Genomic DNA, 139,048 nt, shown 5'->3' with positions numbered 1-139,048 from the left:
TCAGCATGTGTGCTTCTGATTGGACAGGGCGTCAGTCAGTCTCTGCTCCCCGCCCCCCAACCCAAGCACAGGGTGCCTTCTTATTGAGTGACAGTGGGGTGATATATGCTCCAGGCAAGAAGGAGGCCAGAAGGACAGGGTTGGATACAGCTTTTTTTTTTCTTTTTTCTTTTCCTTTTGAGGTCTGGGCATTGGGTTAGGGTCAGGGTGACCAGAATTCTAAGTTCTGTTGGGTTTTGATGTTAGGAAATTGAAGTCATTTCTTGAAAGTTTCACCACCTGGGCCTCCTCCTATAATAAGACCACCCAGAGCGTCCTAGGGAGCCTGACTTGTCCTCTGTTTATCTGTGCAAAATTCTACAAGCAGAAGTCCCCTTTCACCCCTTGGGAACTGCCCAGTGAGTCATGGCTTGCGCTGGTGGAGGCTCATGAGGGGCCTGGAAGGCTCCTTGGAGGAGGCTCCCACCCGCTTGGCAGCATGAGAGCTGATTTTCCTGCACTTGAGCTGGAGGCAGAGTAATGAGATCAGCACAGAAGAGACCCGGAGAGCACAGACCTTAGTAAACCCCAGCTGCACCCGGGCTCCCTCACTCTCTGGCCACTGGGGGTTGAATTCAGAGGACTTGACCTCTGAACCCCTTCTCCAGCCCTAGCTTGAAGTTTAGAGACAGGGTCTCACTGAGTTGCTTAGTACCTTGCTTTTGCTGAGGCTGGCTTTGAATTCCCCATCCTCCTGCCTCAGCCTCCCCAGCCACTGCAATGACAGGCGTATGCCACTTTTTTTTTCTTTCTTTTTGAGAGAAATACCTGTGGTGGCCACAGGATAACATCCTTGCAGAGATCAAGGCCACCCTGGGTGCTCTTCCTGGTTCCCACCAGTTCCCTGGATCCCAGGCAATGGGATCCTGCCTCCTCAAAAAACCAGAGGCCCCCTGCACAGGTGTGCATCCTTAGAATCAGCTGCATGCTCTGCACTTGACAATAAAAAAGAAACAAACAAAAAATGACAGACGCTACCAGCTTATCTTGATGCAAACAAAGCCAAAGTGTTTCAAAAGAGAGCTCAAATTCTTGCCCCCCCCAATTCAGTGGTGCAAAAAGTCACATAATACAAAGAAGACTTCTTGTTAACAGGGACTCGAGGGTCTCTCTCTTTAAGAAAAAACAATTTGGGTTTGATTGGGAGTCCAAGAAAGCCAATTCCAGGTTTTCCTAATTTGGTAAATGACTCCATAGACTTGAATGCACCCTGCTCCTCTCTGCCTTACTTAACCGTGGATGCCTGGAGATTACCTGCCCCCTGGTACCTCTGCACCTGCAGATGAATGGGGAGGGGACTTCTTATCCAAACATAAAATATACCTTATTCTCCTTAGGACCCCATTCTTGTGAGTGGGTATGATGGGTAGATTCACTTAGGTATTTTCATACAATTAAATAGAAACATTATGGTCACTTCATGCTACTGTCTTTTCTGTTCTTATCTCCCCTCCCTTCCTGTTGCTCCCCTTTGTCTCATCTACAGAACTTCTCTTCTTGCCCTCCACCTTCCTTGTGATATAGATAATGCATGTCATGGAAAACATGTGACCTTTGGTTTTGGGGGATTACCTTATTTTACTTTGGCATGATAATCTCCAGATCCATTCATTTACTGACCAATGTTATGAAGTCATTAAAGCTGAGTAAATTCCACCATGTATACACACCAAAAATTCTTTATCTATTTATCCGTTGATGAGCATTTAGGCTGGCCCCAAAGCTTAGCTAGTGTGAGTTGTTCTGTCATAAACATTGATGTGGCTGTGTCCCTGTAGTATGCTGATTTTATCCTCTGGATTTATGCTGAGGAGTGGGATAACTGAGTCAGAGGGTGGTTCCAGTCTTAATTTCTTGTGGAATCTGCATCCTGCTTTCCAGAGGGGTTGCACCAGTGTGGAGTTTCTCCAACAAGGTGTGAGCATTCCCTGTACCCCACATCCTCACCAATTTATTGTTACTATATTCTTGATAATTGCCATTCTGACTGGAATGAAAGAGATTCTCAGTGCATTTTTAATTTGCATTTCCCTAATTGCTAGATACATTGTCTTTTTAGTATTTAGTTTTTAAAATATTTTTTCTAGTTGGAGTTGGACCAAATACCTTTATTCTATCCATTTATTTTTCTGTGGTGCTGAAGATGGAACCCAGGGCCTCGCACGTGCAAGGTGAGAGCTCTACAGCTGAGCCCCAGTCCCCATCTTCAGTATTTTTTTTTTCTTTTGCTTCTCAGTAACAGCAATCCAGGTATTTGGGGGATCAGTTTTCCTGCATTTGTGAAATGGCAACATTTCTCTTGAAGGAAGACTTAGAAGGTCAAGGCACAGGCCCAGGTTTCCAGGGATGAGCAGTATATGGTTGTCTTGCCCATGATGAGAACATTATGTGGATGAGAAGAAGGAAAAAGCCGGGGACACCTTGGGGCCAGTACCCCTCTGTCCCCCATGAGGGAAATTATTCTTGCTATTAGTTTTCTTAAAGAAAATTAGAAATTTTCATAAGCCATTAGATATAGGTCCCTGGATGGAGCTCAGATTTGTCTTGAGAGGCAAGGAAAAGTAAAAACCAAACCAATGGTTTTAGTCTTGTTGTGACAAAAAGACAAAACCAACAAGCTAGACCTTGGGCTACTTGGGGATAAAACACTGAGTTTTACCCAATAATTAACAATCCAACAGCACCTGACACCCAATTAAAGGGGGATGGAGTATTGGATGGGTGGGTATAGGGGTCTGTGGGTGGCCAGCTGCAGGAGATTGCCTCTGAGGAGCATTCCTTGCATTTGAGAGGTTTTTCAACACCAATGAGATAAACAATGAGGCAAGAAAACTGGCAAAACCCTCTGCAATATTCTAGCCAGGAAAATTCACAAGCAGTTTAAAAGCATCTAAATGTTTACACTCGGTCAAATGTGCCTCAATCAGAATGCAACCATTTGAAAAGAGCTGTCAACATGAAAAGGTTCTGAAATCTGCCGGTTTGTGGACCACATTTGTGGAAGACTGCAAAAACCATATGAGTCCATGGCTAAATACATAAGTAAAAATAGAAATCTAATACGGAGCATTCTCTTAAGACTTCCATCCTGAAAACACTGCCCTATTTGCTTTGATAACTAAATGATCATTTAATCATTCCTCTAGCAACACTTGAGGTCCATAAAGAACTGTGGAACATGTCTGGTTGGGGCAGAAATGTTGAGATACCAAGAAGACAGTTTAACTGAACCTCAAAGGAGAAGGTTCATAAATCACCAGATTGCAGGAATGCGCACAAAAACTTAAAATTAAAAACAAGGGACTGGGGTTGTGGCTCAGTGACAGAGCACCTGCCTAGCACCTGTGAGGCACTGGGTTCTATCCACAGCACCACATAAAAAAGAAATATATAAAATAGAGGTATCATAACCAACTAAAATCTATTTTTAAAAATGAAGATCAGATTTAAAATAAAAAAGCAATTCCCTGCAATGCAGCATTATTCCTAGACCAGCTTCCTGGATCCCCAAATACTAGCATGATATGAGCAAGCTTAGAAAATGGGTGAGAAATTACAGAAGTCTGTTCTGGCCCCATCTCTAGTCCAGCCCCACTTAAATGTCCCTCTCCAAATAGCAACACCTCAGACCACGTATTTGCTGTCTCTCCCTTTAGAGCTATCTCACATTTTTTCTTTCTTTTTGTTGAACCTATGAACTTTTGCATGCAGGGCAAGCACACTACCAACCTCACTGAATCCCCGGTCCCTCACGTTCTTTCCTGAATGTGCATCTGTTTTCTAAATAGATCTGTTCACGTGCCTGACAATGATGTAGATCTTTTCTGCCTTGAAAACCAAGGAACCTACATTTTCTGAGCTGATTTCCCTCTCTCTCCCTGAAATCCCTTCCCATTACACAACCTCACACAGCCAGAGTCAGACTTAATTGTGTAGGTTTTATATTGTTTGGGGTGTGATATCACATACATCACTGGAGGGACGTAACTAGCAGCCATGCACTGTTTTTTTAATAAGCAAAGGACAAGGTTTGGTAGCACATTTCATTGAGGCCAGGGATTTGGAAGGCTGCTTCAAGAGGATCTCAAGTCTGAGGCCACAGTTGGCCTCATAGAAAGACCCTGCCTCAAAATAAAATATTCAAAGTTCTGACACTGGGTGAATCTTCATGAACAATGAAGGGTCAGAGTTCCTGTTTCAACAGTCTCCCCTTAGGATGCTGTGTGTAGGTATGTGACTGTTACCTTCCAATAGGACCTAGAGCGGTTGCTGGTGTCTACCTGTATTAATAAATAGATCAAATGAAATGAGTAAATAAGTAAAAGCAATAAAAGATCTGACATTGTTGCTGGTTGTGATCCCAGGGTTATGGAGGTTAGGTTGTGTTTCTTGGCTCTTGTGTTCTTGCAAGAGAGGATTTTTAGATAATACATAAAATGTAATCAAAGTAGACCAAAGTTTATTGGCCCAGAAATCACTATCAAGAAAGTGGGAGGAAAACAGTGAGGCTCCTCTGACATCTCTAGGACACATACCCCTTTTATTCTCAAGTTTATGGGAGGTTCTGTGAGTGATACCAGAGGCCTGAACATGGACCAATTCCTAGTTTTTAACTGGCAGTAGGATGACATCACATTTGTAGGTTCCTACTCCACATGGTCTTGACCAGAGTCATCAAAGCAAAACCTGAGTGTGTGTGTGAGTCTCTGTGTGTGTGTGTGTTTGTGTGTGTGTGAATTTTACTATAATAAAACATTATTATGGAGCTACTATGAAGACAAAAAACGATAAGTGTTGGTGAGGATGTGAGGAAAAAGCACACTCATACACTGCTTGTGGGACTGAAAATTGCTGCAGCCAATATGGAAAGCAGTATGGAGATTCCTTGGAAATCTGGGAATGGAACTACCATTTGACCAAGCTATCCCTCTCCTCGGTCTAAACCCAAAGGACTTAAAAAACAGCATACTACAGGGACACAGCCACATCAATGTTTATAGCAGCACAATTCACTATAGCTAAACTGTGGAGCCAACCTAGATTGCCTTGAGTGAATGCAAGGATGAAAAAATATGCATTATATATACATAATGGAATTTTAATCAGCAACAAAAGAGAATAAAATCATGGCATTTGCAGGTAAATGGATGGTGTTGGAGAAGATAATGTTAAGGGAGGTTAGCCAATCCCCCCAAAACAAATGCTGAATGTTTTCTCTGATATAAGGGGTGTGACTCATAGTGGGGTAGGCAGGGGGAACATGGGAGGATTAGATGAATTCTACATAGGGAAAAGGGGTGGGTGGGAAAGGGAGGAGGCAGGAGATTAGTAAGGATGGTGGAATGTGATAAATATCATCTTCCAAAATACATGTATGAAGACTTGAATTGGGTGTCAGTATATGCTATATACAGAAATATGAAAAATTGTGCTTTATATGTATAATAAGAATTGCAATGCATTCTGCTGTCATTTAGGTTTTTTTTAAAAAAAACCTTTTAATGAAAAGTTTAACATGATATTCTAAATATATAAATGCAACTCTTAATTCACTTTGGTCTGCACTGATGGGTTCTAATTGGAACTTTTCTGGGACCAGTAGGAAATAGGGACACAACATACTATCAGAGAGGACACTCCCTCTTGAGAGTGTCCCTCTTTACCTTCCTTATGTCTTTAAATAAACTAATACCTGATAGAAATAGTAGTTAGCAGCTGCACACTAGTGACAGGAATGGGAAGCTCACATGCCAAAGATCCAGGACAACTCTAAGTCGCTTTGGCCCATGCTGGTCTGGAACGGTTCTTACATATTTGATGGTTAGGTGAAATCATCCTATCTCCTTGATTTCTGGAATCCATTCTGTGAAAGTGTCCCAGAACTTGTCCCCTCCAGGTTAACTTGTGTTCTCACTGGCAGAGAAGACCCATATTGCTCAAAGAAATCACAGGTTGTTGGCTGAGGGATGGAATTTAGCACATTGACTTGGCCCAGGCAGGGCTCTAGGTAAATGACTTTTCTAAGAAAACACATGTGGAGGTATCTGCACAGTGGGCCAGGTTCATAGAATGACTCCCTGACCTGCATGATCCCATCAATCACATCTGCATGCTACCCATCAAATCAATATATAGCTGAGTGGTAGATCCACCAAAAGCACTGAAAATAAATATATAGGTAGGTAGGTAGGTAGATAGATAGATAGATAGATAGATAGATAGATAGATAGATAGATCAAGGCAGGGATGAGCTGCATCTTGGAGAACCAATTATGTATCACCCCATAGAGTTCCCTAATAATTTTGCATTTTAAAAATACAATCATTGGCTTCTAAAATTTACTATCCACTGATAGGCCAGGTGTTAGATATTCATCAAAAATGGAAAAAAGTAGAGACCATTTTCTTGGCCCAGGAAGGGCTCTAGGTAAATTACTTTTCTAAGAAAACACATGTGGAGGCCTCTGCACAGTGGGCCAGGTTCATAGAATGACTCTCTGACCTGCATGATCCCATCAATCATGTCTGCATGCTACTTATTACTATCAATATATAGGTGAGTGATAGATCCACCATGAGTACTGAAAATAAATAAATAAATAGATAGACAGATAGATAGATAGATACATAGATAGATAGGTAGACATACAGATCAAGGCAGGGATGAGCTGCATCTTTGAGAACCAATTATGTATCACCCCATAGAGTTCCCTAATAATTTTTAAAAACCAATCACTGGCTTATAAAATTTAGTATCCACTGGTAGGCCAGGTGTTAGATATTCATTGAAAATGGAAAAAAAGTAGAGACCAATACTGTGTGACCATAAACTCGAGAAAACCTTATTCAAGGGCCATAAATCATCTTTCAAAACCAGTGAACACTTTTACCAGTTTTCTAAAACAAACACAAAAACAAAAAACACCCCCTGTGCATTCTGCTCAGAAAGGGAAATACAATCTTCTGGAATGGAGGAGGAGTTTGAAGGTCAAGACTTCCTTAACTTCTAAATCTATTCTGGCCCCATTTTTTTTTATTTTATTAATGGTGACATCTTTTTTCTCCATCTGCTTCCCCAAGCATTCAGTGTTTCCCTGTTTCAACATCTGCCCACACCCCTGTGTCCCCAGAGGTTCTGCCTGTCCTCTTTGCCATCCCACCACTCACGGCTCTGCCTGTCAACCCCTGCTTTCCCAGGTGTCATCTCTGACCCTCTACTTGCCTCTCTCTCTGGTAAAGATGTTATTGGAATTCCTACAACATATTTCAAAGCCTTTTCCAGACAAACTGCCCTGGGTGTTCTCCAGGGATTGGAAATACCTCTGGCCATAGGCATGGATTCTGAACCCAAGGTTTCAAACCCTGCTTGATGGGAAGGATTGGAAAATGATTTGCACATGTACGAAGTAAATGTACAGACTTTCTCCAAATTAATGACAATGGTATAATGGCTATTTACATAGCAGTTACTTTTTATCAGTTTTTTAAAGAAATACTTTCAGTTGAAGATGGACACAACACCTTTTTTCTTTTTATTTTCATGTGTTGCTGAGGATCAAACTCAGTCCCTCAGAAGTGCTAGGCAAGCACTCTTTCCACTTAGCCTGAGCCCCAGCCCTGTAGCAAATTGTACTCATAATCCAGAGATTATTTAAAGTATCAGAGGAGGTGAGCAGGCTGTCTGCAAACTGTATACACAAATTGATGCACTTTTCAATCCTTTGGAGATTGCTGGCCTGGATCAAGTCACCCACCTATGCTGAATGAAAACTGCAAGACATCTGTACTTCTGGACTCAGTCTTCATTTTTCTCCTCCCACAAACATGTTTTTTACCTAGGTTCTCACACTTCTTCACCAAGGACTTTGAAGTGGCCTTTTACTCCTTCTCCTTGGCCAACTATCCATTCTATTACTTGCAATCAACTCCACATGGAAGTGTTTCTGTAACTCTCTTCTCATTCAGCACTGGTACAGATGCTTACTGGCTCTTGCTTAAACTGGTGGGGGGCAAAACAAAAGAAAATCAACTTCTCTCTGACTTCTTGACTTCAACCCTTATTATCAAAAGCAATAATTATTTTCATCAATGAGAAAAATTTACTGAGCCAGGCAGAGTGTTGCATGCCCATGATCCCAGCAACTTGGGAGGCTGAGGTAGGAGGGTCATGAGTTCAAAGTCAGCCTCAGAAACTTAGTAAGGACTAAGCAACCAAGTGGAACCACCATTTGACCCAGCTATCCCACTCCTCAGTCTATACCCAAAGGGCTTAAAAACAGCATACTACAGGGACACAGCCACATCAATGTTTATAGCAGCACAATTCACAATAGCTAAACTGTGGAGCCAACCTAGATGCCCTTCAGTGGATGAATGGATAAAGAATATATGGTATATATACACAATGGAATATTACTCAGCACTAAAAAAAGAATAAAAATATTGCATTTGACAGTAAAGGAATGGAGTTGGAGAATATTATGTTCATATGATTCTTATGTTTAAATCTACTGATGCGATGAAATACATTTATTGATTTCTATATGTTTAACCAAACTTGCATCCCTGCGGTGAATTCCACTTGATCATGATGCACGATCTTTTTGATATGTTTTTGTATTTTATTTGCCTGAATTTCATTGAGAATTTTTGCATCTGTTTTTTAGAGAGGTTGGTCTGAAGTTTTCTTTCTTGATGTGTCTTTGATTTTAGAATAAAGGTGATATTGGCCTCTTAGAGTGAGTTTGGATGTGTTCCCTCTTTTTCAATTACATGGAATAAATTGGGGATTGTTGGTGTTAGTTTTTCTTTGAAGGTCTTGTATCCATTAAGTCCTGGGCTTTTTTCTTTTTTTTTTTTTTTTGGTTTGTAGGCTTTTGAAGGTGTCTTCTAATTCACTGCTTGAAAATGATATGTTTAACTTGTATATATCATCCTCACTCAGTTTGGATAAACTATATGATTCTAGACATTTGTTGATGTCTTCAGTATTTTCTCTTTTATTAGAGTACAAATTTTCAAAATAATTTCAAATTATGTTTATTTCTCTAGAGTTCATGTTGATATTCCTTTTTTGTCATGGATTTTAGTAATTGGAGTTTTTCTCTCTTTCTCTACATTAGCATGGATAAGGGTTTATCAAATGTATTTATTTTTTTCAAAGGGCCAAGTTTTCATTTTGAAAATTAAAAAAAAATAATTAATTTAAAAAATTTTGGCAGCAGAATGTATTACAATTCTTACTAGACATGTACAGCACAAATTTTCATCTCTGTATATAAAGTATGTTGACACCAATTCATTTATTCATACATGTACTTTGGATAATATTGTCCATCACATTCCACCATCCTTGCTAATCCCCTGGCCCCTCCCTTCCCACCCCTCTGCCCTAAATAGAATTCATCTATTCCTCCCATGGTCCCCCTCCCTACCTCACTATGGTCAGGCCTCTTATATCAGAGAAAACATAAAGCATTTGGTTTTTGGGATTCGCTAACTTCACTTAGCATTATCTTCTCCATTGCCATCCATTTACCTGCAAATGCCATGATTTTATTCTCTTTTACTCCTTAGTAATATTTCATTGTGTACAAATGCCACATTTTCTTTATCCATTCATCTATTGAAGGGCATCTAGGTTGGCTCCACAGTTTGGCTATTGTGAATTGTTCTGCTAAAATCATTGTGGTCCCAGTAGTATGGTGTTTTTAAGTCCTTTGGGTATAGACTGGGGAGTTGGATACTTCGGTCAAATGGTGGTACTATTCCCAGTCATTTTGTCAATATTTAATTGCTTCTTTGGTTTCAATTTCATTGATTTCAGCTCTGATTTTAATTATTTTCAATCCTTTACTGCTTTTGGTATTGATTCATTTTTTTCTCTAGGGCTTTGAGATGCAATTTTAGGTCATTTACTTGACTTTTTCCTTTTTTAAGGAATGAACTCCATGCAATGAACTTTCCTCTTAGTAATGTCATCATAGTGTCCCAGAGACTTTGATACATTGTATCTGTGATCTCATTCACCTCTAAGAATTTTTAAATCTCCACTTTGATGTTTTCTGCGACCCATTTTTCATTCACTAGCATATAATTTAGTCTCCAGGTGTTGGAGAATCTTCTATTTTTATCATTGATTTGTAATTTCAATCCATTATGATCTTATAGAATGCAGGGTAGTATCCTTACTTTTTCTGTATTTGCTTAGAGTTACTTTGTGGCATAATATATGGTCTATTTTAGAGAAATATCCATTTGCTGCTGAGAAGAAAGTGTCTTCGCCTGTTGAAAGATGAAATGGTCTATGTATGTCAGTTAGATCTAAGTTATTGATTGTATTATTGAGTTCTATAGTTTCTGTTTGGCTTTTGTTTGGAAGATCTATCCAGTGGTAAAAGAGGTGTGTTAAAGTCACCCAGAATTATTGTCTTGTAGTCTACTTGGACCTTGAACTTGAGAGGATTCTGTTTGAACATAGATGCTCCATTGTTTGGGGCATAAATATTTATAATTGTTCTGTCTTGTTGGTGTATGGTTCCCTTAAGCAGTATGAAAGGTCCTCCTTTATCCCTTCTGATTAACTTTCACTTGAAGTCCAAATTATTTGATATAAGGATGGAAATCCCTGCTTGCTTTCACAGTCCATGTGAGTGGTATGTTTTTTAATATTTATTTTTTATAGATGGACACAATATCTTTATTTTATCTATTTATTTTTATGTGGCGCTGAGGATAGAACCCAGGGCCTCAAACATGCTAGGTAAACACTCTACCGCTGAGCCCCAGGCCCAGCCCATATTTTCCAACCTGTCACTTTCACTCTGTGGGTGTCTTCCTATGAGATGAGTCTCTTGGAGGCAGCATATTATTGGGTCTTCTTTTTAAATCCAATCTGCCAGTCTTTTGATTACTGAGTTTTAGAAATTAACATTCAGGGTTATTATTGAGACATGATTTGTATTCCCAGTTATTTTTTTTATTTTTTATTTTTGGTATTTAACTTGCTCTTTGATAGGTTTTTCATTTAGAGGGATACTTCCGTTTTCTAATTTTCATTGTTTTTCATTTCCTCCTCATGGAATGTTTTGCAAAGGATGTGCTGTAGTGCAGGCCTTCTAGTTGTAAATTCTTTCAACTCTTGTCTATCATGGAAGGTTTTTATTTTGTCAGAAAAATAACATCTATATCAAAATTCAATTGCTAATCAAAATTTAATTTTGCTGCGTATGATTCTTGGTTGGCATCCGTTTCTTTCAGAGCTTGGTATATGTTGTTGCAGGATCTTGTAGCTTTCAGGGTCTTGGTTGAGAAATCAGAGATTCCAATTTGTTTCTCCCATATATAGTCTGATTCCTTTTTCTTATGGCTTTTAAAATACTGTGCTTCTCATGCATGCTAGGTGGTTTCATTATGATGTGCGTTGGTTTTATCTGTTATGATTTTGTTCATTTGGTGTCCTGTATGCTGCTTGTATTTGATTTTCCAATTCACTCTACATGTTTGGAAATGTTTCTGATATTATTTCATTGAATAGATTGTCCATTTTTGCAGTTTAGATGTCTATGCCTTCCTATTTCCCAATAGTTGTTAAATTTGGTCTTTTCATGTTATCTCATTATTCTTGAATCTTCTGCTCCTGGTTTCTTACCATCTTCATTGGGGTCAACTTCATTTTCTCAAGATTGTATATTTTGCCTTCAATGTCAGAGGTTCTGTCTTCCAAGTGATCTATTCTGTTGGAGATGCTGCCTATTGAGTTCTTAATTTGATTTACTGTTTCTTTCATTTCAAGGATATCTGTTTGTTTTTTCAGAATTTCTATCTCCTTATTGAAGGAATCTTTTGCTTTCTGTATTTGCTTATGTAGCTCATTATCAAAATGATCCTCTGCTGCCTGTATTGGCTCTTACATCATCCTTCAATTCACAGAAAATTATGTACTTCCTCCACTCCTTCTCTCTTTTCTCTCCTGATGTTTTGACCATGGATTCTAATAATGTAGCATCTTTGTTTGGGGGCACATTCTTCTTGGTTTTTCATGTTGTTCATGCATCTTCTCTTCCATCTCTGTGTTTTTAAGGTTTTACAATCTTTACCTTGTAGGCTTATAGTGTCCCCAACGGGTTCCAATAACTTTCTTTTTTAAAAAAATATTTATTTTTTAAATATATGACAACAGTGGTATACATTACAATCCGTATTGCACACAGAGCACAATTTTTCATATCTCTGTATAAAAAAGTATTTTCATGCTAATTCATGCCATTATACATGTACTTATTTCTTTCTCCATTACAACTCTTATATAACACAATTTTCATATCTGTTTTTATATAAGGTACGTTGGCATCAAATTCAAATTTTCATACATGTGTTTTTGAATAATGATGTTGATAATATTCCACCATCCTTGCTAATCCCCTTCCCCATCCATTTTCCTTTCACCGTCTTCCCTATCTAGAATTAATCTAATCCTCTCATATTCTCTCTCCTTACCCCACTGTGAATAATCCCATATATATCAGAGAAAATACTTAGCATTTGTTTTTTGGGATTGGCTAACTTCACTTAACATAATATTCTCCAACTCCATTCCTTTACTGTCAAATGCAATGTTTTTATTCTTTTTTTAGTGCTGAGTAATATTCCATCGTGTATATATACCATATATTCTTTATCCATTCATCCACTGAAGGGCATCTAGGTTGGCTCCACAGTTTAGCTATTGTGAATTGTGCTGCTATAAACATTGATGTGGCCGTGTCCCTGTAGTATGCTGTTTTTAAGCCCTTTGGGTATAGACTGAGGAGTGGGATAGCTGGGTCAAATGGTGGTTCCATTCCCAGCTTTCCAAGGACTCTCCATACTGCTTTCCATATTGCCTGCACCAATTTGCATCCCCACCAGCAATGTATCAATGCGCCTTTTCCCCCAAATTTTTGCCAACACTTATTGTTTATATGCATAAAGGCTGCAATTCTGGCTGGATGAGATGAAACCTTAGCTTTGATTTGCATTTCTCTAATTGCTGTGTTGAACTTTTCATATATATATTTGTTGCTCATTTGTATATCATATTCTGAGAAATGCTTGTTGAGTTCCTTGGTCCATTTATCCATTGGATTATATGTGTGTGTGTGTGTGTTTGTGTGTGTGTGTGTGTGTGTGTGTGTGTGTGTGTGTGTGTGTTGTTGTTGTTGTTGTTTGGTGTCAAGATTGAGATCTTCATATACCCTAGAGATGAGGGCTGTATCTGACATGTGAGTGGTAAGAATTTGCTCACAGGATGTAGTATGTCTCTTCACCTCATTGCTTGTTTCTTTTGCTGAAAAGCTGTTTAGTTTTGATCTGTCACCTTATTGATTCCTGGTTTTAATTTTTATGCTATAATAGTCTTATTATGGACTTCGGGGCCTAATCCAACATGATGAAGATTTGGACCTATATTTTCTTCTCTTAGGTGTAGGGTCTCTGGTTTAATTCCTACGTCTTTGATCCACTTTGATTTGAGCTTTGTGCATGATAAAAGAGAGGGTCTTAAATTCATTTTGCTACATATGGATTTGCACTTTCCCTAGTACCATTTGTTGAAAAGGCTATTTTTCCTCTAATATGTTTTGGGTACCTTGTCTAGTATGATATGTCTGTATTTATGTGGGTTATTCTCTGTGTTCTCCATTCTATACCATTTGTTTACTTGTCTATTTTGGTGCCAGTACCACACTGTTTTGTTACTATTCCTCTGAAGTATAGTTTAAGGTGTGGTATAGTGATGCCACCTGCCTTCCTCTTCTAAGGATTGCTTTGCCTCTTCTGGGTCTCTTTGTTTTTCCAGGATTAATTTTTATTTATTTTTCTATTTCCATGAGGAATGTCTTGGGATTTTGATTTGAATTGCATTAAATCTGTACAGTGCTTTTGGTAGCATGGTCATTTTGACAATATTACTTCTACCTATTTAAGAACAAGGTAGAACTTTCTATCTTCTAGGTATTCTTTAATTCTTTTTCTTTAGCATGTTGTACTTTTCATTGTACAAGGCTTTCACCTCTTTTGTTAAATTAATTTAATCCCTTTCAATTCTCATTATCTTATTTTTCCCTTCATTATTTGCCCCCAATATTCTCCTTCATCTATTTATTAATCTATTTATTCATTTATGGTTGATGCTTTCTACATATACAGGAATGTGGAATTCACAGTGGTATGTGTGTATTACATTTGATATTCTTCTTTTCTGTCACTCCCACCCAATCTCCTGATACTCCACTAATCTTTCCTATATATTTATGATATCCAACTCTCCTTTCCCTTTGTTTTGCTGTAGCTGCTGCATGTGAAATAAAACATTTGACCCTTGATCAGTCTGATTTATTTCACATAGCATGATATTGTTAATTTCTGTCCATTTAAATTGTGACATTTGTCAATAATATTATTTATAGCTGACTAAAATCTCCATTGTGTGTATCACACTTTATTACTCAATTCATCTATTGGGAACTGCGTCCATAATGGGAAGTGCTTCCATAATCTGGCTATGGTGAATTGAGATGCAGGGAAAAAATATGGCTCTATCTAAATAAACTATTAATTAAAATGCAGATAGCCAATATTCATGGCTACTCAGACATGCTTTTCTAATACAAATATGTCAGGCATAAGAAAACAATCCACTGTTGATCATTATATATAGACAGTAGCATATTCAAATAAATGTTTCTCATTATGGAAATATTGTTATTTATTGGGCAAATATCACTTGCATTTTTGTTTGCCTTTTGAAATCTTTTATTATTTTATAATTATTATTTTTGCTATGGTTTTGACATTTTTCTTGTTCCTCTTACAAAAACTTTTTTTTTTCTTCTGCAAAATATAATTAAAATCTAATTTACAATTTTTAAGGTTACAATCCCATAGCTTATACAGTAGTCACAATGTTGTAAAACAATCACCAATGTTTAGTTTCTGATATTTTTATACATAAAAAAATCAGTTTCTTCTAACACCTATTTACATTCTCCCAAGGAATTATTTTTAATTTTTGCATCCCTTGTCATTTATAAATTTATTTTCTTACATTTTTAGATTTGTGTAAATTTTAATACTGGTTTGTTCACTAGACAACAACCTTTAGAAAGATAAAAGGCATAACAATTTGTTCCTTATGGCTTTGACTTTTAAGAATGTACTGATACATGGGCTCATCCAGGGCAGGGCTATCAGTCTAGATTCCCTCAGGGGGCAGTTTGTACATTTCAGCTGCAGTTCTTGGAACCATGGTGCTTGAACAGAGGAATAATTTGGGGACTTTATGAATTCCAAAGTAAAAAAGGCTGGGCACTAAGTAGAAACAAAGTAAAGTAAAAAATGAAAGTTTAAATAAAAATTATGCTTTAGGTACATGAGGATCATGATTGATTGTTTTAACATAATGGCATTAGAATTAATGGGGATTGGTAAAAATATTTCAAGTAGAAGTTTTCTGACATTGAAGTTTCTACTACATATAGGAGACACAGAAACCCACTAAATTCTGTGGTTTTCCAAGTAAGTGACTGAAATATCTGTCAAATGTCACTATGTTATCATGGACTTAGTGGAAACTATTGCATTTGTTTTTGTGCTGCTGTAATCAAACCCAAGGTCTTGCACAAGCTGTATAAATTCTGCACCACTTAACTACAACCATAATTCCATAAAATATTATTGTGTAAATATCTCTAAGTAAAAACCTTACATGTTATTCTGTATTTATGCATAAATTATATACAATGAGTCATTAATGAATGAATTATAATAAAGGTCTTTTAAGATACATGCTTAAACTATGTATTTATGTATTTTATATATCAATAATTTTAAATCTAAGTATGTACATATACAGAAGTCTATAGAAAAACAGATGTAGATAGATACACAAATCTCATCTCCATGGATCTGTATATATTATAGTTCCTAATTATATTGTTCTTACTATTGCTCCTTATGAGTTTCTAATATCATTATATGTGATAGTGCCATTTTGAAACTCATTGTTTTCTTCCTCAGTGTTTTTTAAAAATATTATTTAGTTATCAATGGACCTTTATTTGTTATTAGTTTATATGTGCTGCTGAAGATCAAACCCAGTGATATATATATATATATATATATATTTGGCAAATACTTCTTCTAGTTTCTTCTCATTCAGTTTATAGCATACTTCAAAATACAGATAGTTTTCAACCGAATAAAAATTCATTAAGTTTCTCATTTATACATGCTGCTTCTGGCTTTGAATGTTCACGTCATGGACAAGGCCATATAGAATTTCTGCTATGTTGTCTGACACAAGCTACAAATTTAACATTTTCTTTCAGATGAATGATTTCATTTTTTAAAAGTTGTAAGTTCTGTGTCAAATTCATTTCTTTGCATACAGCTGCCAAGTTATTCATAATTAATTAAAAATATTATATCATCTCCAGTGAAGTCCTTCCATTTCTTGTATTTTTTTGAGTTTCTTTCTAGGCTTTGTTCTATTCCAATAATCTGTTTGTATACTCCTTGCCACATAGCTCACCTTTTGGATTACTTTAGGTTCATAGTACATCTCAGCATCCAATATTTCAGTCCTGTAAACTTTTTTTTTTTTCAGTGCTCAAATAATATCTTTTTTTTTTTTTATTGGTCGTTGATAACATTACATAGTTCTTAATACATCATATTACATGGTTTGATTCAAGTGGATTATGAACTCCCGCTTTTACCCCGTATACAAATTGCTGTATCACATCAGTTACCCTTCCATTGATTGACATATTGCCTTTCTAGTGTCTGATGTATTCTGCTGTCCGTCCTATTGTCTACTATCCCCCCTCCCCTCCCCTCCCCTCCCCTCCCCTTTTCTCTCTCTACCCCTTCTACTGTAAATCATGTCTTCCATTTGTATTCTCTTGACTTACCCCTCCTTACCTCTTATATGACATTTTGTATAACCCTGAGGATCGCCTTCCATTTCCATGCAATTTCCCTTCTCACTCCCTTTCCCTCCCACCTCTCATCCCTGTTTACTGTAAATATTCTTCTCAAGCTCTTCGTCCCTACCCTGTCCTTGTTTACACCCCTTATATCAAAGGTGTCATTTGGTATTTGTTTTTTAAAGATTGACTAGCTTCACTTAGCATAATCTGCTCTAATGCCATCCATTTCCCTCCAAATTCTATAATTTTGTCATTTTTTAATGCAGAGTAATACTCCATAGTGTATAAATGCCACATTTTTTTTATCCATTCATCTATTGAAGGGCATCTAGGCTGGTTCCACAGTCTTGCTATCGTGAATTGAGCTGCTATGAACATCGATGTAGCAGTGTCCCTGTAGCATGCTCTTGTTAGGGCTTTAGGGAATAGACCGAGAAGGGGAATAGCTGGGTCAAATGGTGGTTCCATTCCCAGCTTTCCGAGAAATCTCCATACTGCTTTCCAAATTGGCTGCACCAATTTGCAGTCCCACCAGCAATGAACAAGAGTGCCCTTTTCCCCGCATCCTCTCCAGCACTTATTGTTGTTTGACTTCCTAATGGCTGCCAGTCTTACTGGAGTGAGATGGTATCTTAGGGTAGTTTTGATTTGCATTTCTCTGACTGCTAGCGATGGTGAGCATTTTTTCATGTACTTGTTGATTGATTGTATGTCCTCCTCTGAGAAGTGTCTGTTCAGGTCCTTGGCCCATTTATTGATTGGGTTATTTGTTATCTTATTGTCTAATTTTTTGAGTTCTTTGTATATTCTGGTTATTAGGGCTCTATCTGAAGTGTGTGGAGTAAAGATTTGTTCCCAGGATGTAGGCTCCCTATTTATCTCTCTTATTGTTTCTTTTGCTGAGAAAAAACTTTTTAGTTTGAGTAAGTCCCATTTGTTGATTCTATTTGTTAACTCTAGCGCTATGGGTGTCCTATTGAGGAATTTGGAGCCTGATCCCACAGCGTGTAGATCATAACCAACTTTTTCTTCTATCAGATGCCGTGTCTCTGATTTAATATCAAGCTCCTTGATCCATTTTGAGTTAACTTTTGTGCACGGCGAGAGAAAGGGATTCAGATTCATTTTGGTGCAAATGGATTTCCAGTTTTCCCAGCACCATTTGTTGAAGATGCTATCCTTCCTCCATTGCATGCTTTTAGCCCCTTTATCAAAAATAAGATAGTTGTAGTTTTGTGGATTGGTTACTGTGTCCTCTATTCTGTACCATTGGTCCACCCGCCTGTTTTGGTACCAGTACCATGCTGTTTTTGTTACTATTGCTCTGTAGTATAGTTTGAAGTCTGGTATCGCTATACCGCCTGATTCACACTTCCTGCTTAGTATTGTTTTTGCTATTCTGGGTCTTTTATTATTCCATATGAATTTCATGATTCTTTTATCTATTTCTACAAGATATGCTGTTGGGATTTTGATTGGCATTGCATTGAACTTATAGAGAACTTTTGGTAATATCGCCATTTTGATGATGTTAGTTCTGCCTATCCATGAGCAGGGTATGTTTTTCCATCTTCTAAGGTCTTCTTCTATGTCTTTCTTTAGGGTTCTGTAATTTTCATTGTATAAATCTTTCACCTCTTTTGTTAGGTTGATTCCCAAGTATTTTATTTTTTGGGGGGATATTGTGAATGGAGTAGTTGTCCTCATTTCCGTTTCAGAGGATTTGTCGCTGATATACAGGAATGCCTTTGATTTATGCGTGTTGATCTTATATCCTGCCACTTTGCTGAATTCATTTATTAGCTCTAATAGCTTCTTTGTAGACCCTTTTGGGTCTGCTAGGTATAGAATCATATCATCTGCAAATAGTGATAATTTAAGTTCTTCTTTTCCTATTTTTATGCCTTTAATTTCTTTTGACTGTCTAATTGCTCTGGCCAGTGTTTCGAGGACTATGTTGAACAGAGGTGGTGAGAGAGGGCATCTCTGTCTTGTACCAGATCTTAGAGGGAATGCCTTCAATTTTTCTCCATTCAGAATGATGCTGGCCTGTGGCTTATCATAGATTGCATTTACAATGTTGAGGTATGATCCTGTTATCCCTAATTTTTCTAGCGTTTTGAACATAAAGGGATGCTGTACTTTGTCGAATGCTTTTTCTGCATCTATTGAGATGATCATATGGTTCTTATTTTTAAGTCTATTGATGTGGTGAATAACGTTTATTGATTTCCGTATATTAAACCAGCCTTGCATCCCAGGAATGAATCCTACTTGATCATGATGTATAATTTTTTTGATATGTATTTGAATCCGATTCGCCAGAATTTTATTGAGGATTTTTGCGTCAAGGTTCATTAGAGATATTGGTCTGTAGTTTTCCTTCTTTGATGTGTCTTTGTCTGGTTTCGGAATCAGGGTGATGTTGGCCTCGTAGAATGAATTTGGAAGTTCTCCCTCTTTTTCTATTTCCTGAAATAGCTTGAAAAGTATTGGTGTTAGTTCCTCTTTAAAGGTTTTGTAAAACTCTGCTGTATACCCATCCGGTCCTGGGCTTTTCTTAGTTGGTAGTCTTTTGATGGTTTCTTCTATTTCCTCTATTGTTATTGATCTGTTTAGGTTGTCTATATCCTCCTGGCTCAATCTGGGCAGATCATAGGACTCAAGGAATTTATCAATGCCTTCACTATCTTCTATTTTATTGGAGTATAAGGATTCAAAGTAATTTCTGATTATCTTCTGTATTTCTGAAGTGTCTGTTGTGATATTGCCTTTTTCATCCCGTATGCTAGTAATTTGGGTTCTCTCTATTCTTCTCTTCGTTAGCATGGCTAAGGGTCTGTCAATTTTATTTATTTTTTCAAAGAACCAGCTTTTAGTTTTGTCAATTTTTTCAATTGTTTCTTTTGTTTCAATTTCATTAATTTCAGCTCTGATTTTAATTATTTCTTGCCTTCTACTTCTTTTGCTGTTGTTTTGCTCTTCTTTTTCTAGGATTTTGAGATGAAGTATGAGATCATTTATTTGTTGTTTTTTTCTTTTTTTGAGGAATGAACTCCAAGCAATGAATTTTCCTCTTAGAACTGCTTTCAATGTGTCCCATAGATTCCGATATGTTGTGTCTGTGTTTTCATTTAACTCTAGGAATTTTTTAATTTCCTCCTTGATGTCTTCTAAAACCCATTGATCACTCAGCAACCTATTGTTCATTCTCCAGGTGATGCTTGCTTTTTCCTTTCTTCTTTTATCATTGATTTTCAGTTTCATTCCATTATGATCAGATAAGATGCATGGTATTATCTCTACCCCTTTGTATTGTCTAAGAGTTGCCCTGTGACATAGTATATGGTCTATTTTTGAGAAGGTTCCATGTGCTGCTGAGAAAAAAGTGTAGCTACTTGATGTTGGGTGGTATAGTCTATATATGTCAATTAAGTCTAGGTTGTTAATTGTGTTATTGAGTTCTATAGTTTCCTTATTTAACTTTTGTTTGGAAGATCTGTCCAGTGGTGAGAGAGGTGTGTTGAAGTCTCCCATGATTATTGTATGTTGGTCTATTAGACTCTTGAACTTGAGAAGAGTTTGCTTGATGAATACAGCTGCACCATTATTTGGGGCATATATATTTATGATTGTTATGTCTTGTTGGTGTATGGTTCCCTTGAGCAGTATGAAGTGTCCTTCTATATCCCTTTTGATTAGCTTTGGCTTGAAATCTATTTTATTAGATATGAGTATGGACACTCCTGCTTGTTTCCGTGGTCCATATGAGTGATATGATTTTTCCCAACCTTTCACCTTCAGTCTATGTATATCTTTTCCTATCAAATGCGTCTCCTGTAGACAGCATATTGTTGGGTCTTGTTTTTTGATCCATTCTACTAGCCTGTGTCTCTTGATTGGTGAGTTTAAGCCATTAACATTTAGGGTTATTATTGAGATATGGTTTGTTCTTCTATCCATATTTGTTTATTGATGTTACTAAACCTGATTTGTTATCCTCTTTGACTACTTTCCCCCCTTTACTGTCCTACCTCCCATTGTTGGTTTTCAATGTTGTTTTCCATTTCCTCTTCCTGTAATGTTTTGCCAAGGATTTTTTGAAGAGATGGTTTTCTAGCTGCGAATTCTTTTAACTTTTGTTTATTGTGGAAGGTTTTAATTTCATCTTCTAACCTGAAGCTTAATTTCGCCGGATACACGATTCTTGGTTGGAGCCCATTGTCTTTCAATGTTTGAAATATGTTATTCCAGGATCTTCTAGCTTTCAGAGTCTGTGTTAAGAGATCAGCTGTTATCCTGATTGGTTTACCCCTAAATGTAATCTGCTTTCTTTCTCTTGCAGCTTTTAAAATTCTCTCCTTATTCTGTATGTTGGACATCTTCATTATAATGTGTCTAGGTGTGGATCTCTTATGATTTTGCACATTCGGCGTCCTGTAGGCTTCTAGGATTTGGGATTCTGTCTCAATCTTCAATTCTGGGAAGTTTTCTCGTATTATTTCACTGAATAGACTGTTTATTCCTTTGGAATGGAGCTCTGTGCCTTCCTGTATCCCAATGACTCTTAAATTTGGTCTTTTGATATTGTCCCATAATTCTTGGATGTTCTGCTCATGGTTTCTTAGCAGACTTGCTGAGCTGTCTATGTTCTTTTCCAGTTGAAATACTTTGTCTTCATTGTCTGATGTTCTCTCTTCTAAGTGATCTACTCTGCTGGTAGTATTCTCAATTGAGTTTTTAAGTTGGTTTATTGTTTCCTGCATTTCTAGAATTTCAATTTGTTTGTTTTTTATTACCTCTATCTCCCTGTGAAATTGATCTTTTACTTCCTGGATTTGTTTGTCAATGTGATCTTTCATTGTCTGATTTTGCTGTCTCATGTCTTCCTTGAGACTCCAGATCATCTGAAGCATATATATCCTGAATTCTTTATCTGATATTCCATCTGTTGCAGCTATTACCTCTTCTAAAGTTGAGTTGACCTGCATTGCTTGTGGTCCTTTCTTTCCTTGTCTTTTCATACTGCTCGCGTTTCTTTCTACTTGGTGCAACTGTTGTGTTTTGAAATTTACCCCCTATTTATTTATGTTGCTCTTGTATACTTGAAAAGTCTCCCTTGCAGGTGCGGGCGGCGGCTGTGCCCCTACTCCAATTGGGGTGACGTGTCTACCACGCTGGCGGCTCTCTGGGCCTGTTCCGGGACTGGAAGGCGGCTCTGCTCTGTCCCTATTCCAATTGGGGTGTCGTGACTACAATGCTGGCAGGTCGCTGGGCCTGTTCCGGGCGTGGGCGGTGGGCTTGGCTGGCGGGATTCCACCTAATGGCAGTCCCTAACCTCCCTGCTTGCTAATTAATGGCTTCTCTGAGGCGCCACGCCTTCTGTAGCTGCGGGGCAGGCCGCGCGAATCAGTTGGCCTGGATCTCCGGGGTCCTGCTGCTGGCTGTTTTGATGTTGCAAGCTGTTGGAGAGTGGTGGTGTATTCTTCAGCTTTCCCGGATGGTGGCCGCTGACTGCCTGGATGGAGTGTCCGCTGTTTTGATGTTGCACTCTGAAGGAGAGTGGCAGTGTATCCTTCAGCTTTCCCGGATGGTGGCCGCTGACTGCCTCGGCGGAGTGTCCGCTGTGGGGGATGGGACTGTACCGCTTCCTTCCCCTTCTGAGAACCCGTGCTCGACCCAAGGGTCCGTGTGGGCTTGGCTGGTGGGATTCCACCTAATGGCCTTCCCTAACCTCCCTGCTTGCCAATTAATGGCTTCACTGAGGCGCCACGCCTTCTGTAGCCGCAGGGCAGGCCACGCGAATCAGTTGGCCTGGATCTCCGGGGCCCTGCTGCAGGCTGCTGGGATCCCTGGCACTCTATCACTTTGATTTTTTCTGCTTGTCCCTCCCCCAGCGCTGGCTAGCCAGGTTTCCTTTTGGCTGCTACTGGGAGGAGGGGTTGGAGGTCAGGTGTCTCTGGTTTCCCCCTAGTCTGTATGGAGGCTCAGCTTGATACTCCCTCTCCCGGCAAGCCTAGGAGAGATTTTATGCGAATTCCCGCTGTCTGGGGGGTGAGCTGAATGACACCGACCTGTTTTGATGTCGCACTCTGAAGGAGAGTGGCGGTGTATCCTTCAGCTTTCCCGGATGGTGGCCGCTGACTGCCTCGGCAGAGTGTCCGCTGTGAGGGATGGGACTGTACCGCTTCCTTCCCCTTCTGAGAACCCGTGCTCGGCCCAAGGGTCCGTGTGGGCTTGGCTGGTGGGATTCCACCTAATGGCCTTCCCTAACCTCCCTGCTTGCCAATTAATGGCTTCACTGAGGCGCCACGCCTTCTGTAGCCGCAGGGCAGGCCACGCGAATCAGTTGGCCTGGATCTCCGGGGCCCTGCTGCAGGCTGCTGGGATCCCTGGCACTCTATCCCTGTAAACTTATTCTACAGAATTGTTGACCACTCTATATGCCTGCCTTCTCCATATAGCATATAGAAGCCAATTATTCAATATTTATGCAAAAACTTGTTAGGATTTTGTCATGGTTGTGTTTAATCATTTATTAGAGTTGTAGATAACTAACATTTAATATTGAATGCTCCTTTCTATGTTTGGTAGTTGTAGGGTCCACCAACTTACAGGAAGTTGATCAGCAGTGTAGATGACATTCTGGGACTTATAAGTGACATCAGACTTATAAGTGACTTATAACTGACTGCAGCTATGTGTCTGTTAACTGGTGAGAATTGTGACTCTGGAAGACTAAGCATTTCCTTTCTTTGCCAAAGGTATCTGAGGTGTGTGGACTTTATTTTCTTAGCTGTCCAGAATTACCTCACTCACTTCTTAGGAATGAGGCACAGAAGGCTACAGTGTTACAGTGAGGGTGCTCCACAGTTTGGAAAATATATTTATTCTAACATGTCAGGATTTTTATTTTTTGTGTTTTGTGAACAGTGACTCTAATCATCTACTAACCTGATTTGTCTTCTTGTTGTTGTTCTTTCATAAAATCTTGATATCTTACAATTCCAATTTGCTCAGTTATTTAAACATTTTGCTATTGAAGATTTTTGATTAGTTATTTGTGTAGATTGTGTGATTATGCTCTGGTGTCAAAGTAATTGTTCCAAAAAGTAGCTATGTTTAAGTAATTGGGATCCATCCACATGCAGAAAACCCATGTGGACACTTCTGGTGTGTCTTACTGATCTCATCTTCCTTTTGCACACACAGATGTTGACAGTCCTGTGCCTCTTATGACTAATAATTTTATTATGTATTTCTCAAAACCATCGTTTTCCTTGGTTATATTTACTTGGTTATATGAGTCTTAAGTAACTTATTGTTACAATTATTTTTCCATTACAATTATATCAAAAGGTATTTTTTCTTTTATTAACCATTTCTTTGCCTCAGTCTTTTGAACACATATGTGCTATTGTCTGGACCTCTATTGTTCCAATCTTATTCACTCGTTGAACTGCTTATAGAACTTGAAATATTTCAAGTTTGTCTTTTCACGAGGTGGAAGTGTCACTTTACATGTCTCCAAACGTTAATATTATATGAATATTTTACACATTGGGAATGTGTCATGGATGATACTTGAGACTAATTATTTTGGGAGCTCAATCTGTCTCATGGATATAAAGCAGAGAGAATAGGAACCAGACTGTTTTCAAAAGCTTTTTTACCACTCTTTTTGTCTTCCTTGGGCACAATTTCCTTATGAAAATATCTTTGACGAGTCTGATTTGCATCTGTAATGTCCACCAAATTTCACATTCACTGATAGCAGAAAAGTTAGGAGTTGGGCTTTTATTCATTGCTTGGATTATGGTATATATCCTTCACTTCACTCTGAGATGGAATACACACACACACAAACACACACACACACACACACACACACACACTGTTTTGGACTTATATATTTTCCTCTGAATTAGATAATGGAACGATAATGGAAAGTATATTTTTACATAATTAAAGTCACTCTCCTACATGACAGTCAGTTGTACTAACTCTCAATTCGAACTAAAAACTAAATAATGGTTTGGTCCATGTGCTGTTGATCTACCAATTTTTATTTCAGGAGCCATTGACATTCGGGGATGTGGCCATTAATTTCTCTGAGGAGGAATGGGAATGCCTGGATCCTGCTCAGCAGAATTTATATAGAGAAGTGATGTTGGAGACCTACAGCAACCTGCTCTTTGTGGGTGAGCATAACTTTCCTTCAAAATTCCTAATTATCATTATTTAGTTTTCTTCCCTTGAAGTATATAGTTTGGGAACTTCTCCACAAGAATGAGTTTCACATTTATGCTATCAATAAAGAAGATAGGGTAGTTCTTGGTGCTGACAAAAAAATGTTAATGATGTTTCTTTTCATACTTAATGCTTTCCTTTGTTGGCATGATATATATCCTTCACTTGACATATGGTTTCCTTAGAGGAATGCAGTGATGTCAAATCCTGTGGCCCACATATAGAAGAGGACATAGTTTAGGTAGAAGAGGAAGCCTAAATTGAAAAAGGTTGATTGAGAAGTTACCCAACAGAAAAGACTTTTGAGAAGCCTTGATTTCTTTCTCTTGTTATCATAGAAAAACTTGTCCTGTGTCTTGTGCTTTAAAATTACCTAGCCTCCTGCTTTTCCTCCAGTAATGCATCGGAACATTCAAATTAACAACAAAACACTCCCCTTGCCTTGTGAGTGTCAATATTATCTGACAGCACTTCCATAACTTTAAAAATATTTTTAGTTGTTAATGAATTTCCCATTTATTCATATATGGTGCTGAGGATCAAACCCAGGGCTTCATACATGCTAGCCAAGCACTCTATCACTAGTCTACAACTCCAACCCTTCTTGCATTATTTGCAGGAAATTTTTGCACATTTCTCAAGACCTCTAGGTCAACCCATTGTAATACATTACTACCATAAGTCAGTTTCTCTAATCTTATTTGTACATTATTTTCACTAAAATTTCCTTATCAGAGTTCTTTCTGAATACGTGTAATGGATTTTCTGTGAAATTATCTGCCATAGAATGAATGTCAAGATGGACAAAGATTACTCTTCTGAGAGATGGTGTAAGTTGTAGTTGAATAGAGGATTCGTAAAATAATACATCTGTGGATATTTACAATTTGGTTGGTTAATTTTTTCAATAAGTTTTTAATTGTGTACAGAGGGTTCCATGTTATAGACGGGGTTTCCTCATTTCAGTTAATTGCTTTACAAATTAAGATATGCATGACTCTGGTTTGTATTGCCAATCATATTATATATGCTTTTGCTTGTATAAATATTAAGCCTCTTTTTTCTATGACTTTTGTATTTTATCTTGATTGGCTTTTCATTCTGCCCATGTACTTAGAAATTGAAGTTTTCTATATGTAAATGTAATGGGATTGATGGCAGTGATACTCGAATGGTGAACTACACCCCAAGCTTCTTTTCATTCATATTTGGAGAGAGGTTCTTACTAAGTTATTGAGGATGTCTTGAATTTGTGATTCTTCTGCCTCGGACTTCCTAGTAGCTGAGATAACATGCATGGTCATCATTTGTATATTGATTAGTTTGTTCTTTTTTTATAGGATAAAGACCTTAATAAATAATAAAGACATTATTTTAAATGTAGCTTTTGAGAAATATTGCAATTCTCTTTTATGAAATTTTGTAATTTTTATTATAATCAAAACTACAAAACTACTGCCTCTAAAATTTTAAATATATAGTTCAGTAATATTAATTCAAATTTTTATGCAATATATCTCTAAAAAGTTCGCATCTCAAAAAAAAAAAAAACAATGCTTAGGAAGCAAGGGCTGATTTCTGTCTCCCCATCACAAAACCATTCTCTTTTGTTCAGAAAGCTGCTTCTTTAGTTTAGAGATGTCATGTTCTAGAATTCTGCAGTATTCTTTCTGTGACATTTCAGTTAACCTAGTATACATATATTTTGTAAAATATACAATTAGAATAAATTCCTTGACTTCAAAGTTTTATTGTTTCTATATTTCAAATTGGTTCATCCATTCTTTTCAAGGGATATTTGGTTTGCAAACCCCATGATGGCTCTGTTGAATAACATTGTAACAATACTGATGTGTAATGTTTTTAATTTGCTATTGATGTGAGGGCTTATTGCCACACTCACTTAGAACCCCGTTTACCTAACTCCATGTCTTCATTTACAATTGAATGCTGTAACTTTTAGTATATTTTTTTTTTAGCAGGGAAAAGTCTTCTTATTTGTATTTTGGGGGATATTCATATAATTTAACAGATTTATCTGCAAAAAAACCCAAAACCTTTTTAACAATGCAAGTTTAATGAATGTTACCTGGAGCCTCTAGTTAACTTTAAGTAGTATAAACATCTTTTAATTTTTATCTTTCAATTCTTGAACAACAGCATGCCCAAGAGTGTTCAAAAAACTTACACATATTGAGTGATTTTTGAAAATCCCTACCACTTTTGACTTCAAGTATTTATTCCATGTTGGTTAAAAAATGACTATCACTTAAATATTTATTAACCTTTTTTAATACATAAAATTGGTCTATCCAGCATAATATCCCATTTGTGATTAAGAACAGGGATTCGATAAGTCTACAATAGTTTTAAAATATTTTCAAAGTCTTATGCTTTGCAATTACCGTTTTGCTTCACTGTATTTCCCTTTTCAGTAAGTAGGGATTGATGTCTTTTAGTATGACAGTGATTCTTGGTTTTCATTCAACTCTCTCAATGTTTTATTTGTGTGTTTGGAAAGTAGGATGTTTGTTGTGAATGTATTTACTCTTAATTCAGAACCTAGGGAAAGGTTCCTTTTCTCTATTTTGCCTCTTTTCAAAGGTTATTTTTAAACTTAAAACGACTTCTATGTCCAATTACTGTCTTAAACTATGTTTTGTGTACTATAATTTAGACAGCCCAGATTGTGTTCGGTCACCTTTGTATGTGTCCTTCTTATATCCTCTTGCTTTCCGTGTATGTGTGTATCCTTAGACTTAGAGTATCCTGCGGACTACCAACAGTTGTAATTTTTAGAGTTAATTCAGATAGCGAAGGATTGTTTTGATCAGAATATTGTAATCTTGCATTTGTCAACAAAAAATTTAAGAACTGAATTATCTCCTTCATATACTTTGTATGAGTTTCAACTTGACTTCACTTTATTAAAAAATTGAATATATTTATATGTCCTTTCAAAATTATATTATTGTTACAGATATATATGCCTATTTACAGTTTTGTTTTTATGCTTTTGTCTTTCAAATTCTATTGCAAAATTACATATTTTGCGACTCATCATTACAATACAATAGAAATGTTGGTGTCAAGACATGTTTAAAATTTCATAACAATTTTGTTACTGTGCACACTTACATTTTAGTATGAAGAATTACATGTAGTACTTTGTGGAAAACAGCTAGTGTTGATGAGGAGTGTGTGCATTTTTATATCTTTAAAGTCATCATTTTCCTTCTCTTTTGAAATATAGTAGCTGTGAATATAATTTCTTGGTTGATAATTTTATTCTTTCATTTTTTTGAAAATAGCCCTGAATTCCTTTCTGTGTTGTGAAGTTTCAACTAAGGATTTCGCAATTATATAATTACACATTTCTAGGTGACCCATATTTTTCTCTTGGATGCTCTTATTATTCTGAGTTTAAAAACTTAATTTAATACCTGCTTTGAGTCTTTACAACTTGGTGATAATTGAGTTGCTTGGATGTTTTATTTTTCCTATTTTCTGAGATGTGTTTATTAGTTCTAGAGAGAGAACTTAAGGATTATTTGCCACTGTTTATTTTATTTTTTTCATTTTACTTTGGCTGGCCTTGAAATTTTGATCCTTCTGGCTCAACCTCCTATGTTGCTGTGTACAACCACCCTTAACACTTTCAGACATTTTCTAAAGAAATTCTTTCAACACACATTTACTGCTTATTACTATTAACAATTCTTGACTAATTTTTATTCTGTTTTTGTGTGTTGGTTTAGTTCAGTAAACTTCTTTTAAATGATAATTTACTATTCCCTCAGATTAATTCATAACTTTTCTTACAGTTGACTTAGCTGTGTTTTTTTTTTTTTTGGTGGTAAGAAGGAACCCCTTTTTGAACAGTCCCCAAATATTTGCATGTTTCATATTCTTTATAATGAAGCAGAAAAAAGTTGGTAAATTTTTAAAATATATTGTGAAGGAGGAAAGGCTTTGTGTAACACAATGTATTTTCCTCTACTGTATTACTCTTCACAGTAATGTACTCATCTTGGATACTGTGAACAGTAAGATGATTTGAAAATTTCTTAAAGTATTTTTCTGTGTAGATTTTTCTTTGATTCATATATATTTCTGCTGTAACAATGGACTTGGATTTAATAATCCACTCCCCTGCTGATGTTCCTTAATTGCTGTAGTTTCCTATGTTCGCAAAATATACTCAGCCCAGTACAGTAAGTAAACATGATTGTTTTTTATTTATTTTTTTTATTTATGTCAGCCATGACTTCTTATCATCCTGGAGATATTTTACCAGAGCAGGGAATAAAAGATTGAGAGAGAAGGTATGGAAAGTGTGACCTTGACTATTTACAACTAAGTAAACAATGGGAAAATATAGGTGAGAGTAAAGTTCAAAAATTGTATTATAATGGACAAAACCAATTAGTATTTTGTGTTTGTGATAAAAATGTTATGGCCAAAATACACCTAAACAATTACTATCTGAAAAATTATTTAATCTATTCCAATTAGTATTAAGGAGCTGTATATATGTGTTTAAGAATATATCCACAGCCATTTTTGATGACTGTATTTCCTCTGAAAGGAAATGTGGAAAATTTGAAAAGACATCTGGTCCATGCATAAGTTTTTAACTTAGCCAATTATAAATGTAACAGTGAGCTAAATTTCCCATCAAACATTTGCACAGGGACAATATTTAAGACAAATTTCTAAAAGTGATTCTTTTGAGAGTTTTTTTTTTTTTTTACAAAATGTCCATTTTTTTTTCTGCAACAAAACAAATGGACAATATTAAGAATTGTAGAAAGGTTTCTACTTTCCCACTATTGCTCAATGACAATGCTGATACAGATTTCTGGAAAGTGCACTACATAGATAATGCTATAAGAACACCATTAGCCATGTATCTGCCCTGAGTAATTACCAGTATATTTACATTGGTGATAAAAATTATGAATATAGAGAAACTTTTAGTAATTTTCTAAAAATATTTACCAAGATGATAAATATGGGACAGTCTTGCTTCAGTGCTCAAAAACCATTACTCATCCAAATATTCATAGTCAAGACAAAACTTGCAAGTTTAAGGTATGTGAAAGGGCTCTTAATCACAGTGCAGAGCTTGCTCAATATAGGAGAATTTATAGAGAATGAGAGCCCTATGTTTTCAAAGAAAATATCAAAGCATTGGCTTGCTCAACATCTTCTAAACACAGTAGATACTATGACAGTAATAAACCCTATAAATTTAAAGAATGCGGAAAAACTTTTAGTGAAACATTACAACTTGTTAAGCATCAGAGGATTTATACTGAATAAAAGATCTGTAAATGTAAAAAGTGCGGCAAAACTTTAAAAAATTATCAACTCTTACTCAACACCAAAAATTTATTCTGCAGGGAAGACCTACAAATGTGAAGAATGCAATACACTCAAAAACTTTACTCAACATCACAGTGTTCATACAGGAGATATGCCATGCAAATGCAAAGAATGTGACAATACTTCTAATAGAAGCTCCAATCTTATTTGTCACCAGTGGACACACACTGAAGAGATGCCCCACATATGTAAACAACTTTGTGAAACTTTTAGTCAAACAACAACCCTTAAAAATCAACAGAGAATTCGTACTGGAGAGAAGCCCTACAAATGTAATGTGTGTGGCAAAACGTTTAAAACAAACTCACAGGTTGATTGCCACAACAGGATTCATACAGGAGAGAAGCCCTACAAATGTAAAGTGTGTGACAAAAGTTTTAATACAAACTCGCGTCTTGATCGCCACAACAGGATTCATACTGGAGAGAAGCCCAACAAATGTAACGTGTGTGGCAAGAGTTTCAGTCAAAACTCATCACTTACTCAGCACCAGCGAATCCACACTGGAGAGAAGCCCTTCAAGTGTAAAGAGTGTGGCAAAGCTTTTACTTGCACCTCACAGCTTAAATGTCACAAAAGCATTCATACTGGAGAGAAGCCCTACAAATGTAAAGTGTGTGGCAAGAGTTTTAATACAACCTCACATCTCTATTGCCACAACAGGATTCATACTGGAGAGAAGCCCTACAAATGTGAAGAATGTGGCAAAAGTTTTAATAAAAAAATAATACTTACTAAGCACCTGAGAATCCACACTGGAGAGAAGCCCTACAAATGTAGAGAATGTGGCAAAGATTTTAATCAACAATTATCATTTACTCAACACCAGAGAACCCATACTAGAGAGGAGTCCTATAAATGTGAAGAATGGCAAAGCTTTTAATATTGAAGATCACAACTTACTAAACATAGATTTTATACTTGAGAGAAGTGTTACAATGATAACATTGCATCAGTGTCTTTAAGGATGAATCAACCCTTATTTCACAGTAGTTCAACACTATTTCACACCAGAGATATGATAGCACAGAATTTATAAATGTAAAATGGGTGACAGAGTCTCCAATAGTAGTTGACACCCTACTCAGCACCTCAGAATTCATACGAGTGAGAGGATGTACGGAAAAATTTTTGCAAAGCTTTTGGCCATTGATCAAACATTTTTCAAACACTGGAGGATTTATAGCATATAGAAACTCAAAGAATGTGTCCAAGACTGTATTCAAATTTCCGACATATTTAAATTTCTGACCTCATATCTATAGCAAGTGTGGAATAGCATTTGTCCAAAGTGTGTACCTTAGATAACAGCAAAATATTTACAAAAACATCGTGACAAATATAAAAATTGTAGTAATTTTTCATGTATAACCCATCCCTTGAAGTATTTAGGACCTAGGAGGGACAAAAATCATTTAAATGTAGAAAATGGGTAATTGCTTTTGACATTTGCTGAAAATTATCTTAACACCTTTAGCTGATATTGTAGAAATAAGGAAATACAAGTATAGAATTGTGCATCCCTAAAAGGATATAATTTTAGTATAAATCAACAATTACTAAAGAGTCTCATTTTTCACAACTGGAGAAATAACAATTCCCAGAGTTGATTATTTCAGAAGTCTCTTAAAATTTATATGAAATTTAAAATTTAAATTTTTAAGAGCCTCTTAAACTTAGGGACAGTTAATCAATAAATCACATCCTTAGATTTTTGTTTTCTTTTTTATTTAGAGATAGGTGTTGCTAAGTCGTATAGGGCCTCACTAAGTTATGGAGCCTGACTTTGAACTTGCAAAGCTTCTCACATCCCTAGGGTCACGGCATGGTCCACCATGCCCGTTTTACAGAGCATTTTTACTTATATTTTATTACAGATGCAATTTGTTACTAAAAAAAATGTGAATTTCTTAATGTAAACCTTGTCATGCATTTAATGATGTTATTAGGTCACACATCTCCCACTTTTCTAATGGATCAATGCAATATTAAAACATTTTATTGGGTATATCATGTTATAACGTCTCCATTAATTATTTCATGTTTAATCAAGTATTATTTGGATAATATTATTTATGTAAATTATATACTCTCTTGTTTGTAATTATGGGAAAATTAAGACAATTATAGGAAGGACCTAGGGATATTAAAATAATGCCCAGATATTTCTAGTTTGAATTATGAGTGTAACATTTCACCTTATAGAGAAGCAGTACACCCTAAGGAATCTACAACTCTGGACAGTTATACATGCTCCCAATCAGGGAGAGGAGAAAGACCCAAGAGACTAGGAGCCAAAGTGCATATTCAGGCAATAAAGGATGGTTGCTGATGGGGGAAATAGTCTTAATGTTTCTTTGGGAATCTACTTGGTCCATAGGCCCATCCTAACTCTTGGACTGAAGAAACCATGCAGTTCCTCATGAAATCTGTCTGAGGTGATTATACTCGCCTCTAGTATAGGAAAAACATCACAATTTGGGACCACATCTTTAGTTTTGGATACCCAGTAAAAAAGTGTAACTGAAAACATGTAAAATTATGACTGTAAAGAGAAAAAGACATACTGTAGGAGCATTTGTGCCCCCACATTTTTATTTGATTATATATTTTCATTTTGTAGACCCTTTGGTTCTACTTAATAATTTACAATATAATGTTTGTTATACTTATTGGATTATACGATAGATAGCATGTGTCATGGTCTCCCAGAACCCTCTGCAACCCAGTAATTGTAAGATACTATAAACTAATCCTGTCCCTCCTCAGATCTTATAGCTCCAAGAGCCCATGACACCACAGAGAGAGAAACACAATTTTGATTCCAATAAACCTCTAGACCCTCATCTAAAAGTCCTGTTCAAAAAGTGAAAACACAATATTCTCTTCATATGTGAGCCTTTTGGGTAAAAAAATCATTTCATTTAACTTTATTTGGGAAAATAAATATTGAAATATAATGATAAGTTCTAGGAGAGTAATATTCACACCATTCTTTATTCCAAAGGGTAAATCTCTAGGTTTCATGCTTATCTCCACATTATTTTATGCTGAAAACTGGCTTCATTTTACATATGAGAGTTTAAACTGTTTACATGGCCAGGAGGGAAGATTCAGTCCAAGAGGTCTAAGGAAAATACTAAAGATCTTCCCTTTTCTTGATTGAATGATGTCTGCAATCCTTTATGAAACAGATAAAGAATGCTGATTTCTCAATGCATCTGGCTGGGTGGCTCCCTCATTGGAATCCCAATTTATTTAGTCATCTCAAGGCTATCACTCCCTCCTGTAGGGTCTGACCTGTTCTTGGGAGGATCTAGTGTTCTTCAGGGGATCACCAGGTCATGCAAGATGTTAGAATGAAGTTTTCTTTGTTCTAACTTGTATTTATTCGGCCTCACTTTCAATACAAGTTAGAACAAGACTTCAGACTCTCACCTGTGGAGAGGATGCTCTGCCCAGCACTTCCCAGTCAGGACCCTGAAAAGCTCTTTGTACTCCCCAGTACATAGGTTCAGTGGTTGGTTTTTTTTAGTCTGGCAATACAGTTGCCTGTGTCTTTCACTTTTGCTTTCTCTCCTGCTTTCATAGTATTACTCAAGGAAACACTGTCTTATGTGAAGAGAGTGTCTTCCTTATCTATTGGATCTGACCTGCGAAGTTGAGCAGCTGCACACATACTGAATATCACAAACACATGTATGTGTTATCTAATCAGTAAGTAGTGTATCTTTCAACTGCATGATTTTTTATTGCATGGGGGAGGAAATTGAGAATGCTTTCTTTGAGTGCCCACAGCACTCTTCATAGTATTCATAACACTGCTGTGTAATGTTTCCTCTCTGCTCAACTTGTAAGTATTGTTCTTGTGCTGCTTTGTAAAACAAATAGAAAAGAGTTGATAACCAAAAATTTTGTGATTATAGCTAGTTGCGCAGACTGACTTGGGCAACTCTATTTACCATTTTGTTTTGTATGGGTTCAAGGTACTCTTTTATACTTTTATTTATCCTTAATGACATTACCATTCATTGAAGAGTTTTTAACTCACAAACCTTCTTGGTATACAAATTTTTCCTTGTCATTTTTAAAATTTCTTACTGTTTTTAGGTATACATGATAGTAGAGCAAATTTTGACATATTATACATGGAGTAAAACTCATTTTAGTGAGCATTCATTCCTGAGGTGTACATGGTGTGGACCTTCCCTGGTGGTGTATTTATATATAAACATTGAAAAGTTGTGTCTGATTCATTCTATTGTCATTTGTATTCCTATTTCCCTTTTCTTCCCTTCAATCCAACTTTGTCTAATCCACTGAATTTCTATTCTCTGCCCCACCCTTGTTGAGTGCTTTAGCATTTATATATTTTGTATTATATGTAATGTCTGTTTCATTCTACTATTATTCCTATCCCCATATTCCCTACCCTCCCTGCACTCCTCTCTACTGAATCTAAATAAATATTCTTCTTCACCCCCATTGTGAATTAGCATACACTTTTCAGAGAGAACATTTGGTCTTTGTGGTGTGTGTGTGTGTGTGTGTTGTGAGTGAGTGTGTGTGGGGGGGCTTATTTCACTTAGCATAGTGTTCTTCAACTCTATCCTTTTACCACCAAATGGCATAGTTTCATTCATCTTTAAAGCTAAGTAATATTCCATTGGTGGGGGAAATTATATATATATATATATATATATATATATATATATATATATATATATATATGTATATATATATATATCACATTTTATTTATCCATTCATCTGTTGAAGGAAACATAGGTTGGTTCTATGGTTTATCTATTGTGAATTGTGCTCCTGTAAACATTGGTGCAGCTGTTTCCCTGTAGTATGCTGTTTTTAATTCCTTTAGGTATAGTCTGAAGAGAGGGGATAGCTGGATCAAATGATGTATCCATTCTGGTTTTTCAAGGCGTCTCCATACTGCTTTCCATGGTGGTTGCACCAATTTGGCGTCAATCTCATGAGCAATGTGTGAGTGTTCCTTTTTCCCCATAATCTCACCAACATTTATTGTTACTTGTATTATTAATGATTGCCATTCTGACTGAAGTAAGATGAAATCTTAAAGTAATTTTGATTTACATTTTCCTAATTGCTAGATAGGTGGAAGGTTTTTTTCATATATTTATTAATGGATTATATTTCTTCTGAGAACTGTCTGTTCAGTTACAGAGTCCATTTGTTTATTGGCTTTTGTTATTGTTCTTTGTGTTAATTTTGAGTTCTTTATATACCCTAGCCATTAGTGCTTTTTTCTGAATTATGTGTGCTAAAGATATGTATAAAATCTGTAGGTTCTTTCTTCACATTATTGTTTCTTTTGCTGAGAAGCAGCTTTTTAGTTTGAATATATCCCCTTGATTTATTCTATTTTTATATTTTGTGCCATAGGGGTCTTGTTATGAAAGTCAGATTGTGGACCAACATTCACCTCAGATATTTAAATGGCATCCCAAGTTCATGAATGTTTCAGTTTTATTGTTTCTCTTACTATCTTGCCTTATAGATATACATGTTCTAAAGAGTCATGAAATGGTCTAGCTTCAAATACATGATTTTCTGATGACTGTTTTTTTTTCAATATGTAGCTGCAGATTATTTAAAATATAAATCTATTTGAGACTTTAAATAAAGCACATACATGACTTGTGTAAGAAATATTCCATCAATAGATCAACCTCAAATATATAATATATAATATATAATATATAATATATAATATATAATATATAATATATAATATATAATATATAATATATAATATATAATATATAATATATAATATATAATATATAATATATAATATATAATATATATATAACCCTGGATTCAAATGCATGCACATCCAACCCAGAGCTTGGCCCATAACACTTATTCTATACTAGTTCTACACTTTAGAACCTCCATGAAAGCTGTTAAAAATCCAAAGCCTGAGACTCACTCCCCAGACATTTTTCTTTTTTGGGGGGGGGGTATGATGACGAAGATTGAACTCAGGGGCACTCAACCCCTGAACCACATCTTTTGACTCCAAATAACAGGGATCCTTTTTAATATAGTGCTTTAATGCTTTTATGTATATTTATATACAGTACCCAGGAGACTGAGCCTGCTTTTTACAAGGTTTTCTCTCAGAGTAGGTGGAGTTGATCATGTAGTTTTTTTAGAGCGGACTCCAGCTCGAACTCTGCCTCAGCTCTTACTAGCTTCCATCTGCCTGTGATTTCTACAACATGTGACCTATAGCTCTTCCTCTTCTTTTCTTAATTTTAATATTTCACTTAGAGCTTGAGCCACAGAACTGTCACTTTGGAAAGGGTGAGATACCAAACCATCACTACCCCCAAGAAGGTGTGCTCCATGTGCAAACTAGGAAAGAGGGGCCCATTACACACTTCAGGGCTTCAGGGAAATAATGAGGGTGCCAGGAGTCCCTCACATCAATGTAGAGGCATTATACCTTGTGGGACAGGTTTGGACTAATTTGATTTTAGGACCAGAATTAGAGGAATTTAAGTTTCCTTATCAACATGAGAAAATGACCTCAATCAAGATCCTTTTCCAGATGTGTCCAGGAAACTTTAAGGGTTTAAAGCCCAGATCTCTTGGATTGCTGTTATCCATCAGAGAAGACAATAAAATTGAGAGAGATGACATGTCCCACTGGGACAGCCACAGTTCTGTGTTCTCCAGTGGGTACTTCTTGCCTTTCTATAGACATTAAATTTACAAATCTGCAGAGACAGGACTGAAACACATCCTTTCCATAAAAATTACAAGTGTCTGTGCTCTGCTCAGCTTATTCAGGTGACAAAGTACTTCTGTGTCCTCAGGTGCAGAGTTAATGTAGATTCTAAAAAGGGCATTGGAGGAGGGAATTCAATCTACTAGTGAGCTTTTCCAGTAGCTTCTTTGCTTCTCAAAGAAGCAAACATCTTTAGAAGACAATATCCTCATTGCACCATACCAAACATGGTCCTCTGGGCTCATTAGAACTGTTGGAGTGCAGAAGACCATGTTCTGTATGGTGTAATGAGGATATTGTCTTCTAAAGATGTTTGCTTCTTTGAGATCCTTCCTGCTAAAATGAGTCAATATTTCTTATAGGGAATGTCAGTTTTACTTCTTCATTTTCAATTTAATAACTTCATGGGACATAACTTACATATGGTATGTCATGTAGAGATTTTAAACATTACAAATTTGTATACTTTTTACCAGGGAATTAATAAGTTTTAATATTTTGATTGATAATCTTGCTTTGGTCATCTTCATAACTCATAGAACAATTATTGTTTGAGTAATTGTACATTTTGAAATCTTTAGAGGGAAATGAGGTTCTATGTTCAAAACCTCATTTTATACAATGGAATCTCACATGGTTAAGAATTTTCAGTTGGTAAATGTCAAACAAGGGACCGTGATCAAAAGGAAGTACATTAAGTCTTTTGGAAAATCAAATAAATGTGCTGGTAAGTTCCAATTCATGGTGGCAAATTATAGGCTTGTGAATGTAATTAACAAGAATTTGGAAGAATATTTTTATGTATTAGTCCATTCTGTTTTAATCACTAAAACATTTTGCAATATCTAATAATGGAAATGTGTAAATTTAATTTTGCTTAGAGGAACATTCTGGACACTTGAAATCCATCCTGGCCTGGTGACTTTCAGATTTTTTTCCAAAATTCAATTTTTTTATGTCATTAGCATGCACAAATAAATGTCACCCCAAGACACACAGAACAAGATACAGCAGGAAAGCTGAAATCAGAACTTGACTCTTCCATCGCAATATCAGTCAGGGAAAATGGACCCTCCTACAGGATCGTGTGGATTTCCCAGTTACTAGAGCTTGGGGTCTTCAGAGAAGTGCTTGGGCTGTCTCATCCCTGAGGATGTCCCCAGAACAGAGTAGAGGAGAGTGTGGCTGTGGAGTCTCTAATTAAGTCCTCCAGAGGCTAATCAGGAAGCAGGCCTGATTTTATTGTGCAGTTACCATGTATATGTACTCAGGCAGTGACTAAGCAAAATATAGACAGCCACCAATGCAATGTCTGCTAACTGTCCTTGCAGTGAACAATCAAAGAGTGGGACTGCAACACATTGCCTCGTGCCCAGTGTTGTGCCGATGGGGTAAGCAGTTTGCCACCCACACGCCTAGCATAGGGGGTGGCCTGCCACTCAGACGCCCTTAACCTATGACCTATATGCAGTACTCCATGCACTTGTGCCCGCAGAGAAGCACCTCTGGGGCTATGAATCATTCCCATTCTCCAGGATGCTTCCTAACAACAATGGTACCTTAGCATGGACATTACAATAGATATTTCTTCACAACACTACCATGGTACATTTACGCAATTTTAACCATATATAATTGGTGCACATCATTTAGTGATGATTGTGGTTCAAAACTGGAGCTAGCAAAATGACCAGACTGCACTTTCTCCTGGCCACTACCTGTATGAAGATTAGTTCTCCTCATTATTGCATGAAATTGTGTCCCTTTCTTTGAAGCATACTATCAGAAAAGGGTCTAAGTTTTTCCCAATACTGATATATAAATTTACCATCAGAAAACACTTTTCCAACAGTTTCAAGGCAATGAACAATCCATCCATGAGTTCTTGACTGTTACTGCAAATTCATGGCACCTGCACACTCCAGTTTGTATAACTGCAGATTCCTCAGCTACACTGGCCTTAAATTCATCCAATGGCCTGGAGACCCGCATGATTAAAACATGTCATTTATTGAGTGTTAGAAAACTTGGATTGTGTAAGATTCATGTGTTTAAAATGAATTAAAGCAGATTTCATGTGTCACAGAAAAGTGGTAGAATGCAGTTTTTGGTTTTAAATTTCACATTTGTTTTTGTTGTTGACACAAGGCAATTTTAAAACCCTCCTCCTTTCTTTTGTACCACAAATTGAACCCAGGGCACTTAGTCATTAAACTATATCACCATATAGAGCTCAATAACTCAATTAATAACTTAACTCACATATATACAATACATATCAGATCCCAGGAGGAAACCCGGCACCGCGCCCGGCCAGACCTGAGGAGGAAGCCTGGCCCCACCCCACTCGCTAGTCTGGAGGAAGCCTATCCACCCTTAAAACCCAAAATCAAACTTTTAATCATTGAATAATAACAGTTTTCCCATTTTGTTTCCATGATCTTTTTTTGCATTTTACTTTCACCTTTACTTTTTACTTTGCTATGAACAGTTATTTTGATAATACTTTCATTTAGATTATTTTCCCTATATTTGTGAATGGATTGTGCCTCGATTTTAACACTGCTCATTGCTACTGTATATAATTTAAATGATTTAATGTTGACCATTTTACCCATGACATTATTGAACTAATTCTTATGTTTCATTAGTTCATGGATATTGCTTAGAAACATTATAGGAATAATAGTATCATCAGCATACGCTATTTGATTTTTGATGTATAAAATCATATTTAATATTCTCAAACAATATTTAGAAGTTAGAAAAGCAGACATTTTTTTCTTTTTCTAAAAATAAATTGATAAATACTTCAGTTCACACCATTAAGTATGAAAACATTTCATACTGCCCTTATGTGGATTTAAAAAGAATTTTTCCCTGGTCATAATTGGCCATAGGTTTTACAGTAATTTGGTAAGTGATTTGCCAAAAGCTTTTCTCTATCAAAATGATTTTTGGAAACTTACCATATGACAATGTCCCTCTTGGTCATGAAGTCCAATAATACTTTTTGTTGTTGTTCTTAGTTTGCAAGGGGTTTTGAATATCTGGGTCAACATCTATAGGAAGATGGTCTGCAATTTCTATTCTTATGCAGTGTTAGCTGGTATTTCTGGCCTTACAGAAAGAATTAGTCAATTTTCTTCTTCTACATTTAGATGTGATCATGAATTATTGTTACTGATTCCTTATTACACGTTTCGTAGAAATCACCTGTGAAGGCACCTTTTTAAAAATGTTATTACTCTTTTTTTTGTTTGGTGTGTTAATTTTTAGAGCGGTTGCCAGGTTGGCCTCAAATTTCTTAGCCTAAATCCTACTCCTGCTGTGGCCTTGAGGTAGTGAAGACTAGTGGCATGTGCTTCCAAATCAGCATAACTGCAAGTATTATTATGAGCAGCTGTGAAGTTAAATGTTGATGTGTAGGTCTATTTTATATTTCTTCACATCTGGGTCTACTAATGTATTTATTGATTTCTGAAGTAATTTTCAAAGTTGATGATTATCTAGCAATTTATCTATATTTTGTTGTTTTCCAGACTCGAGATTTTCCTGGCATTTAAGATGGAATAATGAGGAAGCATAATGTGGGAAAATGAGAACCTGGCATTTTGCTAATTGATCTGAAGATGCCCCATGAAGGATGGAGAGTGTGCACCCATAATCCTGTGAGACAAATAAAACAGAAAAGCTAAATTATCAGTTTATGTAGCCTAATATGTGATCTTGAGTAACTTTCATATGTCTTTACACACTTGTTTAATTTTTAGGGCAGAATCTAAGTAGTTTACCATATTTAAATTAGGTTCTGAGGGTTTTATATTAAATTTTGGTGAGTTGTGTAAGTTTCTTATATTTTGGATGTTGAGCTTTTTCAGACATGGGGCTAGAAACAGTTTTCTTTGACCCAGTCTACTTTTACATTTCATTGATTGATTCCTTTGCTGTATAGAAGCATTTTTAGCTTTATATAGTCTCAGCTATTTTTCCTTGCCCAGTCTCTGCATATTCTATCTAAAACCATTGCCAACACCAATGGCAAAAAAAAATTCTCATTTTCTTCTGGAATTTTTATGCTTTCAGGTTATATCACAATGATATATAACCACACGCTTGTGGACTCAATCCTCAAAATGTTGGTAGGTAACACATACTGCAGAGGATATACAGAAAAGGAAACATTTGGACATCCTTGCAAATCAAAACTACTCTAAGATTTCACCTAACTCCCTCAGAATGGCAGCAATTATGAAAACAAACAACAATAAGTGTTGGTGAGGATGTGGGGCAAAGGTACACTCATACATTGCTGGTGGGACTGCAAGTTGGTGTAGCCAATTTGGAAAGTAGTATGGAGATTCCTTGGAAATATGGGAATGGAACCTCAATTTTACCCACCTATCCCTCTCCTCAGTCTAAGCACAAAGGTTTAAAAACAACATACTACAGGGACACAGCCAGATCAATGTTTATGGCACCATAACTCACAATAGCTAAACTATGGAGCCAACTCAGAATCCCTTCAGGGGATAAATAGATAAAAAATGTTGCATATATACACAAAGAAATTTTACTCAGCAATAAAAGAATAAAATCGTGGCATTTGCATGTAAATGGATGGAGTTGGAGAAGATAATGATTAATAAAGTTACCAAAGCCCCCCCTCTAAAAACAGATGCTGAACATTTCCCTGAGATAAGGGGGCTGACTCATAGTGGAGTACACAGGGGGAGCATAGGAGGAATAGATGAATTCTAGATAGGGCAGAGGGCTGGGAGGAAAAGGGAGGGGGACTGGGATTAGCAAGGATGGTAGAATGTAATGGACAACATCATCCAAAGTACATGTATGAAGACTTGAATTGGGTGTCAACATATGTTACATAAAAAAGATACAAAATTGTGATTTATATGTGTATTAAGAATTGTAATGCAAAAGAAAAAAAGAATAGCATTAACTTACATTAGTTAGAACAAAGTGAAAGGAGGGGAAGGCAGGGGATGTGGGGATAAGAAAGAGAATGAAACAGATATTAGTACTGTATGTATGTATGTGAGTGTATGACCTATGTGATTCTACAATATGTATACTCAGAAAAATGAGAAATTATATCCCATCTATGTATGATATATCAAAGTATATAAATGCATTATACTGTCATGGATAACTAATTAAAACAAATAAAATTTTTTAAAAAGACCACGATAGAGCCAATGGTGCAAGTCCACAAAGGGGAGTTCAAGAAGCTTGGAGCATAAGCAGGTGACTGCTTCTCTTGCTTTTTTTCCAAATCAAACCTATTGAGCACCAATATATATGTTCATTACAGGTATTCCCCAGGCTTCCTGACTCAGCCTTCTGGAAGCACACTCACAGACACCTGCAGAGATCTTCCACATACTGTTTTAAAACTGAAAAAGAAAATGATGGTGGATCTCTGTCACTGGTTAGGCAACCCTTGGTCGATACCCCAGAAACAAAAGAATATTCTCCAAAAACACAAATAAGCTGAAGGACATTAGGATAAGTGAGATGATTCCAGATGCATAAATACATTGTATACTCTATGTTCAGAGCCTGGAAGAAAATGAAATGGATGTGTAGGGAGAGCCTGGTTGTTATCAGGGAGCATCATCAATAATATCACATCATATACTGGAATTCCAAAAGACTGCAGGATTTTGTTTTTAGTGTAGAATTGGATAATTAAGAGAGATGATAGGTTTTATCATCACATAGCAATTTCACATAGTTATGGGATTCAGTGTGTTGTTTATATATACGCAAATACATGTATTCATAATATCCAAACACCCTCTTCTGCCCTTGATGAGCCCACACACTCTTCAGCCATACTCATCACTATTGTACTTGCACATGATATTATATTAGTTAACATATGAGATGTGACACTATTGTGCATGTCTTCACTTAGCATGACATCATCCAAATTCATCTATTTTGCAGACCATTAGAGGAGTTTGTATTGATGGCTGAGTAATACACCATGGTGAATATATAATATACTTTCTGGTGGATATGTTCAATTGCTTACCTACATCACTGGCTTTTCTCTATATCTGTATTGTTAAACATACTGTTATTCAACTTGAATTTATGTAACAATGAAAGCAACAACTACAAAAGAATGAAGAAACTGGGAGTGGGGGCACATACCTGCAATCCCAATGGCTTGGGAGGCTGAGGCAGGAAATCCAGAAGTTCAAATACATACTCAGCAAATTAATAGGGACCTATACATCTCAGTGAGACCCTGTTTCTAAAAAAAAGTTAAACATGACTGGGGAAGTAGCTTTGTGATTGAGTGATACTGGGACCTATCCCAAGTATACACCCCCCCAAAAAAAAGAGTATAAAGAAACAAGAAAACTATGTCCTAACCTGATTTTATCAAATGAAAAGAAGCCAAGGCATAAGAAAAATCATATTCTTTAAGTTTGTTAATATAAAGTTAATAAGCTATCTCTTTGAGTCTTTCACAAAGTGCAATATTTTGAGAGCATTCAGTAGGTTATATTATATGAAAAACTGCTCTTGTGCAAATAATGAAATAAAACCTTAGCCAGTTGTGGTGCTGCATGACTGTAATTCCAGTGTCTCTGGAGCCTGATACAAAGCCAGCCTCAACAAATTAGGGAGGTACTAAGCAAGTCACTGAAACCCTGTCTCTAACTAAATTACAACAAAAGATCAGGAATGTTGCTGAGAGGTTGAGTGCCCCTGGGCTCAATCCACAGCATTAAAAACAAAACCAAAGATAAAAAAAGAAATAAGACATTAAGGCTGCTGAACATTTATATTTTCTGTGTTCCAAATATTTGTCCCAATACTCCCAAGTTTGCTTCATCCATAAATTTATAATTGAAATCTCTAGTTATTTGTTTGTGAGAGAAAAGAGACAGAGATGTTTCTGAACTCTGCCATTCCTTTGCTAGTTTCTGCCATAAGCTAGGCAAAGATCTGCCCATTATGATCCCCAAGGTACTGTGGCTCAGTCCTTTCTCTTCATGCAAGGATGCACCTTGAGAAGTGGATGTTGACTTGACTGCTAAAGTGGGGAAGAGGTAAAAGGGAAGTAATGTGTGTGGGCGTGAGGGTGGGGTGTGATAATGATGACTTCTGACAAAGTCCTATCCATGATCATCTTTTTAAAATGTACCCAGTAAATGGTTTGTTTTCTTATATATCTTCTGGGATCCTAAACCTACAGTTAAATGTGAGGGACCCTATTCTCCATACCCAGCTACCTTAGCATTGTTTTTCTCAGTTTGATGCCTCACAATTTGAAATATCTAGTCCCCCTTCCTCAGACCCTTGACCTCATGTCTGTTTTGCTTATATTTTTAAGATCTGGGCAATCCTCAAATAGTAAGTTGCAGGTGAATCCACAATTGATGTTCCTCTTCCAATGATAAGGATAGACATTTTCTCTCATTGTAGCCTCTACCTTTCACTCACAAAATGGGGACATTATTCACGTTTGCAAACCTAGATATTATCCTGAGCCAACCTATAATATTAAAGTCAAGGATTCAATAACTTGGTCTGGGGTCAAGGTTAGAGCATCTGCCTAACACATGTGAGGGACTGGGTTCAATCCTCAACACCACATAAAAATAAATATATAATATAAGTTACTCTGTACACTACAACTAAAAAAAAAGGCTAAATCCTTCCAGGGTTGTGATGGCAAATGTATGTTACCCCAGGTGCCCTGGATGTCGAGCCTTGAGGGTCACAACTTTGAGTCTAGCCTCACTAACTTGGCAAGACCATATCTCAAAGAAAAATAAAAATGGGATGATGATAGAGCTCACTGCTAGACCATTCCTAAGTCCTGTCCTCAGGATCAGAGGGCAAAGTTTTTAATTCCTATCTTTTATCTATGATTTAAGGTCACCACAAAAAAAGAAGGTGGCTTAGTGATAATGGTATATTTTCTAAAAACAAGCCATGTTAAATATGCAAGTGTTCACATTTCTTGAAAAATTCTTAAGTATTTTGCTTTTGATATTATGGTCATTAGAACTGTCTTTAATTTTATGTTTGCTACTTACTTTCTTATGCACATAAATAACTGATGATATTAAATTTTATTACTGTTCTTAGCTCATCTGTTGCTTCTAATAGTAATTAGTGAACTCCTACATTAAAAATATCTACTTAAAATCCACTTCAACCTCATACCTCATATTGGAAAACCACAAAAGTTAGACAGCAAAAAACAGAAGTACATTGCAATAACCCTTTGATTAAGGCAAAGATACTGGTGAGAATCTCAGAAAAACTCTATTCCCTAAAAGTCAGAAAACAAGAGAACAAGACAATAATCTCCCCCACACACATGATTTTATTATTTTATTGCTGAAAAAATTCCACTGTGTATATATAATGCAATTTTTTTTATCCATTCATCCACTGAAGGGCATCTAGGTTGGCTCCACAGGATAGCTGTGTAAAATGGTGGTTCCATTCTCAGATTTCCAAGGTATCTTCATACTGCTTTCCATATTGGCTGCACCAATTTCCAGTCCCACCAGCAGTGTATGAGTGTGCTTCTTCCACACATCCTTGCCAACACTTGCTGTTGTTTGTTTTCATAATAGCTGCCATAAAAAAAAATTTACTATAGTAAAATTCACAAACACACCCACACACACACTCGGGTTTTGCTTTGGTGTCTATGGACAAGACCATGTGGAGTAGGAACCTACAAACACAATGTCATCCTACTGCCAGTTAAGAGTAGGAATTGGTCCATGGGCAGAATTCTGGAATCACCCACAGCATCTCCCATAAACTTCAGAATTAAAGGGTTGTGAGGCCTTGACATGTCAGAGAAGCCTCACTGTTTTCCTCCCCATTTCTTGATAGTGATTTCTGGCCCAATAAGCTTTGCTCTACTTTGATTACATTTTATGTATTATCTAAAATCCTCTCTTGCAAGAACACAAGAGCCAAGAAACACAATATAACCTCCATCTCCCTGGGATCACAACCAGCTACTGTGTCAGATCTTTGATTGCTTTACTTATTTACTCACTTCATTTGATCTATTTATTAATACAGGTAGACACCAGCAACTGCTCTAGGTCCTGTTGGAAGGTAACAGTCACACACCTACACACAGCATCCTAAAGGGAGACTGTTGAAATGGGAATTCTGACATTTGGAGACTGTTGAAACAGGAATTCTGACCCTTCATTGTTCATGAAGACTCACCCAATATCAGAACTTTGAATATATTATTTTGAGGCAGGGTCTTGCTAAGAGGCCAACTGTGGCCTCCGAATTGAGATCCTCCTGAAGCAGCCTCTGAAATGCCTGGCCTTACAGACATGTGATACCAAACCATGTCCTTTGCTTATTAAAAAAGTGCATAGCTGCTGGTTATCATCCTCCAGTGATATATGTGATATCACACCCCAAACATTAAAAAAACCCACACAATTCCAAAGCTCAAGTCTGACTCTGGCTGTGTGAGGTTGTGTAATGGGAATGGACTCCAGGGAGAGTGAGAGACGTCAGCTCAGAAAAAGTAGGTTCCTTTTTTTTCATGGCAGAAAACAACTTTATTTGTCAGGCGCATGTATACACCTATTTAGAAAAGCAGATACACATTCAGGAAAGAACGTGAGGAGCCGGGAATTCAGTGAAGTAGGTAGAGTGCTTGCCCTGCATGCACAAGGTCCCAGGTTCAATCCCCAGCACCACAAGAAGAAAGGAAAAAAATGTGAGAAAGCCCTAAAGAGAGAGACAGCAAATACGTGGTCTGACGTGTTGCTATTTGGAGAGGGACATTTAAGTGGGGCTAGACTAGGGATGGGGCCACAGCAGGCTTCTGTAATTTCTCACCCATTTTTCTAACCTTGCTCACATCATGCTCGTATTTGGGGGTACAGGAAGCTGGTCTAGGAGAAATGCTGCATTGCGTTTTTTTAATATAAATCTGATCTTTATTTTTAAACATAGTTTTTAGTTGGACAGTATACCTTTATTTTATATATTTCTATTTAATGTGGTGCTGAGGATTGAACCCAGTGCCTCACAGGTGCTAGGCAGGTGCTCTGTCACTGATCCCAAACCAAAGTCCCTTGTGTTTAATTTCAAATATTTTGTGGGCATTCCTGCGTTTTGGTGATATATGAATCTTTTCCATTGAGGTTAAGAGTAACTTTCTTCTTGGTATCCCAGCTTTGCTGTCCCAACCAGACGTGTTCCACAGTTCTTTATGGACCTCAAAAGTTTCTAGAGGAATGATTAAATGATCATTTAGTTATCAAAGCACATAGGGGAGTGTTTTCAGGACAGAAGTCTTAGGAAAATGCTCATTATTAGATTTATCTTTTTACTTATGTATTTAGCCATGGACTCATATGGATTTGCAGTGATCCACAAACCACCAGATTTCAGAAACTTTTCATGTTGCCAGCTCTTTTCAAATGGTTTCATTCGGATTGAGGCACATTTGACCCAGTGTGAACATTAAGATGCTTTTAAAGTGCTCATGAATTTTCCTGGCTAGAATATTGCAGAGGGTTTCCCCAGTTTTCTTGCCACTTTGTTTATCTCATTGGTGTAGACAAACCTCCCAGATGCAAGGAATGCACCCAGAGGCAAGCTCCTGCAACTGGCCACCCACAGACCCCCACACCCACTGATCCAATTCTCCATTCCCTGTTAATTGGGTGTCGGGTGCTGTTGGGTTGTTAATTATTGGGTAAAACCCAGTATTTTGCCCCCAAGGAGCCGAAGGTCTAGCTTGTTGGTTATTGGAACCACTGGGTTGGTTATTCACTTTTCCTTGCCTCTCAAGGCAAATCTGAGCTCCATCTAGGGACCTATATCTACTGGCACTGGTAGCTTAGAAAAATTTCTAATTTTGTTTAAGAAAACTAACAGCAAGAATAATATCCCTCATGGGGGAAGGAGGGGTTCTGGTCCCAAGGTGTCCCTGGCTCTTTCCTTCTTCTCACCCACATAATCTTCTCATCATGGGCCAGACAACCGGGTACTGCTCATCCCTGGAATCCTGGGCATGTGCCTTGGAAATGTTCCCATTTCAAAAATGCAGCAAAACTGGTCCCCCAAATACCTGGACTGCTGTTACTGTGAAGCAAAAGTAAAAATACTGAAGATGGGGACTGGTGCTGGGGCTCAGCCATCGAGTGCTTGCCTAGCACGTGTGATGCCCTGGGTTCCATCTTCAACACCACAGAAAAGTAAATGGATAGAATAAAGGTATTGGATTCGACTCCAACTAGAAAAAATATTTTAAAAAATAAATACTGAAAAGGCAATGTATCTAGCAATTAGGTCAAATGCAAATTAAAACTGCACTGAGCTTCTCTTTCACTCCAGTCAGAATGGCAATTATCAAGAATACAGTAACAATAAATGGTGAGGATGTGGGGGACAGGGAATGCTCACACCTTGTTACAGAAACTACAGGTTGGTGCAACCCCTCTGGAAAGCAGGTTGGAAATTCCTTAAGAAACTCAGACTGGAACCACCATCTGACTCAGTCATCCCACTCATCAGCATAAAGAGGATAAAATCAGCATACTACAGGGACACAGCCACATCAATATTTATGATAGCACAACTCACAATAGCTAAGCTATGGAGCCAGCATAAATGCCCATCAACAGATGAGTAGATAAAGGAATTGTGGTATATTTAAATTGTGGAATATTACTCAGCTTTAAAAAAGAATGACTTCATAACATTGGCCAGTAAATGAATGGATGTGGGGATTATCATTCTAAAGTAAAATAAGGCAATTTCCCCAATCCAAAAGTCACATGTTTTCCCTGATATGTGATATCTACATCACAAGGAATGGGGGGGGGGCACAAAGAGAAGTTCAGTAGATTAGACAAAGGGGAACAACAGGAAGGGAGGGGAGACAAGAACAGGAAAGTCAGTAGCATGAATCAACCATAATGTTTCTATTTAAATATATGAAAATACCTAAGTGAATTGACCCATCCTGCACACCCACACAAATGGGGTACTAAGGAGAATAAGGTATATAGGTATATTTTATGTTTGGATAATTTTATCAAATTGACTTTATGTTCATGTATAACGAAAAAGGATGAATAAAACAGAAAAAAGATAAAAAAGTACTTAAAAGGACCATGGATCCAACTTGATAGCATCTTAGCCAGATAAGGAAATGTCTTTAGGTACATTCCAGAATTTACTAAACCGCTCCCTTATTGGATGCTGCCAAAGGTGTTGGAGTCTGTGAGATGGTGGAGGTTCAGGGCGCTGCATGGAGAAGATAGGACCCCCCCCCAGTTCATCTGCAGGTGCAGGGGTCCCTGGGGGCAGGTAATCTCGAGGCCTCTATGGTTAACAAAGGCAGAGAGGAGCCGGGTGCATTGGAGTCTATGGAGTTATTTACCAAATTAGGAAAACCTGGAGTTGTCTTTCCTGGACTCCCAATCAAACCCAAATTATTTTTCCTTAAAGAGAGAGACCCTTGAGCCCCTCTTAACGAGAAGTCTTCTCTGTATTATGTGACTTTTTTACCACTGAATTGGGGGGACAAGACCAGAGCTGTCTTTGGAAACACATTGACTTTGTGTGCATCAAGACAAGCAGGTAGGGTCTGTCTTTTTTGTTGTTTGTTTTTTCTTGTCAAGTGCAGAGTATTCAGCTGATACTAAGGATGTGCACCTGGGCAGGGTGTCTCTGGTTTTAGGAGGAGGCAGGATCCCATTTCCTGGGATCCAGGGGACTGACAGGACCCAGGGTGGCCTTGATCTGTGTAAAGCTGTTATCCTGTGGCCACCGGAGGTAAAAAAAAAAAAAAAAAAAAAAAAAAAAAAAAAAAAAAAAAAAAAAAAAAAAAAAAAGTGGCACATGCCTGTCATTCCAGAGGCTAGGGAGGCTGAGGCAGAGGGATGGCAGATTCAAAGCCAGCCTCAGCCAAAGCAAGGTGCTAAGCAACTCAGGGAGACCCTGTCTCTAAATAAACTTCAAGCTAGGGCTGGGGAAGGGGCTCAGAGGCTGAGGCCTCTGAATTTAACCCCCAGTTCACCAGAGAGTGCAGGAGCCCTGGTGCAGCTGGGGTTTACCCAGGTCTGTTCTCTGGGGGTCTATTCTGTGTTGATAGCCTTACCCATTCTCCAGCCTCAAAATGGGCTCCAGATAGAACTCAACTCAGCTGGAGGAACATGAGCTCTCAGGCTGCCAACTGGGTGGTAAACTCCTGTAGGGCGTCTGCCAGGCCCCCAGTGAGCCTCCACCAGCGCTGGCCATGACGCACTGTGCAGTTCCTACTGGGCGAAAGGCCAGTTCTACTTGGAGAATTTTGCACATATAAACAGAGGACAAGTCAGCCTCCCAAAGATGCTTTGGGTGGTCTTATAATAGGAGGAGGTCCAGGTGATGAAACATTCAAGAAATGACTTCAACTTCCTAACATCAAAACCCAACAGAACTTCCCTGACCCTAACCCAATGGTCAGACCTCAAAAGGAATAGAAAAAAGAAAAAAGCTGCACCCAAACCCTGCCAGTCTGGCATCCTCCTTGCCTGGAGCAGATACCAGCCCGCTGTCACTTGGCTGGAGTTGGGGGGGGGGAGAGCGGAGATTGACTGATGCCCTGTCCAATCAGAAGCCACGGTGCTGAGCGCTGTCCAATCCTGAGCGCAGCCAGTGAGCAGGGGGCAAGCCTCCGCGTGCAGTTTGGGATTTATTTCTCTGGAGTCCGCGGTTCCAGGACTCCTGCAGTTGGACTCCAGGCTTTGCTTTGTGGCCGGGATCCCGAGTGGCCCTGCCATGCAGAGGCTGAAGCTCTCCAGAGTAGGCTTGGTTGCTGGGCACCAGGAGATGGTGAGTGTGCAGTGGCACCTGATGCCTGGAATGAAAGGCTCAGGAGGGAGGAGGGGCAAAGAGGCTGTCTGGCAGGACAGGCTGTAGTGGGAACCTGAGCTGGCTGACCCTGACTCAGGGCACTTTCTGCATACACAGGCCTGAACCCATTGGGGACAGCGCCACTCAGTCCCCCTGGCCAGCCGGGTGGGGAGCATGACAATGGTGGAGACCCCTTGCGGCCTCCCCATCCCTTGGGGGCAACCTCAGCCCCTGGTCAGGTCCTATGTGGCAATTGAGCGCTGCTGCCTGGCATCTTCCTGGGCTGTGGTGATTGACAGGTGGGACCACTGGGAGAATCCAATTTCCAAGCCTCCTGATGGTGCACAACTGTCATCCCAGAGGCTGGGGGAGGGCGGATTATGCTGGAGGATTGGGAGGTCCAGGCTAACCTCATAAAGTTGGCGAGGCACTTAGAGACTCAGTGTGACCCTGCCTCTAAATAAAATGCAAAATAGGGCTTGGTATGGAGCTCAGTGGTCGAGGGCCAATGAGTTCCATGCCCTGTACCCCAAAATAAAAAATAATAATAATAAAAAAAAATCAAATCCCTAAACACCTGCAGGAGAGGAGCTGCCGTGTACAGGGACCTCGCTTATTCCTGAGCTAGTTTTGTGGAGTTTGTTTTAATGTTTTTGTTTCTTTGTTTGTTTGGTAGTTAACAGAAGGGTGCTTTACCACTCAGCCATGTCCCTGGTAGTTTTTAGTTTTTATTCTGCCCTCTGGTCTAGCTATGTTGCTGAGGTTGGCCTTGTTATGGTTTAATTGATAATGACTTTTCCGTTGCAATTAAGTGTATGATTTTCACTTCCACATGGGTTCCTGGGTGGACACTGTTGACGTCGTGATTCCTCGATGACAATTGTATCAGTACAGCTTCCCAATGCACATGTTGGGTAATAACATTTTTTTTCTCTTATAATTTTTTGTTCATATAATTCAAAAGTTTCTTGGCTAAGTTTACATATATTTAACTTTGTAGATGAATTTTAGGACTGAATGCTTCCATTAAGAGTAAAGCATGCTGGATTGTTTATTAGTGCATTCGAGTTATACATAATACCACATGCATATGGCACCGTGTAAAACTTACCCATGGTATTTTATACCATTTTTTAATCTGAATATCCCGTTTTTATTAATGTATTATCCTGTGAACTGATTTGAGTAAGTGCACTCCGGTTGGGGATTATCAAGTGTCTTTAATGGCAAAACAGTTTCCACAAATAGTTAAGAAGCACTTAAACTCCTTAAGTTTATTAGAATTCTATGGTTTCCTATCTTCATTGATACTATTTCATTTTCTCTCTGATAGGGTTTTAGTTTACATTTCTCGGGTTTCTAAAGATGTTGGATTCTTTTATTCTCATTATTAAACACATGGGTATCTCCTGTACAAATTGGCAGCTCAAGTCTCTTCTGTGCTGGATTTCAGAGGGCTGGGACCATGAGAATGACCACTCTGTGGGCCCTTTTCCTACCCAAGCCGGCTGGGATCTGCAGGGGTCTCAGGGTTTTCTCCCTCCTGAAGTTTTCTTTCTTTTTGAGGGGGCATGGGGAGCATAGTGGATTGAACGCAGAGGTCCTTTCCCACAAAGCTACATCCCTCGTAATTTTTATCATTTATCTTGAGAGAGGCTGAGTCTGGGCTTGAACTTGGGCCTCAGCCTCCAGAGTAGCTGGGATTACAGGTGTGGCCCTCCTGCCTGGGTCCCCCTGAATGTTCTAAATGTAAGGAAGCAAAGTATCATATCCAAAACCCCGTCTCCCAGATGAAACCTGTACACATGTATCAATGAATTCCTCAAATTCCAGTCCCCTGTTCCCATTTCCAGTGACAGTTTTTCCTCCCCAATGTAATAAAATAAGAAGCAAAGGTTTTGTTTTCTGTTTATGAGCATTTCACATGAGAGAAAAGTACACCAAAAACCACTTGACATTTGAAAAAGTGTGTGCGTGTGTGTGTATGTGTGTGTGTTTGTGTGTGTGTGCATTTGTGCATGTGTATTCTCCCTTCCTCTGCCAGGCCAGACACCTTTTCAGAATGTCTTTGGGCTGAGTGTCCCCCCTGTGGACTTCATGTCCTAGGGGTCTCATGCCCTCTGTGATATTTTCCTGGTCCTCTTTTGGCTCTGCCTGACATGAGGATCCCACACCTGGAACATCTGAGGTCTCCTGAGCATCTGGTACATATCAGACACCTGTTGACCTATGAGCAAGTGCATTTAAGGGAAGTAGTTTCTCAGGGGAGTAGGTGATGGCCCTGCAGCTGGGAGGAGTCTCCTTAGCCAGAGCCACTTCAGAAGTTCCCTCATCCTGGCTCCTGTGGATCCTGGAACAGTGATGGTCATGCAATCATATATTAACACACTGGTTCAAGTTCCTCTGGGAATGCATCCAGAATTGTTGTTGTTTTGTTAGCTTTTAAAGAACTCCATGCTGTTTTCAAAAATGTCTGCAATGAGCTTATATTCTAGCCCCATGTGAGCAGGTCTCTTTCTCCATATCCATGTCATTGGAGGACTGGTTCCTTTGACTGTTTGATAGGAGCCTTTTGCACAGCTGCACTCAGACTGAGAAGTTCTCCTATTGGCTGGGGGCTGAATTCCTGATGCAATTGGTTAGAACCCAGGTTGCCTGTGCTCACTGCAAGAAGGTGGTGTGAGCCTATTCTAGAAAGAAACAGGGAGCTGTGCTTTTGACAGCTTTTGCTTCACTCCTGGGAGGGGAGACCATAGTCCAGGGAAGTGCTTGCACACTAATGTGAAGCCCCTGCTTTCTGAGATATGCACATGCACAGTTGCCACTGCTCCCAAAGCTTGGTGGGTTAGGATGGAGTCCATGGAATGGGAAAAATATTGGGACCCTGAGTGCCTGGACATCCTTCTTCCAGAAAGAACTGGTCAGGACTGGAGTTATTATTGAGGTAAGGGGGTGAGGGCTCAGGCAGGGCTGCTGGGTGGACTGCATTTGTCCTGTCTACCCTTAGGGACTGGCTAGGGAGGAGCTCAACTGTTAGCAACCACAGTTTGCAGATCATGTTGCAAATCCCTTGTAGGGATAAACTGGGACCCTTGATCTCTCTCCCCTTCTGCATTGTCCCATGAATAAAGCTCATGACCCTCCACAGCCATCGAAAATCACCCCCTTTCTCTCATCCTGATACTTGTGTATATCCAGCTCTTTCTTCTATGAGCACCAAATTCTGTTTCCAGCTACAAGTCATTTTGTGTCCCATGTGCTCCATTTGTGACGCCAATAAGTTTTCCTCTACTCTGGGTGACACTGGATTTTGGTATTCTGTCCCAGTTATGTGGCACATTGCTCAAGGCAGGACTAATGCCCACGTGTCCCCCAACTTTGCCTGCCCTTTGGATGGTAGAGATTTTCTGAGTGATCTAATGCATAGGTCTCTCAGTCGAGTATAACTTTATTTAACAGGGACACAAAACAGAAGTAGGTGTTTTTTTGGTGTATCCATGTGTGAAGGGAATCCAGGAGCCTCCTATTCTGGTATAATTATAAAACATAAACCTACTGTATATGTGCTTCTTTGGGATGCTGGAGTGTAATCCAGTACCACGCACATTCTGGACCCAAGCCCTACCAGTGCTCTGGGCCTCCAGTTCCCACACCACCCTTCACGTTGTGTTGCCTTGTTCATTCACATCAAAACCTCTGCTGGAGATGGTTGCATTTAGCTAGGCCTTTTAATTGCACTTCAGAATAAAATTGACATTTACATACATACGGAGTCATCTATGAAATTTCTGCATTGTGGATTTCTTGGTCCTCAAATTACAGCAATATGATAATTTTATAATATGCATTATTGCCTGGTAATGATAGCTACTGCTTTTGCTCTTAGATTTTAGAATTCTTGGGTAATTTCATATCAATTGAACCTTCCAGGAGAAGTTTCAAACTGTTTGGTTTGGTCCCTTCTTCAATGAAAAGGAAATCATGGTGAAATTTTGATGGGGTGTTGTCATAGATGAACCTGAGGGAATCTGTCCTCTTTATAATGAGGAGTCCTATCATCTATACCCAGGACGTGTAATTCAGTCTGTTATGTGCTGGTCTGTATTTGTATTTTTTTTCAAATTCTGCAGATGTACTATTTAAGTATGATTATATGTGAAATGTGACATTTATGTGACAGCTATATAGAACTGACACAGTGTTTCATAGTATTTGTCAAACTGTATGCAGTATGGCAAACAAAATGTGGCTGACTTCCATAAATGGTTATTTTCCATAGTTTATATTTATTCCCAAATGGACATCCTCTTTCACCAGACCCTGGGTCTCGGCTCTGGAGGAGTGTGCTGTGTCCCCATGTGAACAGGTGCTCTGGGGTCCACATCTGTTTCTGTGGACCTTCATGATAATCCCACATGTTCTTCAACACTGTCTCCATTTGTGTTCAATGTGACTTTATGGTACAGTCCCTCCTTTCTAAAGACGTTGATTGCTTTGTGATGAAGGGACATTTAGATACCTGCTATTTAAAGGGGCTGTTCATGGCTGTTGCCTGCGTTTCTTTTGTAGTCTCTGTTCTCCTTTCTTAGAAGAGTTTGGTTAAAGGTGAGGCAATTGGTTTCTTTCATCTGTCACTTCTCCTTGTTCTCTTTAATGGAGTCATTTGAGGAATAGAATTTTTGTTTTTATATATACAATGTATAAATTTTAAAATATTTTTTCTGTAACTTTGAAAAGTTCTTTTGTTCGTTATTTTTTTCCTTTTGGGAAACTGGGGATTGGAACCAGGGTGTCCTATTACTGAACACTATCCTCAGTACTTTTAAAATTTTTATTTAAAAAATTTATTTTTTTCTTAATTTTTTAAAATTGCTACGGCCTATGTATTTTTAAATTTAGGCAGGATTTTACTCGTTTGCTAGGGTAAACTTCACAATTTTGATCCCCCTGCCTCAGCCTCCAGACCACTGGATATATCAGGTATGTAGTACGAAATGCATCCCATCTCAATTAGTTAATTTCTTTCTTTCTTTTTTGCTTTCTTTTTCTTTCTTTACTTTCCCTAGATGTTTTTTAGATCATGATTTTTTATGGTTTTTATTATTTTTTTTAAATACATGACGTCAGTGGAATGCATTATAATTCTTATTTCACATGGAGCACAATTTTTCATATTTTTGTATATAAGTATGCAAATGCCATGATTTCATTTTCTTTTATTGCTGAGTAATATTCTATTGTGTACAAATGCCACTTTTTCTTTATCCATTCATCCAATGAAGTGCATCTATGTTGGCTCCACAGTTTAACTCTTGTGAATTGTGCTGCTAAAAACATTGTGACTGTGTCCTTGTAGTATGCTGTTTTTAAGTCCTTTGGTTATAGACCAGGGAGTGGGATAGCTGGGTCAAATGGTGGTTCCATTCCCAGTCACTTTGTCAATTTTCATTTGCTTCTTTTGTTCCAATTTCATTGATATCAGCTCTGATTTTAATTATTTTCTGTCCTTTACTGCTTTAGGTGTTAATTAATTGTTTTTCCTAGGGCTTTGAGATTTAATTTTAGGTCATTTATTTGACTTTCAATTTTTTTAAGGAATGAACTCCAAGCAATGAACTTTTCTGTTAGTAATGCCTTCATAGTGTCCCAGATATTTTGATTTGTTGTATCTGTGTCCTCATTCACCTCTAAGAATTTTTAAATCTCCTCTTTGATGTTTTCTACAACCCATTGTTCATTCACTAGCATATTATTTATTCTCCAGGTATAGGAGTAGCTCTATTTTTACTATTGATTCCTAATTTCATTCCATTATGATCTGAGAGAATGCAGGGTAGTATCTTTACTTTTCTGTATTGCTTAGACCATATGTCATGCCAAAAAAGAACTCTATTTTAGAGAAGGATCCATTTGTTGCTGAGAAGAAAGTGCCTTCGCCTGTTGAAGGATGAAATAGTCTATGTATGTCAGTTAAATCTAAGTGATTGATTGTATTATTGAGTTCTATAGTTTCTGTCTGGATATTGTTTGGAAGATCAATCCAGTGGTAAAAGAGGTGTGTTAAAGTCACCCAGAATTATTGTCTTGTGGTCTACTTGGCCCTTAAACTTGAGAAGAGTCTGTTTGAACATAGATGCTCCATTGTTTTGAGGGTGTGTATATTTACAATTGTTCTGTCTTGTTGGTGTATGGTTCCTTTAGGCAGTATGTAGTGTCCTTCTTTATCCCTTTTGATTAACTTTCACTTGAAGTCCACATTATTTGATATAAGAATCTAAATCCCTGCTTGCCTGCACATTTCATGTGAGTGGTCGTATGTGTTTTAATATTTATTTTTTGTATATGGACACAATACCTTTATTATTTAGTTTTATGTGGTGCTGAGGATCGAATACAGGGTCTCACATGTGCTAGGCCAGTGTTCTACCACTGAGCCCCAGCCCCAGCCTGAGAGATATATTTTTTTCCAACCTGTCACATTCAGTCTGTGGGTGTCTTTTCCTATGATATAAGTCTCTTGGAGGCTGCATATTGTTGGTCTTTTTTAATCCAATCTGCCTGTCTTTTGATTGCTGAGTTGGAAGTAAACTTTCAGGGTTATTATTGAGACAAAATTTGTATTCCCAGTTATTTTTGTTTATTTTTGGTATTTAACTAAGTCAGTTTCTCTTTGATAGGTTTTTCCTTTAGAGTGATACTACCCTTTTCTGATTTTTTTATTCTTGTTCAGTTTCTCCTCATGGAATATTTTGCCAAGGATGTTCTGTAGTGCAGGTTTCTCGTTGTAAATTATTTTAATTTTGTGTATGCTGGAAGTTTTTTATTTTGTCATAAAATAACATCTGAATTGAAATCTAATTGCTAATCAAAATTTAATTTTGCTGGGTATGATTCTTGGTTGGCATCCATTTCTTTCAGAGCTAGGTTTATATTGTTGCAGGATCTTGTAGATTTCAGGGTCTTAGTTCAGAAATCAGAGATCCTAATTGGTTTTCCCCATATGTAATTTGATTCCTTTCTCTTGTGGCTTTTGGAATGCTCTGCTTCTCCTGTATGTAAGGCGTTTTCATAATGATTTGCGTTCCTATCGACCTGTAGTGATCTTGTTCATTTTGTGTCCTATATGATCCTTGTATTTGATTTCCCGATTCACCCTACATGTTTGGAAATTTCTGGTATTATTTCATTGAATAGATTGTCCATTTCTGTAGTTTAGACCTCTATGCCTTCATCTATCCCAATAGTTGTTAAATTTGGTCTTTTCATATTATCTCACAATTCTTGAATCTTCTGCTCATGGTTTCTTACCATCTTCACTGGGGTCAACATTATATTTTCAAGATTATATATTTTGCCTTCAATCTCAGAGCTTCTGTCTTCCAAGTGATCTGTTCTGTTGGAGATGCTTCCTATTGAGTTCTTAATTTGGTTTACTGTTTCCTTCATTTCAAGGTTCTGTTGTTTTTTATCAAAATCTCTATCTCCTTATTGAAGGAATCTTTTGCTCTCTGTATTTGCTTATGTAGCTCTTTATCAAAATGTTCCTTTGTTGCCTGTATTTGCTCTCATATCATCCTTTAATTTACAGAAAATTATATACCTCATCTCATTTATCCTGCTATTCTGACCATGGATTCTAATAATGTAGCATCTTTGTTTTGTGCACATTCTTTCTTGGTTTCTCATGTTGTTCATGCATCTTCCTTTCCAGCTCTGTGTTTTGAGATATATAGCCATGTAGGCTTATAGTGTCCACAATGGGTTTCAATACCTTTCTTTTTAATAATTTTATTTATTTTTTTAAATACATGACAACAGTGGAATGCATTACAATTCTTATTACACACATAGAGCACAATTTTTCGTATCTCTGTATAGAAACTATACTCATGCTAATTTATGCCATTATATATGTGCTCATTTCTTCCTGCAATACAAGTCTTAATACACACACACACACACACACACACATATATATATATATATATATATATATATATATATAATCACAATTTTTCATATCACTGGTTGTATGTAAGGTATGTTGGCACCAATTTGTGTCGTCATACATGTGCTTTGGATAATGGTGTCATCACATTCCACAATCATTGCTAATCCCCTGCCTCTTCCCCTCCCCTCCAACCCCTCTGCCCTATGTAGAATTCATCTATTCCTCCCATACTCCCCCTCCCTACCCCACTATAGTCAGCCTCCTTATATCAGAGAAACCATTTAACATTTATTTTTTGGGTTTGCCTAACTTCACTTCTCCAATACCATACATTTACGTGCAATTGCCATGATTTTATTACTGCTGAGTAAAATTGCATATTGTATATATGCCCCATTATTTTTATCCATTCATTCACTGAAGGGCATCTGGTTTGGCCCCACAGTTTGCTATTCTGCATTGTGCTGCCATAAACATTGACATGGCTGTGACCCTGTAGTGTGCTGTTTTTAAGTCCTTCTAGAATAGTCCGAGAAGAGGAATAGCTGGGTGCAATGGTGTTTTCATTCCCAGATTTCGAAGGAATCTCTGTAGAGTTTTCCATGTTGTCTGCACCAATTTGCAGTCCAACCAGCAGTGTATGAGTGTGCCTTTTCCCCCACATTTGCCAACACTTGTTGTTTGTCTTTATGATAGCTGCCATTCTGACTGGAGTGAGATGATATCTTAGATTGATTTTTATTTGCATTTCTCTAATTGCAAGAGATGATGAACTTTTTAAAAAAATATTTATTGATTGATTCTACATAATTTTCTGAAAAGTGTCTGTTCAGGTTCTTGGCCAATTTGTTGATTGGATTACTGGTTTTTTTGATGCTTAGCATTTTGATTTCTTTATATACTAGATATTAGTTCTCTATCTGATGTGTGAGGGATAAAAATCTACTCCCAGGATGTAGGCTGTCTGTTCACCTCAGATTTTTTTTTTTCTGAGAAGAAAGTTTTTAGTTTGAATCCATCCCATTTGTTGATTCTTGGTTTTAATTCTTGTGCTATAGGCATCTTATTAGGGAAGTTGGGGCGGCCTAGCCCCATGTGATGAAGATTTTGGCCTCCTTTTTCTTCTATTAGATGCAGAGTCTCTGGTTTAAATTGTACGTCCTTTATCCACATTGAGTTGAGTTTTGTGCATGGTGAGAGATAGGGTTTTATTTTCCTTTTTTTTGAAAATGGATATCCAGTTTTCACAGCACCATTTGTTGAAGAAGCTATCTTTTCTCCAATGCATGTTCTTGGCACCTTTGTCTAATGTAAGATAATTGTAATTTTGTGAGTGAGTCTATGTGTCCTCTATTCTGTACCATTGGTCTACCGGCCTGTTTTAGTGTCAATACCATGCTGTTTTTGTTAATATTGCTCTGTACTATATTTTAAGGTCTGGAATAGTGATACCACCCATCTGCTTTGCTCTTCCTGCGTATAATTTCTTTAGCTATTCTGGGATTCTTATTTTTCCAGATGAACTTCATGATTGCTTTTTCTATTTCTATGAGAAATGTCATTGGGGTTTTGATCAGAATTGCATTAAATCAGTATAGTGCTTTTGGTTGTATGGTCGTTTTGATAATATTAATTCTGCCTATGCAAGAGTAAGGTAGATCTTTCCATCTTCTAAGGTCTTCTTTGATTTCATTTGTTAGGGTTCTGTAGGTTTCCTTGTATAGATCTTTCACATCTTTTGTTAAGTTGATTCCCAAGTATCTTATGTTTTTTTTTTGAAGTTACTGTAAATGGGGTAGATTTTCTTATTTCCTTCTTGAGGCTTTGTCACTGATATACAGAAATTCCTTTTTTAATGTGTGTTAATTTTATATCCTGCTGCTTTGCTGAATTCATTTTTAGTTCTAGAAGTTTTCTGGTGGTGCTTTTGGGGTCTTTAGGTATAGAATCGTATTTTCATCAAATAGTGCTAAGTTAAGTTCTTTTCCTGTAGTTATTCCTTAAATTTCTTTCATCTGTCTAGTTGCTCTGGCCAGTGTTTCAAAAAATATGTTGAATAGAAATGGTGAGAGAGAGCACCCCTGTCTTGTTCCAGTTTTTAGAGGGAATGCCTTTAGTTTTTCTCCCTTTAGAATGATGTTAGCCTTAGGCTTAATGTAGAGAGCCAGTATGATGTTGAGGTATTTTCCTGTTGTCTCAAGTTTTTCTAATTTTTTGAACATGAAAGGGTGCTGTATTTGTCAAATGTTTTTTCTGTGTCTCGTGACATGATCATATGATTCTTATTTTTAAGTCTATTGATGTGATGAATTACCTTTATTGATTTCTATATGTTGAACCAACCCTGTATTCCTGGACAAACCCCACTTGATCTTGGTGCATGACCTTTTTAATATGTTTTTGTATTTAACTTGCCAGAATTTTATTCAGATTTTTTGGGTCTATGTTCATTAGAGATATGGCCTGAAGTTTTCTTTCTTTCACTAGTCCCTGCCTGGTTTGGGGATCAGGGTTATATTGGCCTCATTGAATGAGTTTTTAGAAATTCTGCTTCTTTCTGTATTTTCTGAAATAAATTGAAGAATATTGGTATTTTGAATTTCTTCTTTAAAGGTCTTGTTTATCTCGGCAGTGTATCCATCTGGGCCTGGGCTTTTCTTGGTTGATAAGCTTCTGATGGCATCTTGTATTTCATCATTTAATATTGGTCTGTTTAAATTGTTATGTTTCCTGATTCAATCTGGGCAATCATATAACTTAAGAAATTTCTTGATGCCTTCAATGTCTTCTATTTTATTGGGGTATACATTTTCAAGATAATTTCTAAATATCCTCTCTATTTCTGTAGTGTCTGTTGGTATATTGCCTTTTTCATCATGTATGCTGGTAATTTGAATTTTCTCTCTCCTTCTTTCATTAGCATAGCTAGGGATCTGTCAGAGAACCAACTTTTTGTCAAGGTTTAATTTTGTTTCTTTTAATTCAATTTCAGTTATAATTTCAATTATTTCTTGCCTTCTACTGCTTTTGCTGTTGATTTGTTCTTCTAGGGCTTTGAGATAAAGTATGAGATCAATTATTGACTTTTTCTTCTTTTAAGGAATGAACTCCATGCAATGAAGTTTCCTCCTAGTACTGCCTTCATAGTGTCCAAGCGATTTTGATATGTTGTGCCTATGTTCTTTTTTACCTCTAAGAATTTTTTAATCTCCTCCTTGAAGTATTCTGTAACTCATTGGTCATTCTATTGTACCAAATTGATTCACTCATTGAACTGCTTATAGAACTTGAAATATTTCAAATTTTTCTTTTCACAAGGTAGAAGTGTCACTTTACATGTCTCCAAACATTAATATTTTATGAATATTTTACACATTGGGAATGTGTCATGGATGATACTTGAAACTAATTGTATTGAGGACCTCAATCTATCTCATGGATAGAAAGCAGAGAGAATAGGAATCAGACTGTTTTCAAAAGCTTTTTTTACCAGTCTTTTTGTCTCCCTTGTGCACAATCTCCTTAGGAGAATATCTTTGAGAAGTCTGATTTGCATCTGGAATGTACACCAAATTTCACATTTACTGATTGCACAAAAGTTAGGAGTTGGACTTTTATTCAGTGCTTGGGTTATGGTATATATCCTTCACTTCACTCTGATATGGCATATATATATATATATATATATATATATATATATATATATATATATATATACTGTTTTTGGACTTATGTATTTTCCTCTGAATTAGATAATGGAAAATATCTTATTACATAATTAAAGTCACTCTCCTACATGACAGTCAGTTTTACAAACTCTTAATTCGTATTAAAAACTGAATAATGGTTTGTCCATGTTCTTTTGATCTAACAATTTTTATTTCAGGAGCCATTGACATTTGGGGATGTGGCTATTGATTTTTCTGAGGAGGAATGGGAATGCCTGGATCCTGCTCAGCAGAATTTATATAGAGAAGTGATGTTGGAGAACTACAGCAACCTAGTCTTCGTGGGTGAGCATAACTTTCCTTCAAAATTTTTAATTATCATTGTTTAGTTTTCTTCCTTTGAAATATACCTTTTGGGAACTTCTCCACAACAATGTGTTGCAGATTTATGCTTTCAATAAAAAGATGGGGTAGTTCTTGGTGCTGAAAAGAAAATGTTAATGATGTTTTCTTTCATCCTTAATGTTTTCCTTTGGTGGCATCATATATATATATTTCATTTGACATATGATTGACTTAGAGGAATGCAGTGATGTCAAATCCTGTGACCCACATATAGCACAGGACATAGTTGAGGTAGAGGAGGAATCCTAAAGTCAAAAATGTTCATTGAGTCATTATCCAGCAGAAAATATTTTTGAGAAGTTTTGAATTCTTTCTCTTGTTATCATAGAAGAACCTGTCCTGTTTTTTGTGCTTTAAAATTATGTAATATCCTGCTTTTCCTCCATACATTCAAATTAACAACAAAACACTCCCCTTGCCTTGCGAGTGTCAATATTATCTGACAGCTCTTCCATAATTTAAAAAATATTTTTAGTTGTTAATCAATTTCCTATTTATCCATATATTGTGCTGAGAATTGAACCCAGGGCCTCACACATGCTAGACAAGCTCTCTAACACTACTCTACAACTCCAGCCCTTCTTCCATCATTTGCAGGAAAGTTTTGCACATTTCTGGAGACCTCTAGGTCCACACATTGTAATATATTACTATTATAAGTCAGTTTCTATAATCTTATTTGTACATTTTTTTCACTAAAATTTCCATATGAGTGTTCTTTCTGATATGTGTAATGGATTTTCTATGAAATTATCTGGCATGAAATGAATGTCAAGTTGGGCAAAGACTGCTGTTTTGATAGATGGTGTAAGTTTTATTTGAGTTAAAGGATTTGTAAAATAATACATTTGATTGTTTTTTTCTCTTTTTTAATTGTGTACAGTAGGTTCTATGTTATAGACTGGGTTTCCTCATATCAGTTAATTGCATCACAAACTAAGATATATATGATTCTTGTTTATTGCCAATAATATTATATGTGCTTTTGCTTGTATAAATATTAAGCCTCTTTTGTCCATGACTTTTGTATTTTATCTTGATTTGCTTTTCATTCTGCTCATGTACGTAGAAATTGATGTTTTCTATGTATAAGTGTAATGGGGATTGTTGGCAGTGATGCTCTCATGCTGAACTACACCCCAAGCTCGTTTTCACTCATATTTGGAGGGAGGGTCTCACTAAGTCATTGAGGATATCTTGAATTTGAAATTCACTTGCCTCAGACTTCCTAGTAGCTGAGATTACATGCATGCCCATCTTTTGTATATGAATGAGCTTGTTCTTATTTATAGGATAAAGACCACATTATTTTAAATGTAGCTTTGAGAAATATTGCAATTCTCTTTATCTTTTAATTTTCATTGTAATCAAAATCACAAAATAAAACTTACTGTCTCCAAAATTTTAAATATACAGTTCAGTATCATTAATTTAAATTGTTATGCAAGATATCTCTACAAAGTTTACATCTCAAAAGAAATGCATATAAATCAAGGACTAATTTCTGTCTCCTCATCACATAACTATTCTCTTTTTTTCAGAAAGCTTCCTTTTTAGTTTAGAGATGTCATGTTCGTAGAATTGTGCAGTATTCTTTCTGTGACATTTCAGTTAACCTATTTACATATATTTTGTAAAATATATAATTAGAACAAATTCTTTGACTTCAAAGTTCTATAGTTTTTATATTCCAATATGGCTCATCATTCTTTTCAAGGGATATTTGGATTTCATCCCCCATGATGGCTCTGTTGAATAACAATGTAACAACACTGGTGTGCAATGTTTTTAATTTGTTATGGATGTGAGGGCTTATTACCACACTCACTAAGAACTCCATCTACCTGACTCCATCTTTGCATTTACATTTGAATGCTGTAACTTTTAGTATATTTTTTTTAGCAGGGAAATAGTCTTATTTGTGTTTTTTTGGGTGGATATTCTTACAATTTAAAGGATAGATTTCTCTGCAAAAAAAAAATAGCAATGGGAGGTTGATGAATACTACATGGAGCCTCTAGTTAACTTTAAGTAGTATAAACATCTTTAAATTAAACTTTCAATTTTGAACAACAGCATGCAAAAGAGTGTTCAATCAACTGACACATATTTAAGGATTTTTGAAAATCCCTACCACTTTAACTTCAAATATTTATTCTATGTTGGTTACAAAAAAACTATCACTTAAATATTTATTAACCTTTGTTTTAATACACAAAATTGATCTAACCAGCATAATATCCCACTTGTGATTAAGAACAGGGATTCTATAAGCCTATAGTAGTTTCAAAATATTTTCAAAGTCTTATGCTTTGCAATTACCATTTTGCTTCACTGTATTTCCCTTTTCAGTAAGTGGGGATTTATGTCTCTTAGTTCAACAGTGATTCTTTGTTTTCATTCAACACTCTCAGTGTTTTCCTTGTTTGTTTGGGAAGTATGTAGTATGTAGCAAATGTATTTACTCTTCATTCAGAACCTAGGGAAAGGGTCCTTTTCTCTCTTTTGCCTCTTTTCAGTTTTTTTTTTAATTTAAATATTCTTCTATGTCCTATAACTGTCTTAATCTATGTTTTGTGTACTATAATTTAGACAGCTCAGGTTTTGTTTGATCACTTTTGTATTTTTCATTATTATATGCTTTTCCATTCAGTATGTGTGTATTCTTAGATTTAGAGTATCCTGTAGACTACCTACAGTTGCAATATTTAGAGTTAATTCAGATATCCAAGCTTTGTTTTGATCAGAATTTTGTAATCTTGCATTTGCCAACAAAAAACTCTAAAAATAAAGAATCTCCTACTCATACTTTGTATGAGTATCAACTTGACTTCACTTTATTAAACAACTGAATATATTTATGTGTCTTTTTAAAATTATATTATTGTTACAGGTATATATGCCTATTAACAATATTGTTGTTATGCTTTGTTTCTTTCAAATTCTATTGCAAAATTACATGTTTGGAGACCTGTCATTACAATAAAATAGAATTGTTTTGCCAAAAAATGTTTAAAATTTCATATGACTTATGATGGTGCGCATTTACATTTTATTATGAAGGATTACCTTTAGTAAATTTGGAGAACAGATCCAGTGTTGATGAATAGTGTGTGTATTTTTATATGTTTAAAGTTTTCATTTTCTTTCTCTTCTGAAAGGTAGTAGCTGTGAATATAATGTCTTGCTTGGTAATTTTATTCTTTCATCCCTTGAATATAGATAGACTTGAATTCCTTCCTGTGTTGTGAAGATTCGACTAAGGATTTCACAATTATATAGTTACACATTTATAGGTGACCCATCTTTTTCTCTTGGATGCTCTCAGTATTCTGAGTTTTAAAACTTGGATTAAAACCTACTTTGAGTCTTTACAACTTGGAGAAAACTGAGCTGCTTGGATGTTTCATTTTTTCTATTTTCCGAGATGTGTTTATTAGTACTGGAAAGAGAACTAAAGGGCGATTTAGTACTTTGCATTTTTTATTTTGGCCTTCAAATTTTGATCCTCTAGCTCAACCTCCTATGTCGCTATGTACAACCACCCGTGATTCTTTCAGACATTTTCTAAAGAATGTCTTTAAACATACATTTTCTGCTTATTACTATTAACAATTCTTGACTAATTATTATTCTGTTTTTTGTGTGTTGGTTTAGTTCAGTAAACTTCTTTTAAATGATAATTGACTATTCCCTGTGAGGGATTCATAACTTTGCTTACAGTTGATTTAGCCATGATTTTTTCTGTTGGTAAGCAGGAGCCCCTTTTTGAACAGTCCCCAAATATTCACATGTTTAATATTTTTATCTTTAATGAAACAGAAGAAAGTTGGTAGATTTTTAAAATATATTCTGAAGGAGGAAAACCTTTGTGTAACACAATGTATTTTTCTCTACTATATTACTCTCCATAGTAATGTTCTCATCTTGGATACTGTGAACACAAAGATGATTAGGACAATCTTCAAAGTAATTTTCTGTGTGTATTTTTATTTGATTTATATATTTCTACAGAAATGATAGACGGGATTTAATAATCCACTCCCCTGCTGATGTTATTTTTTGCTGAAATTTCTTAGGTATGCAAAATATACTCAGCCTAGTACAGTAAGTAAACATGTTTGTTATTTTTATTTATTACAGCCATGACTTCTCATCATCCTCGACAAATTTTACCACGGCAGGGAATAAAAGAGAGAGAGGGAAGATATGGAAAGTGTGACTTTGACTATTTACAACCAAGAAAACAATGGGAAAATATAGGTGAGAGTAAAGTTCAAAAATTGTATTATAATAGACAAAATCAATCAGTAGTCCCTATTTATGATAAAATTTTATGGTCAAAAGACATCAGAGACAATTAATATCTGAAACAAAATTCAATGTATTCCAATTATTTTGAGAAGTTTTATATGTCTTTAAGAATAAATCCACAGCCATTTTTGAACTGAAAGGCAATGTGGAAAATTTAAAATCTAGTCCATGCATCAGTTTATAACTTGGCCAATTATAAAAGTAGCACTGATTTAAAATTCCAGTCAAACATTTGTACAGAAAAGATATTTCTAAAAGTGATCCTTTTGGGAGTTTCATTATAAAATGTCCATTTTTTTCTGAAACAAATATGTATTTCTCCTTGTGTCCAAATGGATAATATTAAGAATTGTAGAAAAGGTTCTACTTCCCCACTATTGCTCAATGAAAATTCTGATACAGATTTCTGGAGAGTGCACTATATAGATAATGCTATAAGTAATACAATAAGCCATGTCTCTACCCTGAGTAATGACCAGTATATTTACATTGATGATAAAAATTATGACCATAGAGAAATCCTAGTCCTTTTCTAAAGGAAATTTACCAAGATGAAAAATGTAGGAAAGTCTTGCTTTAGTGATCAAAAACTAGTATTCATTAAAATATTCATAGCCAAGACAAAACCTGCAAGTGTAAGATATGTGAAAGGGCTCTTAACCACAGTGCAGAGCTTGCTTAATACAAGAAATTTTGTAGAGAAAGAGAGCCCTATAAGTATAGAATATATTCAGCAAGCAAATGCTTTGCTATATTTTTTAAACACAGCAGATACTTTGACAGTGATAAATTCTACAAATTTAAAGAATGTGAAAAAACTTTTAGTGAAAAGTTACAACTTGTTAAGTATCAGAGGATTTATACTGAAGGAGAGACCTGTAAATGTAAAAAGTGTGGGAAAGCCTTAAAAAGTTTTTCAACCCTTACTCAACATAAAAAAATTATTCTGCAGAGAAGAACTACCAATGTGAAGAATGCAATGCACTCAAGAACTTTACTCAACATCACATTGTTCATACAGGAGATATGCCATGCAAATGCAAAGAATGTGACAAAACATCTAATAAAAGCTCAAATCTTATTTGTCACCAGTGGACAAACCCTGGAGTGATGCCCTACATATGTAAACAATTTTGCAAAGGTTTCAGTCAAAAACCAAGCCTTAAAAATTACCAGAGAATTCATACTGGAGAGAAGCCTTACAAATGTACAGTGTGTGGCAAGAGTTTCAGTCAAAAATCATCACTTACTCAGCACCAGCGAAACCACACTGGAGAGAAGCCTTACAAATGTAAAGAATGTGGCAATAGTTTTAATCAAAAAACAGTACTTACTCGGCACCTGAGAATCCACACTGGAGAGAAGCCCTACAAATGTACAGTGTGTGGCAAAAGTTTCTGTCAAAAATCATCACTTACTCATCACCTGCGAATCCACACTGGAGAGAAGCCCTACAAGTGTAAAGAGTGTGGCAAGTGTTTTAATCAACAATCATCACTTACTCAGCACCAGCGAATCCACACTGGAGAGAAGCCCTACAGCTGTAAAGAATGTGGCAAAGCTTTTAATAGCATCTCACAGCTTAATTGTCACAAAAGGATTCATACTGGAGAGAAGCCCTACAAATGTAAAGTGTGTGGCAAAAGTTTTAATCAAAACTCACATCTCTATTGCCACAACAGGATTCATACTGGAGAGAAGCCCTACAAATGTAAATTGTGTGGCAAGAGTTTCAGGCAAAAATCATCACTTACTCAGCACCAGCAAATCCACACTGGAGAGAAGCCCTACAAATGTAGAGAATGTGGCAAAGCTTTTAATCAAAAATCAATACTTACTCGACACCAGAGAACCCATACTAGAGAGAAGTCCTATAAATGTGAAGAATGGCAAAGCTTTTAATATTGAAGGTCACATCTTACTAAACATTATAGATTTTATACTGGAGAGAAGTTTTACAATGAAAACATTGCATCAGTGTCTTTAAGGATAAATCAACCCTATTGCACAGTAGTTCAACACTATTTCATACCAGAGATATGATAGCACAGAAATCATACAAGTGTAAAATAGATGACAGAGTCTCCAATAGTTGTTCACACCCTACTCAGCACCTCAGAATTCATACGAGTGAGAGGATGTACGGAAAAATTTTTGCAAAGCTTTTGGCCATTGATCCATCATTTTTGAAACACTGGAGGATTTATACCATATAGAAACCCAAAGAATGTGTCCAAGACTGTATTCAAATTTTCGACATTTTTTAATTACTGACCTCATATCTGGAGCAAATGTGGAGTAGCATTTGTCCAAAGATAACAGCAAAATATTTACAAAAACACCTTGACAAATATAAAGATGGTAGTAAGTTTCATACCTATAGCACATCCCTTGAAGTATTTGGGACCTAGGAGGGAAAAAAATCATTTAAATGTAGAAAATGGATAATTGCTTTTGACATTTGCTGAAAATTTTCTTAACATCTTGAGCTGATATTGTAGAAATAAGGAAATACAAGTATACAATTGTAATCCCTAAAAGGTTATAGTTTTAGTATAAATCAACAATCTCATTTTTCACAACTGGAGAAATAATAATATTCAGAGTTGATTATTTCAGAAGTCTCTTAAGATTTATATGAATTTTAAAATTTAAAATTTTCAGAGCCCCTTAAAGTTAGGGACACTTAATCAGTAAACTACATCCTCAGATTTTTTTTCTTTTTTAATTAGAGATAGGGTTTGCTAAGTTGCATAGGTCCTCACTACGTTATGGAGCCTGACTTTGAACTTGCAAAGCTTCTCACATCCCTAGGGTAAAAGCATGGTCCACCATGCAAGTTTTACAGATAGTTTTTACTTATATTTCATTAAAGATGCAATTTTTGCTAAATAAAGTGTGAATTTCTTAATGTTAACTTGTCATGCATTTAATGATGTTATTAGGTCACACATCTCCCACTATTCACTTTGCTAATGGATCAATGCAATAGTAAAAAATTCTGTTGTGTTAATAATGCTATAACATCTCCATTAATTATTTCATATGTTTAATGAAGTATTATTTGGATAATATTATTTATTTAAACTATATACTCTCTTGTTTGTAATTATGGGAAAATTATGAGAATTTAGGAAGGACATAGGGATACTAAAATAATGCCCAGATAACCCTAGTTTGAATTATGAGATTAACATTTCACCTTATAGAGTAGCAGTACTCCCTAAGGGATCTACAACTCCAGAGAATTATACAAGCTCCCAATCAGGGAGAAAAGAAAGACCCAAGAGACTAGGAGCCAACGTGTGTATTCAGGCAATAAATGAGGATTACTGAAGGGGGAAATAGTCTTAATGTTTCCTGGGGAATCCACATGGTCCATAGGCCCTTCCTGACTCTTGGACAGAAGAAACCATGCAGGTCCTCGTGAATTCTATGACTGTCATCACTGCGGTGACTATACTCACCTCTAGTATAGGAACAACATAACAATTTGGGACCACTTCTTTAGTTTTGCATACCCAGTAAAAATGTGTAACTAGAGACATGTAAAATGATTTCTGTAAAAAGAAATAGATATACTATAGGAGCATTTATGCCCTCACATTTTTTATTTCATTATGTATTTTCATTTTGTAGACCCTTTGGTTCAACTTAAAAATTTACAATATAATTTTTGTTATACTTATTGGATTATACAATGGATAGCATGTGTCATGGTCTCCCAGAACCCTCTGCAACCCAGTATTTGTAAGATACTATCAACTAACAATGTCCCTCCTCAGATCTTATGGGTCCAAGAGCCCATGACACCACAGAGAGAGAAACACAATTTTGATTGAAATACACCTCTAGACTCTCATCTACAAGTCCTGTTCAAAAAGTAAAAACACAATGTTATCTTCATATGTGAGCCTTTTGGGTCAACAAAACACCACCCACCAACATTTCATTTAACTTTATTTGGGAAAATATATATTGAAATATAATGATAAGTTCTAGGAGAATAATATTCACACCATTCTTTATTCCAAAGGGTAAATATCTAGGTCTCATGCTTATCTCCACATTATTTTATGCAGAAAACTGGCTTCATTTGACATATGAGAGTTTAAACTGTTTGTATGGCCAGGAGGGAAGTTTCAGTCCTAGAGGTCTAAGGAAAATACTAAATATCTTCCCTTTTCATGATTGAATGATGTCTGCAATCCTTGAAGAAACAGCAAAAGAATGCTGATTTCTCAATGCATCTGGCTGGGTGGCTCACTCATTGGAATCCCAATTTATTTAGTCATCTCAAGGCTATCACTCCCTCCTATAGGATTTTACCTGTTCTTGGGAGGACTTTTGTTCTTCAGGGGATCATCAGGTCATGCAAGATGTTAGAATGAAGTTTTCTTTGTTCTAACTTGTATTTATTCGGCCTCACTTTCAATACAAGTCAGAACAAGACTTCAGACTCTCACCTGTGGAGAGGATGCCCTGCCCAGCACTTCCCAGTCAGGACCCTGAAAAGATCTTTGGGACTCCCCAGTACATAGGTTCAGTGGTTGGGTTTTCCAAGTCTGGCAATACAGTTGCCTGAGTCTTTCCCTTTTGCTTTCTCTCTTGCTTTCATAGTATTACTCAAGGAAACACTGTCTTGTGTGAAGAGAGTGTCTTCCTTATCTATTGGATCTGACCTGCCAAGTTGAGCACCTGCCCACATACTTAATGTCACAAACACATGTATGTGTTATCTAATCAGTAAGTAGTGTATCTTTCAACTGCATGATTTTTATTGCATGGGGGAGGAAATTGAGAATGCTTTCTTTGAGTGCCCACAGCACTATTCATAGTATTCATAACACTGCTATGTAATGTTTCCCCTCTGCTCAATTTGTAAGTATTGTTCTTATGCTGCTTCTAAAACAAATAGAAAAGAGTTTTAAACCAAATTTTTGTGATTATAGCTAGTTGCACAGACTGACTTGGGCAACTCTATTTACCATTGTTGTTTTGTATGGGCTCAAGGTACTCTTTTGTACTTTTATTTAACCTTAATAACATTACCATCCATTGATGAGTTTTTAACTCACAAACCTTCTCAGTATACAAATTTTCCCTTGTCATTTTAAAAATTTCTAACTCTTTTTAGGTATACATGATAGTAGAGCAAATTTTGACATATTATACATGGAGTAAAACTCATTTTAGTGAGCATTCCATTCTTGAGGTGTACATGGTGTGGACCTTCCCTGGTGGTGTATTTATATATAAACATTGAAAAGTTGTGTGTGATTCATTCTACTGTCATTTGTACTCCTATTTCCCTTTTCTTTTCTTCAATCCAACTTTGTCTAATCCACTGAATTTCTATTCTCTCCCCCTCCCTTGTTGAGTGCTTTAGAATCTCTATGTATTATGTATTATATGTAATGTCTGTTTCATTCTACTATCATTTCTATCCCCATATTTCCTCCCCTCCTTGCAATCCATTCTACTTAATCTAAATAACTATTTTTCTCCAGCCCCATTGTGAATTAGCATACACTTAATGGAGGGAACATTTGGCCTTTGTGTTTGTGTGTGGGGGGGTGGGGATTATTTCACTTAGCATGATATTCTTCAACTCTATCCTTTTACCACCAAATGGCATAGTTTCATTCATCTTTAAAGCTAAGTAATATTCCATTGGTGGGGGAAATTATATTTATATATATATATATATATAATATCACATTTTATTTATCCATTAGTCTGTTGAAGAAAACTTAGGTTGTTTCTATGGTTTAACTATTGTGAATTGTGCTGCTATAAACATTGGTGTAGCTGTTTCCCTGTAGTATGCTGTTTTTAAGTCTTGTCTTTATAGTCCAAAGAGAGGGATAGCTGGGTCAAATGACGTTCCATTCTGGTTTTTCAAGGCATCTCCATACTGCTTTCCATGGTGGTTGCACCAATTTGGAGTCAATCTCATGAGCAATGTGTGAGTGTTCCTTTTCACCCAAAACCTCACCAACATTTATTGTTGCCTTATTATTAATGATTGCCATTCTGACTGAAGGGATCTGCAAAAATCTGTAGGTTCTTTCTTCACATTATTCTTTGTTTGCTGAGAATCAGCTTTTTAGTTTGAATATATCCGCTTTATTTATTCTTGATTTTTAATTTTTGTGCTGTAGGAGTCTTGTTATGGAAGTCAGATTGTGGACCAACATTCACCTCAGATTTTTAAATGGCATGCCAAGTTCATGAATGTTTCAGTTTTATTGTTTCTCTTACTATCTTACCTTATAGATCTACATGTTCTAAAGAGAAATGAAATGATCTAGCTTCACATACATGATTTTCTGATGACTGTTATTTTTCAATATGTAGATGCAGATGGTTTAAAATATAAATCTATTATTTCAGACTTTAAATAAAGCACATACCTGCCTTCTGTAGGAAATATTCCATCAATAGATCAACATCAAACCTATAATATATATATATATATATATATATATATATATATATATATATATATATATATATATATATATGCCTGGATCCAAATGCATGCACATCCAACCCAGAGCTTGGCCCATAACACTTATTCTATACTACGTTCTACACCTTAGAACCTCCATGAAAGCTCTTATGAATCCAAAGCCTGAGACTCACTCCCCAGACATTCTTCTTTTTTGGGGGTGGTATAATGACAAAGATTGAACTCAGGGGCAGTGCACCCCTGAGCCACATCCCTATCCTTATTTTATGTAGAGACAGGATCTCACTGATCTGCTTAGTAAATTTTTTTCTCAGAGGCTGGCTCTGAACTCATGACCCTTTTTCCTCAGCCTTCCAAGCTGCTGAGATTACAGGCAAATACCACAATGCCCAGCTCCCCAGAGAGCCTTCTTGAACTGGTTGGAACCCACTTGTTCAGTATGTTTTGGCCTAATCCTCACAATTAGAGATGAAATTATTTTCCTCTCTATGAAAAATCAGGGCTACAAAGAGATTGGACTCAACAACACCTAACTACACAGCATGTCCACATTACAACAAAGGTGTGGTCTGCAATTCTCCACCTCTCCAATGAGCTCTTCTTGGCTCCAAAAAGTTGGGAGTACTGGCCAACCCTCTGCCATAGCTCATTCCAGAAGCCTCCCAGAAGGTGAGTGTGTATGAGGGACAGTATTCCAGGTGGCACCTTGGTGATTAATAGGCTATGCCAGGGAGTTAGGCAGAGCCCAATTTACCAAAGGCACAAAACTTTCATGTGGCTGATCCAGGATGGGGGCTGCATGAGGGGATACTTTTCCTCCACCCTTGAAATGTCTTTCCTAACTGTTCATATGCTGAAATACTTGTTCAATGACTTGCACCGTTGTCCTGTTTTATGTTTCCGTCTCAGGTGGCTTTGGAGGTCTCATGCTTTGGCCATTTTGTGATTTTCTTCTTCAGTTTTCAAACCTCCTTCATCCAATCCATGTGGAATTTGTGTCTGTGGATATTAGTTTTCATTTTATATATTTCCATTTAGTCCAAGTTTGCAATTACCTCTTGAAAAAAAACGAATGTCTCATTCATTATCATGTCTGTACTAACCCTTCATATGTTGATAATGGCAGTGTTCAAGAACTATCTTCTGATTTCTACAACTGGAACAAAAGTGGGTCTGCTTGAAATGACTGTCCTTTCTTTTGACTCCAAATAACGGGGATTCTTTTTAATACAGCGCTTTAATGCCTATATATATAATGTGTAATATAGATATTTATATACAGTACCCAGGAGACTGAGCCTGCTTTTTACATGGTTTCTCTCAGAGTAGGTGGAGTTGATCATGTAGGTTTCTTAGAGTGGACTCCAGCTCCGACTCTTCCTCAGCTCTGACTAAATTCCATCTGCCTGTGATTTCTACAACATGTGACCTATAGCTCTTCCTCTTCTTTTCTTAATTTTAATATTTCACTTAGAGCTTGAGCCACAGGACTGTCACTTTGGAAAGGATGATGTACCAAACAATCACTGCCCCCCAAAATGTGTGCTCCATGTGCAAACTAGGAAAAAGGGGCCCATCACACACTTCAGGTCTTCTGGGAAATTATGGGGGTACCAGGAGTCCCACACATCAAAGTAGAGGCATTATAATTTGTGGAACAGGTTTTTACTAATTTGATTTTAGCACCAGAATTAGAGTAATTTAAGTTTCCTTATCAACATGAGAAAATGATCTCAACCAAGATCCTTTTCCAGATGTGTCCAGGAAACTTTAAGGGTTTGAAGCCCAGATCTCTTGGATTGCTGGTATCCATCAGAGAAGACAATAAAATTGAGAGAGTTGACATGTCCCACCTGGGAAGCCACAGTTCTGTGTTCTCCATTTGGAACTTCGTGCCTTTCTACAGACATTAAAATTACAAATCTGCAGAGATAGAACTTCATAATTCTTCCTTTCCATAAAACTTACAAGTGTTTGTGCTCTGCTCAGCTTATTCAGATGACAAAGTTCTTCTGTGTCCTCAGATGCAGAGTTAGTGTGGATTCTAAAAAGGGCATTGGAGGAGGAAATTCAGTCTACTAGTGAGCTTTCCCAGTAGCTTCTTTGCTTCTCAAAGAAGCAAACATCTTTAGAAGACAATATCCTCATAGCACCATATAGAATATGGTCCTCTGAGCTCATTAGGACTGTTGGAGCCCAGAGGACCATGTTCTGTATGGTGTAATGAGGATATTGTCTTCTAAAGATGTTTGCTTCTTTGAGATGCTGCTAAAATGAGTCAATTTTTCTTATAGGGAATGTCAGTTTTACTTCTTCATTTTTCAATTTAATAACTTCATGGGACATAACTTACATATGGTATGTCATGTAGAGATTTTAAACAGTACTAATTTGTATACTTATTACCAGGGAATTAATAAGTTTTAATATTTTGATTGATAATCTTGCTTTGTTCATCTTCATAACTCATACAACAATTTTTGTTTGAGTAATTGTACATTTTGAAATCTTTAGAGGGAAATGAGGTTCTATGTTCAAAACTTCATTTTATAGAATGAAATATCACATGGTTAAGAACTTTCAGTTGGTCAATGTCAACAAGGGACCGTGATCAGAAGGAAGTACATTAAATATTTTAGAAAATCAAATAAATGTTCTGATAAGTTCCAATTCATGGTGCCAAATTATAGGCTTATGAATATAATTCACAAGAATTTGGAAAAATATTTTTATGTATTAGTCCATTCTGTTTTAATCACTAAAAACTTGTTGTAATATCTAATAATGGAAATGTGTAAATTCAATTTTGCTTAGAGGAATAATCAGGACACTTGAAATCCATCCTGTCCTGGTCACTTTCAATTTTTTTTTTCTAAAATTCAATTTCTCATGTCATTAGCATGCACAGATAAATGTGACCCTAAGACACACAGAACAAGATAAAGCAGAAAAGGTGAAAGGAGAACTTGACTCTTCCCTCGCAATATCAGTCAGGGAAAACAGACCCTCCTGCAGGAGCCTGTGGGTTTCCCAGTAATGAGAGATTGGGTTCTGCAGAGAAATGCATGGGCTCTCTCATCCCTGAGGAGCTCCACAGAACAGAGTAGAGGAGAGTGTGGCTGAGGAGTCTCTAAACAAGACCTCCTGAGACCAAGCAGGAAGCTGGCCTGATTTTATTGTGCAGTTACAATGTATATGTACTCAGGCAGTGCCTAAGCAAAATATAGACAGCCACCAATGAAATGTCTGCTAACTGTCCTTGTGGTGAACAATCAAAGAGTGAGTGTGCAACACATGGCCTTGTGCCCAGAGCTGTGCTGATCGGGTAAGCAGTTTGCCACTCACATGCCTAGCATGGGGAGTGGCCTGCCACATAGACGCCCTTAACCTGTGCCCTGTATGCAGTTATCCATGCACTTGTGCCCACAGAGCAGCACCTCTGGGGCTTCTTCTTTCTTGACTTTAAAGAACAATTTCTCTTCTAGTTGCTTTTCTCAGGAGAAATTTAAAATGATAATAATATAAATATTATAGATGTAAGTGTGAATCCTGAGCTGTACTTAAAAACCCTGACAATTTATAAAAGCAAGCCATGGTTCTCATATCTACTTCTCACAAAGAGCTGCCATTCATTCAGTCAAGTCTTGCCCAGGGTTTGCTCGTTGTGTTACTGGAGGGTGTGTTTTGCAGCAGAGGTGCTGGGTGATGGTGTTGCCCTCTCTGCAGTGTCAGTCATTTCTCCCTAGTGCTCTTCATAGATTCCCAGCACACAAAGAGCCACATGTAAGAGGTTTCTGCCTAGGCTGACATAAGTCGCAAGCCCACTTGCTTGAAGCAAGACCAGTCTCAATTCTCCATCTCCCTTTTATCTGTTAGTGAACACCAAGAGGACATGGGGAGGGTTGGAAGTAGTGGTGAAGCTGAGCTGGGTGATGAGGACAACCCCAAGCTGTAAGTCTGCACAAGTGTCGTTAGGGGTGACAGATTTAATTTTCTCACCCCTTATGAACAGCATGGGGCTCACACTGCATATGGGAGAAGAGATGTTTCTTCCTCTCACTTTCACCATGGAATGTGCCCACCCAGAGGATCCAAATAACCCTAACTTACAGTGGGGTGTCCTTCTCCTATAATTCTCTCTACTTATGTCCTGACCACCAGCTCGTGTCCACTGCATGAGCAGTCCTCGCTAGATGGTTGCAACACAGATGATGGTGCATGTATCATACGGCCACCCCTGAATTTAGTGACAGCACCATATCTAACATGACCTTCCTGGATCCAGATATTAAAGGGAGTCTTTACTATCAGCTCTAAGAAACAAAACTTGTGATTTTTTTTTTGAAACTTTCTTTTTCATGTGTGATCTGTTTTTTCTCATCTCCTCTCTTGGCCTTTCCTTCTTCTTACCATATGTGAATTCTCAAATGTAATCTATTTCAGAAATCAGTGTTAGATTCCCTGCGATTTACATATCCTTCCACACAGAATGCCCACTCTAGGGGGCAGCTTGATTTCTTCATTGCATAAAAGACATGAGTGCCCAGTACGATAGGGCACCCGTGGACCAAGCTAGAAGTATCACTCTTTAGACCCTTGTTTGAGGGGTGTTTCTCAGATTACCTCCTTGATGTCTGAGAGTTTGTGTTATGTCTCATGATCTCCTGGACTATGTTGTGCCTGGCATAATGTGCACAGCTTGGAAGGTACATAGCTCAGGATTTTAGTCATCTGTGAATCATTCCCATTCTCTAAGATGCTTCCTAACAATGGTACCTTAGGATGGACATTACTATAGATATTTCTTCACAACACTACCATGGTACATTTACACAATTTTAACCATATATACTTGATGCACATCATTTTTTTAGAACAGTTTTTATCTTTTATTTTTTTATTTTTTTTATTTTTTTTATTGGTCGTTCATAACATTACATAGTTCTTAATACATCATATTACACGGTTGATTCACGTGGATTATGAACTCCCGCTTTTACCCCGTATACAAATTGTTGTATCACATCAGTTTCCCTTCCATTGATTGACTTATTGCCTTTCTAGTGTCTGATGTATTCTGCTGTCTGTCCTATTCTCTACTATACCCCCTCCCCTCCCCTCCCCTCCCCTCCCCTTTTCTCTCTCTACCCCTTCTACTGTAAATCATTTCTTCCATTTGTATTATCTTGTCTTGCCCCTCCTTTCCTCTTACATGACATTTTGTATAACCCTGAGGATCGCCTTCCATTTCCATGCAATTTCCCTTCTCACTCCCTTTCCCTCCCACCTCTCATCCCTGTTTAATGTATATCTTCTTCTATATGTGGGCAACAGGTTTTGACATCACTGCATTCCTCTAAGTCAACCATATGGCAAGTGAAAAATATATATCATGCCACCAAAGGAAAACAATAAGGATGAAAATAAACATCATTAACATTGTCTTGTCAGCACCAAGAACTACCCCATCTTCCTTATTGAAAGCATAAATCTGCAACACATTCTTGTGGAGAAGTTCCCAAAAGATATACTTCAAGGGAATAAAACTAAATAACGATAATTAGGAATTTTGAAGGAAAGTTATGCTCAACCACAAATACTAGGTTGCTGTAGTTCTCCAACATCACTTCTCTATATAAATTCTGCTGAGCAGGATCCAGGAATTCCCATTCCTCCTCAGAAAAATCAATAGCCACATCCCCAAATGTCAACGGCTCCTGAAATAAAAATTGTTAGATCAAAAGAACATGGACCAAACCATTATTCAGTTTTTAATACGAATTAAGAGTTTGTAGAAGTGACTGTCATGTGGGAGAGTGACTTTAATTATGTAATAAGATATTTTCCATTTTCTAATTCAGAGGAAAATAAATAAGTCCAAAAACAGTATATATATATATATATATATATATATATATATATATATATATATATTCCATATCAGAGTGAAGTGAAGGATGTATACCATAACCCAAGCACTGAATAAAAGCCCAACTCCTAACTTTTGTGCCATCAGTGAATGTGAAATTTGGTGGAGATTCCAGATGCCATCAGACTTGTCAAAGGTATTCTCATAGGGAGACTGTGCACAAGGAGGAGATTAAAAAATTCTTAGAGGTAAAAAAGAACATAGACACAACATATCAAAATTGCTTGGACACTATGAAAGCAGTACTAGGAGGAAACTTCATTGCATGCAGTTCATTCCTTAAAAGAAGAAAAAGTCAATAATTGATCTCATACTTCCTCTCAAAGCCCTAGAAGAAAAAATCAACAGCAAAAGCAGTAGAAGGCAAGAAATAATTGAAATTATAACTGAAATTGAATAAAAGAAACAAAATTAAACCTTGACAAAAAGTTGGTTCTCTGACAGATCCCTAGCTATGCTAATGAAAAGAAAGAGAGAAAATTCAAATTACCAGCATACATGATGAAAAAGGCAATATCCCAACAGACACTATAGAAATAGAGAGGATATTTAGAAATTATCTTGAAAACGTATACCCCAATAAAATAGAAGTCATTGCAGGCATCAACAAATTTATTAAGTCATATGATATGCCAGGATTGAATCAGGAAACATACACAATTTAAAGAGACCAATATTAAATGATGAAATACAAGATGCCATCAAGCTTATCAACCAAGAAAAGCCCAGGCCCAGATGGATACACTGCCGAGTTAAACAAGACCTTTAAAGAAGAAATTCAAAATACCAATATGCTTCAATTTATTTCAGAAAATACAGAAAGAAGCAGCACTTCCAAACTCATTCAATGAGGCCAATATCACCCTGATCCCCAAACCAGGCAAGGACAAATGAAAGGAAAAAATAACTTCAGGCCAATATCTTTAATGAACATAGATGAAAAAATCTGAATAAAATTCTGGCAATTAAATACAAAAACATATTAAAAGGTCGTGAACCAAGATCAAGTGGGGTTTGTCCAGGAATACAGGGTTGGTTCAACATATAGAAATCAATAAAGGTAATTCCTCACATCAATAGACTTAAAAAAAAGAATCATATGATCATCTCAAGAGACACAGAAAAGCCATTTGACAAAATACAGCACCCTTTCATGTTCAAAAAAATAGAAAAAACTTGAGACAACAGGAACATACCTCAACATCATACTGGCTCTCTACATTAAGCCTAAGGCCAACATCATTCTAAAGGGAGAAAAACTAAAGGCATTCCCTCTAAAAACTGGAACAAGACATGGGTGCTCTCTCTCTCCATTTCTATTCAACATATTTCTTGAAACACTGGCCAGAGCAATTAGACAGATTAAAGAAATTAAAGGAATAACTAGAGGAAAATAACTTAAATTAGCACTATTTGCTGAAAATATGACTCTATACCTAGAAGACCCTAAAAGCACCACCAGAAAACTTCTAGAACTAAAAATGAATTCAGCAAACCAGCAGGATATAAAATTAACACACATTAAAAAAGGCATTTCTGTATATCAGTGACAAAGCCTCAAGAAGGAAACAAGAAAATCTACCCCATTTACAGTAAAATCAAAAAGAGAAAACATAAGATACTTGGGAATCAACATAACAAAAGATGTGAAAGTTCTATACAAGGAAACCTGCAGAACCCTAAAGAATGAAATCAAAGAAGACCTTAGAAGATGGAAATATCTACCTTACTCTTGCATAGGCAGAATTAATATTATCAAAATGACCATAAAACCCAAACCACTATACTGATATAATGCAATTCTGATCAAAACCCCAATGACATTTATCATAAAAATAGTAAAAGCAATCATGAAATTGGTCTGGAAAAATAAGAATCCCAGAATAGCTAAAGCAATTATAAGCAGGAAGAGCAAAGCAGGTGGTATCACAATACCAAACCTTAAACAATACTACAGAACAATAGTAACATAAACAGCATGGTATTGGTACTAAAACAGGCTGGTAGACCAATGGTACAGAATAGAGGACACATAGACTAACTCACAAAATTACAATTATCTTACATTAGACAAAGGTGCCAAGAACATGCATTGGAGAAAAGATAGCCTCTTCAAAAAACGGTGCTGCAAAAACTGGACATCCATTTTTAAAAAAAGGAAATTAAAACCCTATCTCTCACCATGCACAAAACTCAACTCAAAGTGGATCAAGGACCTAGGATTTAAACCAGAGACTCTGCATCTAATAGAAGAAAAACTAGGCCATAATCTTCATCACATGGGGCTAAGAAGCCCCAACTTCCTTAATAAGATGCCTATAGCACAAGAATTAAAACCAAGAATCAACAAATGGGATGAATTCAAACTAAAAACTTTTTTTCGGAAAAAAAATATGAGGTGAACATAGAGCCTACATCCTGGGAGTAGATTTTTACCCCTCACACATCAGATAGAGAACTAATACCTAGTATATAGAGAACTCAAAATGCTAAGCACCAAAAAACCCAATAATACAATCAACAAATTGGCCAATAACCTGAACAGACACTTTTTAGAAAATGATGTAGAACCAATTGACAAATATTTTTTTAAAAAAAGTTCATCATCTCATGCAATTAGAGAAATGCAAATCAAAAACAATCTAAGATATCATCTCACTCCAGTCAGAATGGCAGATATCATAAAGACAAACAACAATTGTTGGCAACGATGTGGGGGAAAAGGCACACTCATACACTGCTGGTGGGACTGCAAATTGGTGCAAACAACATGGAAAACTGTATAGAGATTCCTTCGAAATCTGGCAATGAAAACACCATTTCACCCAGCTATTCCTCTTCTCGGACTATTCTCAAAGGACTTGAAAACAGCATACTACAGGGTCACAGCCATGTCAATGTTTATGGCAGCACAATGCAGAATAGCAAACTGTGGAGCCAACCCAGATGCCCTTCAGTGGATGAATGGATAAAAATAATGGGTCATATATACACAAAGCAATTTTACTCAGCAATAATAAAATCATGGCAATTGCACATAAATGTATGGTATTGGAGAAGTGAAGTTAGGCAAACCCCCCAAAAACATGTTGAATGGTTTCTCTGATAAAAGGAGGCTGACTATAGTCGTGTAGGGAGGGGGAGCATTGGAGGAATAGGTGAATTCTACATAGGTCAGAGGGGTTGGAGAGGAGGGGAAGAGGCAGGGAATTAGCAATGACTGTGAAATGTGATGACACCATTATTTAAAGTACATGTATGAAGACACAAATTGGTGCCAACATACCTTAAATACAACCAGTGATATGAAAAATTGTGATATATATGTGTGTGTGTGTATTAAGAGTTGTATTGCAAAAAGAAATTAGTACATATATAATGGCATAAATTAGCATGAATATACTTTCTATACAGAGATACGAAAAATTGTGCTCTATGTGTGTAATAAGAATCGTAATGCATTCCACTGTTGTCATGTATTTTAAAAAAATAAATAATTTTTTTAAAAGAAAGGTATTGAAACCCATTGTGGACACTATAAGCCTACATGGCTATATATCTCAAAACACAGAGCTGGAAGGGAAGATGCATGAACAACATAAGAAACCAAGAAAGAATGTGCACAAAACAAAGATGCTACATTATTAGAATCCATGGTCAGAATAGCAGGATAAATGAGATAAGGTACATAATTTTCTGTGAATTAAAGGATGATATGAGAGAAAATACAGGCAGCAAAGGATCATTTTGATAAAAAGCTACATAAGAAAATACAGAATGAAAAGATTACTTCAATAAGGAGATAGAAATTTTGAAAAAAAAAAAAAAAACAGAACCTTGAAATGAAGGAAACAGTAAACCAAATTAAGAACTCAATAGGAAGCATCTCCAACAGAACAGATCACTTGGAAGACAGAACCTCGGACACTGAAGGCAAAATATATAATCTTGAAAAAATAAAGTTGACCCCAATGAAGATGGTAAGAAACCAGTAGCAGAAGATTCAAGAATTGTGAGATAATACAAAAAGACCAAATTTAACAGCTATTGGGATAGATGAAGGCATAGAGGTCTAAACTACAGAAATGGACAATCTATTCAATGAAATAATACCAGAAATTTCCAAACATTTAGGGTGAATTGGGAAATCAAATACAAGGATCATATAGGACACCAAATGAACAAGATAACTACAGGTCTATACGAACGCAAATCATTATGAAAACGCCTAGCATACAGGAGAAGCAGAGCATTCCAAAAGCCACAAGAGAAAGGAATCAAATTACACATGAGGAAAACCAATTAAAAACTCTGATTTGTGAACTGAGACCCTGAAATCTACAAGATCTTGCAACAATATAAACCAAGCTCTGAACGAAATGAATGCCAACCAAGATTCATACCCAGCAAAATTAAATTTTGATTAGCAATTAGATTTCAATTCAGATGTTATTTTTTGACAAAATAAAAACCTTCCATCATACACAAAATTAAAAGAATTTACAACGAGAAACCTGCACTACAGAACATCCTTGGCAAAATATTCCATGAGGAGGAAATGAACAATAATAAAAAATCAGAAAAGGGTAGTATCACTCTAAAGGAAAAACCTATCAAAGAGAAACTGACTTAGTTAAATACCAAAAATAAACAAAAATAACTGGGAATACAAATTTTGTCTCAATAATAACCCTGAAAGTTTAGTTCCAACTCAGCAATCTAAAGACAAGCAGATTGGATTAAAAATAGACCAAAAATATGCTGACTCCAAGAGACTCATCTCATAGGAAAAGACACCCAGAGACTGAATGTGACAGGTTGGAAAAAAATATATCACTCAGGCTGGGGCTGGGCCTCAGTGGTAGAGAACTGGCCTAGCACATGTGAGACCCTGTATTCGATCTCAGCACCACATAAAACTAAATAATAAAGGTATTGTGTCCATATACAAAAAATAAATATCAAAACACATACTACCACTCACATGAAATGTGGAGGCAAGCAGGGGTTTCCATTCTTATATCAAATAATGGGGACTTCAAGTGAAAGTTAATCAAAAGGGATAAAGAAGGACACTACATACTGCCTAAAGGAACCATACACCAACAAGACAGAACAATTGTAAATATACACACCTCCAAAGCAATGGAGCATCTATGTTCAAACAGACTCTTCTCAAGTTTAAGGGCCAAGTAGACCACAAGACAATAATTCTCGGTGACTTTAACACACCTCTTTTACCACTGGATTGATCTTCCAAACAATATCTAGACAGAAACTATAGAACTCAATAATACAATCAACAACTTGGATTTAACTGACATACATAGACTATTTCATCCTTCAACAGGCGAAGACACTTTCTTCTCAGCAGCAAATGGATCCTTCTCTAAAATAGTTCCTTTTTGGCATGACATATGGTCTAAGCAATACAGAAAATAAAGATACTACCCTGCATTCTCTCAGATCATAATGGAATGAAATTAGAAATCAATAGTAAAAATAGAAGCTACTCCTATACCTGGAGACTGAATAATATGCTAGTGAATGAACAATGGGTTGTAGAAAACATCAAATAGGAGATTTAAAAATTCTTAGAGGTGAATGAGGACACAGATACAACATATCAAAATATCTGGGACACTATGAAGTCATTACTAACAGGAAAGTTCATTGCTTGGAGTTCATTCCTCAGAAAAAGAAAAAGTCAAATCAATGACCTAAAATTACATCTCAAAGCCCTAGGAAAAACAACTAATCAACACCCAAAGCAGTAAAGGTCAGAAAATAATTAAAATCAGAGCTGAGATCAATGAAATTGGAACAAAAGAAGCAAATAAAAAGTGACAAAGTGACTGGGAATGGAATCACCATTTGACCCAGCTATCCCACTCCCTGGTCTATAACCAAAGGACTTAAAAACAGCATACTACAGGAACACAGTCACAATGTTTTTAGCAGCACAATTCACAAGAGTTAAAATGTGGAGCCAACATAGATGCACTTCATTGGATGAATGGATAAAGAAAACGTGGCATTTGTACACAATAGAATATTACTCAGCAATAAAAGAAAATAAAATCATGGCATTTGCAGGTAAATGGATGGCATTGGAGAAGATAATGCTAAGTGAAGTTAGCCAAACCCAAAATAACAAATGCTGAATGTTTTCTCTGATATAAGATGGCTGACTCATAGTGGGGTAGGGAGGTGGAGCATGGGAGGAATAGATGAATTCTATTTAGGGCAGAGGAGCGGGAAGAATAGGGAGGGGAAAGGGATAAGCAAGGATGGTGGAATATAATAGACATAATTATCCAAAATACACATATGAACACACGAATTGATGTCAACCTACTTTATATACAGACATATGAAAAATGTGCTATAATCATTCTGAATGGAGAAAAATTGAAGGCATTCCCTCTAAGATCTGGTACAAGACAGGGATGCCCTCTCTCACCACTTCTGTTCAACATAGTCCTCGAAACACTGGCCAGAGCAATTAGGCAGACGAAAGAAATTAAAGGCATAAAAATAGGAAAAGAAGAACTTAAATTATCACTATTTGCAGATGACATGATTCTTTACCTAGCAGACCCAAAAGGGTCTACAAAGAAACTATTAGAGCTAATAAATGAATTCAGCAAAGTGGCAGGATATAAGATCAACACGCATAAATCAAATGCATTCCTGTATATCAGCGACAAATCCTCTGAAACGGAAATGAAGACAACTACTCCATTCACAATATCCCCCCCCAAAAATAAAATACTTGGGAATCAACCTAACAAAAGAGGTGAAAGACTTATACAATGAAAACTACAGAACCCTAAAGAAAGATATAGAAGAAGACATTAGAAGATGGAAAAATATACCCTGTTCATGGATAGGCAGAACTAACATCATCAAAATAGTGATATTACCAAAAGTTCTCTATAAGTTCAATGCATTGCCAATCAAAATCCCATCAGCATTTCTTGTAGAAATAGATAAAACAATTATGAAATTCATATGGAATAATAAAAGACCCAGAATAGCAAAAACAATGCTAAGCAGGAAGTGTGAATCAGGTGGTATAGCGATACCAGACTTCAAACTATACTACAGAGCAATAGTAACAAAAACAGCATGGTACTGGTACCAAAACAGGCGGGTGGACCAATGGTACAGAATAGAGGACACAGTAACCAACCCAAAAAACTACAACTATCTTATATTTGATAAAGGGGCTAACAGCATGCAATGGAGGAAGGATAGCATCTTCAACAAATGGTGCTGGGAAAACTGGAAATCCATTTGCATCAAAATGAATCTGAATCCCTTTCTTTCGCCATGCACAAAAGTTAACTCAAAATGGATCAAGGAGCTTGATATTAAATCAGAGACACGGCTTCTGATAGAAGAAAAAGATGGCTATGATCTACATGCTGTGGGGTCGGGCTCCAAATTCCTCAATAGGACACCCATAGCACAAGAGTTAACATCTAGAATCAACAAATGGGACTTACACAAACTAAAAAGTTTTTTTCTCAGCAAAAGAAACAATAAGAGAGATAAACAGGGAGCCTACATCCTGGGAACAAATCTTTACACCACACACTTCAGATAGAGCCCTAATATCCAGAGTATACAAAGAACTCAAAAAATTAGACAATAAGATAACAAATAACCCAATCAATAAATGGGCCAAGGACCTGAACAGACACTTCTCAGAGGAGGACATACAATCAATCAATAAGTACATGAAAAAATGCTCATCATCGCTAGCAGTCAGAGAAATGCAAATCAAAAACACCCTAAGATACCATCTCACTCCAGTAAGATTGGCAGCCATCATGAAGTCCAACAACAACAAGTGCTGGAGAGGATGCGGGGAAAAGGGCACACTTATTCATTGTTGGTGGGACTGCAAATTGGTGCTGCCAATTTGGAAAGCAGTATGGAGATTTCTTGAAAAGCTGGGAATGGAACCACCATTTGACCTAGCTATTCCCCTTCTTGGTCTATTCCCTAAAGACCTAATAAGAGCATGCTACAGGGACACTGCTACATCGATGTTCATAGCAGCACAATTCACCATAGCAAGACTGTGGAACCAACCTTGATGCCCTTCAATAGATGAATGGATAAAAAATGTGGCATTTATACACAATGGCATATTACTCTGCATTAAAAAATGACAAAATTATAGAATTTGGAGGGAAATGGATGGCATTAGAGCAGATTATGCTAAGTGAAGCTAGCCAATCTTTAAAAAACAAATGCCAGGGCTGGGGATGTGGCTCAAGCGGTAGCGTGCTCGGCTGGCATGCGTACGGCCCTCAGCACCACCTATCAACAAAGATGCTGTGTCCGCCAAGAACTAAAAAATAAATATTAAAAATTCTCTCTCTCTCTCTCACTCTCTCTCCGCTCTCACTCTCTCTTTAAAAAAAATGCCAAATGACTCCTTTGATATAAGGGGAGTAACCAAGGACAGGGTAGGGACAAACAGCTTGAGAATAAGATTAACATAAAACAGGGATGAGAGGTGGGAGGGAAAGGGAGTGAGAAAGGAAATTGCATGGAAATGGAAGGTGATCCTCAGGGTTATACAAAATTACATATAAGAGGAAAGGAGGGGTAAGACAAGAGAATACAAGTGGAAGAAATGATTTACAGTAGAGGGGGTAGAGAGAGAAAAGGGGAGGGGAGGGGAGGGGAAGGTAGGGGGGATAGTAGAGAATAGGACAGACAGCAGAATACATCAGACACTAGATTAGCAATATGTAAATCAATGGAAGGGTAACTGATGTGAAACAGCAATCTGTATACGGGGTATAATTGGGAGTTCATAACCCACTTGAATCAAACTGTGAAATATGGTATATTAAGAACTATGTATTGTTTTGAACTACCAACAATAAAAAAGAAACATTATAGAAATAATAGTATCATCTGCGTATGCTATTTGATTTTTGATGTATAAAATCCCATTTAATATTCTCAAACAATATTTAGAAGTTAGAAAAGCAGACATTTTTTCTTTTTTCTAAAAATAAATTGATAAATAATTCAGTTTACATCATTAAGTATGAAAACATGTCATAGCTGCCCTTAAGTGGATTGAAAAAGAATTTTCCCCTGGTCATAATTAGCCATAGGTTTTACAGTAATTTGGTAAGCGATTTGCCAAAAGCTTTTCTCTATCAAAATGATTTTTAGAAACTTACCATATGACAATGTCCCTCTTGGTCATGAAGTCCAATAATACTTTTTGTTGTTGTTCTTAGTTTGCTAGGGGTTTTGAATATCTGGGTCAACATCTATAGGAAGATGGTCTGCAATTTCTATTCTTAGGCAGTGTTAGCTGGTATTTCTGGCCTTACAGAAAGAATTAGTCAATTTTCTTCTTCTACATTTAGATGTGATCATGAATTATTGTTACTGATTCCTTATTACACGTTTCGTAGAAATCACCTGTGAAGGCACCTTTTTAAAAATGTTATTACTCTTTTTTTTGTTTGGTGTGTTAATTTTTAGAGCGGTTGCCAGGTTGGCCTCAAATTTCTTAGCCTAAATCCTACTCCTGCTGTGGCCTTGAGGTAGTGAAGACTAGTGGCATGTGCTTCCAAATCAGCATAACTGCAAGTATTATTATGAGCAGCTGTAAAGTTAAATGTTAATGTGTAGGTCTATTTTATATTTCTTCACATCTGGGTCTACTAATGTATTTATTGATTTCTGAAGTAATTTTCAAAGTTGATGATTATCTAGCAATTTATCTATATTTTGTTGTTTTCCAGACTCGAGATTTTCCTGGCATTTAAGATGGAATAATGAGGAAGCATAATGTGGGAAAATGAGAACCTGGCATTTTGCTAATTGATCTGAAGATGCCCCATGAAGGATGGAGAGTGTGCACCCATAATCCTGTGAGACAAATAAAACAGAAAAGCTAAATTATCAGTTTATGTAGCCTAATATGTGATCTTGAGTAACTTTCATATGTCTTTACACACTTGTTTAATTTTTAGGGCAGAATCTAAGTAGTTTACCATATTTAAATTAGGTTCTGAGGGTTTTATATTAAATTTTGGTGAGTTGTGTAAGTTTCTTATATTTTGGATGTTGAGCTTTTTCAGACATGGGGCTAGAAATAGTTTTCTTTGACCCAGTCTACTTTTACATTTCATTGATTGATTCCTTTGCTGTATAGAAGCATTTTTAGCTTTATATAGTCTCAGCTATTTTTCCTTGCCCAGTCTCTGCATATTCTATCTAAAACCATTGCCAACACCAATGGCAAAAAAAAATTCTCATTTTCTTCTGGAATTTTTATGCTTTCAGGTTATATCACAATGAGATATAACAACACGCTTGTGGACTCAATCCTCAAAATGTTGGTAGGTAACACATACTGCAGTGGATATGCAGAAAAGGAAACATTTGGACATCCTTGCCAGGAATATAAATTTGAATAGACATTAAAAAAAACTATAAGGGTTTTTAAAAAAATTTATAACTAGAGATGCAATATGACCTAGACCTTGAGAATGTGCCTGTATATTTAGGATTCTTCAGAAAAATAGAATACACAAAAATGTGCATGTGTATACAGAAGGGAGCTTATTATATTTACTCACATAATCATGAGAGGAATAGTCACCAAATGTTTGCCTACAGGATGGCATCACTAGGAAACTGGTAACAGCTCAGTCCAAGAAGCTGGAAGCTTCACAATATGAGGAAGGAAATGAAGCAGCTTTGGTCGAGGATAGAGGATTTAAATGATCCTGGTAGATGAAAAAACAAAGAATCTGGTCAACAAGTGGGCTAAGTACCTGAACAGATACTTCTCAGGAGAGGATATACAATCAATAAATATATGAAAAATGCTCATCATCTCTAGGAATCAGAGAAATGCAAATCAAAACTACTCTATGATTTCATCTAACTCCATCAAAATGGCAGCAATTATGAAAATGAACAACAATAAGTGTTGGTGAGGATGTGGGGAAAAGGTACACTCATACATTGCTGGTGGGACTGCAAATTGGTGCAGCCAATTTGGAAAATAGAATGGAGATTCCTTTAAAATATGGGAATGGAACCTCCATTTGACCCACCTAAAACTCTCCTCAGTCTAAGCACAAAGGTTTAAAAACATCATACTACAAGGACACAGCCAGATCAATGTTTATGGCACCACAACTCACAATAGCTAAACTATGGAGCCAACACAGAATCCCTTCAGTGCATGAATAGATAAAAAATGTGGCATATATGCACAATTAAATTTTCCTCAGCAATAAAAGAATAAAATCGTGGCATTTGTATTTAAATGGATGGATTTCGATAAGATAATGATTAGTGAAGTTACCAATGCCCCCTTCTAAAAACAAATGCTGAATATTTCCCTGACATAAGGGGGCTGACTCATAGTGGAGTATGCTGGGGGAGCATAGGAGGAATAGATGAATTCTAGATAAGGCAGAGGGGTGGAAGGAAAAGGGAAGGGGATGGGGATTAGCAAGGATGGTAGAATGTAATGGACAACATCATCCAAAGTACATGTATGAAGACTTGAATTGGGTGTCAACATACGTTACATAAAAAAGATACAAAATTGTGATTTATATGTGTATTAAGAATTGTAATGCAAAAGAAAAAAAGAATCGCATTAACTTACATTAAGCAGAGGAAAGTGAAAGGAGGGGAAGACAGAGGATGTGGGAATAAGAGAATGAAACAAACATTATTACTTTATATATGTATGTGACTGTGTGACCCACGTGATTCTACAATATGTATACTCAGAAAAATGAGAAATTATATCCCATCTATGTATACTATATCAAAGTATATAAATTCATTCTACTGTCATGGATAACTAATTAAATCAAATAAATTTTTTAAAAAAGACCCTGGTAGAGCCAATGGTGCAAGTCCACAAAGGGGACTTCAAGAAGCTTGGAGCATAAGCATGTGACTGCTTCTCTTGCTTTTTTCCAAATCAAACCTATTGAACACCAATATATGTGTTCATTACAGGTATTCCCCAGGCTTTCTGATTCAGCCTCCTGGGAGCACACTCAGACACCTGCAGAGATCTTCCACACCAATTCTCTGGGTATCTCAATCCACTCAAATGGACAGCTGACATTAACAACTTCAGCAATTGAAGGAAATAAAATCCATCTTTAGGAAAATCTACCCTCGCACGTTAACCGCTGCCATTCTATCCACAACCTAAATTTCCAAACAGTAACTCAGGAAGAACAACCTATGGTATATTATAGTTAATAGAGAAAGAAAGATTTTTCATTGTGTTTACACATGAATGTATCAACATACATATATAACCTTTTCAGGTTTTTTTACACTTATTTTGATACAAGGTCTTTTAAGGTGCAGAGGGTGTCACCAAGATGCGAGGCTGGCTCCAAGATAGTGATTCTCCTCCCTGAGCCTATCGAGTCCCTAGCATGACAAAAGAAATGTGCCTCCACACCTCACTTATTACTCAACTTTAAAATAAGGATGATGTATATGGCAGTGTAGCCAAAATGTGAAGGCCAGGCTTAGTAGTTTGGTAACATTCTGTCTTAAAACTGAAAAAGAAAATGATGGTGGATCTCTGTCACTGGTAAGGCAACCCTGGTTCGAAATCCCAGAAACAAAAGAATATTCTCCAATAACACAGATAAGCGGGAGGACTTTAGAATAAGTGAGATGATTCCAGATGCAGAAATACATTGTATACTCTGTGTTCAGAGCCTGGAAGAAGAAAGAATGGATGTGTAGGGAGAACCAGGTTGTTATCAGGGAGCATCATCAATAATATCGCATCATATAGTGGAAATTTCAAAAGACAGCAGGATTGTGTTCTTAGTGTAGAATTTGATAATTATGCGAGATGATGGGTTTTATCATCACATAGCAATTGCACATACTTATGGGATTCAGTGTGATGTTTATATATATGCATATACATGTATTTATAATATCCAAACATTCTCTTCGGCCCTTGATGCCCCCCACACACTCCTCAGCCATACTAATCACTATTGTACTTGCACATGATATTATATTAGTTAACATATGAGATGTGACACTATTGTGTATTTCTTCACTTAAAATGACATCATCCAATTTCATCTGTTTTGCTCACCATTAGAGTAGTTTGTATTGAAGGCTGAGTAATACATCATGGTGAATATATAATGTACTTTCTGGTGGATATGTTCAATTGCTTACCTACATCACTGTTTTTTCTCTATATCAGTATTGTTAAACATACTGTTATTCAACTTGAATTCATGTAACAAAAGAAAGCAACAACTACAAAAGAATGAAGAAACTGGGAGTGGGGGCACATACCTGCAATCCCAATGGCTTGGGAGGGTGAGGCAGGAAATTGACGAGCTCAAAGAAAGACTCAGCAAATTAATAGGGACCTATACAACTCAGTGAGACCCTGTTTCTAAAAAAAAAAATTAAACATGACTGGGGAAGTGGCTTTGTGGTTGAGTGATACTGGGACCGATCTCTATTATATTCCCCCACCCAAAAAAAAGAGAATAAAGAAACTAAAAAACTATGTCCTAACCTGATTTTATCAAATGAAAAGAAGCCAAGGCATAAGAAAAATCATATTCTTTAAGTTTGTTAATATAAAGTTAATAAGCTATCTCTTTGAGTCTTTCACAAAGTGCAATATTTTGAGAGCAGTCAGTGGGTTATATTACATGAAAAACTGCTCTTGTGCAAAAAATGAAATAAAACATTAGCAAGGTGTGGTGGTGCATGACTGTAATCCCAGTGCCTCTGGAGGCTATACAAAGCCTGCCTCAGAATCTTAGGAAAGGACTAAGCAATTCAGTGAAACCCTGTCTCTAACTAAATTATAAAAAAAGATCAGGAATGTTTCTGAGAGGTTGAGTGCCCCTGGGCTCAATCCACAGCATTAAAAACAAAAACAAAGATAAAAAAGAAATAAGATATTAGGCTGGTGAACATTTATATATTCAGTGTTCCAAATATTTGTCCCAATACTCCCAAGTTCACTTCATCCATCAATTTATAATTGAAATCTCTAGCTATTTGTGAGAAAAAAGAGACAGAGATGTTCCTGAACTCTGCCATTCTTTGCTAGTTTCTGCCATAAGCTAGGCAAAGATCTGCCCATTGTGATCCTCAAGGTACTGTGGCTCAGTCTTTTCTCTTCATGCAAGGATGCACCTTGAGGAGTGGATGTTGATTTGACTGCTAAAGTGGGAAAGAGGTAAAAGGGGAGTAATGTGTGTGGGTGTATGGGTGGGGTGTGAAAATGATGACTTTTGACAAAGTCCTACTCATGATCATCTTTTTAAAATGTACCCAGTGAATGGTTTATTTTCTTATATATCTTCTGTGATCCTACAGTTAAATGTGAGGGACCCTATTCTCCATACCCAGCTACCTTAGCATTGTTTTTCTCAGTCTGATGCCTCAGAATTTGAAATACCTAGTCCCCCTTCCTCAGACCCTTGACCTCATGTCTCTTTTGCTTATAATTTTAGGATCTGGGCAATCCTCAAATACTAAGTTGTAGGAAAATCCACATTTGATGTTCCCTCTTCCAAGGATAAGGATAGACATTTTCTCTCGTTGTGGCCTCTACCTCTTACTCACAAAATGGGGACATTATTCATATTTGCAAACCTAGATGTTTTCCTGAGCCAACCAGTAATATGAAACTCAAAAATTTAATCCCTGTGGCTGGAGCTCAAGGTTAGAGCACCTGCCTAGCACATGTGAGGCACTGGGTTCAATCCTCAGCACCACATAAAAATAAATATTTAAAATAAAGGTACTCTGTTTACTACAACTAAAGAAAACAAAAGCAAAAAAGGCTAATCCCTACCAGGGTTGTGATGGCACATGCAAGTAACCCGAGTTGCCCTGGAAGTCGAGACTTGAGGGTCACAACTTTGAGTCTAGCCTCACTAACTTGGCAAGACCATATCTCAAAGAAAAATAAAAATGGGATGATGATAGAGCTCACTGCTAGACCATTCCTAAGTCCTGTCCTTAGGATCACAGGGGGAAAGTTGTTAATTCCTATCTTTTTTTCTATGAGTTAAGGTCCCCACAAAAAAGAAGGTGGCTTAGGGATAATGTTATATTTTCTAAAAACAAACCATGTTAAATGTGCAAGTGTTCACATTTCTTGAAAAATTCCCAAGTATTTTGCTTTTGATATTATGGTCATTAGAACTGTCTTTAATTTTATGTTTGCTACTTATTTTCTTATGCACATAAGTAACTGATGATATTAAATTTTATTAATGTTCTGAGTTCATCTGTTGCTTCTAATAGTAGTTAGTGAACTCCTACATTAAAAATATCCACTTAAAATCCACTTCAACCTCATACCTCATATTGGAAAACCACAAAAGTTAGATAGCAAGAAACACAAGAAAGTTGCAATACCCATTTGACAAAGGCAAAGATACTGGTGAGAATCTCAGGAAAACTCTCTTCCCTAAAAGTCAGAAACCAAGAGAACAAGACCATAATCTCCCCCATACACACATGATTTTATTCTTTTATTGCTGAATAAAATTCAATTGTGTGTATATAACACATATTTTTTTATCCATTCATCCACTGCAGGGCATCTAGGTTGGCTCCACAGGATATCTGGGTAAAATGGTGGTTCCATTCTCAGATTTCCAATGAATATCCATAGTGCTTTCCATATTGGCTGCACCAATTTCCAGTCCCACCAGCAGTGTATGAGTGTACCATTTTCCCCACATCCTCGCCAAACTGGTTGTTGTTTCTCTTCATAACAGCTGCCATAATAAAATTTTTATTATAGTAAAATTCACAAACACACACATACACACACACACACACACACACACACACACACACTCACACACTCCGGTTTGGATTTGGTGTCTCTGGACAAGACCATGTGGAGTAGGAACTTACAAATACACTGTCATCCTACTGTCAGTTAAGAGTAGGAATTGGTCCATGGGCAGAATTCTGGAATCACCCACAGCATCTCCCATAAACTTCAGGATCAAAGGGGTGTGAGGCCTAGAGATGTCAGAGAAGCCTCACTGTTTTCCTCCCCATTTCTTGATAGTGATTTCTGGGCCAATGAGCTTTGCTCTACTTTGATTACATTTTATGTATTGTCTAAAATCCTCTCTTGCCAGAACACAAGAGCCAAGAAACACAACATAACCTCCATATCCCTTGGATCACAACCAGCAACAGTGTAAGATCTTTTATTGCTTTACTTATTTACTCACTTTATTTGATCTATTTATTAATACAGGTAGACACCAGCAACTGCTCTAGGTCCTGTTGGAAGGTGACAGTCACACACCTACACACAGCATCCTAAAGGAGACTGTTGAAACAGGAATTCTGACCCTTCGTTGTTCATGAAGACTCACCCAATATCAGAACTTTGAATATTTTATTTTGAGGCATGGTCTTGCAAAGAGGCCAACTGTGGCCTCCGAATTGAGATCCTCCTGAAGCAGCCTCGGAAATGCCTGGCCTTACAGACATGTGCTACCAAACCTTGTCCTTTGCTTATTAAAAAAAGTGCATAGCTGCTGGTTATCATCCTCTGATGATATATGTGATATCACACCCTAAACAATAAAAAACCCACACAATTCCAAAGCTCAAGTCTGACTCTGGCTGTGTGACGTTGTGTAATGGGAAGGGACTCCAGGGAGAGACAGGGACAACAGCTCAGAAAAAGTAGGTTCCTTTGTTTTCATGGCAGAAAAGAACTTCATTTGTCAGGCACACGCATACACCTATTTAGAAAAGCAGATACACATTCAGGATAGAAGGTGAGGAGTCGGAATTCAGTGAAGTCGGTAGCATGCTTGCCCTGCATGCACAAGGTCTTAGGTTCAATCCCCAGCACCACAAGAAGAAAGAAAGGAAAAAAAAATGTGAGAAAGCACTGAAGAGAGAGACAGCAAATACGTGGTCTGAGGTGTTGCTATTTGAAGAGAGACATTTAAGTGGGGCTGTACTAGAGATGGGGCCAGATCAGACTTCTGTACTTTCTCACCCATTTTTCTAAGCTTGCTCACATCATGCTCGTATTTGGGGGTACAGGAAGCTGGTCTAGGAGAAATGCTGCATTGCAGGGAGTTGCTTTTTTAAATATAAATCTGATCTTTATTTTTAAACATAGTTTTTAGTTGGACAGTATATCTTTATTTTATATATTTCTATTTAATGTGGTGCTGAGGATTGAACCCAGTGCCTCACAGGTGCTAGGCAGGTGCTCTGTCACTGATCCCAAACCAAAGTCCCTTGTGTTTAATTTCAAATATTTTGTGGGCATTCCTGCGTTTTGGTGATATATGAATCTTTTCCATTGAGGTTAAGAGTAACTTTCTTCTTGGTATCCCAGCTTTGCTGTCCCAACCAGACTTGTTCCACAGTTCTTCTCAAGTGTTGCAAGAGGAATGATTAAATGATCATTTAGTTATCAAAGCACATAGGGGAGTGTTTTCAGGACAGAAGTCTTAAGAAAATGCTCATTATTAGATGTCTATTTTTACTTATGTATTTAGCAATGGACTCAAATGGATTTGCAGTGATCCACAAACAAGCAGATTTCAGAAACTTTTCATGTTCACAACTCTTTTTAAATGGTTTCATTCGGATTGAGGCACATTTGACAGAGTGTGAACATTAAGATGCTTTTAAAGTGCTCATGAATTTTCCTGGCTAGAATATTGCAGAGGGTTTTGCCAGTTTTCTCACCACTCTGCTTCTCTCATTGGTGTTGAAAAACCTCCCAGATGCAAGGAATTCACCCAAGAGGCAAGCTCCTGCAGCTGGCCACTCACAGACCCCCACACCCAGCCATCCAATTCTCCATTCCCCATTAATTGGGTGTCAGGTGCTGATGGATTGTTAATTATTGGGTAAAACCCAGTATTTTGCCCCCAAGGAGCCCAAGGTCTAGCTTGTTGGTTATTGGAACCACTGGGTTGGTTATTTACTTTTCCTTGCCTCTCAAGACAAATCTGAGCTCCATCCAAGGACCTATATCTAGTGGCACTAGTAGCTTACGGAAATTTTTAATTTTGTTTGAGAAAACTAACAGCAAGAATAATATCCCTCATGGGGGAAGGAGGGGTTCTGGTCCCAAGGTGTCCCTGGCTCTTTTTTCTTCTCACCCACATAATCTTCTCATCATGGGCCCGACAACAGGGTACTGCTCATCCCTGGAATCCTGGGCATGTGGCTTGACCTTCTCAGTCTCCCTTCAAGAGAAATGTACCCATTTCACAAATGCAGCAATACTGGTCCCCCAAACACCTGGGCTACTGTTACTGTGAAGCAAAAGTAAAAATACTGAAGATGGGGACTGGCGCTGGGTCCCAGCCGTAGAGCACTTGCGTAGCACGTGCAAGGCCCTGGGTTCCATCTTCAACACCACAGAAAAATAAATGGATAGAACAAAGGTATTGGGTCCGACTCCAACTAGAAAAAATATTTTAAAAAATAAATACTGAAAAGGCAATATATCTAGCAATTAGCGAAATGCAAATTAAAACTGCAGCGAGCATCGCTTTCACTCCAGTCAGAATGGCAATTATCAAGAATACAGTAACAATAAATTGATGAGGATGTGGGGGACAGGGAATGCTCACACCTTGTTATAGAAACTACATGTTGGTGCAACCCCTCTGGAAAGCAGGTTGGAAATTCCATAAGAAACTCAGACTGAAAGCACCGTCTGACTCAGTCATCCCACTCATCTGCATAAAGAGGATAAAATCAGCATACTACAGGGACACAGCCACATCAATGTTTATGATAGCACAACTCACAATAGCTAAGCTATGGAGCCAGCATAAATGCCCATCAACAGATGAGTAGATAAAGGAATTGTGGTATATATACATGGTGGAATATTACTCAGCTTTAAAAAAGGATGACTTCATAACATTGGCCAGTAAATGAATGGATGTGGGGATTATCATTCTAAAGTAAAATAAGGCAATCCCCCCAATCCAAAAGTCACATGTTTTCCCTGATATGTGATATCTACATCACAAGGGATGGGGGCACAAAGAGAAGTTCAGTAGATTAGACAAAGGGGAACAACAGGAAGGAAGGGGAGATAAGAAGAGGAAAGACAGTAGCATGAATCAACCATAATGTTCCTGTTTAAATATATGAAAATACCAAATGAATCGGTCCATCATGCACACCCACACAAATGGGGTATTAAGGAGAATAAGGTATATAGGTATATTTTATGTTTGGATAATTTTATCAAATTTACTCTATGGTCATGTATAACTAAAAAGGATGAATAAAACAGAAAAAGATAAAAAAGTACTTAAAGGACCATGGATCCAATTTGATAGCATCTTAGCCAGATAAGGAAATGTCTTTAGGTACATTCCAGAATATACTAAACTACTCCCCTATTGGATGCTGCCAAAGGTGTTGGAGTCTGTGAGAAGGTGGAAGTTCAGGGCGATTCATGGAGAAGACATTTCCCCCCCCCCATTCATCTGCAGGTGCAGGGGTCCCAGGGGGCAGGTAATCTCAAGGCCTCTATGGTTAACAAAGTCAGAGAGGAGCCAGGTGCATTGGAGTCTATGGAGTTATTTACCAAATTAGGAAAACCTGGAGTTGTCTTTCCTGGACTCCCAATCAAATGCAAATTGTTTTTCCTTAAAGAGACAGACCCTTGAGCCCCACTTAACAAGAAGTCTTCTCTGTATTATGTGACTTTTTGCACCACTGAATTGGGGGGACTTCAAGCTAGGGCTGGGGAAGGGGCTCAGAGGTCGAGGCCTCTGAATTCAACCCCCAGTTCGCCAGAGAGTGCAGGAGCCCGGGTGCAGCTGGGGTTTACCCAGGTCTACTCTCTCGGGGTCTCTTCTGTGCTGATCGCCTTACTCATTCTCCAGCCTCAAAATGGGCTCTAGATAGATTCAACTCAGCTGGAGGAATATGAGCTCTCATGCTGCCAATTGGGTGGTAAACTCCTCCAGGGCGCCTGCCAGGCCCCCAGTGAGCCTCCACCAGCGCTGGCCATGATGCACTGGGCAGTACCAACTGGGCGAAAGGCCAGTTCTACTTGGAGAATTTTGCACATATAAACAGAGGACAAGTCAGCCTCCCGAAGATGCTTTGGGTGGTCTTATTATAGGAGGAGGTCCAGGTGATGAAACTTTCACGAAATGACTTCAACTTCCTAACATCAAAACCCAACAGAACTTCCCTGACCATAACAAAATGCGCAGACCTCTAAAGGAAAAGAAAAAAAGAAAAAAGTTGCACCCAAACCCTGCCATTCTGGCCTCCTCCAGATATCAGTCCACTGTCACTCAAAAAGAAGGCTAGCTGGGCTGGAGGGTGGGAGGGAAGAGCGGAGACTGACCGACGTCCTGTCCAATCAGAAGCCTGGTGCTGAGCGCTGTCCAATCCTGAGCGCAGCCAGCGAGCAGGGGGCGGGCCTCCGCACTTGGTTTGGGATTTATTTCTCTGTGGTCCGCGGTTCCAGGACTCCTGCAGTTGGACTCCAGGCTTTGCTTTGTGGCCGGGATCCCGGGTGGCCCTGCCATGCAAAGGCTGACGCTCTCCAGGGCAGGCTTGGCTGCTGGGCACCAGGAGATGGTGAGTGTGCAGTGGCACCTGGTGCCTGGACAGGGAGGCTCAGGAGAGAGGCGGGGCAGGGAGGCTGTCTGGCAGGACAGGCTGTGGTGGGAACCTGAGCTGGCTGACCCTAACTCAGGGCACTCTCTGCTTACACAGGCATGAGCCCATTGGGGACAGCGCCCCTCAGTCCCCCTGGCCAGCCGGGTGGGGAGCGTGACAGTGGCAGAGACCCCTCACGGCCTCCCCATCCCTTGGGGGCAACCTCAGCCCCTGGTCAGGTCCTATGTGGTAGGTGAGCGCTGCTGCCTGGTGTCTTCCTGGGCTGTGGTGATTGACAGGTGGGATCACTGGGAGAATCCAATTTCCAAGCCCCGCAATGGAGCACAAATGTCATCGCAGAGGCTGGGGGAGGGCGGGTTACACTGGAGGATTGGGAGGTCAAGGCCAACCTCTTCAAGTTGGCAAGGCACTTAGAGACTCAGTGTGACCCTGCCTCTAAATAAAATGCAAAATAGGGCTTGGTATGGAGCTCAGTGGTCAAGGGCCAATGAGTTCAATGCCCGGTACCCAAAAATAAAAAAATAATAATAATAAAAAATCAAATCCCCAAACACCATATTCCTGCAGGAGAGGAGCGGCAGCGTACAGGGACCTCGCTTATTCCTGAGCTAGTTTTGTGGAGTTTGTTTTATTGTTTTTGTTTGTTTGTTTGTTTTGTAGTTAATAGAAGGGTGCTTTACCACTCAGCCATGTCCCTGGTAGTTTTTAGTTTTTATTCTGCCCGCCTGTCTAGCTAAGTTGCTGAGATTGGCCTTGTTATGGTTTAATTGATAATGAATTTACCGTTGCAATTAAGTATAGGATTTTCACATCCACGTGGGTTCATGGGTGGGCTTTATTGACTTCGTGATTCAGAGATGATAATTGTAACAGTACAGCTCCACAATGTATATGTTAGGTAATAACTCTTTTTCTCTCATAATTCAAAAGTTTCTTAGTCAAGTTTACATATATTTAACTTTGTGGATGAATTTTAGGACTGGATGCTTCCATTAAGAGGAAAGCATGCTGGATTGTTTATTAGTGCATCATAGTTATACATAATACCACATGCATGTGGCACCCTGTAAAACTTACCCATGGTATTTTATACTATTTTTAAGCTGAATGTACCATTACTATTAGTGTATTATCCTGGTCCTATGAACTGATTTCAGCAAGTCCCTGCGGCGCGGGTCTATCATGTGTCTTTATTAGCAAAACAGTTTCTACAAATAGTTAAGAAGCACTTAAACTGTTTCAGTTTATTAGAATTCTTTTGTTTCCTATCATCATTGATACTATTTAATTTTGTCTCTAATAGGATTTTATTTTACATTTATTCGGTTTCTAAAGATGTTGAATTCTTTTTATTCTCATTATTAAACACATGGGTATCTCCTGTACAAATTGGCAGCTCAAGTCTTCTCCCTGAATTTCTTCTGTGCTGGATTTCAGAGTGTTGGGACCATGATAATCACCAGTTCCTGGGCCCTTTTCCTACCGGAGCGGGCTGGGATCTGCAGGGGTCTCAGGTTTTTCTCACCCCTGAGGTTTTCATTCTTTCTGGGGGGCATGGGGAGCATAGTGGGTTGAATGCAGAGGTCCTTTATGACAGAGCTACATCCCTCGTACTTTCTATCATTTATCTCTTGACAGATGCTGAGATGCTGAGTCTGGCCTTGAACTTACACCTCAGCCTCCTGAGTGGCTGGGATTACAGGTGTGGCCCTCTTTCCTGGGGCCCCCTGAATGTTCTAAATGTAAGGGAAGAAAAATGTCAGATGCACAACCCCGTCTCCCAGACGAAATCTCTACACTTGTATCAATGAATTCCTCAAATTCAAGTCCCCTGTCCCCACTGTAATAAAATAAGAAGCAAAGGTTTTGTTTTCTGTTTATGAGCTTTTTACATGAGAGAAAAGTACACCAAAAACCACTTGACATTTGAAAAAATGTGTGAGTTTGTGTGTGTGTGTATGTGTATTCTCCCTTCCTCTCCTAGGCTAGACCCTCTAGTCAGAATGTCTTTGGGCTGAGTGTCCCCCCTGTGGACTGCATGTCCCAGGGGTCTCATGCCCTCTGTGATATTTTCCTGGCCCTGGTTTGGCTCTGCCTGACACGAGGATCCCACACCTGGCACATCTGAGGTCTCCTGAGCATCTGGTACATATCAGCCACATGTTGACCTATGAGCAGTTGCATTTAGGGGAAGTAGTTTCTCAGGGGAGTAGGTGATGGCCCTGCAGCTGGGAGGAGTCTCCTTATCCAGAAGCCACTTCAGATGTTCCCTCGTCCTGGCTCCTGTGGATCCTGGAACAGCGATGGGCATGCAGCCATTTATTAACACACTGGTTCAAGTTCCTTTGGGAATGCATCCAGAGTTGTTGTTGTTCTGTTAGCTTTTAAAGAACTCCATGCTGTTTTCAAAAATGGCTGCACTGAGCTTATATTCTAGCCCCATGTGAGCAGGTCTCTTTCTCCATATCCATGTCATTGGAGGACTGGTTCCTTTGACTGTTTGATAGGAGCCTTTTGCACAGCTGCACTCAGACTGAGAAGCTCTCCTATTGGTGGGGGCTGAATTCCTGATGCAATTGGTTAGAACCCAGGCTGCCTGTGCTCACTGCAAGAAGGTGGTGTGAGCCTATTCTAGAAAGAAACAGGGAGCTGTTCTTTTGACAGCTTTCGCTTCACTCCTGGGAGGGGGGATCATAGTCCAGGGAAGTGCTTGCACACTAATGTGAACCCCCCCTTTCTGAGATACGCACATGCCCAGTTGCCATGCATTAGGATGGAGTCCATGGAAAGGGAAAAATATTGGGAATCTGAGTGCCTGGAGATCCTTCTTCCAGAAAGAACTGGCTAGACCTGGAGCTATTACTGAGTTAGGGGGGAGAGGGCTCAGGCAGGGATGCCTGGTGGACTGCACTTGTCCTGTCTACCCTTAGGGACTGGCTAGGGAAGAGCTCAACTGTTAGCAACCATAGTTTTCAGATCATGTTGCAAATCCCTTCTAGGGATAAACTGGGACCCTTGATCTCACTCCCCTTCTGCCATTGTCGCATGGATAAAGCTCATGACCCTCCACAGCCATCGAAAATCACCCCCTTTCTCTCATCCTGATACTTGTGTATATCCAGCTCTTTCTTCAATGAGCACAAGACAAATTCTGTTTCCAGGTACAAGTCATTTCATGTCCCATGTGCTCCATTTGTGACGCCAATCAGTTTTCCTCTACTCTGGGTGACACTGGACTTTGGTATTCTGTCCCAATTATGTGGCACATTGATCAAGGCAGGACTAATGCCCACGTGTCCCCCAACTTTGCCTGCCCTTTGGATGGTAGAGATTTTCTGAGTGGTCCAATGCATAGGTCTCTCAGTCCATTATAACTTTATTTAAAAGGGACTCAAAACAGAAGTAGGTGTTTATTTGGTGTATCCATGTGTGAAAGGAATCCAGGAGCCTCCTATTCTGGTATAATTTTGAAACATAATCCTACTCAATATATGCTTCTTTGGGATGCTGGAGTGTAATCCAGTACCACACACGTCCTACACCCAAGCCCTACCAGTGCTCTGTGCCTCCAGTTCCCACACCACCCTTCACGTTGGGTTGTCTTGTTCATTCACATCAAATCCTCTGCTGGAGATGGTTGCATTTATGTAGGCCTTTTCATTGCACTTAATAATAAAAATGACATTTACATACATATGGAGTCATCTATGAAATTTCTGCTTTGTGATTTCTTTGGTCCTCAAATTACTGCAATATGGTAATTTTATAATATGCATTAGTGCCTGGTAATGATAGCTCCTGCTTTTGTTCTTAGAGTTCAGAATTCCTGGCTAATTTCATATCAATTCAACTTTCCAGGAGAATTTTCAAACTGTTTGCTTTGGTCCCTTCTTCAATGAAAAGGAAACCATGGTGAAATTTTGGTGGGGTGTTGTTATAGATGAACCTGAGCGAAGCTGTCCTCTTTAAAATGAGGAGTACTATCATCTATACCTAGGGTGTTTAATTCAGTCTTGTATATGCTTATCTGAATTTGTATTTTTTCAAATTCTGAAGATGTACTATTTAAGTATGCTTATATGTGAAATGTGACATTTATGTGACAACTATATAAAGCTGACATGGTGTTTCATAGTATTTGTCAAACTGTATGCAATATGGCAAACAAAATGTGCCTGGTTGCAAGAATTGGTTATTTTCCATAGTTTGTTATTTATCTATTACCAAATGGACATCCTCTGTCACCAGGCCCTGGGTCTCGACTCTGGAGCAGCGTGCTGTGTCCCCATATGGACAGGTGCTGTAGGGTCCACATCTGTTTCTGTGGACCTTCATGATAAACCCACATATTCTTCAACACTGTCTCAATTTTTGTTCAATGTGACTTTATGGTACAGTCCCTCCTTTCTAAAGACGTTGATTGCTTTGTGATGAAGGGACATTTAGATACCTGCTATTTGAAGGGGCTGTTCACGGCTCTTGCCTGCGTTTCTCTTGTTGTCTCTGTTCTCCTTTCTTAGAAGAGTTTGGTTAAAGGTGAGGCAATTGGTTTCTTTCATCTGTCACTTCTCCTTGTTCTCTTTAATGGAGTCATTTGAGGAATAGAATTTTTGTTTTCATATATACAATTTATAAATTTAAAAATATTTTTTCTGTAACTTTGAAAAGGACTTTTTTTCATTCTTTTTTTCCTTTTGTGAAACTGGGGATTGGAACCAGGGTGCCCTATTACTGAACACTATCCTCAGTCCTTTTAAAATTTTTATTTAAAAAATTTATTTTTTTCTTAATTTTTAAAAATTACTACTGCCTATTTATTTTTTAAATTTAGGCAGGGTTTCACTCAGTTGCTAGGATAAGCTTCACAATTGTGATCCCCCTGCCTCAGCATCCAGACCACTGGATATATCAGGTATGTAGCACCAAATGCATCCTATCTCAGTTTCTTTCTTTCTTTCTTTCTTTCTTTCTTTCTTTCTTTCTTTCTTTCTTTCTTTCTTTTCTCTTTCTTTCTTGTTTCTAGATGTTTTTTAGATCATGATTTTTTATGGTTTTTATTATTTTTTTAAATACATGACAACAGTGGAATGCATTACAATCCTTATTTCACATAGAGCACAATTTTTCATATTTCAAATTTTCATGAACTTTGTATGAAGATGTCCATCACATTCCATCATTCTTGCTAATCCCCTGTGCCTTCCCTTTCCCTTCCACCCCTCTGCCCTATTTAGAATTAATCTATTCCTCCCATGCTTCCACTCCCTAACCCAGTATGATTAAGCTTCCTTATATCAGAGAAAACGTTCGGCATTTTTTTTGGGGGGATTGGCTGACTTCACTTAGCATTATCTTCTCCAACTCCATCCATTTACATGCAAGTGCCATGATTTTGTTCTTTTTTAATGATGAGTAATATTCCATTGTGTATATAAGCCACATTTTATTTTATCCATTCATCTACTGAAGGGCATCTAGATTGACTCCATAGTTTAGCTATTGTGAATTGTGCTGCTATAAACATTGACCTGGCTGTGTCCCTGTAGGGTGCTCTTTTTGTTTCTTGGTATAGTCCGAGAAGAGAAAAAGTTGGGTCAAATGGTGGTTCAATTCCCAGATTTCCACAGAATCTCCATACTGATTTCCAAATTGGCTGCACCAATTTACAGTCCCACCAGCAATGTATGAGTGTACCTTTCCCCCACATCCTCGCCGACACTTATTGTTGTTTGTCTTCATAATATCTGCCCTTCTTACTGGAGTGAGATGGTATCTTAGAGTGGTTTTAATTTGAATTTCTATGATTGCTTTAGATGATGAGCATTTTTTTCATATAATTGTTGATTGATTGTATATCCTCTTGAGAAGTGTCTTTTCAGGTCCTCGGCCCATTTATTGATTGGATTATTTTTTGGTGTTAAGACGTTTGAGTTCTCTATATACCCTAGATATTAGTGCTCTATCTGATGTATGAGGGGTAATAAATTGCTCCCAGAAAATAGGCTCTCTATTATATTGTTTTTTTTTAATAAAAATCTTTAGTTTCAATCCATCCCATGTGTTGATTCTTGGTTTTAATTCCTGTGCTATAGGAGTGTTATTAAGGAAACTGTAGCCTAATCCCACATGATGGAGATAAGGCCTACTTTATATTTTATTTGGAGAGTCTCTGGTTTAATTCCTAGATCCTTGATCCATTTTTAGTTAAATTTTATGCATGGTGAGAGAGAGGGATTCAAATTTATTTTGCTGCCTATGGATTTCCAGTTTTCCCAGCAACATTTGTTGAAGACGCTCTCTTTTTTCCAGTGCATATTTTTAGCACCTTTGTCTAATATAAGATAATTGTGGTTTTGTGGGTAGGTCTCTGTGTCCTCTATTCTGTACTATTGGTCTACCAGCCTGTTTTGATGCCAGAACCATGCTGTTTTTGTTACTGTGGCTCTGTAGTATAGTTTAAGGTCTGGTATAGCAATGCCACCTCCCTCCCTTTTCCTTCTAAGGATTGCTTTAGCTATTCTGGGTCTCTTATTTTTCCAGATAAATTTCATGATTGCTTTTCTATTTCTGTGAGGAATGCCATTGGGATTTTGATCAGAATTGCATTAAATCTGTAGAGTGCTTTTGGTAGTAGGGCCATTTTGATAATATTAATTCTGCCTATTCAAGATCAAGTTAAATCTTTCCATTTTCTAAGGTCTTTGATTTCTCTTTAGTGTTTCATAGTTTTCATTGTATAGATCCTTCACCTCTTGTTGATTCCTAAGTATCTTTTTTTGTTGAGGATATTGTGAATGGGGTAATTTTTGTCATTTCTCTCTCAGAGGATTTGTCACTGATATACAGAAATGCCTTTGATTTATGGGTGTTGATTTTATATCATGCTACTTTGCTGAATTCTAGTTCTAGAAGTTTTCTAGTGGAGTTTTTTGAGTCTTCTAGGTACAGAATCATATCATCAGCAAATACCACTAGGTTAGGTTCATCTTTTCCTATACTTATTCTTTAATTTCTTTCATCTGTCTAATTGCTCTGGCCAGTATTTCAAGAACTATATTGAATAGAAGGGGTGAGAGAGGGCATCCCTGTCTTGTTTCCGATGTTAGAGGGAATGCCTTCAGTTTTTCTCCATTTAGAATGATGTTGGCCGGAGGCATGGCATAGATAGCCTTTAAAATGTTGAGATAAGTTCCTGTTATCCCTAGTTTTTCTAGTGTTTTGAACATGAAGGGGTGCTGTATTTTGTCAAATGCTTTTTCTGCATTTGTTGAGATAATCATAAGGTTCTTATCTTTAAATCTACTGATGTGATGAATTACATTTATTCATATCTGTATGTTGAACCAACCTTGCATCCCTGGGATGAATCCCACATCATCGTGATGAACCATCTTTTTGATATGTTTTTGTATTTGATTTGCCAGAATTTTATTCAGAATTTTTGCTTCTGCTTTTTAGAGGTATTTGTCTGAAGTACACTTTCGTTTCAGTGTTTGTCTGATTTTAGCATCAAGGAGATATTTGCCTTACAGAGTGAGTTTGGAAGTGCTCCCTCTTTTTATATTTCATGGAATAATTTGAGGAGTGTTGGTGTTAGTTCTTTTTTGAAGGTCTTGTATCCATTGAGTCCTGGGGTTTATTTATTTATTTTTTGGTCGGTAGGCTTTTGATGGTGTCTTCTATTTCATTGCTTGAAAATGATCTGTTTAACTTACTCAGTTAGTGTAAGTCACATGATTCTAGACATTTGTTGATGACCTCAATATATTCTGTTTTATAGCAGTACAAATTTTCAAAATAATTTCTAATTATCTTCTGTATTTCTCTAGTGATCATGGTGATATTTCCTTTTTCATCATGGATTTTAGTAATTGGAGTATTTCTCTCCTACTCCACAGTAGCATGGATAAGGTTTTATCAAATGTATTTGTTTTTCAAAGAGCCAACTTTTCAATTTGAAATTTTTTAAAAAAATTAATAATATATGTATATAAAGTAGGTTGACATCAATTTGTGTGTTCATACCTGTACTTTGGATAATGATGTCTATTGTATTTTACCATCCTTGCTTATCCCTTTCCCCTCCCTATTCCTTTCACCACACTGCCCTAAATAGAATTCATCTATTCCTACCATGCTCCACCTCCCTACCCCACTATGAGTCAGCCTCCTTATATCAGAGAAAACATTCAGCATTTGTTATTTTGTGTTTGGCTAACTTCACTTAGCATTATCTTCTCCAATGCCATCCATTTACCTGCAAATGCCATGATTTTATTTTCTTTTATTCTGAGTAATATTCCATTGTGTACAAATGCCACGTTTTCTTTATCCATTCATCCCCTGAAGTTCATTTATGTTGGCTCCACAGTTTTACTCTTGTGAATTGTGCTCCAAAAAACATTGTGACTGTGTCCTTGTAGTATGCTGTTTTTAAGTCCTTTAGGTATAGACCAGGGAGTGCGATAGCTGGGTCAAATGGTGGTACCATTACCGGTCACTTTGTCAATTTTTATTTGCTTCTTTTGGTCCAATTTCATTGATCTCAGCTCTGATTTTAATTCTTTTCTGTCCTTTACTGCTTTTGGTGTTAATTGTTTTTCCTAGGTCTTTGAGATGTAATTTTAGGTCATTTATTTCACTTTTTCTTTTAAGGAGTAAACTCCATTCAATGAACTTTCCTGTTAGTAATGCCTTCATAGTGTCCCAGAGATTTTAATATGTTGTATCTGAGTCCTCATTCACCTCTAAGAATTTTTAAATCTCCTCTTTGATGTTTTCTGAAACCCATTGTTCATTCACTAGCATATTATTTAGTCTCCAGGTGTTAGAGTAGCTTCTATTTTTATCATTGATTTCTAATTTCATTCCATTATGATCTGATAGAATGCAGGGTAGTATCTTTACTTTTCTGTATTGCTTAGAGTTCCTTTTTGGCATGACATATGGTGTATTTTAGAGAAGGATCGATTTGCTGCTGAGAAGAAAGTGTATTCGCCTGTTGAAGGATGAAATAGTCTATATATGTCAGTTAAATCTAAGTTGTTGATTGTATTATTGAGTTCTATAGTTTCTCTCTGGATATTGTTTGGAAGATCAATCCAGTGGTAAAAGAGGTGTGTTAAAGTCACCCAGAATTATTGTCTTGTGGTCTACTTGGCCCTTAAACTTGAGAAGATTCTGTTTGAACATAGATGCTCCATTGTTTTGGAGGTGTGTATGTTTATAATTGTTCTGTCTTGTTGGTGTATGGTTCCTTTAAACAGTACGTAGTATCCTTCTTTATGCCTTTTGATTAACTTTCACTTGAAGTCCACATTATTTGATATAAGAATGGAAACCCCTGCTTGCCTCCACAGTATATGTGAGTGGTAGGTTTTTTAATATTTATATTTTGTATAAGGACACAATACCTTTATTATTTAGTTTTATGTGGTGCTGAGGATCGAATACAGGGCCTCACATGTGCTAGGCTAGTGCTCTACCACTGAGCCCCAGCTCCAGCCTGAGTGATATATTTTTTTCCAACCTGTCAACTTTTGTCTGTGGGTGTCTTTTTCTATGAGATGACTCTCTTGGAGTCAGCATATTGTCGGTCTTTTTTAATCCAATCTGCCTGTCTTTTGATTGCTGAATTGGAACTAAACTTTCAGGGTTATTATTGAGACAAGATTTGAATTCCCAGTTATTTTTGTTTATTTTTTGGTATTTAACTAAGTCAGTTTCTCTTTGATAGGTTTTTCCTTTAGAGTGATACTACCTTTTTCTGATGATTTATGGTTGTTCATTTCCTCCTCATGGAATATTTTGCCAAGGGTGTTCTGTAGTGCAGGTTTCTGGTTGTAAATTCTTTTAATTTTGTGTATGATGGAAGGTTTTTATTTTGTCATAAAATAACATCTGAATCAAAAAATAATTGCTGATCAAAATTTAATTTTGCTGGGTATGATTCTTGGTTGGCATCCATTTCTTTCAGAGCTTGGTTTATATTGTTGCAGGATCTTGTAGATTTCAGGGTCTCAGTTCAGAAATCAGAGATCCTGATTCGTTTTCTCCATATGTAATTTGATTCCTTTCTCTTGTTGCTCTTGAAATGCTCTGCTTCTCCTGTATGCTAGGTGTTTTCATTATGATTTGCGTTGGTGTAGACCTGTAGTGATCTTGTTCATTTGGTGTCCTATATGATCCTTGTATTTGATTTCCCAATTCACTCTACATGTTTGGAAATTTTTCTGGTGTTATTTTATTGAATAGATTGTCCATTTCTGTAGTTTAGACCTCTATGCTTTCATCTATCCTAATAGTTGTTAAATTTGGTCTTTTCATATTATCTCACAATTCTTGAATCTTCTGCTGATGGTTTCTTACGATCTTCACTGGGGTCAACTTTATTTTTTCAAGATTATATATTTTGCCTTCAATGTCAGAGGTTCTGTCTTCCAAGTGATCTATTCTGATGGAGATGCTTCCTATTGAGTTCTTTTTTTTTTTTTTTTTTTTTTTTAAAGAGAGAGAGAGAGAGAATTTTATTTATTTTTTAGTTCTCGGCGGACACAACATCTTCGTTGGTATGTGGTGCTGAGGATCGAACCCGGGTCGCACGCATGCCAGACGGGCGCGCTACCGCTTGAGCCACATCCCCAGCCCCTCCTATTGAGTTCTTAATTTGGTTTACTGTTTCCTTCATTTCAAGGATCTCTGTTTTGTCTTTTTGTTTTCAAAATCTCTATCACCTTATTGAAGTAATCTTTTGTTTTCTGTATTTGCTTATGTAGCTCTTTATCGAAATGATCCTTTGCTGCCTGTATTTGCACTCATAGGATCTTTTAATTCACAGAAAATTATGTACCTTCTCCCATTTATCCTGCTGTTCTGACCATGGATTCTAATAATGTAGCATCTTTGTTTGGGGCACATTCTTTCTTGATTTCTCATGTTGTTCATGCATCTTTCCTTCAAGCCCTGTGTTTTTAAAATATATAGCCATGTTGGCTTATACGGTCCCCAGTGGGTTTCAATACCTTTCTTTTTAAAAATTTATTTATTTTTTAAATACACAACAATAGTGGAATGCATTACAATTCTTATTACACACATAGAGCAGAATATTTCGTATCTCTGTATAGAAAGTATATTCATGCTGATTTATGCCAATATATATGTACTCATTTCTTTCTGCAATACAACTCTTCATACACATATATATCACAATTTTTCATATCTCTGGTTGTATATAAGGTATGTTGGCACCAATTTGTGTCTTCATACATGTACTTTAGATAATGATGTCATCACATTCCACAATCACTGCTAATCCCCTGCCTCCTCCACTCCCCTCCAACCCCTCTGCCCTATGTAGAATTCATCTATTCCTCCCATGCTCCCCCTCCCTACCACACTATAGTCAGCCCCCTTATATCAGAGAAACCATTCAACATTTATTTTTTTGGGTTTTCCTAACTTCACTTCTCCAATACCATCCATTTACGTGCAATTGCCATGATTTTATTATTGCTGAGTAAAATTGCATTGTGCATATATGCCCCATATTTTTATCCATTCATCCAGTGAAGGGCATCTGGGTTGGCTCCACAGTTTGCTATTCTGCATTGTGCTGCCATAAACATTGACATGGCTGTGACCCTGTAGTATGCTGTTTTCAGGTCCTTTGAGAATAGTCTGAGAAGAGGAATAGTGGCGTCAAATGATGTTTTCGTTTAAAATTTTGAAAGAATCTCTATACAGTTTTCCATGTTATTTTCACCAATTTGCAGTGTATGAGTGTGCCTTTTACTCCCACATCCTTGCCAACACTTGTTGTTTGTCTTTATGATAGCTGCCATTCTGACTGGAGTGAATGATATCTTAGAGTGGTTTTGATTTGCATTTCTCTAATTGCAAGAGATAATGAACTTTAAAAAAAATATTTGTTGATTGATTTTACATAATTTTCTGAAAAGTGTCTGTTCAGGTCCTTGGCCAAATTGTTGATTGGATTATTGGTTTTTTTGGTTGCTTAGCCTTTTGAGTTATTTATATACTAGATATCAGTTCTCTATCTGATGTGTGAGGGGTAAAAATCTACTCCCAGGATGTAGGCTCTCTGTTCACCTCAGTTTTTTTTTTTTTTTTCTGAGAAGAAACGTTTTAGTTTGAATCCATCCCATTTTTAATTCTTGGTTTTAATTCTTGTGCTATAGGCATCTTATTAAGGAAGTTGGGGTGGCCTAGCCCCATGTGATGAAGATTATGGCCTACTTTTTCTTCTCTTAGATGCAGAGCCTCTGGTTTAAATTGTAAGTCCTTGATCCACTTTGAGTTGAGTTTTGTGCATGGTGAGCGATAGGGTTTTAATTTCATTTTTTCTTTAAATTGGATTTCCAGTTTTCAAAGCAACATTTGTTGAAGAGGCTATCTTTTCTCCAATCCATGTTCTTGGCACCTTTGTCTAATGTAAGATAATTGTAATTTTGTGAGTCAGTCTGTGTGTCCTCTATTCTGTACCATTGGTCTCCCGGCCTGTTTTAGTGCCAATACCCTGCTGTTTTTGTTACTATTGCTCTGTAGTATAGTTTATAGTGATACCACCTGCTTTTCTCTCCTTGCTTTTAAGTGCTTTAGCTATTCTGGGATTCTTATTTTTTCCAGATGAATTTCATGATTGCTTTTTCTACTTCTATGAGAAATGTCATTGGGATTTTGATCAGAATTGCATTAAATCAGTGTAGTGCTTTTGGTTGTATGGTCTTTTTGATAATATTAATTCTGCCTATGCAAGACTAAGGTAGATATTTCCATCTTCTAAGGTCTTCTTTGATTTCTTTCTTTAGGGTTCTGTAGGTTTCCTTGTATAGATCTTTCACATCTTTCGTTAAGTTGATTCCCAAGTATCTTATGTTTTCTTTTTTTGAAGTTACTGTAAATGGGGTAGTTTTTCTTATTTTCTTCTTGAGGCTTTGTCACTGACATACAGAAATGCCTTTTTTTAATGTGTGTTAATTTTATATCCTGCTGCTTTGCTGAATTCATTTTTTAGTTAGAGAAATTTTCTGGTGGTGCTTTTGGGGACTTCTAGGTATAGAATTTTATTTTCAGCAAATAGTGCTAATTTAAGTTCTTTTCCTGTAGTTATTTTTTTAATTTGTTTCATCTGTCTAATTGCTCTGGCCAGTGTTTCAAAAAATATGTTGAATAGAAATGGTGAGAGGGTGCACCCCTGTCTTCTTCCAGTTTTTAGAGGGAATGCCTTTAGTTTTTCTCTCTTTTTTATGATGTTGGCCTTATGCTTAATGTAGAGAGCCAGTATGATGTTGAGGTATGTTCCTGTTATCTCAAGATTTTCTAATTTTTTGAACATGAAAGGGTGCTTTATTTGTCAAATGGTTTTTCTGTGTCTCATGACATGATCATATGATTCTTATTTTTAAGTCTATTGATGTGATGAATTACCTTTATTGATTTCTATATGTTGAACCAAAACTGTATTCTTGGACAAACCCCACTTGATCTTGGTGTACGACCTTTTTGATATGTTTTTGTATTTAATTTGGCAGAATTTTATTCAGAATTTTTGCATCTATGTTCATTAGAGATATTGGCCTGTATTTTTCTTTCTTTCATTTGTCCCTGCCTGGTTAGGGATCAGGGTGATACTGGCCTCATTGAATGAGTTTGGAAGTGCTGCTTCTTTCTGTATTTTCTGAAATTAATTGAAGAATATTGGTATTTTGAATTTCTTCTTTAAAGGTCTTGTTTAACTCGGCAGTGTATCCATCTGGGCCAGGGCTTTTCTTGGTTGATAAGCTTCTGATGGCATCTTGTATTTCGTCATTTAATATTGGTCTGTTTAAATTGTGTATGTCTTTCTGATTCAATCTGGGCATATCATATGACTTAAGAAATTTGTAGATGCCTTCAATGTCTTCTATTATATTGGAGTATACATTTTCAAGATAATTTCTAAATATCCTCTCTATTTCTGTAGTGTTGTTGAGATATTGCCTTTTTCATCATGTATGCTGGTAATTTGAATTTTCTCTCTTCTTTTTATTAGCATAGCCAGGGATCTGTCAGAGAACCAGCTTTTTGTCAAGGTTTATTTTGTTTCTTTTAATTCAATATCAATTCTAATTTCAATTATTTCTTGCCTTCTACTGCTTTTGCTGTTGATTTTTTCTTCTAGGTCTTTGAGATGAAGTATGAGATCAATTATTGACTTTTTCTTCTTTTAATGAATTAACTCCATGCAATGAAGTTTCCTGCTAGTACTGCTTTCATAGTGTTCAAGAGATTTTGATATGTTGTGTCTATGTTCTTGTTTACCTCTAAGAGTTTTTTAATCTCCTCCTTGAAGTCTTCTGAAACCCATTGTTCATTCTATTGTACCAAATTGATTCACTCGTTGAACTGCTTATAGAACTTGAAATATTTCAAGTTTTTCTTTTCACAAGGTGGAAGTGTCACTTTACATGTCTCCAAACATTAATATTTTATGAATATTTTACACATTGGGAATGTTTCATGGATGATACTTAAAACTAATTGTATAGGGGATCTAGATCTATCTCATGGATAGAAAGCAGAGGGAATAGGCACCAGACTGTTTTCAAAAGCTTTTTTACCAGTCTTTTTGTCTCCCTTGTGCCAAATCTCCTTATGATAATATCTTTGACAAGTCTGATTTGTATCTGGAATGTCCACCAAATTTCACATTCACTGATGGCTGAAAAGTTAGGAGTTGGGCTTTTATTCAGTGCTTGGGTTATGGTATATATCCTTCACTTCACTATGATATGGAATATATATACTATTTTTGGACTTATGTATTTTCCTCCAAATTCGATAATGTAAAATATCTTATTACATAATTAAAGTCACTCTCCTACATGACGGTCAGTTTTACAAACTCTTAATTCAAATTGAAACCTGAATAATGGTGTGGTCTATGTTCTATTGATCTAACAATTTTTATTTCAGGAGCCATTGACATTCGGGGATGTAGCTATTGATTTCTCTAAGGAGGAATGGGAATGCCTGGATCCTGCTCACCAGAATTTATATAGAGAAGTGATGTTGGAGAACTACAGCAACCTAGTCTTTGTGGGTGAGCATAACTTTCCTTCAAAATCCCTAATTATCTTTATTTAATTTTCTTCCCTTGAAGTATATGTTTTGGGAACTTCTCCACAAGAATGTGTTGCAGATTTATGCTTTCAATAAAGAAGATGGGGTAGTTCTTTGTGCTGACAAGACAATGTTAATGATGTTTATTTTCATCCTTAATGTTTTACTTTGGTGGCATGATATATATCTTTCACATGACATATGGTTGACTTAGAGGAATGCAGTGATGTCAAAACCTGTGGCCCACATATAGCAGAGGACATAGTTGAGGTAGAGGAGGAAGTCTAAATTCAAAAAGATTCATTAAGACATTATCCAGCAGAATATATTTTTGAGAAGCTTTGAATTATTTCTCTTGTTATCAGAGCAAAACCTGTCCTGTGTTTTGTGCTTTAAAATTATGTAGTATCCTGCTTTTCCTCCATACAGTCAATTTAACAACAAAACACTCCTATGAATTTCCTTTTTATTCATATATGGTGCTGAGAATTGAACCCAGGCCCTCACAAATGCTAGACAAGCTCTCTGACACTACTCTAAAACTCCAGCCCTTCTTCCATTATTTTCAGGAAAGTTTTGCACATTTCTGGAGACCTCTAGGTCCACACATTGTAATACATTACTATCATAAGTCAGTTTTTCTAATCTTATTTGTACATTTTTTTTTTCACAAAAATTTCCTTATCAGTGTTCTTTCTGATATGTGTAATGGATTTTTTGTGAAATTATCTGCCATGGAATGAATGTCAAGTTGAACAAAGACTGCTGTTTTGAGAGATGGTGTAAGTTTTATTTGAGTTAGAGGATTTGTAAAATAATACGTCTGTGGATATTTACAATTGGGTTGTTTTTTTCTTTTTTTTTAAATTTTGTACAGTAGTTTTCATGTTATAGACTGGGTTTCTACTTATCAGTTAATTGCTTCACAAACTAAGATATATAGGATTTTTGTTTGTATTACCAATAATATTATATGTGCTTTTGCTTGTATAAATATTAAGCCTCTTTTGTCCATGACTTTTGTATTTTATGTTGATTGGCTTTTTATTCTGCCCATGTACCTATGAATTGAAGTTTTCTCCGTATAAGTGTAATGGGAATTGATGGCAGTGATACTCTCATGCTGAACTACACCCCAAGCTCCTTTTCACTAATATTTGGAGAGAGGTTCTCACTAAGTTATTGAGGATGTCTTGAATTTGCAATTCACTTGCTTCAGACTTCCTAGTAGCTGAGATTAAATGCATGCCCATCATTTGTATATGGATGAGCTTGTTCTTATTTATAGGATAAAGACCACATTATTTTAAATGTAGCTTTGAGAAATGTTGCAATTCTCTTTATCTTTTAATTTTCATTGTAATCAAAACCACAAAATAAAACTTACTGTCTCCAAAATTTTAAATATACATTTCAGTAACATTAATTCAAATTGTTATGCAATATCTCTACAAATTTTACATCCCCCAAAAAAATAAAGAATGCCTAGAAAGCAAGGACTCATTTCTGTCTCCTCACCACAAAACTATTCTCTTTTGTTCAGAAAGCTTTTTTTTTTAGTTTATACATGTCATGTTCATAGAATTCTGCAGTATTCTTTTTGTGACATATCAGTTAACCTAGTATACATACATTTTGTAAAATATATAATTAGAATAAATTCTTTGACTTCAAAGTTCTATAGTTTCTATATTCCAATATGGCTCATCATTCTTTTCAAGGGATATTTGGTTTGTGTCCCCCATGATGGCTCTGTTATATAACAATGTAACAACAATCATGTGCAATGTTTTTAATTTGCTATTGATGTGAGGGCTTATTACCACACTCACTAAGAACTCCATCTACCTGACTCCATGTTTGCATTTACAAATGAATGCTGTAAATTTTAATATATTTTTTTATCAGGGAAATAGTCTTATTTGTATTTTGAGGGATATTCATACAATTTAAAGGATCAATTTCTTTGCTTACAGTTGATTTAGCCATGTATTTTTTCTGTTGGTAAGCAGGAAAACCTTTTTGAACACTCCCCAAATATTCACACGTTTCTATTTTTATCTTTAATGAAACAGAAGAAAGATGGTAGATTTTGAAAATATATTCAGAAGGAGGAAAATCTTTGTGTAACACAATATATTTTTCTCTACTATATTACTCTCCAAAGTAATGTACTCATCTTGGATACTGTGAACACAAAGATGATTAGGAAAATCTTCAAAGTAATTTCTGTGTGTATTTTTATTTGATTTATATATTTCTACAGTAATGATGGACTTGGATTTAATAATCCACTCCCCTGCTGATGTTATTATTTGGTGTAATTTCTTAGATTTGCAAAATATACTCAGCCCAGTCCAGTAAGTAAACATGTTTGTTATTTTTATTTATTACAGCCATGACTTCTCATCATCCTCGAGAAATTTTACCAGAGCTGGGAATAAAAGAGAAAGAGGGAAGATATGGAAAGTGTGACTTTGACTATTTACAGCCAAGAAAACAATGGGAAAATATAGGTGAGAGTAAAGTTCAAAAATTGTATTATAATACACAAAATCAATCAGTAGTCCCTATATATGATAAAAATTTTATGGTCAAAAGACACCAGAAACAATTAATATCTGAAACAAAAATTAAATGTATTCCAATTATTTTGAGGAGTTTTATGTGTCGTTAACAATAAATCCACAGCCATTTTTGAACTGAAAGGCAATGTGGAAAATTTGAAATCTAGTCCATGCATCAGTTTTTAACTTGGCCAATTATAAAAGTAGCTCTGACTTAAAATTCCAGTCAAACATTTGCACAGAAAAGATATTTCTAAATTTGATCCTTTTGGGAGTTTCTTTATAAAATTTCCATTTTTCTGAAACAAGAGATTAATTTCTCCTTGTGCCCAAGTGGACAATATTAAGAATTGTAGAGAAGTTTCTACTTCCCCACTATTTCCCAATGACAATTCTGATACAGATTTCTGGAAAGTGCACTGTATAGATAATGCTAGAAGTAACACAATAAGCCATGTCTCTATATGAGTAATGACCAGTATATTTACATTGGTGATAAAAATTATGACCATAGAGAAATCCTAGTAATTTTCTAAAGAAAATTTACCAAGATGAAAAATGTAGGAAAGTCTTTATTCAGTGATCAAAAACTAGTATTTATTAAAATATTCATAGCCAAGGCAAAACCTGCAAGTGTAAGATATGTGAAAGGACTCTTAACCACAGTGCAGAGCTTGCTTAATACAAGAGAATTTATAGAGAAAGAGAGCCATATAAGTACAGAAGATATTGAGTTTGCAAATGCTTTGATATATTTTTTAAACACAGCAGATACTATGACAGTGATAAATTCTACAAATTTAAAGAATGTGGAAAAACTTTTAGAGAAAAGTTACTACTTGTTAAGTATCAGATGATTTATACTGAAGGAAATACCTGTAAATATAAAAAGTGTGGGAAAGCCTTAAACAATTTTTCAACTCTTAAAAATATTTATTTGGCACAGAAGACCTACCAATGTGAAGAATGCAATGTACTCAAGAACTTTATTCAACATCACAGTGTTCATTCAGGAGATATGCTATGCAAATGCAAAGAATGTGAAAAATCTTCTAATAAAAGCTCAAATCTTATTTGTCACCTGTGGACACACCCTGTAGTGATGCTGTATATATGTAAACAATTTTGCAAAGGTATCAGTCCAAAACCAATTCTTAAAAATTACCAGAGAATTCATACTGGAGAGAAGCCCTTCAAATGTAAAGTATGTGGCAAAAAGTTTTAATACAAATTCACATCTTGATTGCCACAACAGGATTCATACTGGAGAGAAGCCCTACAAATGTGAAGTGTGTGGCAAGAATTTTAATACAAACTCAAATCTTGATTGCCACAACAGGATTCATACTGGAGAAAATCCCTACAAATGTAAAATGTGTGGCATGAATTTTAATCAAATATCATCACTTACTCAGCACCAGTGAATTCAGACTAGAGAGAAGCCCTACAGCTGTAAAGAATGTGGCAAAGCTTTTAATAGCATCTCACAGCATAATTGGCACAGAAGTATTCATACTTGAGAGAAGCCCTACAAATGTAAAGTGTTTGGCAAAAGTTTTAATACAAACTCACATCTCTATTTCCACAACAGGATTCATACTGGAGAGAAGCCCTACAAATGTAAACTGCATGGCAAGAGTTTCAGTCAAAAATCATCACTTACTCAGCACCAGAGAATCCACACTGGAGAGAATCCCTACAAATGTAAAGAATGTGGCAAAAGTTTTAATCAAAAAATAGTACTTACTCAGCACCTGAGAATCCACACTGGAGAGAAGCCCTACAAGTGTAAAGAGTGTGGCAAGAGTTTTAATCAAAAAATATTACTTACTCATCACCTGAGAATCCACACTAGAGAAGAGCCCTACAAATGTAAAGAATGTGGCAAAGATTTTAATCAACAATCATCACTTACTCAACACCAGAGAACTCATATTAGAGAGAAGTCCTATAAATGTGAAGACTGGCAAAGCTTTTAATATTGAAGATCACATCTTACTAAACATTACAGATGTTATACTGGAGAGAAGTTTTACAATGAAAATATTGCATCAGTTTCTTTAAGGATGAATCAACCCTTTTTTCACAGGTGTTCAACACTATTTCACACCAGAGATATGATAGCACAGAAATTATATCAATGTAAAATAGGTGACAGAGTTTCCAATAGTTGTTCACACCCTACTCAGCACCTCAGAATTCATATGAGTGAGAGGACATGCAGAAAAATTTTTGCAAAACTTTTTGCAATTGATCAAACATTTTTAAAACACTGCAGGATTTATAGCATATAGAAACCCAAAGAATGTGTCCAAGATTCTATTCAAATTTCAGACATTTTTTATTTCTGACCTCATATCTATAGCAAACGTGGAGTAGCATTTGTCCAAAGTATGTACCTTAGATAACAGAAAAATATTTAGAAAATCACCTTGCAAATATAAAGATTGTAGTAAGTTTCTTATCTATAGACCATCCCTTGAAGTATTTGGGATGTAGGAGGAAAAAAAATCATTTAAATGTAGAAAATGTGTAATTGCTTTTGACATTTTTTGAAAATTTTCTTAACATCTTTAGCTGATATTGTAGAAATAAGAAAATACAAGTATAGAATTGTGCATCCCTAAGAGGAAATAATTTTAGTATAAATCAACACTTATTAAAGAGTCTCATTTTTCACAACTGGAGAAATAATGATACTCAGAGTTGATTATTTCAGAAGTCTCTTAAGATTTATATGAAATTTAAAATTTAAATTTTTAAGAGCCTCTTAAACTTAGGGACACTTAATCAGTAAACCACACCCTCAGATTTGTTTTCTATTTTTTATTTACAGATAGGTTTTGCTAAGTTGTTTAGGGCCTCACTAATATATGGACCCTGACTTTGAACTTGCAAATCTTCTCACATCCCTAGGGTCACAGCATGGTCCACCATGCCCGTTTTACAGAGCATTTTTACTTATATTTCATTACAGATGCAATTTGTTACTCAATAAAGTGTGAATTTCTTAATGTAAACCTTGTCATGCATTTAATGATATTATTAGGTCACACATCCCCCACAATTCACTTTGCTAATGGATCAATTCAATAGTAAAACGTTCTATTAGGTAAATAGTGCTAGAAGGTCTCCACTAATTATTTCATATGGTTAATCAAGTATTATTTGGATAATATTATTTATGTAAATTATATGCTCTCTTGTTTGTAATTATGGGAAAATTAAGACAGTTATAGGAAGGACCTAGAAAGACTAAAATAATGCCCAGATATCCCTAGTTTGAATTATGAGTTTAACATTTCACCTTATAGAGTAGCAGTACTCCCTAAGGGATATACAACTCCGGAGAGTTATACAAGCTTCCAATCAGGGAGAGGAGAAAGACTTAAGCGACTAGGTGCCAACGAGCACATTCAGGCAATAAAGGAGTGTTGCTGAAGGGGGAAATAGTCTTAATGTTTCCTGGGGAATCCACATGGTCCATAGGCCCATCTTGACTCTTGGACTGAAGACACCATGCAGTTCCTCATGAATTCAGACTTTCATCACTGAGGAGACTATACTAGCCTGTAGTATAGGAAAATCATCACAATTTGGGACCACTTTTTTAGTTTTGGATACCCAGTAAAAAAGTGTAATTAAACATGTAAAATGATGACTGTAAAAAGAAAAAGACATAATGTAGGAGCATTTATGCCCCATATGTTTATATCATTATATATTTTGATTTTATAGACCCTTTGGTTCTACTTAATAATTTACAATATAATGTTTGTTATACTTATTGGATTATATGATAGATGGCATGTGTCATGTTCTTCCAGAACCTTCTGCAACCCAGTAATTGTAAGATACTGTAAACTAACCATGTCCCTCCTCAGATCTTATAGCTCCAAGAGCCCATGACACCACAGAGAGAGAAACACAATTTTGATTCCAATAAACCTCTAGACTCATATCTACAAGTCCTGTTCAAAAAGTAAAAACACATTATTCTCTTCATATGTGAGTCTCTTGGGTAAACAAAACACTACCCACCAACATTTCATTTAACTTTATTTGGGAAAATAAATATTGAAATATAACGATAAGTTCTAGAAGAATAATATTCACAACATTCTTTATTCCAAAGGGTAAATATCTAGGTTTCATGCTTATCTCCATATTATTTTATGCAGAAAACTGGCTTTGTTTTACATGTGAGAGCTTGAACTGTTTATATGGCCAGGAGGGAAGATTCAGTCCTAGGGGTCTAAGGAAAATACTAAATACCTTCCCTTTTCTTGATTGAATGATGTCTACAGTCCTTGATGAAATAGATAATGAATGCTGATTTCTCAATGCATCTGGCTCCGTGGCTCACTCATTGGAATCCCAATTTATTTAGTCATCTCAAGGCTATCACTCCCTCCTGTAGGATCTGACCTGTTCTTGGGAGGACTTGGGGTTCCTCAGGGGATCACCAGGTCATGCAAGATATTAGAATGAAGTTTTCTTTGTTCTAACTTGTATATATTTGGCCTCACTTTCAATACAATTTAGAACAAGACTTCAGACTCTCACCTGTGGAGAGGATGCTCTGCTCAGCACTTTTCAGTCAGGACCCTGAAAAGCTCTTTGGGACTCCCCAGTACATAGCTTCAGTGGTTGGGTTTTCCTAGTCTGGTAGTACAGTTGCCTGTGTCTGTTACGTTTGCTTTCTCTCTTGCTTTCATAGTATTACTCAAGGAAACACTGTCTTGTGTGAAGAGAGTGTCTTCCTCATCTATTGGATCTGACCTGCAAAGTTGAGCAGCTGCCCACAAACTGAATGTCACAAACACATGTATGTGTTATCTAATCAGGAAGTAGTGTACCTTTCAACTGCATGATTTTTTTTTTGCATGGGGGAGAAAATTGAGAATGCTTTGAGTACACACAGCACTATTAATAGAATAACACTGCTATGTATTGTTTCCTTTCTGCTCAACTTGTTAGTATTGTTCTTATGCTGTTTGTAAAACAAATAGAAAAGAGTTGTAAACCAAAAATTTTGTGATTATAGCTAGTTGTGCAGACTGACTTGGGCAACTCTATTTACCATTGTTGTTTTGTATGGGCTCAAGGTACTCTTTTATACTTTTATTTACCCTTAATGACATTACCATTCATTGAAGAGTTTTTAACTCACAAACTTTCTCGGTATACAAATTATCCCTTGCCACTTTTAAAATTTCTTACTCTTTTTAGTTATACATGATAGTAGAGCAAATTTTGACATATTATACATGGAGTAAAACTCATTTTAGTGAGCATTCCATTCTTGAGGTGTACATGGTGTGGACCTTCCCTGGTGGTGTATTTATATATAAACATTGAAAAGTTGTGTCTGATTCATTCTACTGTCATTTGTACTCCTATTTCCCTTTTCTTCCCTTCAATGCAACTTTGTCTAATCCACTGAATTTCTATTCTCCCCCCCCTTTTTGAGTGTTTTAGCATCTATCTATATCTATATCTATATCTATATAATGTATTATATGTAATGTCTGTTTCATTCTACTATCATTTCTATCCCCATATTCCCTCCCCTCCCTGCAATCATCTCTACTTAATATAAATAACTATTTTTCCCCAGCCCCATTGTGAATTAGCATATAATTATTGGAGAGAACATTTGGCCTTTGTGTTTCTGTGTGTGGGGGTTTGGGGGCTTATTTCACTTAGCATGATATTCTTTAACTCTATCCTTTTACCACCAAATGGCATAGTTTCATTCATCTCTAAAGCTAAGTAATCTTCCATTGGTGGGGGTAATTATATATATATATATATATATATATATATATATATATATATATATATATATATATATATATCACACTTTATTTATCCATTCATCTGTTGAAGGAAAAATAGGTTGGTTCTATGGTTTATCTATTGTGAATTGTGCTGCTGTAAACATTGGTGTAGCTGTTTCACTCTAGTATGCTGCTTTGAAGTCCATTGTGTATAGTCCAAAGAGAGGGATAGCTGGGTCAAAAGATGGTTCTATTCTGGTATTTCAAGGTGTCTCCATACTGCTTTCCATGGTGGTTGCACCAATTTGGAGTCAATCTCATTAGCAATGTGTGAGTGTTCCTTTTTCCCCACAACCTCACCAACATTTATTGTTGCCTGTATTATGAATGATTGCCATTCTGACTGAAGTGAGATAAAATCTTAAAGTAATTTTGATTTACATTTTCCTAATTGCTAAATAGGTGGGATGTTTTTTCATATATTTGTTAATGAATTATATTTCTTCTGAGAAGTGTATGTTCAGTTACAGAGTCCATTTGTTTACTGGTTTTTGTTATTGTTGTTTGTGTTAATTTTGAGTTCTTTATATACCCTAGAAATTAGTGCTTTTTCTGAATTACATGTGGTAAAGATTTGTATAAAATCTGTTGGTTCTTTCTTCACATTATTGTTTCTTTTGCTGAGAAGGAGCTTTTTAGTTTGAACCTATCCCCTTGATTTATTCTTGATTTTCACTTTTTGTGCTGTAGGGGTCTTGTTATGGAAGTCAGATTGTGGACCAACATTCACCTCAGATTTTTAAATGGTATCCCAAGTTCATGAATGTTTCAGTTTTATTGTTTCTCTTACTATCTTGCCTTATACATGTACATGTTCTAAAGAGTCATGAAATGATCTAGCTTCACATACATGATTTTCTGATGACTATTATTTTTCAATATGTAGGTGCAGATTACTTAAAATATATATCTACTATTTCAGACTTTAACTAAACCAAATACATGCCTTGTGTAGTAAATGTTCCATCAGTAGAACAACATCAAATCTATAAGTGCATGCACATCCACCCCAGAGCTTGGCCCATAACACTGATTCTATACTAGTTTTACAGTTTAGAACTCCATGAAAGTTGTTATAAATGCAAAGCCTTATACTCACTCCCCAAATATTCTCTTTTGGGGGGGTACGATGATGAAGATTGAACTCAGGGGCACTCAACCCCTGAGCCACATACCTATCCCTATTTTATGTACAGATAGGATCTCACTGATCTGCTTAGTAAATTTTTTTTTTCACTGAGGATGGCTCTGAACTCATGATTCTCCTTCCTCAGCCTTCCAAGCTGCTAAGATTACAGGCAAATACCACCATGCCTAGCTCCACAGAGAGCCTTCTTTAACTGGTTGGAACCCACTTGTTCAGTATTTTTGGCCTAATCCTCACAATTAGCGATGAAATTATTTTCCTCTCTATGAAAAATCAGAGCTACAAAGAGATTGGACTCAACAACACCTAATTACACAGCATGTCCACATTACAACAAAGGTGTGGTCTGCAATTCTCCACCTCTCCAAAGAGCTCTTCTTGGCTCCACCATGTTGGGAGTACTGGCCAACTCACTGCCATGGCTCATTCAGAAGCCTCCAAGGAAGTGAGTGTATATGAGGGACAGTATTCCAATGGCACGTTGGTGATTAATGGGCTGTGCCAGGGAGTAAGGCAGAGCCCATTCACCAAAGGCACAAAACTTTCATGTGGCTGGTCCAGGATGGGGGCTGCATGAGGGGATACTTTTCCTCCACCCTTGAAGTGTCTTTCCTAACTGTTCATATGCTGAAATACTTGTTCATTGACTGGCACACATTTCCTGTTTTATGTTTCCCTCTCATGTGGCTTTGGAGGTCTCATGCTTTGGCAATTATTGTGACTTTCTTCTTCAGTTTTCCAACCTCCCTCATTTCATCCATGTGGAATTTGTGTCTGTGGATATTAGTTTTCATTTTAGTCCAAGTTTGAAATTACCTCTAGAAAAAACGAATGTTTCATTCATTAGCATGCCTGTACTAACCCTTCACATGTTGATAATGGCAGTTATGAAGAACTATCTTCTGATTTCTACAACTGGAACATAAGTGGGTCTGCTTGAAATGACTGTCCTTTCTTTTGACTCCACATAACGGGGATCCTTTTTTAATATAGCACTTTAATCCTTTTATGTATATTTATATACAGTACCCAGGATACTGAGCCTACTTTTTACATGGTTTTCTCTGAGAGAAGGTGGAGATGATCATGTAGGTTTCTTAGAGTGGACTCCAGCTCAGACTCTGCCTCAGCTCTGACTAGCTTCCATCTGCCTGTGATTTCTACAACATGTGACCTATAGGTCTTCCTCTTCTTTTCTTAATTTTAATATTTCACTTAGAGCTTGAGCCACAGGACTGTCACTTTGGAAAGGATGACATATCAAACCATCACTACCCCCAAGAAAGCGTGCTCCATGTGCAAACTAGGAAAGAGGGGCCCATCACACACTTCAGGGCTTCAGGCAAAATATGGGTGCACCAGGAGTCCCTCACATCAAAGTAGAGGCATTATAAGTTGTGGGACAGGGTTGGACTAAATTTATTTTAGGACCAGAATTAGAGTAATTTAAATTTCCTTATCAACATGAGAAAATGATCTCAATCAAGTTCCTTTTCCAGATGAGTCCAGAAAACTTTAAGAGTTTGAAGCCCAGATCTCTTGGATTGCTGTTATCCATCAGAGAAGACAATAAAATGGAGAGAGATGACATGTCCCACTGGGGCACCAACAGTTCTGTGTTCTCCAGTGGAAACTTCGTACCTTTCTACACACATTAAAATTACAAATCTGCAGAGAGAGAACTTAAAAACATCCTTTCCATAAAACTTACATGTGTTTGTGCTCTGCTCAGCTTATTCAGGTGACAAAGTACCTCTGTGTCCTCAGAAGCAGAGTTAGTGTGGATTCTAAAAAGGGCATTGGAGGAGGAAATTTAATCTACTAGTGAGCTTTTCCAGTAGCTTCTTTGCTTTTCAAAGAAGCAAACATCTTCAGAAGACAATATCCTCATTGCACCATATAGAACATGGTCCTCTGGGCTTATTAGAACTGTTGGATCCCAGAGGATCATGTTCTGTGTGGTGTAATGAGGATATTGTCTTCTAAAGATGTTTGCTTCTTTGAGATCCTGCTAAAATGAGTCAATTTTTCTTATAGGGAATGTCAGTTTTACTTCTTCATTTTTCAATTTAATAACTTCATGGGACATAACTTATATATGGTATGTCATGTAGAGATTTTAAACACTACTAATTTGTACACTTATTACCAGGGAATTAATAAGTTTTAATATTTTGATTGATAATCTTGCTTTGTTCATTTTCATAACTCATAGAACAATTATGGTTTGAGTAATTGTACATTTTGAAATCTTTAGAGGTAAATGAGGTTCTATGTTCAAAACCTCATTTTATAGAATGGAATCTCACATGGTTAAGAATTTTCAGTTGGTAAGTGTCAAACAAGGGACCGTGATCAGAAGGAAATACATTAAATATTTTAGAAAATCAAATAAATGTGCTGGTAAGTTCCAATTCATGGTACCAAATTATAGGCTTGTGAATATAACTCACAAAGAACCCTGAGGCCATTTGGATGCAGTCAGGGGAAAGAAAACCTCCAAAGAGCAGATCCTGAATCAGCAGAGGCCATGAGTGACCTCAGCCAAGACTTGCTTTTGGTTTTGGGTACCAGGGATTTAACTCAGGGCCACTCGAATCCCGAGCCCCATCCCCGACACTTTTTGTGTTTTATTTAGAGACAGAGTCTTGCTGAGTTACTTGGGGCCTCGCTAAACTGCTGAGGTGGGCCTCTAACTTGCGGTCCTCCTGCCTCAGCCTCCCAAGCTACTGGAATTACAGATGGTGGAGCCAGGCTCTGAAGAACTTTCTGATTCCTTGGGGCTGAAGAAGATAGACAGGTTCATAGAAGGAAAGAAAGCAAAATAGATATCAAAGAACACCAAACCTCTGCAATGAGGAGAACTTCTGAACTGAAAACCATCCGAGAGGGCTGGAGTGGAGCCAGATACCAACTCAGGAGGTGGAGAAGGATTTTGGAAATTGGTCCCTTGACAATTGGATGGGAGGGGAATCAGGTGTTCAAATACTTACGAGGCTGGTGGCATAGCCTTGCTCCTTTGGGATTTTTGCAAAAGTGGTTTCGTTGGCAGGAAGCCCGCCTGAGCCTGCATTCTAGTAGAGGACCAGGTACTCATCGTTGTCCATTCCTGCGGATCCCACAGCAGAGCAAGGTTCATGTTCCCTTGGCCAGGAACAGGTCTTAGCAAAGGGATTCTGGGCACCAGGGGACAGTGGGCAAGAATCTGGCTGTCAGCACTTGGGGAAGGTGAGGAGGTGGTGCTCTGGGTAGGGAGTGGGTGCAGATCAGAGAGGTTGTTGAATGTGCTATTGTGCATAGCATGACCCCACCACTGAGCATCATCTGCCCCAATGTCAGCTGCATAAGTTGGACACACCTTGCCTATCATGAGAACCAACCCAGTATATCTATCTATCTATCTATCTATCTATCTATCTATCTATCTATCTATCATTACCTATCATCCAGGTACCATTATGTTGCCTATATCCCCTTTCTATGCACACATCATTTATCTGTCACCTGTATGTGCATTATGCATCTTTCACCTCTATATACCTCTATCACCCATCATTAGCTATCACCTGTTCCTCTATTATCTATTGACAGGATTGCTATCAATTGAGCATCATTAATCCATCTTCCTTCATTGATGGTATCACCATCATCATCTATGGAGCATTGTATCTCACCTGTCAATCACCGTATTTCTGCTTCTCATCCACCAATGATGGTGGTCATCCCGTCCCAGAAGGCTCCCTCTGCACAGCCTACCAAGGGCACCTACCTGGCAATTTGATGAGACAAGAGCTGGTACGTGGAAAATATCAGAAGGAAAAGAACATTTCTCCTGTACCAGATGTGCACAGACATTTGTGTTGGGTGTTTTTTCCCTGAGCAATTTTTTTCTCTGAGTATCAGCAGGATTCCCTCAGAACCTGCAGCGTGCTGTGTGTCCCAAATCAGCTAGGGACGATCTAGACCTCAGGAAGAGGTGTGTGGTTATCTGTGACTCCCATTTGATTAACCCAGGGGTATCTAACCCCTGAGCCCCCTCTGTAGCCCTATTTTGCATTTTACTTAGAGACAGGGTCTCACTGAGTTGCTTAGGGCCTCCTTTTGGCTTAGGCTGGCTTTGAACTCGTGATCCTCCTGCCTCAGCCTCCCAACCGCTGAGATGACAGGCGTGTGCCACCATGCCCAGTATTGTGCGTGGGTTTCAACACCCACGGGGGCTGAGGGTCCTGAGGGGTGAGGGCATACGAGGTCCTTTTCGGAGCACACACTGCAGGAAGGTAACAGGAGGGCACATTACCTTTCAATTTCCCAGTATCTGCGGGATCACTACCCAGCTAGAGTGGCAATGGGGTCCAGGCTGCAGCCGGGAGCTGCTGTCCAGGGTCCCCGCGACAGTCACCTGATCGGAGTGGCTCTGCTCGGGGTGCAGAGCAGGGGGCCGCCAGGTGCTGGGTGAGTCTCATGCCCTCCTCCACCAGCCGGTCGATATTGGGGGTCCTGAGAAAATCAGATGAATGTCCCTTAGGAAAGGGCTGGGAATGCTCTGGGCCTCAGACGAGGCCTGCATGGCACTTCCCAGGGCTGCGTGGCACCTGTCTTAGTGCGCCCACTTCTCTGAGTTTGCAAAGGACAAATGAGGCTCACCATGGGCGATTCCTCCTACAACCCTCCCCCTACCTCAGCTATTGCCAAAGCTACAAAGGGCACCCCAGATTTTGAATTTTGGCTTTGGCCTGGGGGGCTGGCAAAGAGACACCTTGCCCGTTTCAATTTCTGGAGGTCATGAATGACAGATGTTGCACAGTGAGTATAAACACGGGCTGCAAGAGACGCTTTTGTCCAGCTGGGGAATGACGTGGGTTCTGAGCCCAGGCAGTCTGGGCTCAGCCAGGACCTTAGTTGGTTTCGGGGTACAAAATGCACATCTGCGTGGTGACATTCTCCTCTTAGGGTGGGTTATGGGGGACCCCTTGTCACAATAACTCTGTGGTTACATCGCAGGGCTTCTTAGAGGAAGATGGACCCCAACAAAATTACATTTGAGGGAAGAGATGACCGATGTCACACACAAAGGCAAAGTTTTTGGCTTTTTCTTATTTATTTTGGGAGGGGTATGCAACCCAGGGGACTTGTATGCTTTAAATATCCCATCAGCATCCACGAAGAGTGCACCCTGAGTTTCCTACCAGGTTTCTCAGGTGCAAAATTCAAAGAGAAGATGAAACACTTCACCTAAGAGCTTTTGCAGTCAGACGTGCAAAAATAGATTGAGAATCTCACTGTAGATACGAATCCCAAAGCAGTGACCCAGCCCTAGAGCTCAAGGAATTCCCCACGGACTGTCAGATGACAGGTGCTACTCTCTTCCCTTCTCCCTTGGAGGAGGCTGCATCTGGTGGGAGCTAAGCTATCAAAGCTCAGACCTTGTTCTTCATGCGCCTAAAGCTGACCACTCAGTGATCTCCCACAAGAAAAGTTTTGCTCCCCTGAGGACAACTGGAAAAGTACAGAGACACTGGAGGTGTCCCACTTTGGGATGTGGTGCTATTGGTGAGCAGCAGGTGGAGACCAGAAATGTTGGTCAACATCCTACAATGCACAGGATGGGTCCATCACACAGAGTGAACTGGGCCAGTGTACCAGTAGGACCAAGGCTAAAGAATCTTGTGAGTCCTTCCATCCATCCATCCACTCACCCACCCCCCCCATTCATCCACCATTCAACCATCCATCCATACATACATACATTCATCCATTCATCCATTTGCCCATCCACACACCCATTTGCCTGCCCATCCACTCACCCACCAATCCATCCACCCACCAAGCCACCCATCCATCCATCCATCCATCCACTCCTCCACCGATCTATCTTTCCATCAACCCACCCACCTATCCACCCATCCACCCATCCACCCATCTATCCATCCACCCACCCACCCACCATCCACCCATCCACCCATCTATCCATCTATCCATCCACCCATCTATCCATCCATCCATCCATCCAGGCAATCATCTATTCATCTACCCATCTATCCATCCACCCACCCACCCACCATCCACCCATCTATCCATCCATTTATCCACCCACCCATCCATCTATCCATCCACCGGATGGGCAGATAGACAAATGGATGATGCCTGGATGAAAACATGGACAGATGGGTGGGTGGAGGAATGGCTCGTTCATAAATGGATACCTAAGATTCAGGCTGATGGATTTGGGGTAAAATTCTAGTGATTTGCTAACCCTGAGAATAAAGGACTCAGAACTGAGTACAAATTTAGAAGCCTGTGTGTAACCCTCTACCCAGTTTAGCCAAAATAAGAAAATACCCCACACTCTCTAAGATCCTCCGGCCTCCAAAGACCCCCATTCAGACCTTCTCCTGGCCACCATTTTGGCTCTGGCTCCCCCACAGCCCACTAAGACATGCGTTTTGCCCTAGTCTCCAGTCCTACTGGGGATCAGGGTTTCTGTGAACACAGGATATGCGAGTATCTTTTGGACTCAATGCTTTCAAATCCTTTGGGTCTGAACCCAGCGGTGGCATTGCTGGGTCATATTGTGATTCAAACTTAAGCTTTTCAGGGGCCACTATATTGTTCTGCCAGGGGCCACCTGGAGCCCCAGGAGCTGGAGAGGCAGGAGGAGCCTCCCTGGAGCCCATGGATGGAGCTCAGCCTGGGACTCTGGTCTCAGCCTCTGCCCTCCAGGGCTGGGGGAGGTGTGGTGGTGCCTGGATTACATTTAAGTCTCTGTGTTTTTGGTTATTTATTACAGCAGCCCCATAAAAACCCTCCTCAAGTCGTTTGAGAGGGCTAAGACCCTATTTTTACTGTTGGAAAATAGTCATTTTTGGTGCTGAGTTCTGCAGCACTAAGAAATTTCATTTGCACTGGTCGATTTTAAGTGAATTATTCCACGAAACTGCACACAAGGCAGCACCCCAACACCAAAACCGCACTCTACCTCAGTGTAAGGTTCCCATCGCAACCAACATCCCCGATGCCCAGAGCATCTGCAGGATGTTTGGCTTGGAGGCGTTCTGTGATTTCTGCTCACAGGTCTGCAGAAGCCAACATACAAGGAGGAGAAGCATGGTGGAGTCCCTGCAGAAGAAATAAATGTACAGGATTTGGCATGCAAAGTTTACACCATGCATATGTAGATGTCAGGGGTCTGGTGAGGGATTGAACCGAACTCCTATGATGCCAACTGAGCCCCAAGAAAATTATCCAGTTGTGGGAAGCCTCTGGTTTTACAGGGAATCCAGCAGCCCAAGAAAACCAGGGTGGAGTCCCTACTGCTAATGGCCAATCAAGACCAAAGCTGAGAGAGGCCCATTTTCCCCCCTGAACCCAAACTGGAGATTTTCAGCAAGCAATCAGACACTGAGCCCTCCTAATAAGAAAGTTCCCACCACTTTGACCCCATGCAAACAGCAGAGGTCCCCTCTTTATCCTCTGGGGACACATTCCAAAAATCTCAGAGGATGTTGAAAGTTCAGTTAGTACCTAACCCTATATAGACTATACTTTTCCAGTATATATAGATGCCTGTCGTAATGTATAATTTATAATCTAGGCAGGGCACTAGCAGGACCAGACTCACAGGGACACTAGGATTTTAAACCACAGATGGGGGATTCAAAGCAACCCCAGAGACGCAGTGCAGCCAGCAGAGAAGAGAGTCCCTGAGCCTCTGAACAGGGGGCCAGGCGTCCCACCCGCTCCAGCGACTACTAGGAGCTTCCCTGAAGGGTCCATGGAGCCCAGGACCCAGAGGGACTCAGCTATCCAGGACTCGCTGGGGGTGGGGCAACCCGGGAGAGCAGGTGGGCGGAGTCACTGTGACGTCACAATGTGGGGGGAGGAAAGGGGAGGGGGCTGCCATAGATCTTGTGCACCCTGGGGCTGGGGGACTGGAGGCCGGTCCCACTGCTGGAAGATCGGGCCGCGCGAGGGCGCAGTGGGCAGACTGGAAGACCCAGAGCGGGACTGGCGTGTCCTAGCGCTGGGGGAGTGGGGGGGGGGCAGCTGTGGCGGGGGGAGGGAATGAGGGAAAATCAAGGGTCCGCACCCTGCGGTTTTAGCGGGCGGTGGGGGAGGGTCATAAGGCAGTGCACAACTGCGCTGGGGCGGGATGGGGGACTTGGGGGCCAGGAGCAGGGCGGGGCGTGTCCTAGAGTGGGGGTGTGGGCGTGCTGGGGGTGGGCCAGGGACGGGCCTGAGTGTTGGGCACCCCGGAGCTGGGGCTCCGAGGGGGACGAGCCCAGGAGCTGGATGGGGCCTTCCTAGGGGGACACAGGGTGGAGGGCGGTGCAAGGGCATGTTCTAAAGTGCCCAATGGACTGCAGGGGGCGGAGCAAGGGGCGTGTCTTAGAGGGGGATGTGCTGGGGGTGGAGCAAGGGGCGTGCCTCAGTGTGAGCGGGCAACACATAGCTGATGCTGGGAGGGGACGTGCCCAGGAGCCCACCAGGGCCTGTCTAGGGAGAGACTAGGCCTTAAGGTGGGGTGGCGCATGGGGTGTGCCCTAGGATGGGGTACTGGACGTGCTGGGGGCGGGCCTTAGTGTTGGGCACCGCGGAGCTGCCTCAGGGTGGACACTTGGTCCCAGGAGCGAAGTGGGGAGTGACTTAGGAGGGGAAGGGGCGGCGCAGGGGTCCAGTGGCGGCCTTAGTGTTGGAGGCACCCTCAGTGCTGGGGGGAGGGGAGAGAGGCCCTGGAGCGGGACAGCAGTGGCTTAGACTGTTCCTGGGGACTCCCCAGCAGCATCAGGGTGGGGGCGCGGGGTGTGCGGTGGGGGGGACTCAAGCCGAGCCCCAAGTCGGGACCAGGTGGTATTCGGGGAGTGATAGGGCGAGATGGCCATCTGGGGAGGGGACCTGACAGGAGTCTCAGCCAGGGTCAAGTCCGTGTTGGGGGAGGGACAGGATTTTGTCTTAGAGTGACAGGCCATGGCTGGGGGTGGGGACCAGGACGGGACACTGAAGACTACGAATTTATTGGGGAGACACGGGCATCCGGCTGCGTGTCTTAAAAAATGTGTATGTGGAGGGTGTCACAGCCGTGTCAGGATGGGGCAGGGGACATGCCTTATAGAGATTGTGGGACTTGGCCCTCGGGAGGGGTCCCGGCTCCGAATGGGAGGGGGCAGAGCGGGTCTTAGTGGGGAGACACTGCAGCGCATCTGTGCCGACCTGCTGTGGGGGACAAAGGCCATGAAGGGGCAGGGAGCGGGTCTTGGAGGGGTTCCGAGGCCCAAGGGTCTCAGCGTGGGGCGATGTGTCATCCCCTATGACCCGGGAGCAGCCCCGCCTTAGTCGCAGGCGCAGTTTCCGCGGCTCAACCAGGGCCCCGCCTCCTGCTGGGCCTGCGCCCCCCGTCCTGCCCCGCCCCCCACCTCCTTCTGCGCCCCACCCCAGCGCTGCTCTCTGGGCCTCGCAGAGAATGCGCCTGGGGCTGGGTTTTGGTGACTCGCCATTTCGGAGCACCTCGGCTTCCTTCCCAGGGTCTCGCGCTCTTCCCCTCCCCAGGGGTCCCGAGTACCTGGCGGTGGCCTAGGCACGTACCCTGGGCCTGAGAGCGCACCTCTGCGTGGATCCCATGGCTGTGCGCTGGCACCAGGGAAGGACCTTGACCCCAGATCTGGGCGCGATCCTGCCTGGGCTGGTGTCTCCGCCCACCGGGCTGCTGGGCGCGCTCCTGGACCCTGGTGGCTCACTTCCTCTGATTAACCTCCCAACTCTGGGCCTGGGGAGTGGCGCCTGGAAACAGATTCTCCAGGGTCCCCACCTCCTGGTGAAGCTGGGGCTTCTGGAGCTGCTTATTCTGGATGGGGCACAAGCAGGATGACTCCCAAGGCAGCCAGGGCAGCTTAGGGAACACCCCCCCCCTTTTTTTTTTATTCCTTCCAAGGATCTTGGGACAGCCCCACCTCCCCTCATAGAATTGGTGGGAATTCAGCTCCACCAGGTTCCCCATTTGGAATCTCCAGGGTGCTGGACTCTTGCTCCTTTGTGCACGCAGGGCCTGGGGAGAAGCCAGAATTAAACCAGTCAGTCTAGACAGGGAAAAGGGGCAAGGCTAATTTTGACAAGTCTGGCAAGTTGGAGACTGTTCCCTGAGGGATTGGAATGTCAATTCCTTCAGTGCCCTTCCTCCACCCTTATCCAGAACCAGCCCTTGAGCCAATCTGCTAAGATAGCTTGTCCCAGGAATTGCCCCTCCCTACTGGGAGCTACAAGGTTTTTGATTAATGTGTTCTTAGCTGCTCCATCCTGTCCTTCCCCCTTCAGCTCATCTCCTTCCCTCCTTTTGACCAGCTCAGGAGCATCCCTGGCCCTACCAAGCTCTTAATGCTTAAGTGAAGTTAGTGCAGTTGCCAGTCTTCAAGATTGGGGTGAAGGGCTTCCTGGCCTAGGCAGCTCTCAATCACCTGTTCAGTACAGGGCAGACATGTTGGGTTCTGCTGAAGCTACTTCCCAGTTCTTTTTTTTTTTTTATATTATTATTAAATTTATCTTTTTTTTTTTCCCTGGGGTTTTTCACAATCAGGAGTTGGTGAAGGGGTTCCTATCATCCGTTGTCTGACAGGGTCACAGTGTGGGGGATGCTGTGGCAGGGCCACACCATCTGGAAACCGAAAACATGGGGAATGTTAAGTGTTTGGTTTATGATCCTCCTGATATGGAGAACAGGGCATCCGTCAATCAATAATAAAAGTATGTGTTCCCTGAGAATGCAGGAAAATTCCCAGAATGAGACCAAGGATACAATTGAGACAGGCCCAAAGGTGTGTTTCAATCACTCTCAGGATACAAACAATAGTGTTATTCCTTAAGAAACTCATAGGGGAAAGATTACCAATCAAAGTTCCCGAGAAAAGCCTAATCCACAAGAAATGTATATCCCAGGGTTAACAATGTACACTAATGTCCCCCTCCCTTCCAAAGCCACAACCTCTACAATAGACTAGTTACAAAAAAAAAACAACAAGGACCACCCTACATAACTGGCTTAATTAAAGGAAGATTATAGTATTCCCCTCGAGGGCAAGAGGCAGGAAGTCGTGATGAAAGTGGAAAACACATAGTTAATATTAATGGCAAATGGGTTGAGGTGCAGAACCTGCCCTTTAGTTAAAAGATTATAAAGACATGAGATTTGGTGGGCTTTGACCAAGGATCAAGGAAACTTTAAGAAAACAGTTAAATAGGTCATATATAAAAAAAGGAAATTACTTTGGAAATTAAACATAGAATAATGTAAAATTAATATAGATACATTTTAGAGTCACTTCGGAATAATAGGCTTTCACTATTTTAAGTGTGTTTCACTATTAGAAGTGTGTTTTACTGGGACTTTAGATTAAAAGTAAGAAAGCTTACTAAAGATTATAGGTGTGCTTTAAAGTTAAAGGTTAATGAGGTAATTATACGTATGATTTAAAGTTAAAAGTTAATAATAGACCAGGAGACATGTAGTCGAATTGTGTAGTATAGCGTTATGGGCCAGGTTATATGGGCAATGACCAAACAGACTCCATTTTACCCTGAGACTTCATATCATGTAAGAAATGCTTCTCCCATGCTCAGGCTTGGGTCTATCCCTTGCAGAGACAGTTATAGGTCCTGTAGGGAGCTGTCCCTGGCTGGCCAGCTAAATTCTGTCCATCTGGACACAACTTATGGGACTTGGTGTGTTTTCTGAGTGTCCTGCCCCACCATAGTGTGCACCTAGTGATTAAGGTGAAAATGTAAAAGCTTAATCCTGATTGGCAAAGGTTAGAGGAAAATATTCTAAACCATGTCCTCAATATATCTTAGGTAATCAATATGTCAGAAAAGATTGTGATTCTTGAAAAGTATGGACATCAAATAAGTTTTGGGCTTTGAGACTATTTATTAACTACCTGGGAAGATATCTACAAAAATGATATAAAAATAAAGGCCTTTCTAAGGGCAGCAGATTCCTTTTGAAGGCTGCTCAGAACTTGCAACCTGCACTCCTTTAGCACCACATAAAATAAATAAAAATTAAATAAAGGTATTGTGTCCAACTACACCTAAAAAATTAAAAAAAAATAAAAATAGGAACAGAGTAATACTGAGACAATCTCAGTGAGTATGTTTGTTTCTCTGTGCACCATATCGCCCCTTGACCTGTCTTGAAAACATTTCAATATCTTCCTGAACCTCACTCCTCAACCTGGACCCAGGGCTGTTTTGCGTCAAGGATGAGGCCTCCTTGGTCCAGGTCCCAGAGACACCCTCATGAATACAAGCAAATCATTGGCTTCAGCCCACAGGTGAAGGGAGACTGTCCCAAGTCTCCGCGGAGTTTCCTACAATGTGAGGAAGAAGAGGAGCAAGGAAGAGGTACATGTGCTTGAAAAAGAGTCAAGAAGTTTAAAAAAACCCAGAAAGTGACTTGTTCATTGGACACGGGTTAGCAAGGCAGTGAGATTTGAGGGTGGGGGTAATTAAACATATTTAAGCCATTGAAATGTTTATATCATTCTTCATGTGGGAGAAGAAACGTTTTCTTCAGAAATAGGTCTGAAGTGGAATTTGAGGACAAGTGGTTAAATTTTTAGTCACAGCACTCAGCAGAAATCCTGGGAAACATAGAAAATAGGAAGAGTTTGCAGCCTATTCACAAATACACCCTGTGACTGGGCAGAGAGAGGCAGTGCTTTGATGGACAGCTAAACTCCCAGAGTCCAAGTTCACATTCAGGATATGACTCCTATTTCCTACTTGGATTCTGAATTCTTTTCTTTCTGTTATTTGGTTTTCTACATTTAATTTGCTAGGAGTGATGATTGATTCAAGACTCACATTCTAATCTTAACTGCTTTCTGCTTGCTCAATGACCATCTGTGCATCTTCATGATTTCATTTAAATATTTGGGAATTATTTCCCAAGTACTAGATACTGTTTTTATACAAAAATGTACAATGAACTTTTGAAAAGATTTTTTATGGATTCTAATTAGTTACACAGGACAGCAGAATGAATTTGGTCACATTCTACATAGGTGGATTATACCTACTCATTCTTCTGGTTGCACAGGACATAGAGTTATCCTGGTCATGAAGTCATATATGTACAGAGGGCAATGACGCCTGATTTATTTTACTTTCAATCTACCTCCATAGCCCCTCCACATTTTTCACTTCCCTCTGTCTAACCCAAAATTCCTCTATTCTTCCCAAGAACCTCACCCTTATTGTGAATTAGATCTGCATATCTGAGAAGACATTTGGCTTCTGATTTCTTGGGACTGGCTTATTTCGCTTAGCATGATATTCTCCATTTCCATCTATTTGCTGGTAAATGCCATCATGTCGTTCTTCTTTTAGGCTGCGTAGTATTCCACTCTGTATATATACCAAAATTTCTTTTTCCATTCATCTGTTGAAGGCACAGAGATCAGAGATCCTCTGACCTTTGTTACAAAATGCCATTGAGTCTGAAACACCAGCGTCTACCTCAGAGCAAAGCCTGTCCAAGGAAGGGGCATGACCCTTGTCCTTGAAAAGACCCACAGAGCACTCCTAGGCATAAGCCCACCCTGCTGAGTTGTTTGTCTGT

General features: G+C 38.0%; 1 pseudogene; it reads left to right on the top strand.

Annotated features, from left to right (window-relative positions):
- Positions 1–68,762: 68,762 nt before the first annotated feature.
- On the top strand, positions 68,763–120,431 carry LOC144251509 (uncharacterized; annotated as a pseudogene).
- The last annotated feature ends 18,617 nt before the right edge of the window (positions 120,432–139,048 follow it).

This window comes from Urocitellus parryii (genome assembly GCF_045843805.1).
Source record: "Urocitellus parryii isolate mUroPar1 chromosome 16 unlocalized genomic scaffold, mUroPar1.hap1 SUPER_16_unloc_3, whole genome shotgun sequence".
NCBI lineage: Eukaryota > Metazoa > Chordata > Mammalia > Rodentia > Sciuridae > Urocitellus > Urocitellus parryii.
Note: the sequence above shows the minus strand (reverse complement) of the source record. Positions and strands in the feature narration are given on the sequence as shown.